General features: G+C 32.0%; 8 protein-coding genes, 1 long non-coding RNA gene and 1 pseudogene across 12 annotated transcripts; 6 read left to right on the forward strand and 4 right to left on the reverse strand.

Annotated features, from left to right (window-relative positions):
- Positions 1–2,350: 2,350 nt before the first annotated feature.
- LOC122608809 (probable trehalose-phosphate phosphatase F) lies at positions 2,351–7,932 on the reverse strand. Its single transcript, XM_043781894.1, has 12 exons — positions 7,824–7,932; positions 5,232–5,307; positions 4,702–5,134; positions 4,479–4,619; positions 4,184–4,381; positions 4,032–4,088; positions 3,844–3,945; positions 3,673–3,750; positions 3,515–3,584; positions 3,260–3,330; positions 3,079–3,171; positions 2,351–2,626 (listed from the first exon to the last, which is right to left on the reverse strand). The coding sequence occupies exons 3-12, from the start codon at positions 4,990–4,992 to the stop codon at positions 2,531–2,533; spliced, it is 1,197 nt and encodes a 398-aa protein (XP_043637829.1). The 5' UTR covers positions 4,993–5,134; positions 5,232–5,307; positions 7,824–7,932; the 3' UTR covers positions 2,351–2,530.
- A 17,936-nt stretch (positions 7,933–25,868) lies between these two features.
- LOC122594383 (protein INAPERTURATE POLLEN1) lies at positions 25,869–26,739 on the reverse strand. The gene has a single exon (XM_043766851.1). It carries the CDS (start codon positions 26,737–26,739, stop codon positions 25,879–25,881), a length of 861 nt encoding a protein of 286 aa, XP_043622786.1. The 3' UTR covers positions 25,869–25,878.
- An 8,105-nt stretch (positions 26,740–34,844) lies between these two features.
- Positions 34,845–36,492, forward strand: LOC122604426 (probable xyloglucan galactosyltransferase GT19). Its single transcript, XM_043777322.1, has one exon. It carries the CDS (start codon positions 34,905–34,907, stop codon positions 36,219–36,221), a length of 1,317 nt encoding a protein of 438 aa, XP_043633257.1. The 5' UTR covers positions 34,845–34,904; the 3' UTR covers positions 36,222–36,492.
- Positions 36,493–36,601: 109 nt separating this feature from the next.
- LOC122604161 (3-oxoacyl-[acyl-carrier-protein] synthase 3 A, chloroplastic-like) lies at positions 36,602–40,416 on the reverse strand. The gene is made up of 8 exons (XM_043777061.1): positions 40,102–40,416; positions 39,049–39,197; positions 38,835–38,971; positions 38,599–38,704; positions 38,381–38,499; positions 37,606–37,670; positions 37,292–37,514; positions 36,602–37,020 (listed from the first exon to the last, which is right to left on the reverse strand). Exons 1-8 carry the CDS (start codon positions 40,263–40,265, stop codon positions 36,799–36,801), a joined length of 1,185 nt encoding a protein of 394 aa, XP_043632996.1. The 5' UTR covers positions 40,266–40,416; the 3' UTR covers positions 36,602–36,798.
- A 13,056-nt stretch (positions 40,417–53,472) lies between these two features.
- LOC122607760 lies at positions 53,473–57,386 on the reverse strand. Of its 2 annotated transcripts, none has more exons than XM_043780804.1 (6): positions 57,137–57,386; positions 56,368–56,478; positions 56,171–56,284; positions 55,282–55,594; positions 54,952–55,005; positions 53,473–54,626 (listed from the first exon to the last, which is right to left on the reverse strand). In XM_043780804.1, the coding sequence occupies exons 2-6, from the start codon at positions 56,410–56,412 to the stop codon at positions 53,638–53,640; spliced, it is 1,515 nt and encodes a 504-aa protein (XP_043636739.1). In that variant the 5' UTR covers positions 56,413–56,478; positions 57,137–57,386; the 3' UTR covers positions 53,473–53,637. The 2 variants fall into 2 exon arrangements, with proteins under 2 accessions (XP_043636739.1, XP_043636731.1); XM_043780796.1 differs by having other exon boundaries at positions 56,368–56,503.
- A 6,064-nt stretch (positions 57,387–63,450) lies between these two features.
- LOC122584982 lies at positions 63,451–69,515 on the forward strand (annotated as a pseudogene).
- An 18,172-nt stretch (positions 69,516–87,687) lies between these two features.
- LOC122579001 (flavin-containing monooxygenase FMO GS-OX-like 4) lies at positions 87,688–91,153 on the forward strand. Of its 2 annotated transcripts, none has more exons than XM_043751082.1 (7): positions 87,688–88,271; positions 88,876–88,946; positions 89,077–89,229; positions 89,367–89,449; positions 89,680–89,815; positions 89,904–90,077; positions 90,787–91,153. In XM_043751082.1, the coding sequence occupies exons 1-7, from the start codon at positions 87,722–87,724 to the stop codon at positions 91,006–91,008; spliced, it is 1,389 nt and encodes a 462-aa protein (XP_043607017.1). In that variant the 5' UTR covers positions 87,688–87,721; the 3' UTR covers positions 91,009–91,153. The 2 variants fall into 2 exon arrangements, with proteins under 2 accessions (XP_043607017.1, XP_043607025.1); XM_043751090.1 differs by lacking the exon at positions 90,787–91,153 and adding an exon at positions 90,653–90,780.
- A 27,002-nt stretch (positions 91,154–118,155) lies between these two features.
- Positions 118,156–126,695, forward strand: LOC122604204 (adenine phosphoribosyltransferase 4). The gene is made up of 6 exons (XM_043777100.1): positions 118,156–118,346; positions 118,439–118,549; positions 125,093–125,185; positions 125,268–125,417; positions 125,862–125,920; positions 126,403–126,695. Exons 1-6 carry the CDS (start codon positions 118,259–118,261, stop codon positions 126,478–126,480), a joined length of 579 nt encoding a protein of 192 aa, XP_043633035.1. The 5' UTR covers positions 118,156–118,258; the 3' UTR covers positions 126,481–126,695.
- A 3,374-nt stretch (positions 126,696–130,069) lies between these two features.
- On the forward strand, positions 130,070–133,890 carry LOC122585372 (probable lipid phosphate phosphatase beta). The gene is made up of 4 exons (XM_043757505.1): positions 130,070–130,768; positions 131,265–131,349; positions 131,490–131,548; positions 133,672–133,890. Exons 1-2 carry the CDS (start codon positions 130,141–130,143, stop codon positions 131,312–131,314), a joined length of 678 nt encoding a protein of 225 aa, XP_043613440.1. The 5' UTR covers positions 130,070–130,140; the 3' UTR covers positions 131,315–131,349; positions 131,490–131,548; positions 133,672–133,890.
- A 289-nt stretch (positions 133,891–134,179) lies between these two features.
- LOC122585373 lies at positions 134,180–135,951 on the forward strand. Of its 2 annotated transcripts, none has more exons than XR_006321694.1 (2): positions 134,180–134,562; positions 135,598–135,951. It is a non-coding gene; the product is annotated as an uncharacterized LOC122585373 (long non-coding RNA). The 2 variants fall into 2 exon arrangements; XR_006321693.1 differs by having other exon boundaries at positions 135,601–135,951.
- The last annotated feature ends 8,228 nt before the right edge of the window (positions 135,952–144,179 follow it).

Below are 144,179 nucleotides of genomic sequence, written 5' to 3' on the forward strand. Positions count from 1 at the left end.
TACGTTATTACATATTGAAAACTTGTACTTTGAAATTAAGTAACAATTTTTTATATGAGTAATATTTAACTACCATGACCAACAACTTATAATATTTTAATGCATGACTGTCGGCAGCAAAACCTATTATACGAAACCACAATAGTAGATACATAAAAAAAATAAAATAAGCGATGAGTTGATGTATTGGTTTGGAGTTCCTTTGATGACTTACAGGTTTCAGGTTCGAATCTTCATTCTACCAACTTTGAGATATAGGTAGTCCTTCTATGAGAGTTTGGCTTGGTATACCCAGGTTTAAGTCTGAGGGGGCAGGGTTTACCCCTATTAATCGTCGTATTTTCGGGCGGATTTGTCGGGGGTTTTCCCCCAATTGGGTATTTGAAATAGGCATTTCTACTTCGAGAGAGCTCTTTAGCGCAGACCCGGTTAAGACAACATATGCTATAACTCTCGCTGTCGAATCGTGACACGAAGTTTCAAACGAAATTTACCTTTCAAAAAGATAAATCTAAAAATAAGCTCTCGTAACAACTTTAAAGTTGCGCTTTATCAATGGTGGTTGTGACAAGCATTAAATCATATCAAGAAAAATACTGATTCATCATAGCTAGCCATGTCGAAAATTATATTTATCTATATTTCAAAATAACTATAATTATGTCTGCGAATCAGAAAAACCACAATCAACACGGAGACACAACAATACAACATCATATAAACCACACCAAGTTAAAATATTTAATATGTAATATTATAAATGACCAAACATATATATCACGAAATTATAATATATTTTTTCGCTATCATTAGAGTATATAAAAACTAGTATGGACTTTGGAGGTCGGGATCCGGGAGTGAAGGAGTCAAGGGATAAATGACTCGAGTGTCGGCTTACTTTGGCACAAACATGCCCATTAAGGATTGGCCCAACAAGGTGGGACAGCTTTCGAAGATACACCCGACCCAATGTAGTTGGCCCAATAAAGGTGGCCTAAGTGGCCTTTATTGAAAGGTGTTCCCACTTCCCAGTCAAATGACTTGTCATGTTAACGAGAGGTCCAATCGTAGGATCATTCTCGAGGACCGGGCCTTGCGCTAGGCATAACTACGAGGCATATACTATGAGATACAAATGGACAGATCCTGGAATTGTTAATCGGGAACGAGACCAATATGATATCCGGAATAAACATAAAGGGGTACAAAGAATGTCAAAGATGTAAGAGTTGACATTACATCGACATTCTACGTTGATTCTTTTATATGAGGCAGTCATATAAATAATAAAATCTCATGATGGGAACAAAGCCTGTCAACACCTATTGCCCAAAATTAGAAGATACAAATACCAATCATTGGGGCATCACAAAGTAGAATTCACTGTATTTTAGATATTGGGCAAACAATATGATACTTGGTTGATTGTTAACTTTTTATCACCTTGGTTCGTCTAGTTATTGATAGTTTTGTACGGTTGTTCAGAATACTAAGAAATTAAAACGGCAAAACCTCATTCATCATCGATAAACCACTCAAACAAATATATATGGATACGCTGCTATAACATGTACTGCATTTTTAATGCTATATCACTATATGATTAGGGATTACAGTCGACATGTATGTTGTCGGTGCTAGGGGGTCAACTGTTGGTTGTTTCTTTAAAGACATATGACGTATTCAGTGGCGGTCAAGGGTGTTCGTGCGCCACGGTGTCTATGAAACCACACAATATTATGAAACCTTTTCGGCAACCATAGATTTAAAATCTTGACTTCGCCACGGCACGGGATATACTTCATCCTAGAAGTAGAACCCTCAAATGTACGTTTGAGTTTTTTCATCACTTTGTCTAATTTTCAAGTATATAATGGGTAGAATTAAGTGAGATATTTTATCCATGAATTACAATTACTCTTATTAGTTATGAAAAGACGAAAAAGGGCTATTACTATAGTCTAATAGAGCTTCGGTTATTTAGTTAATCCTTTTATGAGCCTGGGCAGATTTCAGCAATAGAACTTTGAGCCCAATCTATTCCGTATCAAACAATTCACTTGGTACAAAAATCTATAGTATTCAAACACCAACAGAACCTACTAGTGGAAGCTTTTGTATGAATGCTATCTCCAAACTTTGTTTTGAGAATCATTATTAAAGAAAATGTTTCTAACCATAATCCTTAAAATTATACAAATGTAGAAGATAAAAATAATCTCAGCTTAGAAATTACGGCCAACCATTATGTTTAAACACTAATCTATATGTTAACTAGGTTATAGTTTAGCAAATTTCAAAAAGATACTCAAACAAGATGTCATTTAAGTTTGAGGACAATCTCAAGAAAAAAGCTCCAAAATAAGAATAGAAATAAAGATATATGAACCAAACAATGAAACAAACACAGAATATTCCGAGTTGCCTTGATGACTCTAAGGAACTAACACTTGAACAAAAAACAAAAAGGGATGCATTCTTTGCTAGATATGCCTGCAGTTCCCACAGACCACCATTTATTCACCACACACTAAATTTTAACACAGATATCTGTACTCATATCATCTGATGGTTTTGTATCCCCATGGTGCTTCCATTTCACCAGGCTCTTGAGAAACTCAGCCACCTGCAAAAGAAAAAACAATGATATTTGGAATTTGGAAACAATTTCATTCAAGAGAATACAAGCTAAAAGAGATGCCTTGAACACGGAGATGGCAAAATGAATGGGTCGAGACAGGTTGGGTAACAATCCAAAAAATGTACTTATTTTGCTACCAGTCAAAATGGAATCCAACCTAAGCACTCTATTTTCTTCCCTTGAGTTGGATAAATGTGTTAAATACAACTCAAAAAATCAAATTTGTATAATGACATATAATATTTGAATTAAGCATGTAGAAAAGTCATAGCATTTTCTGTACACATGGGGTTGACATTTAACGGGTTTGACCCCTTCACAAGAGCTAAAAAAATGTGAAACTTTTACACATTGAACCTGTTAAGACAAGTATAATTGTGTAACCCAAATGAAAATTGCCACCACCAAAAACTATTAAACAAGTACAATAGGCAAACCTCCAAAGTGTCTCTTAAAGATAGATAGGCTTTGCTTTCTTTGGGCACAGACGACACAAGAATTCCAAATCCACGGTTTCCTTCTCTCAAAACCTAAACAATTTATTAAAGTTAACACATTAGTTCAAACTATAACCTAGACGACAGATTAAACCACTTGTTATTCGATTCATTTTATTACCTTGAATGCATCTTCATCTGTTCTGTCATCGCCTATATAAATCGGAAGCACATCATCACTGTTACTTAGCCCTGTTCACATTTTAAGGCAACATGATTATATCATTAGCATCATTAAATTTGTAACCAAAATTATTAGATTAATAGTTGACTAAAATTTGCAAAGACATGCTTTCTCAATTGATTTACATGATTATATCATTAGCATCATTCAATTTGTAACCAAGATAACATCCAAATAAATAATAACACATACCAAGTGATTCAAGAAGAAACTCAACAGCCCTTCCTTTATCCCAATCAATGACAGGACGAACCTCTAAAACCTGTAGACAATTGTAACCTCAAATGTTTATTCCTACCAATTGTATATAGCAGAGCCATAAACATTAAACGTTATACTAATTCTTTTACCTTCCGTCCATGTGTTAGTCGCAATTTAGGATACTCTTTCAAGACATCATGAACGCGTTGTGCAACCATAAGCCAACTCTACAAAAAGTTTAAAACTAAATGTGTCATCAATCATAAATCAAAGGACTTTTTAATGATATCCAAATTATGCATAGCCAGAAATATACAAACCTTCTCATCTACATTACGGTAATGCACAGAGGTACAAAATTTGTGGTTTTCCACTTTTGTGCCTGGAATATCTTTAGTAACCTCGACAAGGATTTTAAAGACCTGCCATAAAGTCCTCATTTGTTAAAACTTGATAAATTAACGACTTATACTAACTAGGTATAATTAACATAAAAAAGATTACTTACCTCATCAATCATCGGTAAAAACTCTCTAGCAGGCTGGAACAAGTTCACTTCCTTACCCTTAATATCATGTTCAAAGATCAGAAAATAAAAACAAAAAAAGGTATAAGAAATACAAGACGTAACCAATTTAAAGCAAATCAAAAGATATATACCTGCTTGTCAGTAGATCTAATATAACTCGACTGGTCAATAGACGATGTGTCCTCAGCAGGAAACATGATGTCCATACCATGACTACCTGCATAATATAGTTCTGCTAGTCCTACTAACTCGCGAACCTTATCACGGCTTCTTCCACTAATTATTGCTGTTGGAAAATACTCTGCAACACCTTTCACAGCAGAATGCATCTAAAAAAAGGAGGTTTTCAACATTTCATTATAATTGTTTACTAAAAGTAAAAAAAATGCAGTAGTTCATATGTATGTGAGTAAACATATTACTTACATCGGCAGACATAAAAGCACGATCAGGGTCATCTACAATTGGTGAGAGTGTCCCATCATAATCTAAGAAGATCACTACCTTTTTATCGTTTGCACGGTTTATGATGTGATCAAAAGAGTTCAGAGCTGATGGGTACTTAAGCTGCAAATATTAAAACATCATAACCAAGTTGAACAATGAAAATATAGTAGTTACTACTAGCGATACAATATATCAACCATACCATCCAAGAGTTATAAACTATATCACTGTCATCAGCCGCAAGTTCAACACCAAAATCTTTAACAATCTTCTTACGAGGAGGTGAAGAAGACTGCATGGCATCAAGCCAACCGTTTGAACGTACATCATCAAGCTTACCAGGCTTCTTTCTTGGACCTGATTTAATGCTCGAGGAAAATGAAGGTCCGGATTGTGAGCAAGGAAACATATTGGACTGGATTCCTAATCTAGATTTGTTTATTGGAGCAGTATCAGCAAGAACAGGAGAACCACTTTTTGGCTTCAAATCCATGTGATTAAATAGCTATACGAAAAAAAAGATATGATCTGATCACTCTTTATCCAACAGTTTTATCAATAAAAAACCACCTCTTCAAAGTTTTCTTATCAGTAGTGTGGGGTGAGCTTTCCATTAAACACAAGCTTCCTGAAATCTGAAACACAGAATCGGCATTCTTAATGAGTATTGCATTACGCTTAATTAAACACAAAATTTCTTTTCAAGTTATTAGACTTTGAAAGTTGGCATACATCATTTTCAGATGTGAAGCATAGACTTGCAAAAATATTTGCTCTTCAAACAACAGCAACTTGAAATTTATTCTACCTGAGGCACAAGAACAAAGGTAAATAATTTATACTACAAAAGCATCTTGTTTTTTTTTTATTAAAACAAGTGGTAAAATTTATAAGATAAAAACATGATAATGACATTCTTAAAGTTTATGTGCATTAAAGCCAAAAACAATGTTCTTTTAATTATTATAATGAGCACAAAGTTGAGTGCACTTCTGAGAAAGCTATGTCAATAAAATCAGTATTGTTTCAGAAAGTTAAAGCTGGCTTTAACTACTATAAGAACAATGAAAAGTACTGAATTTGGAAGTATAATTTAACTTAGTAAGATGTTATACTTCAATCATTGCTTATAAAACTTATATGCTTTGTATAGAGAATAGGAATGCATATGCCCACCATGGGCTCCATATATGTCCCAACTTCATATATAAAATTATATTCATTTATATCTTTTAGACAAAATAAATCCAAGTGAAAGGACTTTCATATCAAAGCAAATCAACTTTTAACTATATCTTTGAGATGAATTAATATGCAGATTCAAAGAATATATATTGTGTTGATGCCTCAAAGATTTCCAAATGAGCATAACATATGATGAAAGTTGGATAAATTATTCCCTTTTTCACAAATCTGTAGAAGTGTAAAACTTGGCACATGTGAAAAGAAATTATCTTTTATTAATGCTATGCTAATAGCTACATGAGTATGTATGTCAGTTTTGACAACAAAATGACATACTTTGTTCAATACTTGTAACAAAAGGCATGAAGTTCAATACCTTTGTATGAAACTCTATAAACCCAGTAATTAATTAAGATTACTTCCAAGGTCACCTAATTAAACAAATTCATACTACAGAAGAAAACAGAATACTAACTTAAATTATTTCAACTTTCCAAAATAATATAAGCCGTCGACAGATAATACAGCCCATAAACTATCCTTCAGATTAGAAATCCTATCCATAAGGCTCAATTTAAGATTAACATGCGGATTAAAAACATGTTTTGTACTTTAAATGTTGGATCAGAAGTAGATCCAGTCTCCAAAGATTCCATTATTAATTTTAATATTAATATTTATAATATAAACAAAAGTAGCATACTGTGCTAAAAGATCCAGCAAAGTAGGAAACATATAATCTATTCAACAAAACAGGTTGAAACTCAAACTAATCACTTATATATATAAGCACAAATTAATTCCCAAAAGAGCTTGATTAATATTACTTTAATTTTTTCCATAAATGTTGAGCAGTGTCTTCACACATGTCACATGACCCTAATATGGACCCTACAAAGTAGGAAGCATGTAATTTCTTCATGGATCTACTTAGCTATAGCCATCATAATATATATGAGTTGAAAGATCATTTAAATTAAATAATAACTATAAGAACATAATTAACTTCATAAAGAGAATACTTTGTTAATTAAAATATAGCGATATGAGTCAGGTATCACCATGTTCTTTTTCTTGATGTGACTTCGCAACTACCATTACCCGCAACCCTCGTGCCTTCAATATGTTTAATACCATTAAAATTTTTAAATACAATATAATTAAAATCATATATACTTGTCCAATATATTCACGATCACACTTAATATTAAATAGCGATATGTTCATCTGAATTCAACTTGATACGTCCTGTTATTGGACATTTTTGTTTTTCAAACGATCTATTGTACGTATTAAACAGTGTATGGTTGGCTAATTATTAGTTAACCGACGCTTTTTTTCTCTGACATGTCAACCATATACGTTGGCATCTAGATATAGATGTGGTAAAATATGTTCACCTTGATATATTTTGCTATTGTGCACATATATTTATTTTAGTTAGATATTCAATCACCTATTCATTCAACGCGTAACTGATCATTTTTGGATATGTCATAGATATACTTTACCACGTCATCATAATCGGTGTTAATAGTATTACAACTCAGAAGAATAAGAACTTCGATACACATAATGATACCTTAAAGGTCAAATTCACATAATATATAACGAACACCATGATATAAATATGGAGCTAAACAAACTATAATAATATTAGACTTGATGAATATATAATATAGAGATATAAAATAAAATAAATAAAAATATTAGAAAACTAATATATATACACCTTTTCCTAATAAATTTGGTAACAAGGTAGCTAGCAGATTTCCAAATATATTAAAAGAGAAATTATAGGAGTTTCTAAACCACAACAGGAAAATATGTCAAAGAAACACAAACAAGATATGAATAACATTCAATATGTATACAACAACCGACAAACAAGTACATCCTATATACGACAGGCATTACCATTAAACTTCAATTATATGTTCAAAAACAATAATAATTTATGTTGTCAAAATCAACATAAAACACACACACACAAACAAGAAACATATATGCATATATATATATATAACAAACACAATTTTAGATCTCAATTGATCAATTATAATAAAATGTAACCACAATGACATGCGTAATGGAAATAATAAATTAGGTTAAAAATATACAGTATATATAAATACGTACCTGATTGTGAGAATTGAATGAAGGAGAAAAACTGTAATTAGGAAGGAATTCGCCAAAAGAAAGAATGGTGATTTATTATTAGTTAGAAAAAAAGAAAAATGTAGGTATGAATGGGATAGAGAGAGAAAGAGAAATAGAAAGAAAAGGGGAGAAATGGGAGGGAGATGGAGGATGGTATTTATAGAGTTTGATAGGCCCAGAAAAAGACGTGTTCAACAAGGCAACTTGCCCTCCATTTCCATTCTGTGATTTCTTTCCTTTATTATTTATGTAATTTCTTTTATTAACACAATCGTACCATCAATTATATTATCCTATCAAATTTTTAACACTAAATTATTTTAGCTAATCTTAATCATATCTTCTTAATTTTATCTTCCTAATCTTAATCTTATCTTATATATTGTAAAACAATTTACCTATTAATCACAACTCTTAATTCTTTAAAATTTTACACTATTTTATCTTTCATCACAAATTTACACGTTAACACAATGTTAAAATAGTTAATAATACTTTACTACATAATGTCAATACAAATTAATATTTATATCAATAGATTTAAATTAGTAAATAAAAGATAGAGGTATTTGGATAGATATAATTGAAAATTTTTTAAAAGATATTTTGAGTAGATGTAATGTATTGGTTGAGAATTGTTAAAATTTAAATATATTTTGAGTTTTTTAAAGATAGAAAAAAAAAAAACAAATCGTTTGTTTTATAAGAGTATAAAGATTTATTGTTTATAGGTTTACAATAATCTAGATATATATGTATATATTTTAATTATACTACATGTCATTAAGCATTTATTTTATAGACACAGTTACACCATTATGTCTTGGCATGAGATTAATAGTCGAAAATATAAACACTTATGTCAATATTTCAATATTACATGTTATTTACTTTAATTGATTATTAATTAAAAATTTTACATTTGAATTTGCTTATTTTTTCGTATATTTTTACAATTGAATTTATAAGGTTTTTCTATAATTTAAACATATATATATATATCTTATTTTGAATATGTTATAAACAATCTGTGAATTTGATACGGGTTAAATCTGTGATCTATTTATGTGTTAGCAAACACAGATATATAGCTATTTTGATTTTTGTATACTAGCATGGTACCCGCACAATGTGGCGGCAGTGACGGCGGTTTAGTGGTGTCGGTGACGGGTGGTGATGACATCGACAGTTGGTGTTGAGTGGTGTAACCGTGTAAATTGATGTAATGGTGATAGTGAAAATATTTTAAAAGATGAGGACTTATTTTAAATTAATTCATTAAGAGCAAATTTGGTAATCTCTAATAACTTTTTTCATAGAGAATGTTTATTAAAAATAATTTAGTACTTTTGTATTTAACCATTTTTTAACACTTTTCAAAAATAGGAGGTTGATAATTATTAGAAATAAATATAGATTAGTTAATTAGCGTATCTCCAGCATTAGTAAAAAGTGTAATTATTTGAACTCAAATAATTATAGCTATGTATAATTGATGTAAAATTGTGTCTGGCGGGTGTTGATGGTGGTAAATGCTAATGCTGGTGGCAACTAGTGGTGTTGGCGATGACGACGGTGTAGTTATCAATGTAATGAAAATTGATGTATGTAAAAGAGGTAATATAGTCATTATAGTAGTTAAGGGGTATATGTTATAGTTTATTTCATATAAGGTATTTTTTGGTAGACCGTTGATTTTAGATGATAAGTGTGTCGAATTTATAGGAGAAACTTAGGTGAAGAGAGAGGGTCAATCGACCTTTGACGTACAATCGATGGTTGTATAGTAGTGTGACATAAGTCAATTATTTTATGTAAAGGCATAACCCGAGATGATATTAAGATAACTATGAGATGATTATCTGGTTGATGTTGTTATGCATATGCATGAATATGATCTTTCTGTTACTGTGTAACATCAATTGTTAATGTTTGATGATATTAATGGCAACTCTAAATATGTGAAAAAGAAAAGAAATAGTTTGAAAACAAAGATAAAAAAAAAAAAAGATTATGGTTATGTTATTTGTATTTTTTTTTAATTAAATGAAAAGTGAAAGAAAGAGAATGATTCATCCCAAATCACTTAAAAAAGATAAAATATTACTCATAAATTCTTCCTTTTATCAATTTTATTTTTAATTGGTGTTGATCATTTGTTTGTAATAAGAGATCTAGCTTACGTACGTTGTCTAAAGTGGTCCTCATTATCTTTTTATGTTTAAAAAAACTTAAAAATACATAATATAGTTTTTTCTTCTCCATTTCTTTCCTTTCTCTTTAATTATAAAATTTTTTAAATATGTGTTATTATTAATTTTTTTTTTACAAATAAATTTCGTAAAAGTTACTTTTGATCTATTTAAAATAGACCGGAACATGGAAAATAGAACGGAACGGTTGGTCGCTTTTCCGACTATCACGGCTGCGGGATATTCTAGATCCACGGGCTTCATGCTCACACGTGACTACCACTACTTTTTCTATTTCTTTTGACCTTTTTGACTCCATGTTTTTTCTTTTGTTTTAATATTCATTTCGTATTTGTTGTATGCAGTCTTACAGAAGTTGCATCGTTCATCAAACATCTATATTGCATTTATTTTGTGACCGAAAATGGGATTAATTCAAAAATTAAAAATAAAGTATTATTTTGAAACAAAATTTTTATTTACATATATAAATTTTTATTTACTCATACTTATTATTATAAAATTAAACATTAAATAAAAATAAATAGATTGATTGATACTTTGAGTTTTAAGCTAGATTCAAATCTTGATGTGGATGAAAATGCTCCAAGGACTTTGATCGGTCTAGCGTAGATTCGATTGAAATAGGAGCTGCTTCGATTTGATCTCATGTCAAATTAGATATATGAATAGTCAATGCCGTTAATTAAGCTCAAATTTACCATTTAGTAGAAAAACCAAAAACACAAACTATTATGAATTATTAGTTGTATCTTGGTCAATTCACTTAAATGATCCAAATGGGAAGAATAGGTTAAACAAATTTTGGCAATTCGCTTGGATAAGAAATAACTTGTAAGTAAATACTGTTGTATACAAATTGTTTGGTGATGAACTGTTAGTAGAAATGTAGAATATTTAAACTTAATAAATATGTTGGGAAATTTTGTAATGGATCAGTTCAGTGAACACTTTCTCGTGTAAAAATGAGGTCCAATCGTATAAAACAAAAAAGAAAAAAGTTCAAAACTGGGCATATATTTTAGGAAAAAAGGGGGGAAAAAAACTATAAATTTATCATTTCAAAAGAGTTGAATTCAAAACCTTTAGATATATAAAAATATAGATAAAATTAACCAATTAACTTGATTAATAATTTAATATCATGTGCAGCAAATATATCAACATGACTATGTTTTAAATAACACATGTATCTATCGTCTATGACTCTATGTCCAGCATTAAGGTAGTGTCTGGTGTAAACGCATTGAATCTTACCATTAAACAATACATTATTAGAATCTTGTAACCAATATATATAGCATTTAATATAAATATTCACAGACTTTCGAGTAATTTCCGTCGTAGCTTAATTGATTTCGTGCATTTAAGTATATGTTCTTTAAAACAAATAAGATTCTAGAAGCACTGCCCTATTTTCAAACACAAAATTAAAGATTCTTGAATCTAATTGTACTTGCTGGTCAAGCACAAATAATGTAATTGGAAAATTTTACGCATAAAAAGTCGTTGATTGGAAATTAACAAGCATATTATTGACCCATTCACTTTAAATGTTAATGTTTGACGCATCATTTACGTTTAATTACAGGAGGCTATATATTTACGTCTAGATTTTGTTAGCAATCATCGTAAGTATGTCACCTACGTGGTTGTATGGGCGTATATGCCTATATGGTTTGATCGGTACTAATGCGTACAGTTTCAAATCAGTACGCCTAATTATACACCAAAGACACTCTTATGAGTGGCGCATAGAAGATGTTTCCGTCAAAGAATGTCACGTGGCATTCTCTATTAGATAGTGTCATCTCTCATTCTTGCTTATAATTATTAAGGGAGGGAGCCGAGGGTTCATCCCTCTCATCTTTTTCTAACTACTCAATTAAATTACTTTACCTCATTTTAACCTTTCAATTTTTTTTTTTAACCTTTTTTTAATGACAACCGAAACTCTCAACCTTTTATTCACATTTTAATAATTTATCTTTAACATTATAAACTTTACATAATTAACTCTTTTAATTATAACTAACCAATTATATAAAGAAAACACATACATTTCATTTAGCGATTAAAAATTTAAAGATACAAAACATAAAATAAAATAAAAACACATACATTTTATTACGAATAAAAAAGACTACAAAAATAAATCGGCAATGGTATTGGTTGAGCCATCGGGTCGTCGAGATGGGATAAATTTAGTCTCCCAACATGCTCTGTAAGATCATATCGAAGACGATGATGAACATCTTCATCTTCTATCTCATCCACTGCATCGTGGTTATAAACCACTTGAACTCCCGTATCCACAATACGAACCGGTGATATTGTCCTTCCATCATCCTTTATAATCATTTTGTGCAATATAATATACGCGTGCACGATGTTAGTAATCTTGTCGACCGTCATCGCTCGCATTGGCCGACTCAAAATCCCCCATTTTCCTTTCAAAACACCAAAAGCTCGCTCTACATCCTTTCTTGCTGATTTTTTGAACTTTCTTGAACTTCTTGTCATTTGTTTCAGTCGGATATGGCATTGCCTTGACATGAGTCGCCCACCTAGGATAGATTCATCGGTAAGATAGTATCACTAACAATCTTTAAAAACAACCTTTGACTCATTCAAAATCTTTCACGAAACCAAATCGGGCCAAACTTTGGGTTTTCAACAAAGTAGTCATGCATAAGCGTTTCGTGAGCTTATTCCCGAAACCGCTCGATGTAGGCGCGGGTTTCGGTTGAGCTTGTCGTGTCGTCTTTAACCATGTCAAGAACACTTTGCAAAAAAGGTAGGCTACTACCGTGGATAAATTCGGAAACGACAAAGGAATTGAAAATTCCAAAGCCCTCTTCGGACGATGTTGATGATGAAGATAATGGATCCATATGATGAAAATATGTTAATATTTGTATTTGAATTGAGAAATATAGAGTAAAAATGGTGTTTGGTTGTGTTTTTTGTAGAATAGATTTGGTCATATATATATATATATAGAAATTTAAAAAAAAAGAAATTTCTCAGACATGTCATTTTACCCCTTGGAGCGTCCAAATTTACACTGGCAGTCCGTTGAAAATGTTTCATTTCGCCCCCCTGTCGCCTAAAGTTTGTCTTCAACCCTCCGCGAGCTAGAAGCTCGCTCCGCCATCTCACACCCCAGCTCGCGATGGTGGCATCCATTACTCCCTGAACTCGCTCCATTCCTCTTGAACTCGTCGGCTAACTCACGATCGACTCCTTCCCCCTTACCATATGTACGTGACATAGAGGGCTATATTCTACGTAAATGTATCTAAATTTTTTTCCGTTTACTTGGGCTAATTTTATTAAACCCTAAGGACTGTATGTGGTATTAACATTTGTACGCCACACGATATGGTCGATATATATCTATGGGGAAAGGGAATATGAGGCTGTAAGACACCTAAGTTGGGTGAAAAAACCCTCACATACCTTTTTTTAAACCATAAAAATCATAGCGGACCAAACATTTTATTCAAAATATTAAAATATTGGTATGTGATGGGTTTCTCACCCAAGTAGGGTGCATAACACCCCCATACTTACTTTTTATCTATCTATCTATCTATCTATCTATCTATCTATCTATCTATCTATCTATCTATCTATCTATCTATCTATCTATCTATCTATCTATCTATCTATACCTTATTTTGAGAACCCATTTTTTTTTGTAAGAACCATAAAAACTCCTAAATTTCATATTGGATCACTTGTTTGGTCAAAGAACCGCATGGTCCTCCGATCGAAACAAGGAGGGGGTTTTGACCGATTCATTGGCGATTCCCTATCGGTGTAAAGCTTTGAGAAACTTAACGCCACAAGATCGGGTGTGTTTGTGTTGGCGGTGGAGACGACTCCGTAAAGAAGACGACCTTTGGTGTTCGGGTGAATGAGGCTTAGTATCTCATAGTATGAACTTAATGCCTTTATTCGTGAGGGGATGACCTCTTTATATAGGACTAACTTATCTTGGGGAATAAGTTAGGGTTTTTAGGGGGATACCCTCGTGTTTTGGGTACAAGATATGGTAGACATGTTTATGGGATTTACATGCCATATTATAGATATATTATAATAATAAAAGATAAGGAAACGTACATTTTCTTTAGGAGGAAGCAAATAAGAGATTTCCTCCATATTTGGCGGAGCTCCGTACTGACGGAGTGAGCTCCGGTGAGCTTCGTAATCCTGACGGAGGTGAGCTCTGTGAGCTCCGTAATTCTGGCAGAAAACATCCTTAAGCATCCTTCGTAATACGGAGGTAGAGCTCCGTATAGGGTACATCATCACATATGTTGTAGAAGAATTTTTTTTTTCAAAACCTTATATATAGCCGTTTAACACACACTACAAATAATGTTGCATTTGTTCACATTTTTAGTTAGCGAGAACAAATTAAAATTTTTGTCACGCTTTTATGTGTGTAAAAATATATATAACTAAAAGTGTGTAGAAATTTTTTCACACAAAAAGTGTGTAAAATTAAAAGATCACACTTTTTAGTGTGAAGTTTCATAATTATTTTGTCACACCCCATTTGTCCACTTACATGCGACAATCATCAGGAAAAAGATTAAACACCGGGAATGAACTCAAACTCACCCTCACCCCGTTATGTAGACACTAAACTCACCCTCATGTCATTTAGGGTATGTTTAGCAAAATTAGCTGGTAGCTGGTAGCTGTAGATGTAAGCTAATAGCTGAAACTTTTTGTATATAGAGTACTGTACTTGATTTTATATTTATAAACTATACTAGACGTATCCGTAGATTGCATGGTTAAAAAGAATACTAGATAGATGCCCGCACGATGCGACGGTGATGGTGGTAGCAACGAAGGTATGAGGACGACGACAGTGGTGACGGCGATGTGCGGCGGTGATGATGGTGGCGGCGTGGTGGCGATGGTGGTGGTAAATGTAAATTAGTTGATGTAAGAGGGATTACTATTGTTCTTTAAGGGTTGTAGGATTTATGTTGTAATTTTTTTCATTAAGGGTATTATAGGTAAATAGGTGAATTTGTTGAAATTAGTGAATAAAATTGATGGGTAATATAGTTATTTCAAAATCTTAATTACTTAAATGGGTAAAATAATTTGTTTTATAAAGTAGTATATATATCATTAGCTAAAAATAAAATTCAAAATATATGTCAATCATTAACTATAAATGCCACCTAAGACAAAGTTTATCCTCGTTATTTAATGAAGAAATAACTAATAAGATCATAAAATTTCATTAATTAATAAATAAATTTAATAAATTAATAACCATTTATATAAGGGTTAAGTGCGAAGACGGAATGTAACTATAACTAAAAAGTTATAGTGTGCACGAATTCAAGTTTGCCTTTATTATATGCTCAAACTTAGTAAAAATTAATGTTTAGATCATGTAACTTTTTGTGACCGATCAATTCAAAACTTGCACGTGGTAGCTCATATGGGTTGTCATGTATGCCGAACATTTTTACTAATTTTGTGCATATTATAAAAGTCAACTTGAATTTGTGCATGCTGTAATTTTAGTAATAGGACCCGTCTTTTTTTAGCCATTAAGTACTGAATGTATTAAGTGACTGAATGTATAAATAATGGCTGAATGTATTAAGTAAAAAAATTGGTAATTAATGATTATTTTTGTTTGTTAAGTCAAAAAAAGAATATAAAATTGGACTGAATTCATCCAGTTCTTAGTTATTAAGTGTATTGAGTAAAAAAAGAATAGGGTCTTAGTTAGTTATATTCTGTCGCATTTAACCCTTTATATTAAGGAAATAATAAATCTTCCAACCAAATAGCCTAATAATCCTTTTAATACATTTAAAAGGTGACATGTGGTATCCACTAATTCTCTTTTCTAATCTTGCCCCCTGATTTTTCCGCATGTCATCATTTCATAGTTAGAAAAATTATTAGGCTATTTGGTTAGGAGGATTAATCATTTCTTTATTATTAATATTAGATGGAAAAAAAACCTTGAACATGCTTTAACCCAATTGGTTAAATTGTTTGTCTATTCTCCTATTTGTCACAATAACCATGGGTTCGAATCCGATCAGTTGCAAGACTATTTATTATTTATAAGTGAAAATATTAACTATATTACACTTAAGCAAACTTTTAAATACAAAATCATATGAAACTGATACTACGAATAAAAAGAAGAGGTGTTAATGAACCATATCCTCACTTTGTTATGACCACGGGCGGAGCCACAATGGGGGCAATGGAGGCAACTGCCCCCATAAAGTTTTGAAGGCGTAACATATTTTTTTTATATATCCTTTTTTACCTCTACATGGATATATAATTGAAGATATGGTTAAAGGAAACAATATCTACTTATAGCCTAGTGGAATTCCCCCAACCTTCTAAATAAGAGATTGTGGGTTCAAACCTAGCTTCCGACACTTGAATTTATTATTATTATTATTTTATTTTTTTTTGAAGTTCTATATATATTTTTGTTTATATGAAATGTCAGTTAGTTTTCCAAATCTACATAAATATTATAATATAATTAAATAAGTTAAGAAAATGAAAGACAATGTAAGTAAATACATCACAAGGAAAAAATAGCTTTAGTTTTGTTGTTTTCTTTAAATAGAATGTATTTTTAATAAAATTCTTTCACAAAATTATTTCTAATAAATATACGATAATAAGTTTTCATCATTTTATTGTTTATTTGTTTCCTTTTCATGTATAAATGTGAATTTGTATTTTAACATCTCTTTATAACACATCAAATTTAGTGTGACTAAATTATTTATTAGAAACTAGCTTGATACTATACACTTGTAAAAATTTATTTGCCCCCATGTAGAAAAATTTCTTGCTCCGTCCCTGGTTATGACAAACAAGAAGAGAGAAAGCAATTAAAAGGAAAATAAAGGTGTGGTTAGTTGATGGTTAACAAGTTTACAAAGATTAGTTGTAATGATATCAAGTTTACAAAGACTAATCGTAACGTGACTAGAAATATTCAAGACATTAAGTCATTCGGGTACTTATGGTATAGGAATCGTACAAAGAATAAAATTATAGCATGGGAGGATTGGTGTAATTTTAAGTTTGTATAAATGTATTTGTGTTGTATACGTACCGCCGGCAATTTGTCGGGGTTTATATGAATAAAAGTTTATTTTTTTAAAAAAAAATAATAATAAAAAATTGATGGTTAACAAGACTGATCGTAGTGTGAAAAGCGATATCTTCACAAGGTATAATCAGAGTCAGCTATTTGTCAGGTCTATGTCGATGCCCGGTCAGCATCCAGGACTTTTTTTCTTTGTGAAATGTAATGATGCTTTTTTTTTCTTTTATTATTGTTAATGATTAGGATTTAACCGTTAAGGACCACACCACACCTCGGTTAGTCCCCATCGTCGATTTGTCGCCACCTTTTGGTTGTCAATCTCATCCTGGCCTGTTGCAAAAACTGAAATCTATATTTTTATGTAATTATAAGCTGTTACATCTGAAATCACAAATTAAAAGTTGACAGTTATCAGTTATCACACGTATATAACACGTTAACACCATAAATTAAGGCCCACTAATCTTTCTTGATTGATTGAGTGTAGCTAGCCTGCTTAATTTCACACAAATATTAAGACTTTGAAAAAGCTATAGTACTCCTATACATTTTTTCTAACTAAATATTAGAAAGTGAATACAGCATTAATTAATTAATAGAACAAAGGTTAAGGCGTGCAAGTAAAATACTCAGCAAACTATATAATTAGTTGGTGAATGAACCAATTTTAGTCAAAAATTAGGCGGTGCCAATTATTTTTTTTATTTATTAATGACTTTGACTCTGACTTTAAATTTGACCAGACTACAAGTTAATTTGGTCTAGGCATGCAACAACGTACGTACGTTCAATAATTCCATATATTTCGTAATGTCTTATTTTAATTGATGTCGTGTTGATCGAAATGATGATGACATCTTTTGCGTCCTAATTAAGACAGCAGGTACCGGCCTGATGCTCTAACATAAGAGTGGTAATGAACTTCTAGCTAAAGGGTTTGTTTTGGGACAGCGAAAGCTTAGTTTGTGTACGTGAAGCTACCTTTAATATTGTATTACTCCTTTGACTTTTTTTTTTTCCCGATAATGAAAATCATAAAACTCCAACACTAGAAATACATCACGCCATTCTATTTTTTCTAATAGTGATAAAAATCAAAATATATTAACAAAAGATTGTTGTTGAATCGACCTGTAAACATATAGTGACCTTTTGACCTTACTTAACGACGGACCATTTTGACATATATATTAGTCAATTTGTATGACTCTGATTTTGCAAATCAGTGGTAATTGCTTGATTTTGTAAACACCAAAACTGTGGTTTCCTAAATGTTTCAGATTTGGTTTTGAGAAAATGATTAAAGGGAAAATGGAATTGCCCACCGGAAAGATGCACTAATCAGCTTGATTAATTAAGAAAATAAATACGATTTATTATTTATTAAAAGATATATTAGAAGAAAAGATTGATGGCGACAAAGACGTATATATTTTAAAGTAACACCAATTATTAACATAAAAGATCACACGTGCGCACAAATACAAAACATGTGATGTTTCTTGGAAATTTGGTGGAGATCAACTAACAACAACTTTGAAGTTTGATAAGCCAAACAAGTTAAAAAACTCCGCGTGTTGATGCCAGTAGTTACAATTTGTATAAAATACTAGAAGATGGTTACTCGTGGGACAAGACATTTGGACGACACTAATAATGTAAATAGAAATAAATCACGTCATTAACCAAATTTTATTGTGATTATATTAAATTAGTCAAATTTTTTTAGATTTTTATAAAATAGTCAACACAATCGTAATAAACCGACATAATCGTAATGAGATCTTCAAAATCGCAAGTAGATTATGAAGAATCGCAATGCGATCTTGAGAATCGCAAAATCTACAGAATTTTCTGTAGAATCTCTACGAGATTATCAGAATCGCATAGAGATTCTCATAATCGCTTGCGATTCTAAAGTTCTCATTGCGATTTTGAAGATTATTGTGATTTTGTTGGCTATTATGAAAAAAACCAAATAAAACTTAGCTAATTTGGTATAATTATAATGAAATTTAACAAATCATGTAATTTTCTCTAATGTAAACCAAACACTTATATAAGAAAATAATAGTATGTATTTCACACAATATATGAAACATAATGTTACGATTAATTAAAAAAATATGTTATTATATCTCATAATTAAGAATTATAAATTCCCACTTGATGGTGAATTTGGCTGAATTTTTCCTTTTAAATCTTTGAGTGATAGATGTTTTTCATCAAAAAGTTTAAATTGAGTATCTATTCGATGATGGGCTCACTAGCTAGCGTGAAGCTGATTAAGATACCGTATGATAAAATTGCTGATATATATTCGTGAGTAATTCACATCTTTCAAGAAAAACGAGTAATAATATGAATGAATAAATTACTAAGCAGGATATTATAATTATACCAAATGAATAAGTTTATAAATAGTTAATCTTACTTCTATATAAAACAAATTATCTCTCTTCTATTAAGCAAATAATTTTTAAAATGACTATATTACCCTTTTTATATCCACTAAGTTAAACATAATCACTTTATATATCTATAATATTATTAATTATATAATTTACAACATAGACTTTTCAACCCTTAAATAACCATAAAACCTTTTTTTTACATCAATTACTTTTACATTTATCATCACACTACCACTAACATTGCTGCCGCCGACCACCACCTATCGTCGCTATTACCACTATCACCGCCACATCTGGTAATGTTAAAAACATTTTTAAATAAAGAATAAATTTGGGTTCAAGTTGATACTAATAAATATAGATTAAGCTAATTAAGTTTGTCGAGGGATCAAAAAAGTACTTCATATATCATAATTTTAGTTATGTCATTAGAGTAAAATAATTTTCGTATAAAGATTAATACATATACATATTATTATGTGGTATGGGAGAGAAACCCGTACAAAGTGACAACAATGGCGGAGTGGAGGTGATGGGGAGTCAGGAACGACTAGTGGTGGTGGTAGCAACGACGAATGTTGGTGATGATGGTGGCAACGACAACGGTAATAGTGACAACGACGTATAGTATAAGTTATCGAAGTAAAAATAATTTATGTAAAAGAAAATAGTATAGTTATTTTAGAAGTTGATTTATAGATTCTACTAGAGATATTTTTGACACATCATTTAGGTAGATTAATAATAAGTTATAAGTATTTTAGTTATTTGTGTTACTTATTCAAGTAAATATTATAGATAAATTAAAACGAACTAATATATGGTTTTAGTTTTGTCTTTTTCCAATGTTTTGTTTTGTTTTTTGTTGTTGGGTCGAAAGACCAACTATAGTTTGTTCAGAAATAGTTGAAGTTTGGTGAAGATACTTGTATAGAATTTTGAACAACTTCAGAATAAGTTCATTGAAGCTTCACTTCAGTTCAGATCAGCTCAAACTGAAAGCATTCATTCTGAAGTCGAAGACTGAAGATTGAAGAAAGAGAATCATCTCAGAAGCAGAGCCCAGAGAAGATTCTACTTGACCGGAGAATGAAGCATCTCAGTGTAAAGTGTTAGTGTTGTAAAGTACTTACAACACTTTACACTGATTACGAAGAAGCCTTTTTACTTTACTATTTTTTACCCAGATAATAACATTATCTCTAGGAAAGCTTTTTGGTTAAGTCAAAGGTTGAGAATAAAGTGTGAAATGTCACATCAAATAACTTTCACACTTAACCTTAAAATAACATGTTAAGGAATCAATTTGATTTCATTATATATTTCCCAACATCATCATGGACTTTGCCTATAAATACAAGGCTTCTCAGAACTTGCAAAATGCTAGAAACTTTGGCATTGCAACTTGTGAGTTATATACTAAGTAATTCTTACGAGTATTTCCAAGTTATTAGATTACTTGTATTTCAAGTTTGTTTAGATACTACACTTAGGTGTTTATCTTTGTTCCGCAACAACCTTTCTATTTTGTTTATATCAATGAATAAAATACATTGAAAAGTACATCGTGTCTCAATTGTACATACTTGATTATATATATTATTCATATAGTTTCAGCACTTTAGTTTATTGCAATTTACTTTCAGAGTTTCAGTACTTTACTTTATTGTTTAATCCATATCTGGATCGTCATTTTGAACAGGTCTTATTCCAGATTAGAATTGCTTGTCGGTCGGGTTTTAACCATCTAACTTGGGACTTACATTTTTTTTTAATTATTTTTTTTAGTATAATGTCTTTATACACACATTAAGTTAAAAGAATCTCATACTTGCTACTTTCAATGATATAATGTTATTTCACTTATTTGTTTAAATCATGAATAGTTAGAAAATATGTTTGGATGTTTGATTAGGTAGAAAGCACATGGTGATAGGGTGTGATTAGGACATGTAATGTTTCCTTAAGTGCATTATTGTGGGGGCTTTGTGATATTTGATTCAGACCATTGATGGATCCTAAGTAAGTGGGCGTATCTACCAGCCCTTTTATCTTTCTTTCAATCATTTTTGTGATTTGAAATATATCTAACTTAGTTTGGCTAAAGAATTAAAATGTTAACTACTTAGACAATAATTAGCATTAAAGAGAGACGTTGAATAGATATTTTGCAAAGACTTTTATAAACGGTGTGTTTGGATTTAAAATGGAAATGAAAGAATGAGTTTTATTCACATTGATTGTTTGGTTAATTAACTTTGGATATCCAAGCGAACCCATGAAATTCGTCATGCACAAAATCTACCTAGAGATCGAATTGGGTTTAGAACGATATTCCCGTACCATTAAAACTATCAGCACAATACCCACACAATGTAACGGTGGTAGCTGCTATGACGATCTGGTTGTGTCGGCGACAGACAACTATTATTGGTGGTGACGGCGTCAAGTGATGTGGGCTGATTTAAATGTAACCGATGTAAAAATGATGGTGGAAATATTTTAGAAGATAGAAAGATATTCGCGCAATGCGACGATGATGTAGTAGTGGATTAATGGCTGCAACCGGTGGTTATGGTGGCGGCACGAGTGGTGGTGGTAATTGATCTAAAGATAATTGATCAAAAGAGGTAGTGAAGATATATTAGAAAATTAGCACTGATAGTATAAATTATTTCAATGGTCATTTCCTTTTTTTTTTCTTTTAACTTTTCATTAAAATGTATATATTTTATATAGTACGAGTAAGTAATATAGAAGTAGTAATAATTTGAAATTTCCATTTAACAAATCAACACCCCTTAGTTATTTCATTAGGAATTAGTATTAATCAGATTACAAATTTAATTGATTATATACTTGCTAAAATAAGCCTCGTTTTTTGGTTCAAAATCTAACCATAACAAAAAGGAGCAAATTTAATAACTTTTAGAGTCAAAATGTATATATGATTGTTGTTTTTCTTTTCCTCTATATATTAAAACTAGTATATCAACCCGCGTAATACGCAGGTAACTTAAAGAAAGTATGTTATGACAAAATTGTTTAGATGACAGGAATATAAAAGATCATGTATAAATTGTTAGAAATTTAAAAGTATAATAGAAATATTCCTTTTTAAATAAATATAACTTCATAGAAGACTAAAGATATTCTTTTTTAAATTAAAAGTATAATAGAAATATTCCTTTTTAAATAAATATAACTTCATAGAAGACTAAAGATATTCTTTTTTAAATAAATATAGCTTCATAGAAGACGAAAGTAAATATTAGTTATGTTTAAAGATATCAAATTATGAAAAAAATCAAATGGTGGAAAATTATGACATCATTAATGGTTAAGAAAAGATTTAGAAGTATTAAATAAGTTATTTTTTTTAAAAATATGATGTCAAGATAATCAGTAAGTCAATGCTCTTCTTATAATAATACTTACTGGAATGACTGCCTAGATACCATCGATCGACATTTAAGTTTTTATGTATCTCTTGGAGACAACCTAATCTCACGGTCTTCCATAGGACAGCAGGCTATTTCTCGCTCAAGCACGGGAGCCAAATATCGTGGTGCTAGATAATCATAAACAAAAAGTAGCTGGTCATCATCACCATTAATCAATATAGTGTTAAGCCATATATAGTTATCTGATAATGGACATAATCAATAAACAAATCTAGATAGATTTAGTCGTTTAAACACTAAATACATACACCTAAACCCACCGCTTTCGCATTATGAGCAACAGAGCAACATTCTTGAGTGGATATTTTCTCTTTAGATTCTTGATTTCATGATGAGGAATTGAATGTTTAACTTTTTATGCGATACAAAGTGGGGTTTTTTAGTTTATTAACAACACAGATATGTATTTTTGGACATTCGAAAAGATCACTTAAATGGTATACAATACGTCACATTTTCTTTTCATGGTACATGTCAATTATATATATTGCACCGAGAAAAAAAGTTAGCACTCAAAGTTAGTTTAAATAGAAACAATCATTAAATCCATTAGTTATGAATGGACTAAAGAGATATCTATAGTGGTCCATTTGTTAGGCCGTGTGTAGGCCCAACTTTAAAGCCAAATGATTTATTGTTGGACCAAATATGAATCTAAACTCAATAAGCTTTTCAATGTGAGTATTTTTGTACTCTTAATTATCATTTACGATTATCAAATATCATCATAGTCGTGATGACACCCTCAATATCAAAAATAGTATGCACATTTTTATTTAAATATTTCTAATTAATTGTTTATTTTCTAAATAATATATAGAAAATTATTCGTAATTTTATTTTTTTATAGTAATACTTATAGGGTTATAGTGCCCATTAATGGTATTCTATTTCATGTCAAAAAGGCCAATGGTGACGGTGGAAGGTAGGGGTCTTCGTGGAGGAGACAATTTGGGCCTTGTGGACAATGTAGGTAACTGTCTTAGTAAAGTTTTCGACTCGACATCAAATGAAATTTATTATTATCTTTTTTTTATATATATATTTTGTCTCAACATAAAGTTTGTTACGAAAAAATTTGTGACTGCACTCTTGATCTAGAGGTAAAGTTGCAAAGGTGATGCATTAAGAACATAAGGTAACCGCACGTGTCCAGATGACCCAGTAATAACTCCTTTCGAAATGAAGTAGCTAATTTACATTCAACTATTCGCGGCTTCAACTTGGAGATCGAATATTAGAGGAGATTATATCGATGATACATAAAAATTCATTAGGCCAGCATCACAATGTCAAGTGATGAATAATGTAATGAAGTTATAGAGACAAGTCTTTAAGTGACCCGAAATCCATACAAATTGATAAAAGGAAGTTGGAAAAATAAAAAATCATCATGACTGGCTTTATAGACGCATTTGAAGAACTAATCAGCACCTTGACCCGCTGTACACACACACCCTCTGCAAACCATCCCCTACTCCAACAGAAACAGATTGAGAATTAAAGAAAGATGCTCCTACAATCCACATTCTTCGATAGATACTAAAAGATCCACAAAAGAATCTCTATGAACAATTATAAAAGTCAATCCACGATCCAGACAGAATCCAACAATGGATTCCCCTACTCCTTGTGAACCCAATGATCTAGAATTGATCCACTCATAATTACTCGTTTTGATACAAACTCATTTGGCCCATTAATTTGTTACCCATTTGTCTGGCCTGATAGCTTTTGGTTTGTAGCCAATTCTGCAATTTACCAACTCTAAGCAATATTTAAGTGAACATATAAGAAATCCAAAAAGTTTGCCCAATCATAAAAATGATCACACATCTACAAATTGTGAGGTTACACAGATTGACTAATGTCTAAAATGATCATATCAGTTCATTAAACATTTCGTTTAATTGACTATGTCTATGACATGATAATGTAACTAATATGTAAATAATCAGCAAAATTGTCTCATGTACTCTGTCATTCAAGGCAATGAGACTTCTCTGCTTAAACAGTTAAACCGGTTTTTATTTCAAAAACTAACCCCATTATAATTCCATTTTTGCTCATACCTGCAAGCTGCAAACTGCAGATTCAGTACATTCCAAATTAACATGTATTTTCATCATTATTATTCATTTACCTCATAATTAAGATGTATGGCAACTCAAATAACCATGGTAGCAAACAGAGTAAAATCAACTTCTAAGCAAAAACATCATTATAGCATACAAAATCAAAATGCATTTCATTGCAGACTTTTTGACCAACATACAATACTTGAAACACTCGAAAAAAAAAAAAATTCAACTAAACTTCAACAATCTGTAAATCATACTTACATTACTCTACTCAAACTCCAGCTTTTGACCTTGAAACAGCTGATACACTCTAAGAAGAAATCACTGGACAAAAAAATCAAACTTTAATTACAGAACACTTTGGGAAATCATAATCTTGACTCTTGAAACACATCCCTAAAGTATTCCTAAAGATCATCAAAAATCTTTAATCCTCCACCATGATCACCCACAATCAAAACCCATAAAAATTCATCAAAATCAACAGAATCTTGATTATTTGAACACATTCCTAATATTCCAAATATCATCAAGATCCAAACTTTAACCTAAAATCTTCCAAGATTATCATCCGAAATCAAAACCCAATTACAAAATTCATCTAAATCAACAAAATCTTGATTCTTAAAACACACCACTAAATTCTAATAACCCAAATATCATCAAAATCGAAACTTTAATCTTTAATCTTCCAAGAAAATCAACTCACATTTGTAGAAACCCATCAATTGACTGGTGACTTACACTTCTTGAATTCATGCAACAATTTCTCATCTCTTAATCCAACTAAAAATTGGGCTAAACCTTCAAGAAACAATGCAGCTTGATAAACACTAGTAACACTAACAATCTCACTGATAACATCTTTTCGTAACCGATTTGCATCCATAACAATCCCAACCATCTCCTCTTCCATCTCTGCTGCAGCCATGGCGGCCATAACTTCCCCTGACCCAACTTTCTCAACAAACGCTAACTGCGCTTTCCTAACCCGATCATTCAAAGCCGGCACCATTAGCCTTAACCCACGCTCAATTTGACCGATTCGACACGTTAACTTACGTGTTTGTATCTTCCATGCATTCATTAAAGGCCATTGTTTCTTCAAAAACTCACAAGACTCACCAACTTCAATTTCTTCCACGTCATCATCATTTTCTTGATCATGGTTACTATGATCATGATCATATTCTTCGTCGTCTTCTTCTTGAGAAGAAACGTCGTCTTCTTCGTCGTTTTGAATAAGATAAGACCGGATTAAGTTGGTGAAGAGATAAGGATGGAGATCACCCAACCAAAGAAAAGGGATTTCAATCGGGTTACGAATATCGGTCGGATAAAGGATTTGAGAGACGTCGGTTGAGGCAGCGAGGTCGAGGGTATGGTAGTATGATTTGAAGTGATGATGGATGATTTCGACGTGGGCAGAAAGGAGATTTGGGGAAGAAGATGACGTGGTGGTGGCGGACATGTGGTGGCGGAGATTGGGTAAGTGTTTGTTTTTTAAGATGGTGATCCAGTCGGAAAAGTAGTCTTTGAATCGCCGGTGGTGGAGGAGACTTTTGGAAGGTGATTGTTTCTTCATATCTGCATACATACATGAAATATAGATACAGAAATTGTTAGATATACATGAAATGTATGATTTATAAATGGTTTAAGAAAGATTATAGAGAAATTAAGATGGAGAAAGACTGTACTTACATAATGATTTGAACATCTTTTTTGAGGAAAAAAGATTTGGAATCTTGAATTGAAGAAGTGGGTTTTGACTTTTGAGATTGATGATGAAGATGATGACTGTGGGGTGATTTTCTTAAATTTCTTGATGATTGTTAAAGAGATCGATGGCAAGTGTGGATATATATTTTTAAATTTGATTTGATTTGAATTGATGAATTTGTAAGTGATCAAGGGGGAAATTGGGTTTATTAAGTATTGTTGTGAGGGTAAATGTGTACTTAAAATAGTTTCCAGAATGTTTATTTAAACCCCTTTACTATTCTGAATATAACCAATACTCCTTCCCCTATTGACATATTGTATTTTATAATATAAAGTTTTATGTCATTTAACTAAGGAAAAAAACAAATTTTTTTTATTTTTTTTTATCGATCCTAGATTTAGAAACTAAAATTCAATGTCGTCTTGACTCTATTGCTAGTAAAAAAAAAGCATGAACTTTTACGTCCCAGATGTTTTTTATTTATCTGTAGTACGTGAAATTTTATAAATATTTACATAGTGACAAACATGTTAATTAATCAAACGGTCCCTTATCATCATTGGTGATGTTCGTTATGTGTGGACTTATAGTAAGATATTTTCGATACACAATATGCTTTACGTGGAAGCTCTTCTTTTATAAATCTTTTTGAATATTCAACAAATTTCATCTTCACACAATCAGATATTCACATCTATAAGTTTTTAAACTTTTACATTCATTTTTATAAGTTTTTAAAGGAAAAAACCTTATTCTAAAGTGTAAATGTCGCTACTAATCCTTATATAACTCCCATTTCAATGTCGTTTTTGTTGGAGTGTGATCATTTTATTATAAATCGTGTGTCTGGGAATAATTTAAGCCTACGGGGTCAGACGAAATGACACGGCAACTCGATAATATTAATTGATATATTAAAGTAATATATTGATTAGTTTGATCACTAAATGATTAATTAAACATAATTAAAGGGTTAGTTATATTTAATTGATTAAAGAGGATGATTAAAATGTGAAAATCGAAAAATGGATTTAGACCTAAAGACCATATGGGGGCCGGCCACTTAGAGGCTTGTTTAAGCCTTGATGTGGCTTATTTTCCAAGCAAGATTAACCCTAATTAAGTCCTATAAATACAGGTTTAATTCTTGGTTTTTCACACACTTTTTCACATAAGCTTTCTCTCCTTTTCTTCCTTTCTCTTTGAAGTGGCCAAAATTCCCTTTCATTAGGGTATTTCGACTTTGAAGTTTAAGGTTCAAGCAAAAGGTTTGTTTGGTTTGTGATCGGGTACTAGCATACGTTATTCGAGGTGTCTAGTGTGCGATCGTAGAGGGGTTTTGCTTTAAACCCTAAGCATTAATAATAATCTTATTATTATCATTATTGGAGCTTGCATCTAGTCTTTGTTAATTAATTTGATTGCATATATGTTTCGATTTCTTCCGTTGCGCTTATTCGTGATCATGTATGATTATATGTTTATATTCTCTAAGAGTTTTTAAAGGAAAAAACCTTATTCTATAATCCTCCCCTTGCTATTCTTTCTTACTCACAAACCAAATACACACAATGTGATTTCATCAAGAAAAAGGTTTCTATACGCTCTTAATCCTCAAGGTTTGTTATTTGTATATTAATTACTTTTTAATTGTTAACTAAATATGGTTCGAATTGTTGATTTTAAGTATTTAATTGTGCGTGATACGAATTTATTATTTTGTTACATAAGTGTTTTGGTTTCAAATTAACGTCGTTATGGCAATTCGCATGCTATGTATTGTGTCCGCTGCATCGCGCGGGTACTCATCTATTTTATCATTATCTACCATTTTGATACATTTATTATCTTTATCTACCATTTATCATTGCATTTTAATGTGTGTGTGAAATTATATATACATATATGTGCGTATATAACCCGATTGTGAAATTTAAGTCTAATACCACCACTTAAGAAATACTATATGTGTATGTATTAATGTATATGTGCAGAAGAAATAATGGGTATGTATATGTGCAGAATAAATAAATGGAGTACAGCCACAGGGCAAGGTTTAATGTTATAACTTATAAGTTGAAAGTTGGTAGGGTGTCTTGTAACTCTGACGCTGAAAGTTGGTTGCGGTGGTTGTGGCTGCAATTTTTTAGAGAGGTTTGTTTAAGTGTGTATATGTGAAGGAGTGTTAGAAAGTGAAGGTGATTTAATTGGGAGTTTAAATATGTTGATATAAGAAGAAAATTATCGTCTTTTCACATCTCTTCTTTTTAAATCTACCTATAATATCTATCTTCCCTATAATCATGCTAAAGTTTTGACTTAACTACTACTAAAATGTTAGAAATTTGACTGTCCATCGGCTTTTCCTTCGACAAGCAAGAAGTCGGTACGTCTTTAAGAAGAAAACTAATGAGCATTGCATCAAGTTCCAGTATCTCATATTATTCGTCAATTATATTATACACGTTACACTCGATTTTTTATAATTTCATAATGTTTAGTACTCGTATGTATTTTTGATTCACCATATATATTACATGCATTATTAATTAAAAGGAAAATGGTAAATACAATATTAAGAACGGTAGCTAAACGTGCATAAAATATTATACATATGTACATTTTTATATCAAAAATTCACCGACCATGAACTTTATGATAAGAGTTAAGTATTATACACGTCACACTCGATTATTGAAATTTCGTTATGTTTAGTATGTATTTTTGATTCACCATACATACATTATTATTAATTAAAAGGAAAATACTAAATAGAACTTTAAAAACTCTAATTAAATGAGCATAAAAGTATTTTGCATTTGTATTTTTTTTCATATCAAGACCCACTTACCATAAGTTTTATGATAAGAGTACAAGTATTTTAATATCACATGAAATTCTATTTAGCTTTTTGAGATATAATTATAAAGGAACAACATAACACACATTATGGGTAAAATTAAAAGCATTAAAAATTTTTAAAAAGAAGAAAGAATGTTGTATTTGCAATCTTGTAAACTATGTTAGAATGTGTAATAAACCTTTTAAGTGAATAAGAAAAGTAGGTATTTAGATGGAATGTAGGTATTTGGAGGGAAAGTAAGAAAATGGAAATAGAATAATAATTAGGCAAAAGGTTAACTTTTCATTACATGTAGGGGATTTATATATGCATATAAATTATACTAAACCCCCTTCATAATTAGAAGCAAGTACATAGTTAATTACATATTAAACCCTTCATCTAAACAAGCTAAATAACAAGGACATTACTAATATATATTTACAAAACACGTACTAACAAATATAAAAGCTAACAATCTCCCCTTTAGTACTATTTTGTAAATGATTATCATTGAGCTCTTTTCTTCTTTCTTTGGCGCCTGTTTCGCTTCTTTGTTGATGATTCGGGTTTGTCATGACGAAAGGTTTGATCTTTAAATGCTCTCTTCTTGTACTCACTCTCTTTTTCCTTCCAATATTTCTTCGGGACAAAATGGTATTTTGGATCAGCCGGGCGGTTTGGAGGTTCAATTATGTTGTCGGCGGTTTGGAGGTTCAATTATGTTGTCGGCGGTTTGGAGGTTCAATTATGTTGTCGGCAAAGTTGACTGGAGCCATGTTGTGCATTCCCGGCTTATTGTTTGGTGAATATCTAACCCAAGTTCCTAGTGGATGATGAATCACACCCTCTTGTTCTTATGGCAATCTGGCTTCTTGAATTCGTCTAGACCTTTCTCTGTGATCCAATCTTGTCTTAATCTTCTTAATCACCCTACCCAATCTCTTCTTTTCTTTGGCATTTTCCTCAAACTCGATGAGGCTTTCAAAGACTGTTAAGCATTGTTTCAGAGTCCCATCTGAGTACTTGCAGAGTTCATCAAGTCTGATAAAGATCTTATGTCATCCTTTAGGATTGTCAAAGATAGCACCAGTGTTGAAGCTCTCCAGATTGATTCCTTGAATTCTTTGGTTTGGCACAGTAAGATTGACTTTCTTTCTCTTCTTCTCGACAGCCAATTGAAAGTCATTTTGGGTTTGACTGAGAACAAGACTATCCATATATCTTTTGACAACATAGTAAGCCTCCTGATTCTCTGGATCTTGTTGGACAAACTTACATGCAAAATGATGAAGAAGAAAGATCAAGTCATCTGCAAACAGTAGGTTGAATCTTGCTTCTCCAAACATGTACTAACGCCCATCTTCACGTCTAAAGATAGACCACATTAAACCAGGGGGTCTTGCAAACCCGAGACCACGCCATTCTTTGAAATGAATGCTAATGACTTCAACAATTTTTAGCTTGAACTGGTTTTTCCAAACTTTGTTTGCTTTGTGGCTTTTAGCTTTCACAAGATCTTCTAGATACTTCTTTCTTTGATGATCAAGCTCATAGGCTCTTCTTGCTCTTAATTCATCAATATCAATCTTTCTCAGCTCTTGTTTCTTTGAGAAAATCTTGTAAGCTTTTTCTTCAAGGAATTTCTTTGATCGGAATAGATGAGAAGGAATTCGAAGATAATCAATTTGTCTTGCTTCATTTCTTCTAAACAAGCCTTCATTTATTTGAGTTTGCAGTGCTCTGGGAATGTGAGAATTATTGAGAAGATGAATTAAGTCGTAAAAATGTAAGTGATTGAGAACAGGGTCCGGTTGAGGAACTTTCAAGAAAGAATCAAAGCCAGGAGTGGACTCATCATCATCATCATCAGAGTCATTATTGTCATTTGGATCAATATCATTACCTCCAAAGTCAAAGTCATCATTTTCAGGTTCATTGTCATTCATATCTTCAACAATCACCGAGGAATCAAGATTGAATCCTCTAGACTGAGCATCATCTCTTACTTTGGAGCCAAGTATAACATCTGTAGCAGCACTTGCTCCGACTACTGATTCAGCAACATGGACTTCTTCAGTGTGCTCAATATTCTCGTCCATTTGTTCACAGACATCTTCAGCATCATGAGGGAGATCTTGAGATTGAGCTTCATTTCCCGCAACAACATTATCTCCAATAACTCCAGTTGCAGCGCTTGCTCTAGCTTCTGTCATTTCAATATCTCTGTTCTCCCCCTCGTGTTGATCCTGGTTATCTGGATCATCACGTCTTTGTGGAATGATAGGAGCTTGACTACATGTAGCTTCAAGTTCTGCAATACGCTTTTGTGCTGCTTCAAGCTCTGCATTTTTAAGGAACATCTCTTGAGCTGCTTGATCTTGAATGTATTTGATTTAATGAATGTGATCAAAGCGAGCTTGAATAGATGCTTGAATGGCAAGATCGTATGAGTCAGTTTGGCCATAAAGAGAGATGAGATTAGCAAGCAAAGAATTATAAAGAGTATCAAGATTGGCTCAGCTTTCAGGAGGCATAGGACCAGTAAGTTTCTTGGGTTGTGAGTCGGAAGAGGATGAGGATGGAGATGAATGTGGAGGTGATGATGGTTCAGCGGGAATACGAGATTTTGGGCGTTTGGGAGGCATAACAGTGTGATGAGGATTCCATTACTCGATCTCGGTGTTCATGATTAATTGTCACTGATGCAGCTGAATCATCACAAGAAAGTTGGAACATTCTAAAGATGGAGTATCATATCAAGGGGATCCACAAGTGAAAGCTATATTAAAAATTTAAAATCCAAGGTCTAAAATGTGATTTTGAAAATCTTATATGCAAGAAGGAGAGGCTGTGGAGGGTTTCTCCCATGTGATGATGATTGTGAACCACAAACGGTTATACGGAGTAGTCTCAGGTAAAGTGACTTTAAGAAGCCTTATCGGGCCACAATCTTTGACTTAATTGCACTCGGCCAGATCTAGCTTATTCGGTGGGGGTGTTGTCTCGCTTCATGCAGTTACCTTATTCATGAGTTCTTGCTGGTGCTGCTACAAAAGCGTTAGGGTATATGTGGCTTCTACAACTCAGTGTATGTTGAAGTATTGTACCACAAATGATCAAGTAGATATATCTCTGACAAAGGCATGCAGTCTCTAAAGAAAATTAGTTTATATTCTTCAAGCACAAAATGTCTTGTTAGTTATATGAATTTGATCCAATGGGGGAATTATGTGTTCTTAATAGTTATATAAATTTATGCTTGAATAAAGCCTATTGAATACATATGCTAAATTTTAGGTTTGCAGTTAGTTTACTACTTGTATTATTGTTTGTCCATTAAGTATTTATATCCCATGCAAGTCTTTTTGTATAATCTTTTTGTGCACTTCTCTCTGCTATCATTTGATTATCTTTGCAATCTCATAACAAAACTCTAAATATACCAAATGTCAGGTGGTAGCGTTAGCGTTATATGGTTAAAACTTAAAAGAGATGATTTTTGGGTAAAGGTCATTGATTAATTACTAGCAGTTATGGACAAAATGGAGGTTAGCCGGTCAGGGTGATAGCACTTAGGGGTGAGGTTTGGTGGTGTTAACTTAACTTGGGGTAACATCATTAACCTAGGAAGGGATATGGAAAGGGCTGGGGTCAATCTTGGTAATAGTTTTAATGGGGTTTGGAAGCGGATTGAGTTGGTCTAGAGAACATCGGTGTGGGACGGGACACTTGGGGCGTTCAACTTTGGGGTGGTGGGGATTATATATGATGCTAGAGAAGTTTCCAAAGCTTGTTGAGAAAATAATGCTACAACCATGTACTCTAATAAGGAATGGGTTAGAAAAAGGGGGTATAAAAGGAAGGATTATTATCCGGGTTGAATCAGAGAAAAGGCAATTTGACCTGCACTCTACACTTTGCCCGATTTTGCAATCAGGAGGTGGAATCGGTAAAGCAAAGGTTGGTTAGGGATGTATATTCGGGGCATGAATATTTAGAAAGTAGAATTAATTGCGGGTCTAAGCTAACAAGTTGTGGCAGGTTGCAAAATGGATAATGGGATAATGGGTCACTTGATGTGGAAAAATAAAAATTAAATGGGAAGGTTTTTAGCAATAAATATCCAACGGTGGAAAGTGTATCTAATCAAATTAACATCAAATGCTCGAGTGGGTGTCTAAGGGGTCATTCGGTTCATCAAATTTATAGAAATTTGATATAAAAAGATATAAGTTCGGAATGATGTTCCTTGTCATGTTAAGAGGCTCAAGAAAGGCTCGATTGAATGGGTTTTGTCATTTGTGGGATCAGACACCATGGAGTCGTCGTAACTTACGTGAGCCACGAGACTTGATTACGATGAGGAAGTCTATGTTGTTTCCTTTATCTATACTATATTATAAAACAAATCCACTTTTCAACATTCAATTTCAATAATGTACACATGATAATGCATCATATACCATACATCAATCCATACAACTTTCTCTCCCCCCATAAATCATTTTATTCCTCTAATTCTTTCAAAACCTTTTATCTCAATAACCGTACATCGATCAATTATAAAAATTATATGAGTGTTCTTAAAATTTAATGCTCTTTCATTAGAGATGTTATTCGATATACTTTCGACAAATTTTTAAATCCGAGGACATAGCCCGTACGGCTAAGACAATTGACTATGAAACTCTATGACATATCATCTCCGATAATCTATCATATTTTATGGCCTATCACCCTCATCATTTTACCGCGACAACGCGCTCTAGTTGTTTAAAAATGAAATGTTTTGTTAAAAAAAAAATACTCGTATAATAGAAGTCAAAAAGTAAGTAAGTAAGTAACTGATCAGTGCCGCCTTCCGTGGGTTTTGAGCCTCAATATCTCGACGGTGTATGGGGGAGGTTAAGATGTAGGCAGGCCTTACCTCTACCTAAGTAGAGAAGCTGCTTCGAGTTTCTACCTAAATGGTAGAATAGGCTCTCCAACCTTTGCATGGAATGAGGATCGAACCCATAACCTCTGTCTTCAGAGGTAAAAATGTTTACCACTTATCCAACCATGCTGTTTATAATAGAAGTCAATGAACGCAAAATGATTCACTTTCTCAACAAGCAAATAACATAAATGTAAGGCCAAATATTCTCACCATCACATTCTCTCAAATCACAAAACCACCATGCCACCACCACAATCAACCATAACCACCACCGTCATCATCCTGCTAATCCTGATCCTAACCACCCTCCCATCCTCAACCCACACCCAATCCACCGATCTAGATTCCGACTGTACAAACAAATGGATCCACATCCGCCACCTCCCACCATCATTCAACCACCACATCTTAACCAACTGTTCCGCCACTCACCACCCATTCTCCACCACTTTCTGCCCTTTCACCACCAACCATGGCCTTGGCTCTAAAACCCACAACCAATCACATTCTTGGTTCCGAACTGACCCATCTTTATTAGAACTCTTTTTCCACCGCCGTATGCTTGAATACCCATGTCTCACCGCCGACCCCACCTCCGCCGACGCCGTCTATCTTCCGTATTACGCCGCCCTTGACTCCCTTCATTATCTGCACGGCCAAGATTATAACTTTTCAGCCCAACACGGCCGGAAATTGGCGAAATTTATCAGCAAAGATTCCCCGGAGATTTGGGAAAGAAATAACGGACTTGATCACTTTCTTGTACTAGCTGGCAGCGCGTGGGATCACGCGCAACCAGTAGATAATGATCCGAGGTTATGGGGTACTTCTTTTCTTGAATTGCCTGATTTTTATAATGTGACTGTGTTAACATTAGAATCTAGAGCTTACCCTTTTCAAGAAATGGCTATTCCTTATTTAACTTCATTTCATCCGCCTAATTTAGCGCTTTTCGATTCGTGGGTGAAAAGAGTTAGGAGGTCTAAAAGGACTACTTTGATGTTGTTTGCTGGTGGTGGTGGGATCTCGAGTACTCCGAATGTGAGGAGAAGTATTAGGCTAGAATGCGAAAACAATACTAAGTTGTGTGAGTTTGTTGATTGTTCAAATGGGATTTGTGAACATGATCCTATTAAGTTTATGAAACCAATGTTGCATGCTAGTTTTTGTTTGCAGCCTCCTGGGGATACACCAACTAGGCGTTCGACGTTTGACAGTATTTTGGCAGGGTGTATACCGGTGTTTTTTGAGGACTTATCGGCGAAAAAGCAGTATAAGTGGCATTTACCGGAAGATAGGTATGAGGAGTTTTCAGTTATGATTCCGAAAGAGGATGTGGTGTTTAAAGGGGTGAGTGTGCTTGAGGTTTTGAAGGGGATTTCGAGAAGTGAGGTGAGGAAAATGAGGGAAAGATTGATTGAAATGATTCCAAGAATTGTTTATAGGAAACATGGGAGTTCTTTGGGTTTGAGGACTAAAAAAGATGCATTTGATATTGCTATTGAAGGTACACTTCAAAGGATTAAAGCTAGACTTGAAGGTGTTAGTGATCTGTGAAAGAGATTATAGAGTTCTGTTTTGTAATTTAAACTGTTTATCTTCATCATACAGAGTCGATACAATTTGTAGAAAGATTCACCTTAAAACGATGTCTCATAGACACGTTTGTAACCGAGGTCTTTATAGAAAAGTCTCTATTTCTGGGTAGAGACGTGACTATTGATATCTCACATTTCTGTATAATGAAATTGGGCATCATTGTTGTTGTTTATCTGAAGCTTGGATGTTTTTATCTTCCATATAATAAGTAATTTCCATCTGTTTATTACTTTATTGTGTTTTGGATAATGAGTTTGGAAGATTAAACAGGAGTTAGTTACTTACATAGTTACATGGGCTTTTCATCATCAAAAAGAGAACATTGTGTAAGATGCATGTAGGACGACGAAAAAGAATGAAATCTTATTAAGGTTTTCGGTAGTTCACAATTAAGATGGTGAAACAGAAAACAAAACAATACAAAATTAACAAAAATTGATGAGATCTTAGATTTTGAAACAATGTACAACATTTTTCTTCATCCTTTCCTTCCCACTCTCACCAAGTATACAAAACAATGGTTAAAATGACGACTCTAACCCCATCTCAAGATAGCAGAACCCCATGTAAGACCAGCACCAAATCCAGCAGCCGCTATGGTTTGACCTTGTTTCACTTTCCCACTTCTAACTGCTTCGTCTAGTGCCAACGGTATAGAAGCTGCACTTGTGTTACCATAATTTGCTAGATTTGATATGACTCTATCCTTTGGGACTTCTAGCCTTGTTGCTACTCCATCAATGATCCTCTGGTTTGCCTACACGTAAAATGCATGCTGAATGAAAAGGCAAGTTTAATAAATCTTGTTCCAATTATTACATTGGAAATACCCGTCAGCAAGAGGTTGCCATTTCTATACGATTACTTATAGGTCGATTTGAGTTGAGTTATGTTGTAACATGTCAAATTAATGAAGTTAGCTTTTACAATAACTATTACAAGAGTAATAATTTAAATCTTTGTTCGAAGATGGAAAAAAGAGAGATGCACACCAATGTCCCTGTATCCAACCCACATGTTTTGATTACCTGATGAAGCAGCAGCCAGTCAATATCTAAACGAGTAAGACCAGCGTTTGCTAGTGATGCCTCGATGGTCTGTGGCACAATGCCAACAGCAAACCGAAAGACTTCTGTTCCATTCATTTTTATACATGAAAAAGATGAGCGATTTGGAGGGAACCCACGGGCTGAACCATTTGTACCCAAATCATGATCTGTCTCGCTTTCCTTCATCGCAGCATTCAGGTGTCTGTGGGGAAGGAATACTAAAAGGTTCACATTTTGATAACATTTACTCCGTACAATGAACAGAAACAATTTTAATCAAAAACTTATCATACCTGTTGCCCTCGCCATCACTGTGCATGTCAAAACCAAATAAACCGTCCTCTTCAACATCACATGCCTGCAGAAAATGCAAGAAGTTATTCAACATTTCAACCACAAAGATGCCATATATACATGATAACTAAAGTAATTCCGTATTGGTGTCTTTTAAGATCATATAGAAAAAACCCACAAATACATTTCACCATCTGCTAACACCTTTCTGTACAGTATTAAATGTGTGGACGATAATATGATGACAAAAGACAATATCTTTAAGACACCAATCTAAATCTCTGTCATTCCCCCTTTCAACAAACCAAAACTTCACTGTAAAATACTCTAACATGCCCATTGGTAAGTAAAAGGGTCTAAATTGCCACCTATACTCCTGAATGAGATTATGACCCAAGACACTAGAGTCATGTGCTTGGAATATGTATGATACTATGATAATTGGCTCTGTCTGTATTCAATATTCATGTTTTCCATCAGTTGATCGTTAGTGCGTCCCATATTTTTGCAATACAGTAAGAGGCCCAGATAAAACAATATAAACAGCAAAGCGAAAACAAAAGGATACGCCGGATATCTTATACACCCTTTAATAGATACAAACTATGGATCCAAAGCAAAGAGCTTACATGTGACATCTGATACACCCTTTAATAGATACAAATAGGAAACCCTATGGATCCAAAGCAAAGAGCTTACATGTGACGAACATATACACACACAAAAAAAAGAGTGGTTTTGAAATGAAAAATTCACCAATAACATCACATATACCTGAACCAAAACAGCCCCAGCAGCATCACCAAATAGAATGCATGTCCCTCTATCAGTCCAATCAATATAACGAGACAGTGAATCCGCTCCAATCACAAGAACATTTTTAAAGCCACCTCCTGGAGAGCAAGTCAGTGTGTTATAAAAAACAAAAGTTACACTTCAAGTAATATAATAAAAGTCGATAGCACAAAGAAGAAAAAAACGAAACTTTTTACCTCGAATATAACATGAAGCTGAAACTAGGCCTAATATGAAGCCGCTACAAGCGGCTGTAATGTCAAATGCAAGCGGGTTCCCTTTACATCCAAGTGCTTTTTGAATCTAACATATGAGAGAATAAAGAATCATCAGTAAAAAAGGTTTATAAGATATTTATGAAACACATTCAAGAATGAAAGTTTATAACATTAGTTACACGAAAACAAGATTAATCCACGTCATCAGGTTTAACCTGGGGAGCACCGCCAAATAGATCTTCTGGGGTTGACGTACACAACAAGATAAGATCCACGTCATCAGGTTCCACTTCTGCCATTTCAAGTGCTTTTCGAGCTGCATCTGCAGCCAGGCCTGTCAGGCTTTCATCACCTGTGTTTGTTTAGAGCCATATTATGGTCAATTTATGCATGAAATCAGAAATATGAGAATGGAAAAACAATACTAACCAGAAAGAATTCGTCGATTACGAATTCCAGTTCGAGCAGATATCCATTCGTCATTAGTATCAACAATTTTAGCAAGATCATCATTAGAAATCTGAAGTTTAGGTACAGCCGATCCACATCCCACTAGTTTACACCCTTTGCTTACAAGTCTGTATTTTTTTTATTTATCAGAACTCTAAACTTAAAACCTCCTAACTTACAATTCTTCAGAATACATATGCAACTACAAATATGGCTAAAAAAACAAAAACTTTACTGTTAAAGTCTCATATATACAACTAGAGGACCAGTAACAAGCAATTAGTGCACAAAAACTTTCAACAATTTTAACATACACATGAGATCACATCTTGTACTTTTTGTTCCATAATTATTACGAATTGACATGGTACATTCCACATATCTGCAACCATCAGTTCTCTTTATTACTTCAAATCTAACAATAAAAACGATAACCAAGGTAACAAAACCAACTTCATTTTATCATAATGTTTAGAAAATTTGCAGATTTCCAATGTAAAGATGCTCAAACAAAGGCCAAAGCTAATCAAGCTAACCCTGAACACATATTTTAATTTAAAGTTACAAAGCTCTACTTTACAATACAGAACATGAAGTAGATACAGATTTGGGTAGCTAAATTTTAGTCCTTTTTTTCCATAAAAACTCAAAAAATGATAGATTTTTCAGACAATCTTGAACTCATCAAAACAAAATAAATTAACCATATAAAAAAGATAGAAAATTTGAAGCAAAAAACTAGTCTTTTTTAACTAAATATTCAAATTTTATATATTTTTTCTGATGAAAAGATCAAGAAAATTATATAAATAAGCTAAACGAATTAACCACAATAATATATATATATATATATATTTCTTAAATGCAACCCCAATAATATATGTATCAATGTTGCAATGATCAAACAGCCCTTTATATACATACATATTTTTCAGCTAAAAATGACTACTTTTTGACTTAAAAAGTCAAAATAATCACACAAAATTATTACAATAATGCTAATTAACAAAACCCCACAAAAAAAAAACTCACCTGGGTATGCGAGATTCAGAAGGAGAGAGATTTTCAACACCTTGAAAAGAACTTGAACAGCGAATAACTAAACCATTTTTCAAATTATTATTGTTATGACCACCTATAGATACAGATTTATGTATTCTGATACTTGGTGTCAAAAACCCAGATGCATTTGCCATTTGTTTATAAAAATTAAAATACAAAGTCAAGATAAAATAATGAGAAAATGGTTGGTTTTAATTTATAAATGAGAGCTGAAAACTGAAAGAATCATAGAGAAGAACGATGTATGTATAGATTTGTATTTGTATGTATATCTTCGGAGCGGTCGAAGCAGAGACAACTGCAACAACAAAAAAAGAGGTTGAGGAAATATCGAGGTGAATAAACAAGTGTTATAAAATATGGATTTATTATGTTTTTATCAAAATCCATTGTTCTTTTTCTTACGACACTTTTATATTTATTGATTTTTAATGTTATTTGTTTTGTATAACTTTGGACATAACAAAACAAGCTAATTACGGAGTAGTTCTTTTTGTGGGAAATATTGCTTAAGATAAAAAGTCGAGGATCTTTGCAAGTTAACTAGATTTATGCCCACGCAATGCGGTATCGGTAGGGTTGTGATGGCTAAGGTGGTGGTGGTGACGATAGTGGGGCGGGAGTGGTGACGGTGATGGGGGCGACAATGTTGAGGTATCTATATTGTAAATTATTTCACTAAAGGTATTATAAGTATATTAGATAGAGATGTTTAAATTATTAATAATGGAGAATGGTATTTTTGGTTTTTCAAAGGCAAAAAGTTTAAGGAAAAAAATGGGTGATTTGTTTATTAGATAGTATAGATATAAATATATAACTTAGACATATCAAATTGTGATGTTTGTGAGTGTAAATACATGTAAGGCCGGTGTTATTTTGTTTTATATATACAATGCTATAATCGGAATCAGCTTATAATCAAATTTTCATCATAAATTATGTTAGTTAAATTATGTTAGTGTTGAAAGACTTGTTTTAAGAGTACAAATTCGAAGATTTGAATGGATTTCTTGTAGGATTGAGATTCAAAAAATCGAACTGAATATATGGTTCTTGGACCTAAGGTCTTGTTTGCTAAGCCTTAAGAACGAATGATACGTGACACTTTAGCTATGATTATGTTTTCACCTTCTATTTTTCATGATCTTGGGTTGGTAATGGTTGAGCTCATCGTACAAACAACTCGTAGTCTAGATGAAATTCTCTTTTACTTATAATTTATCCTACGGTCTAAATATTGTATGACCGTTATATTATTACATTATCATCATCATCATTACTATTATTACTATTATTATTATCAGTATTATTATTATAGGACAAGCACGAAAGCCTTATGATTAACACGTTTCATGCTAAAAAACTTAATTAATTGGTCATGCATTAGTGTACCACAAGTTTGGTGGTTATGACTAGGAATTGGTCATTGTCATATGCCAATGTTGTGAAACATACCAAATAGTCTAGTGGTAAGAAGGTTTGTTTCATTACAAAAGGTCTCATGTTCAAGTTTTATCATAAGCATATTTTAAAAGAAACACATGTATTTAGCTTCTATCTATGATGGACTTGAGTGAGTTTTTTTCTCAAGATATTTAGATGATAAACGTTTCTTATTAAGAGGTTTAGATTAAGGATATATTTTGCGAGAGATATTCTAGTGTGGAATCGATAAAAACAACATATGTTAAATTTTCTTATATATGACCTTAATCCATACCCTAAAAAAATTAGGTCAATATTGTGGGTCTTTGTTTTTCTTTTGAAGTTTTCTTTTGGTTATATTGCTGTTATGTTTATTGATTGTCTTGTGAGCCAAAAAAGACATTCCCTTTTTTTTCATCTATTTTAACTTTGTAGTTATAAATTAGTTTTACTAAATGGATCAATTTGGGCTGGTCTTAATATATAAACCAAAAGCCAAGCTAAATGGAGGTCCAAATATAGCCTCATTTATTATTGAGACGTAATAATTTGGTCCCATAGGAATAGGATGCAGTTGCAAATTTAGTATATGTTGAATTGAACTTGCTATGACTAATTGCCAATGCTAAAATCCTATTAATAGCCATCATATCCTTTTATGGTCATAGTGGTTGGTTTTAAATACAAGTCCAACTAAAACGTTATTCTCGACTATCACGAAATATTAGATATAAGCACTGTCAACTGATTTATAAGTAACTGCTTCATTAAAATATTTATAAATGACAATTGACAGCCGAAATAATATACAAGCAACCCTTAATTGTTAGTTCCAGTGTTAAATCGAAGAGAAGCTTTCAAATATAATTTATATGTGAATTCGTGACTATTTGAATTAACTTAGGCTATAAGTTTTTCCTTCGAAATCTTTTATATACATCTGTGTTAAATCAAAGAGCAAGCTTTTATGTGGAATATATCATTGTAATGATATGAGATGTGTAATGAATATAGCTGTTGAATGATGATAGACAATTGAAGATAGTCTTAGAGGGATAGGTTGCAATTCAGAAATGAAAAGGTTCCAAGAGACGATAAAAGATAGCTTCAAATTGATCACAATTTATACAGAGGACTAAGCCTCTATTTCTATACAATGTTATTATTATTAAATGCATTCGAAACATCTACTGATGTGTACTACACACTAGTGTGGTCCGAGGGCTTATATTCTTATTATCATACTTACATAATGATACAAATGACCAAAACACTTACATTGTTACAATGAGTAATATATGATCTACACCGTATCTTCTAATTGATCATCCAATCATATTATACAATCTCGTTGCTTTTTACTATTTGCCCCTCTTCATACACCCACCGAACAAACAATCAACTTCCAGTTGTCGATTAATTACCCAATGTGAAGACCTTTATTATGAATTCCAGAAAATGGTAAAATGACCACATCTCAATTGGATAAAAGAAATATTGTAGTTTAAGTAAACAATGCGGGTAAATGTGGTTTATATGAAAAAGGTTTCATGCGAGGGTGTGAAGTAAGTAAAATATATATATATATATATATATACTAGGTCTTTTACCCGCACGATGTGCGCGTGATAAAAAAGTTGAAAAAAAAAGTAAAGATTGTAAATATTTTTAATATTAAAAACCCGTATAAAACATAAAAAGAAAATGGTTTCTCACCCATCGAATAAGAAAATTACTTGGAATAAGAAAAAAGATAAAAACACAAATTATAGGTTTTCAAAAAAAGTTATATGTTTTTGATAAATAAATACTTTCCAAATTTAAAAATATATGTTAAGTTTATACCTGTTTTAGTTTTGGTATAGGATTTGATTATGTTTTTTTTTTAATGTATGTGCTTTAATTTTGATATGGGATTTGATTTTGTTATTTTTTCTTATAATTATGTGTATATAAAGTTTTTATTTAGTTTAATGTACTTGTAGGGAATCCTACGTATATCCAAAGTTAAACTATTATATTTTTAATTTTGTATTTGTATATTAGTCTTTATTTTAATATTTAAATTCTTTTTTGACATATATAAATAAGATAAATATTGTAAAAAATTACGGAGATGACACATATGATATAATCCTAGGTGGCAATGTTTTAAAATAGGTTTAATTTTGAAGAGGGCTTTAAAATGCTAGGATTCTTACTCTTTTAATATAGATATATATATAGGTTTTAGGTAAAATAAAACAAGTATTAAAGTAAAATAAATAAAACAATAGATTTTTCTTCACTAACAATCATTGTGCATCATTAAAATCATCGTGTATCAATATATATATGTGAATCTCCGTGCATCAATTTTATCATGATCTAAGGGTCAAGATCTTATCTTATTTGTTTTACTTTAATAATTGTTTTACAATAACTAACCCCTATATATCTATATAAATATTAAAACAGTAGGAATCCTAGCCTTTTAAGTCATCCTCCCTAAATCAAAGCTATGCTTAAATGTTGCCACATAAGATTTATCCTATGTGGCATCTCCATGTTTTTTTTAAATTATCAATCTATTTTATAGAAAATATAGTATAAATTATAATATAAAAACTATAAAATTGGATATATCGTATATGAAAAACAATATATTTATGGGATTGATCAACATTAATTTGGCAAGAATATTACAAATCCACAAATTCTTACATACCCTTTATTATTGTTGTTGTTGTTATTATTATTATTATTATTTATTTTTATTTTTATTTTAATAAAATCGTCACTTTATACGTATGATTACAAATTCTGTATTACTAAATCCTTATATTTGTTAGAATTGTACGTATGATTACAAATTCATTTGTTATTGATTCCATTTGTATGTATTTAGGATGAATGGTAATATAATCTAACCACATTAGTAATTCTATAAAAAGGGTTTTTTTTTAAGCTTTATTTTGTGTATGTATATAATTGCTATTTAACAAATAGTTAAACATTCATCAAGCTCTATGTAGTCAAAAGATTCAATCATCATGATGTGGAAATAATATACTCTATATGAACTAATAGACAATAATAGATGTATCAAAATAGGTTGGTTCAGAGTCCAAACATCTTCACCTAATTCTTGATCATATACTCTATGAACTCCAATAAATCAAATTCGCGTGTTTCAACTTTACATGTAGGTCTACACTACACTTCATTGTTTTGTTTTGTTGACCTAATTGTATGTTGCAGGTATTTGACCAACTATAACAATTCTTTAAAGTATAGCCAAAGTCCTCAATGTCAAATTTCAACCTGAATTTAGGTCTATTTGTATGTTAAAACATTATGCATGAAGTTTACATTACATAATTTATCATCCAAAGATTAGAGGTCACTATATTTTTCATGTTTCATAATATAGTTTATTATTGTACTGCTTTAAAAAAAATCCGCACATCGTGCGGGTAAAAGACCTAGTATATATATATTTATATAAATATTAAAACAATAGGAATCCTAGTCTTTTAAAGCTTTCTTCAATTTAAACCTATTTTTAAAAATTGCCACATAAGTCTTCATCCTATGTGGCTTCTTTATATTTTTTTCACAATATAATAAATCCACTAAATTTTATTATATAAACATAATATTAGATTAAATAGAAATAAAATCTATATATACACAATATTTAAAAGAAAAACAAAAGTAAAAAATCAAATCCTATGTCATAGTAGAAACTGTATGAACTTAAATTTTATTTTTATAATTGGAAAATATTTTATACTATTGGTTTTTAAAATGTTCATATCTTATTCTACTATCATATTGTAATTTTTTTTATCCTTTTTTTGGTGGTGATTTTACGTTTTATAAAAACTATTTCAAGACACTTGCATCAATTACATGTTAGTTTAACCTAATTTGAATCATAGGTTTGTTCTTAATTAATTGTAATTACCATTGCATCAATTACCTTTATATCAACTACTTTCAAATAAAAAAACACATTATATCAAATATAAAAGAAAAAGGGCGTGTTTGTTTTTTTAGCCGTTAAGTGACTGAATAGATAAATAATGTTTGTATGGATTAAGTCATTACAGTTATTTTTTGTTTATTAAGTCACGAAAACAAACACTTTTGATGACTTAATGGAATAAGTATTTTTGATTAAGTCATGACTTATTTTATTAAGTCACAAACAAACACCACTTAAGTTTCATGAAACTATATTATTTGAATGAGTGTGATGAAATTCTAATAGATTACATATCATTTTGAAAAAATAACAGATGGTTATGATTTTACATTACATTTACATTTTAACTTAATTTTATGTTTATTAGTATTGCATGAAGTATAATATGTGATATTTAATATGAATATTTTATAATGTTTTTTTTGTAAATGCAAAGATTTTCATAAACAATAAGAGTTATATTTTGGTATATATACATGCTTAAATAATTTATAATTGTTAAAAGTTATTATAAATATTCATATAACTAAAACAACCTTTTTAAATATCCGCACATCGTGTGGGTAAAAAACCTAGTATATATCTATATATGTATATATAACGACTTTTACCGTTCACTTAACTATAGGTTAGAAATTTTATATGCAAGGTACGTAAAAATCACAATGTGATTGGTCTACTGCGTTGTCATTTGGTGTTGGTTGGATCATAACATTTATTGGTTTAAACTATGAACTAAAATATGAATTTTGTTAATGAAAGTCTAATAGTCATCACTAACACGTTATTACTATATGCATTAAAAATTTATAGAAAAATATCCGTACTGCACACTTTACCAAAGCTTAGGTACTGTCACTTTAAAAAAGTTAAAAATTAAACCTTTGAATTTGATAAACATACATAGCCCTTTAAATTTACATAATTCATTTATTTTACCTAATATAGATACTGCATGTTTTACCTAACATTTCCCCAAAATTGATACCTAATATATAATGAAAAATGAATAGTTTGAGATTGTCATTAATAAAACACAAAATACATAAACATTGTCTTAATAATACGGAGTATTAATTAAATTTATTTTGTTGATTAGGTGAAAGGGTGTAGGAAAAGAAGATCGGGATTCGAATCCAAGTGTCAGCAATGCAAGGTTTTTTCAAAGGAAATCGAAGGGTAGCTCTAGTGAACAACTTAACAAATCAATATAGTTAAATTTTTATATTGGAAAGATAAGTATGGTGATCATGAAGATTTTATGAGTTTCAAGCAACCAGAATCATGTGATTGATGTGTTCACTAAACTTATTAGCTTAATTTCCGTCAAATTTGTGCTTCTCTTGAAATGGTTAGTAGAAGCACTTTGTTATGTTTTGAATTTAATGTTCACCAAATTGTTAGACTAGTCACACAATCACACATGACGGATTCGATATGATCAATTTAACGACAAATTTATAAAATTTAGTAGCTCATAAAAATAATAACGATTTAGATAACCAAAATAACTAAAGAAGGTTCGATGGGTTTAGGATATAGAATGGGAGTTTAAGAATCTCGGCCCATGTACTTTTAATCATTGTGTTACATAAGACCAAATCAATAGAATCCATAAGTAACGGCTTAAGACAACTATATTCATCAGTCAAGGTTTTACTTTTTCCAGTATCTATGTATCGGTTTTCCGGTTAGAATGTTGAGTTTCATATATAACCTAATTTCGTATGATATGGTAAAAGTCAAAAGTTTACAAATTACAATGAAATGTGATATAAATAAATTGGGCTTTGTCAATTTGTGGGCACAACTCAACTAATCGAAACTACAAAATTTAATGAGAAACTGGGCTAGCTAGTAATGGCACAAAAGAACTCGGAATAATAGCACCACTAAAAGATTTTACACTTAGCCATCACCACTTTGGTGGGGTGATAAAAACTTTGTTCTCTTGAGAAAAAGACCAAGGTTTAAACCTTGACAATGGTGTTTTTTTATGTATTTAAATCGGGTAGTAGTACTTTAAAAATTTGTTGTTCAAAAAAAAAAAAAAAGATTTTACACTTCGTATCTATTTTAAGTATTTACCAATAAACTAAAACAAGATTGAGGTGTTTTTAAAACGACACGTGACTTAATCCTTGATCGACATGTGTCATTTTAATTTATTTATTTTATTAAAATAAATTAGCTTTTGTAATTGTATAAAGATTCAATTTTCTTATTAGATTTTTAATTAAACTCTAACTCTTGGCTAATCTATATATATATATATATCTATAAACCCTTATAAAGAGTATTGGGTTTAAGACATTCAGCACTTTTTTCATGCCCATAATACCCCTGCTTAAAAATACAACCTACCTGCCTATAATCATAACACACACAAAACAAACATACACGCCCTTCATCACATCTCCCTCCACCTTCACCCACCGACCTTCAATCTCTACCGCCCCTATCAACATCATTACCGCCTTTCACTACCATCACCAATCACGACTGCCGCCACACAGTCACACAAATCAAACCTCTCCCCCTATTCGATTCGCCGGCGCCACCACCAGGAAATAAAATGTAATTTATTGTTAAAAAGATCTTCATTTACATAAACCTGCCATCGTCATGTTCCTCCGGCCCATTTGCCGCCGCCACTTCTCAACCATATACTCAACGCCACAACCGCCACTACACCATTACTTTGATTCAAGAGATTAAAATTCTTAATCCTTATGTAGGGACGATCATGAACATAATTTATGTTTGATGCAGGGGATTAAAATTGTTATGTAGGTACGATCATGATTCGCTGGCGCGGCCCCCTATTGGATTATATGGATTGATATGAAGGTACAATTCGAATAATGAACCTTAATTAATAATTTTATGGTTTTGTTTTTGTTTCCCATAAAAATGCTTATATATGATTTTGTCTTTGACTTTATGAATCCGCTTAAACCTAATACTATAGAGATTGTGTTAATTGATGAAAAGGTTTGACTAACGTTGTATTTTTCTGATGTACATTAGATTTATTTTATATAGCCTCTGTTACATATGTATAGAAGACCATGTTGATCGGTTTTTATCTATTTTGGAAGGTTTAACTTTAACGTATCAGATTTAACGTCGACAAAATCCCGTTCCTTTTTGCTCATATACAATGAAGGTTGAACTTCCAGATTGATAATTTGCTTTCCCAATATGGAATTATGATTTTCTTCGGATTTTGTTTTCTCTTAATTTTGGAGTTTCAAAGGGATAAGTGATAGTAGTAGTAGGTCGTCTTTGTATATGTCCAAGTGGAAATTATATCTATGCCTTCCATTGAGGTACTCACCATTCTACAAGTTGTTCTTTTTCAATGCACGTTTTTTTCTTTAAAATGCTCAATGTCAACTTAAGCTGGAAAATGGAGAGGTTGGTATGGGATGGGTGTGTTTTCAGCGTTTAATCTGTGGGTCTTTTGCTAATCCTCTTACTCATATATGGCTTTATTGATGATTGTTTGTTTGCGATACAATATTATAGTGATTTCTCTATAAAAAAGCACATAAAGCCAACCATTTAAAGTGGGGTTTTAGTGGTTTGCTTGAAGACCAGAACCATCTGTTTGGATTAAGGTAATTCAGCATGTCGACATTCTTTGCTCATGTTGTTTCAAATTCTAAATATACTATGGTTATATAAGGTGCTGAGATTATTGATTCTGTTAATTGTGTGTCCCGGGATGGTTCATGTGGGTAACATCACTTTCGTCGGCTAGGAGCCAAAGAGACTCAAATTTGAACTTTTCCTCTATACTAATCAGTTATATGTGTTATCTTTGATATATTCTTGGCTATGCATGTTGGCGATAAGTTGTTTAGTGTCATAGACGCTTGCTTATCTCTCTAAAATCTTTATGTTTGATTGGTTTTGCATATTCTTTCAGTCATGAATTACTATTGAAATGCTCCGAACAAAATGCTTTGCTTCTGGACCGTAGAACATGCTTCAAGGTATTTATAGCTTTCAATAGAGGTAACGAGTTAAAAAAATTTTAACCAATGTGTTACAATATTATTTATCAATTACATTGAGTGTGAATTAGCTGGATACTTCATACATATGGGTTACAATTTGAGTATGATGTGGCAGACTTCACCTCATGTTGGGCGGAAGCATCATGTAAAATTTCCATTCTTTGGTACGTAACATTCTAAAATATTTTACTTGAGATTCTATTACTGCACAATATTAAAATTGTGTTGTTTGTGTAAAGTTAACATAGATTATAATCTTCAACTATGTACGATATAGCTTGGAGTCTGCTCTCTCTGCTCTTTTTTCGGTAATGATTTTTGGTCAAAAGAGAATTTAATGATTCTATCTTTCATTGTTTCAGCTCCTTATATTTTTGGACAATCTTGATAAGGTCAGGTTAGGCAATGTCAAATCTTGCATTTCCAAACTGTAGGTCAATGTCCAAGGGCGATCCACATCCAACTCGACTCAACCCAAGATGGGTGGACAATTCTTGGCTATCCGTCAAAGAAAGAAATCTTCCAAAAAAGGCTATACAACTTCACCAGGATACTATATGTCACATCTATGAGTGTACATGGAAGGTTCAAGACCAAGAACCTGAATCCAGGTTGCTAAGAAGCAAAAGTTAAGATTTTCCACACTTGATTACTACTTACCTGAACATATGGTTTCGACGTGATTTAGTTATCGAGAAGGTTAATGATGAAGAGCAAAAACAGGAGAATGTTTTCCTCAGAGAAACAATACTCATACGATTGTCTGTATTGTATTGTTTTGGTATTTGTAATTGGTGAAAGGTATTATGGTAACCATTTTCTCCTAATAGTCATTTTCCTCTATACCACTATCGGTGATAAATGGTGATTGTTGGTTTGTGATGAACAACTTGGGTAAGCGATAAAAAATCATATATGGATACACAGCCTTTCAACTGTTTTTATTCTGTTAATTGGTTCTATACCTATAATGATTTTAGTGGTGCAATATTTGTAGAGTTTTTAGTTTGACATCCACCGAATGTTTTCATGATCTATTTTAATGTTTTAGAAATTTGGGCATCCAATGTGAGGGTTAGTTCTAGCGCAATTTGTTATTCTTACAATGATTTTTGGAATTTGATTGTCTATAATAATTTTGTTTTCACCTTATTATTAATTTTATTTTATTTTTTATTTATATTTAGAATGCTAACCACGGTTAGATCCCTCATCGATGCATCTCATGAAAGTAACCTAGAGAGCTTGTATTACCGTTACGACATCTCAAGCCTTATGAACTGTTTCCGCTGCAACGCCCGGGCACCATGCTAGTATCTATCTATCTATATATATATACAACAGGATTGAGTTATTATTTGGTCGACACATGGTGTATTACTTAAACGACAAGTGTCCTTTTTAATATCCTTAATTAAATCGAATTAAAATTCCTAATTAATTTCTACTTACCATCTAATATAGAACTTATTTATATGTTTTTTTTTTATTTCCTAAATTTAATACAACTTCTCTATTTTACTTAAGTGTACGCCTACCTCCCTAATATGTATATAACGATTGTTTACTTCGATAGATCGTAGTTATTATCCGATTAAATTTTATTTTTCATATATTGTCGCTATTATCCTTTGAATACAAAACTTGATTGTATTAATTATTCCAGTCTTTTGGCTTATATTAATTACTTGTTGTTTTTTTATTATTTATTTTGTAATAAAGTTTTGTTTGTTCTATGTGTATGGTATGTTTTATGTGAACATATATTGCGATCTTAATTTTTTCCCATCCAAAGTTTAATCTCATATCTCCATGTTTGTTTCTATATTATAACTTTTGATATTGATATCCATCAATAAAATAAAACAGGATTGAGATATTCTTGAAACGACATGTGGCGTAATCCTTGATCGACACGTGTCATTTTAACTTATTTATTTTATTAAATTAACTTTTTTAACACTAGATTTAATTTCCTCATTAGATTTATAATTAAACTCTAACTCTTGTTTTATTAATACAACAGACATTATAACCTTATTTGATTAATCGTTTTCTCATTAATAAATTTTCTTTTTTTTTTTATCAATTTTTCAACTCTTATTACTTATATTACTTACAATAAGTTATTAACAAAAAGACTTCAAATATTTGAGTTTATGATCCGAAATTACAAGGTTATTTGTCGTCATCTACTATACTTACAAGTTCCGATTTTGATATGGTTCTAAAAATTTAAGGTAAATCCAAAACTCTAACTAAACATATATTATATTTATTATAATTTAGCTTCGATCATCGATTTACTTTAACCACAATTTATTACATACTCACGAATTATGTATGAGGCATATTCGAATTTTTTATGATACAATTTATATAGCTACCGTACATCGTACGGGTATTAGGACTAGTAAATACTAAATACATAACACATTATAACCTAATTTGATCGATCGTTTTCTCATTAATAAAATTGTCTCTTTTTCTTTCTCAAATCTTCAACTCCTATTACTTATAATAATAAGTTATTAACATGAAGACTACAATAATTTGAGTTTACGATATGACTCACGAGATTACTTGTCATCATCCACTATTCTTACAAGTTCCGATTTTGATGTGATTGTAAAAATTTAAGGTAATTCAAAACTTTAACTAAACATATATTATATTTATCATTACTCATTGCCTTTCCTAATTAACCTAGCTTCGATTATTGATTACTTTAACCACAATTTGTTTCATACCCATGAATCATGTATAAAGCATATTTGAATTTCTTTATGATACAATCTATATAGTTACCGTACATCGTACGGATATTAGGACTAGTGTGTATATATATATATAATTGCGGAGTGGCAAAAACTATTTTAAGTATATTAGTAACGATCAAAGTATAATCTCTTTTGGGACGATAATAATTTCATATTAACTCAAAAAAAAAAAAAAAAAAAAAAACATGTTTGAATCAAACATTCTGTTATCTTTCACTTTTATTCATTTACTTGTTTGTTTAAACCATACCACAAAAAACACAAACCAAAATAAACAAAAAGTCCGAATCAAAACCGTATGCACGAAATATCTTGTTAAACAAGACATTGTTGCCTCACAAAACAACATTGTTGTAGAGAGTGGCAAACATGTACGATGAACCAAAATAGATAAAACTATCAATAATTTCTAAACATTATGTTACTTTACTCTCTGCAGATGTCGATCATTAGAAAAGGCCCATCTGACTTGCTAGAAAAATCGAGTGCTAATATACTTACATACAAAAAGGTTGTCAAACTATAACCAACGGAAACATACTTTATACTTCCATAGGACTAGTTGCTCTAATTTTCTTGTCAACTCACGTTCACTACTTCGATCATTAGAGATTATATTAGCGTCTTAGGGAATATAGCAAACCTAGTCACACGAGTTATATGATCGTTTTGAATTATAGTGTAACGTCAATCTACATTTCCTCTCCCATGTACCTACCTCTGCTGGAATATAATTGGGTATAGTTGTTCTTTTCCTTTGTTTGGAACTATGATCATATTGTTCTCATTCGGAAGTATATGAAATTACACAGATAATCACTACTTACAAAACTTCCTATAGTTTTGTTCCTGGAATGAACGGCCAAGTCTAGTCATGTAAAAATCACATACCATAAAGTCAAATTTTCAAGTCTGGTTTCTTTTTTATTCTGTCTGTATATATGATGCCTGACTTGTTTATCATCCAAACGGGTCCATAACTAGTCCATAAGTCATTTAGGTTGTGGTTTGTGGTCAGTTATCAGTTTGTGAAACCATATATTTTGCACCAGGTTTGCAAGGAATCACACAATCTTTCCCTTGCATTTTGCAAAGAGACTGTTTTAGTGACCAGGCTTGTCTGCAATCAATCTTTTCTAATCATCAATAAACATTGAACGAAACACCTCAAACACATAATCATCGTTAATGTTAGAATTTCAGGACAACAGAAACTAAAAAACCTAGGATAATAATCAAGAAGAAAAACTAGAAATCCAATAACTACCACAAGAATCAATCTTCATCTGCTTCTACTTCATAACTATCTCTTTTTCTTCGGACTAACATACTGAACTTTTGACCGTTTGTTTTTCACAGGTGTAAACCAATTTTCCCCTTTGCCTGATTTTGCTTTATTCAGCCGTTTGTATTCTCTTGACCTTATCGCGCCGTCCAAAATCTTAATATCTTCCCAAATTTCATCTTTTGAGAGTGATGACAATGTGGGAAGTATTTCTTTCTGAAAATCTTTCATTCTCCTTCCTCTTCTCAACTTGATACCATTTACCTTTTGACCCATTTCGTATATTTCAAACGCTTTTGATGTTGCAGAATCCTCATCTATGCTGCTGTCTCCTTGCTTCAGCACAAGTGACTCGTAAGAATCTATAGAAGATGTTCGTTTGATTGGTTTTTTCTTGTTCTCTTTGACCGTTTCAGTGTCATTTGACCCTGATTTGGTTTCAGAAACTTGATTGCTAGTTGAAGTTAGCTGTTGCGAGATAGAGACGAGTGAGAGTGCTGCATCTTGTATTATATAATCACAATCTTCCTTTTCTTCGATAAGTTCTTTTTCTTCAGTAAGATCAGATGACGACTCGGGAAGGGACTCGAGATCTATGGTGTAGGTCTTAGTTTGACTATCTTTTGTACTAGTTTGACCTTTTGGTTCCTTTGACTTAGGAATCTGAGAAGTGGTTATTTGACTGCAAGATTCACCATCTTTCGGTTGTTTTGATATAGGAGTTTGAGTAGTGGGAATTTGACTGCAAGATTCACCATCTTTCGGTTGTTTTGATATAGGAGTTTGAGTAGTGGGAATTTGACTGCAGGATTCAGCATCTTTCGGTCGTTTTGATGTAGGAGTTTGAGTAGTGGTAATTTGACTGCAAGATTCGTCACATGAGCCATCAGAAGAAGGATAAGGTCCTAATGGTTCGTTTGAGTGAAAAGAAGATTCATCAGGTTGCTCTTTGTTGAGATCAAAATCCATTAATACTGTCCGTTTGTCATCATGTCGACTGTTGGATTCTGCAAGATAAAGATATGATCAAAAAAGGGCATTGTTCGAAAGGGAGTAAAGTTTGACTCTTAGCTTGTAAAAACTCAAAACTGGCATATAAGTTCGTGTTTGACTTTTGAAGTCAATGGACCGTATTCTGAGATGATAAAATAAACAAAAGGTCAAAACTGTTTTAAACAAGATTAGATAGCATCGTAAAAAGAATATGGTGACATTACAGCTAGTAATAATACCGTGTTGATTATTATCCGAGTATCTGACTTTGACAAGTATCATGTTTGACGTTGAAGGGTAAAGAGGAAGAAAAAAACAAAAAGGTATAGATTTTCATACCTGAATGGAAGAAGTTGCATTCCTCTTGCATGTCACCATTCATCTTCAAATGACCTGTATAATTTCTACTAATATTAGTGGTCTGCTAACTATTCCAGAAAAGTCAGTGTTTGACTTTTAAAAGTCAACTTCACAACTTTGAAGACCGATAGCAAAGTTAAACCATCTAAATGACTACCACCTTAAACTCGTAACAAATACTACACCCAGAAAGTAATGTGGTGCCATAACTAAAATCATTATGACTTTATGTCCACATTGATTCCAAGTATCGTACAGTTACCTTTTGCAAATAAGAAATAATAAAATTAAGGGTATAGGCTGACAAACCTTGATGCAAATTTGGAGAATTTTTCACAATCTCATTTGATCCCGATCCAGTAGAATCCTCTAGATCAATTATAATTGGTGACGATGGATACACCACCTTGTTCTTCCATGATTTTTCAGAAATTTTACTTCTTTTATTGATACTCCCTCCGATACTCAAAGAAAGATCAACCTCCTCATGATCCAGATCATCAACATTACAGGAGTTACCAATTGCAAGTCTAAGATCAAGAGATCTTTGCTGATATCTTGAGCAGACGTCTTGATTTTTTTGTAGAAAAGACTCGTGTAATATGGATCGTGTGGATTCCACCTGAAGATCATATAACTAAACATTCAAGGTTCATGTGGAGCCCATTTCAAGAATTGCCAAAAATGGATATTGTCTTAAGATTATTACGAACTTCACATATCTAGGGGCGCTTAAATGTGCGTTTTAAAACAACGATGTTGCTATTAACTGTAAGTAAGATGGTATTTAAGTAATTCTAATATTCCCTGATATAGTTCATTAAGAACTTTTTCAGAAAAATGTCATCTAATAATTAGTACTACTTATTTTCCATATAAAGTAAAACTGAGAGTTACTTAAGACTTATAATGTTCCCTTAAATAATCAGATTTGTTAAGGTTGGTATGAAACACATTTCCCCAAAATGCTAATTATTTGACCCCAAAATGAGATAATCATAATCAGAATCACTTTTCCCAATCAGCAAACTGATAGTTAGCTCTTCAAGTGACGATAATAAGATAACAAGTTTCATATTGCACATCCAAACACACCCTAAAGAATGAAGCTCAAGACAAATTAAAACGCGATAAACTACTTGCATAACACATCTAGTCCTTATTAATGTTATCTAAAAGAAAATTTAGTGACATTTACCCGATGTCTTTCTGTAAAATTTCTTTTCATGGGAAAAAGTTCACGCCTTGTATACCTCGAATCACTCTTCATCATCGACTTCTGTACTTCATACAACCGATGAAGCTCGTGCACCTTCACATTATACAATCAATTCAATACTTACCACAAAAAAGCCAAATACTTTGCTGCATAAATGCATTGAAAATATCACATACCTGGTTCTTGAATATGATCTTGTGTTCGAACATGGTCTGTTTCATAGATACTTTCCAAAACCGGTATTCTAGTTTCGTACCCTTTTTATAGATTCTTCAAGAGGGTATTTTCTGGAATGAAATATGTCAAGAAAACCTTTCATCAAAAACAAGAAACTTGTCACTTTATATTATTATAAAAGCTAAAAAGCATATAAACTAATAGCACAAAATGGATAAACCACATGCTCATACTTTATGGTCATGGTTTTAGTATGAAAGTATTGACATTGGACTTTTCTGGTAAACAAACAATATATATGTAGATAATATATACATATAATACACATACACATACAAATTACAAAGAATGTTCAAAGGAAGAAATTGATAATAATAATAATAATACTCCGTAATAAATATATATGAAAATAGTGAAACTCGTCAATGGGCATCAAAGTACAAATTTTTAAGATAAATGTACAACTAATGCAAAAAGTTACCTAATTATCAATCTCTCACAATATACCCATGTTTGGTACACAACTATCTTCTCAACAACAACAACAACAACAACAACAAAACACACCATTTTTGTTTCTTGATATTTTTAGCATTCCAAGATCTTATTTTTCTTGAAAGAAAAAATCATTAAAAATCTCATCTTTATGCATCAAAAGTAAAAAAGATCAAATTTTGCATACAACCCTTTTCATATATCATGATATTATATATAAATATATCATTATATACAACATGTAAACGGTAAAAAGAAGAAGAAAAAAAGTACCAGAGGTAGCGGCGCATGTTAGCAACAAGTGAGATGGGACATGAAAGTTGATAAAACAGGTATGGAGGTGTGTTTGTTGAGTGATCCGAAAAAGGATTAAAATTAATGCACCACCAGTTGCCCTCTCTCTCTCTAGATATATATCTCTAGAGAGAGAGTAATATATATCTGTGTGTCTGTTTATGAGAGATAGATATATGTATGTATAATTATATTGATATAGAAATAGAGCTATAAAAGAGGAGGTGATATATTGTTAATGTTGGAGCTATAAAATAGGAGGTGATATATTGTTGATGTTGTGGTAGTGGCTAATTTACGCGGTAGGTGCGTATGTGCGTAACGGACGAGATCTTGTGTTAAAAACTGTATAGTGGTATTGTATATATACACGTACTATTGATTATTGATATTTAATGTAATGTGATGATTTAGAAGTATAAACTTCATAAATAAAATATGATTAGTCAACTTAATTATTAATATGTAGAATATTTTTAAAGAGAGATTCTCTCAAATTACCTTAATAATCTTACCTTTAAATGAAAATCAAAGGTAAAGATTTAAATATCATCTTTAAATTTTGGCCTCTAATTTTCATTTAAAGATCAAGATTATCCTCATGTTAAGGTTATTTGAAGGAATCCCTTGTCTCAAAAGGGTCAAGATTTCCCAAGTTAGCGAAATAACTTGAAGAAATCTTCTTCATATTTTTCTTTATCCTTTTTTTCTTCAATTTTATCAGTATTTTTTTAATTTGAATGTATTTATGTTTATCAATTTTAGTCATATAAAACTTTGAAGTTAACCATTTATGCTCTTTAAAGCTAAAAGAATACAATAAAAGGTGGGACAAATTATTTTTAAAAATAACTGGTTTTTACCTATAATTTTACTGCTATTAAGGGATATTAAAAATGTAACAATATTTGATTCGATATCTCTATCTGGGAAGTGTATATTATTTTTCGAGAGAAAAAAAGAAAATGTGTCCGTAATATATTCTGGTTTATGAAAGAAGGGCAGGGACGAGTCAGACCTGTTGGACGGTTACCCTGCAAAAGTACCAAATAGAGGGCTTTATATTTCAATATCTAACCCTATTTTTTACATTCTTTGCTCAACTAAACCTTGGGCTGTAAATAGACTAGTATTTTGATTGTAGTAAAGTATATTGAACTTGAATTGTTAAAAGCGTGTAGTAAACTTCAATTTTATGTATTATATGTAATAAATATTTAAATCCCGAATATTGAATGTATCCGAGTATATATAATAACCGTATAAGTTGGTACGTTGTCATTTTGTAAGTTTTTAATTGTTTGGATACAAGTTCGGATACATATAATAACTGATATTTTCAAAGTTCACTACATATAATGCACAAGAGTAAAGATTCGATATATACTATGGTCAATCATGAAAAGTTTTTTACATCCTTAAATACTAAACCCTTCTACTAGTAACATATTTATGTATATATATATGATTATATATCGGGGTTCACTATAAAATTTTAAATTGAATACTTATGTTTTTTTATTTTACACTTTTAGTGTGGTATAAATACACTAAATTAAAAAACTAAATACCCAACTATTAAAAGCGAAAGGATGAAGAAGAAAAAAAGGCAGATACTTTGAGCCTTTTAAAAAAGTGAGATTGGCTTATTTGCTTGTCAAGGGTGAAAACGTTATTCTATTGGATAGCATATTTGAGTAAAAGGCCGCCGGCAAGCATGGCAGTACTAATTAAAGTTCTATAATATTATCATACTCGAGTTAAATAGTTAATTTATAGCTTAAGCCAATAAATGAACACATAAAACATATATTGTTTCTTAACTAAAGAAGTTTTTAGCTCAAACGTATGAAGTTTTACCAATTCAAAGTATTTAATAAGAGGAGCTTTCTTTAACTCAGATATGTATAAGGTTTTAATTAAAGTTATGGTCTAACTATATTTCCTTGAACATTGTTAACAGAAGGTATTTGATTATGAAACCTTTTATAAAGATGTCCACAATGTCCTCGTTATTATTGAAATGGCTTATCTTAATTACCGAAGAGAAAAGTTGTATTTGGTAAACATAACTATATATATAGGCATTAACATCAAACTCAACCTATCGTAATCATCGCGTGACTAAACAAACAAAGAAATTGTATTTGGCTTCTAAAGTGTATCTTTTCGCCTTTTCGGCCCCTTTGTGTTTTCATATTTGATTTTACTTAGTCGTAATTTACCAAAGATTTAACACAGAATTAAACTTCATTATATCTTCTAACATTCATACTTTGTGTTTGTGACATTCACAAAACATAAAAATCATGAGCCATCTTAATTAGCAGTCCCAACGAATTAGTTACACATATCATCATCATGAATTAAACTTTTCAATTCTATGTATGTTTACTAACTAGTGATCTCCGTTCTATATATCTGTTCATTCAACTATATACAAGGTTACCCTCCATAGATCCAGAAATATCAATAAATCATTAAAAAAAAGAAAAGAAAACAAAATTCGGAGTTCCATAGATAGTTTAGAGGATTAGAATATGAATGGGGAATATTTGTGGGCTTCCGTAAAGTAATTAAATCCCGTAAAACTTAACTAATTGTTAAATTTCTGCAATAATCGCTTATTACTTGAGCACATTCGTGTTCATCTAAACGTATATCAAGGAGCTAGGTTGAGCTAGGTTTGTTTCGAATTGTAACATAATCAGACAAAAATCTAATAAGTGTTTGGTGGCAGTTGCTATATTATTAATAGGAAGTGATATTCGTACCATTTCTTTTAATAGATGTACCATAACTGTGCATTTTTAACTTATACATTTAGCAATACGGTTTGTACATTGAGGTACATCTATAAAAATTAATGGTACAAATATTATTTCCCATTATTAATATACTAAATATATTGATGTTAATATATTATAAGAATAAATACATACCCCATTAACAATTTAACATATGATGGAAAAGCATAGGTGGGGTACCTTGGTGTGGAGGTTGACGTACGTAGCGAGATCGGCAATGGTGGGTAAGTGGGGTACGTGTGGCCGTGTTTAATTTGGTTTTGAGAAGTTACATCATACCCTTAATTGATCGAAGTTAATTATTAGTTTTTATAAGTAAACAAAGCTTGCATTATATACTTTAACTTCGTTTTTTATATTCACTACACCGACTTTTCGATAAAGGATATAATTAAACCTAACAGTATTAGAAGGACTACTGTTCTTATTTAAAAAAACTTTATCCATTATCCTTATAAATACATGTTTAATATAATTTTAATATGCACAATATTTCTGTTACCATTTAAAAGTTAACTAAAGCAGCATGGTTGGATCAGTGGTAAACACTCTTGTCTCTGGAGACAGAGGTCATGGGTTTGATCCTCATCTCATGCAAAAGTTGGATGGCCTTTTCTACCATTTAGGTATAAACTGGAAGCAGTCTCTCTACTTAGGTAGAGGTAAGGTCTGCCTACATCTTAACCTCCCTCATACACTATCGAGGTATTGGGGCTCAAAACCCGCGAAAGACGGCACTGAGCAGTTACTTACTTTTTTTTTTATTTAAAAGTTAACTAATTTAGTTATAAACTTTACCGTTAAAATTTGTTTATAGTATTATATTTATTAATATCAATTTATACTTTAAATATTTTTTCTATATAACTTAAAGAGAATATGAAAAATCATATATGACATATTTATTAAAATGACAAATAAGATTTTTGATTAGTTGTAATTTTTATAAATATTTTTTTATTTTTTGCATGTCATGTAGATAATTAATTCTCAAAATAAATTGTTAGTAATTTTTCAATTTATTTAACCTCTTAATATTTGATATGTATCTTTTATTTAAATGTGGATAATTTAGGACTAATAAGGCTTAAGTTGTGAATGTCAACTAAGTTTTCTGTCTATTTGTCAATACTCAGTGGCGAATCTAGTTTGCAAGCTCATGGGGTCCTTGAAATCCTGAAGTGATAACTTGGTTGACATTTGACAAAACTAAAAGAAACTGGTCAGGTCGGGTCATAAGATAACAAAACCTATTTGATGAGATTTCGAGAAAAGACTTCTATAAATTAACAATACCTTTTAAAACGATTATTTTCAATAATTAAACAAACATTCTTAAAGTTATTATACATTTCACACTCAATGTCATTTAAGTTGTTGAATATATTTGTATATTATTTTGATTAAAAATTAAGATATCTAAATATAAGACTATTAAAGAAAAATAATAAAGCCATGTGGTATTTTGTTAAGATACATCAATCGATCTTACAAAATATGCCATTAAAAGGTCAAAACAACATGTACACTAAAGGTTAATAAAAGACAACTTTATATTAGTGTATTAATCTCTATACATATAGAGTCATTAAAAGTAAAAGTAGAAACTCAATTTTGTACAAGTTATAACTATGAGGGTTAAAATAAAAATGTAAGCATATGGTCTTCTTTTTTGATAGAAAACCTGCAACAAATTTCTTAAAAGGGTTCCAAACACAATTTTCATGGGGTTCAAATACAATTTATTTAAAGTCTTCTAAATAAATTTAGTTCCTAAAGGTGGTCCATTAAACCCTTAATACTAAGGTAGATACGCCACTGTCAATACTTCTTCTTTTTAATATCTTGCGATATTAAGAAAAATACTTACTCAAATATATTATTTAAGTATTATATAATGAATAAAACTTTCAAATTTGAAACTTAGTTGCGTATTTATTTTAGTAATTATTTAGTGTAATAATTACATACAAATTAATTTTAGCACTGAATTAAATATGATATAGTGTTTTTATTTTTATTTTTCTTGAATTTAATAGTTTTTTTTTGAAAGGTGAATATCGCTTGAAATTTCGTGTCATGATTCGACAGCGAGAAGTCTAACATACGTTGTCTTAACCGGGTCTGCGCTAGATAGCTCTTTAGAAGTAGAATTGTCTGTTCAATTATCCAATGAGGAAAACCCCCTACTAATCTGCCCGAAAGCATGACAATTAATAGGGGTAAAACTTGTTCCCTTAAACCAAAGTATACCAAAAAAATAATAAAAAAAAAAAATCAAGACCACATAAAAAGACTACCTATATATCTCAAAGTTGGTGGAATGGGGATTCAAACTTGGGATCTATAGGTCACAAAAAGAACTCTAAACCACACTCCGTTAAATTTCAAAATATCATTATATCTTTAGTTATCAATTAAAAATCCAATTTCTTGCTCGATTTAAATAAATTATTTATTTTTTTGAAAAGTAGTCTTTTTGGCCGATGTTTTATACATTAAAATTGAACTCATGTGGATGTTTTACTTATTTATATTTATACATTTATTTTTTGATTTTATTTATTGTTACAAGTTTGTATAATTTAGATAATATTATAAAATAAAAATTCATTGATTAATATTAAAATGTACTCATTTATGATATACCTACTTTTAATAAATAAATATGTACTTGAATAAATTGTTGATATATATATAGTTTTATCTACCAATAAAACATGATTAAAATGTTTTTGAAACAACACGTGTCATTTTAATTTATTTATTTTGTTAAATTAGTTTTTTTTTAATTGTATACATAATCAGTTTCCTTATTAGATTTAAAACTAAACTCTAACTCTTGGCTTATTAATACAAAAGATATTATAATCTTATTTAATTGATCGTTTTTTCATTAATAAATTGTCTCTTTTTCTTTCTCAATTCTTCAACTCTTATTACTTATATTAATTATAATAAGTTATTAACATGAAAACTTCAAAAATTTGAGTTTACGATCCAAAATCACAAGACTATTTGCCATATTCACTATGATTATAAGTTCCGATTTTGATGTGGTTTTAAAACTTTAAGGTAAATCCAAAACTCTAACTAAACATATATTATATTTATCATTATTGTTTATTACGAGTATCATTTAGCTTTGCTAATCGATTTACTTTAATCACAATTTATTTTATACTCACGAATCATATATGAGTCATATTCGAATTTCTTTATAATACAATCTATATAGCTACCGTATATTATATGGATATTAGAACTAGTACTTTAAATGTATAAATGATGCATTATTTATTTTTTACATATTTTTACCACAAAAATTATTTTATACAATGCAACGTGGATTAATCTAGTTTTATATAAAGGGTTAAATGCTGTGGACAGGAGGTACTATATACAGTATACACAAATCATCTTCTTCAACTTACACGTGATTAAAATAATAAACCCCTTATATAAATAGAAACCAAACATGTGTTAAACCAAAACTCACAAATACTATACCCACCATGTCTCCCATCACCGCCTGCAACGTCGCTGTCATCGGCGCCGGAGCAGCCGCCCGTCACCTCCATAAAGAAGGCCACACCGTCGTCGTCTTCGAGAAACAACGCCAGCTTGGTGGAACTTGGATATACACACCGACCACCGAACCCGACCCACTTGGTCTCGACCCAAACCGACCCATTATCCATTCCAGCCTATACGCTTCTCTCCGGACCAACTTGCCCCGAGAAGCAATGAGCTTCAGGGAGTACCCGTTTGTTGCTAAGAAAATGGGTCAAAGTCAAAGAGACCCGAGAAGGTATCCGGGTCATGGTGAGGTTTTAGAGTATTTGAAAGACTATGCTAACGAGTTCGGACTCAGTGAGTTGGTTCGGTTTGAAACGGAGGTGACTCGGGTTTGGCGAGATGGAAATGGGAAATGGGAAGTAAGATCAAGAAAGATTAGCGGTGATAAAAAAGATAATGTTGTTTGTGAAGGTTTTGATGCTGTTGTTGTTTGTAATGGCCATTATTCGGAGCCCCGAATTGCTCATATTCCGGGTACTCTGATCATATTTAATTTGTTTTAAGTGAATTTTTTTTAAGGGAAAGGTTAGTTAAAGCAGGCAACAACTATCTTAGGCAGTGATGGAACTTAAACAAAACTTTTGGAGGGGCAAGTTTAATGGTGAACTTTATTAATTTCTATCATTTGTCGAGAAAAGATTTAAGTTTTACATGTTTTCATTCGATTATGTCAAGAAAATTTAGATATGTGACTACTTAAAAGATCACAAAGTATTTGAAATTTGATCAATCATACAAAACATATAAGTAAATTCCTCATTAACATCGTAAATTAAATGATCTTAAGATAAACTTATTTAACATAGAATACTAAAGCTTTTGAGTAACACAGGTGTTAAGCAATGGTATATAAATATATAAATAATAAACCTTATTAACCATAAAGTGATTATTAGATATAGTCTGTTATAATTCTTTAAAATAAAAAATATAGTTCTTATAAGTATACTTAGGTTACTTGGTAAATTACTAACAATTTAAAAGTGATATAAATACTAGGAATTAAAAAGCATAAAGAGGGAATTGAACTTGCGATCTCGTCATATAAAAAGCATCCCTATATAAGTAGGTTAACCAGTTGATCTAAAGCATCATATATTAATTTCTGTAAACACAATATATTTAACTCAAACTTTTAGGGGGGCTAGGACCCCTCCCTACCCCAACATAATTCCGTCCTTGATCTTAGGTAAGCAGGAGATTATGTAAAATTCATGGGGGCTATGTATGTTTATCAAATTTAAAGGATGAAGTTGTAACTTTTTTTTAAAGTGGCAGTACCTAAGCTTAGATAAAGTCTGCAGTACGAATCATTTTCTCTTCTTTTTATATAGAAAGTTGTAGTTTTTATCGTCAATAAACATATAGTGTTAAATGGTTATGAAATTTTTTGATTAGTTAGTTAGGTCGGTCCTTATACCCGCGTTTTCCGGCGTCCGACGCACAACCAAGTTTGGACGCTATTAGCATGGCTGCGTCCAGGTTGTTTCTTCCAAGTTGAGACATGCGTTTGTAGGGAGAGAGGTGGGGTCCGCTGCGTATGAGCCGTTGCAAAGTAAAAAAATTTTAGTGAAATAGCCGTTGCATTTAAAGTCCTAGGCACGCTTCTCCTCCTTTTTTTTTCCTATTGAAACCATCAACATTACATTTCTTTTACCACCATTTCATATTTTTTACTCATATTTCTCTCAACAATTCATATTTCTTCACATTTGTTTCTCTCAACAATTCATCCGCCATGACTAAAAGAATCAACAAAAACCAAAACCAAAACACAAACCAAAACCAATACCAAAACACTATCGATCAAGATTTTGACTCGTTGCTTATGGGGGGATCTCTACCAATGGGATCTCCCTCGTTCATGTCGTCGTCTAATATGATGGGGGCATCTAGCAGCTCAGGTGCTATGAACCAATCATTTTCGCATTTGTTGAATTCGCCACTTCTTAACGAACAGTTTCAGCAGTTCATGTTACTGCAACAATTCCAACAATATCAAGCTACGAATCAACAATTTCAGCAATTCTAAAGGCCAGTTTGTGAGACTTCGTCTCAACCGACACGAACTAGTGTCGCCTCTGCAGAGGAAGAAGTGGAAGAAGTTTCTGCCCCACCCAAACGGTTGACAAAAAAAGGGGTTGTTGTAGCGAATAAGGCGAAGTGGTCAATTCAGGAGGCGGTTTTGTTGGCTGAGGCGTGGACACATACTTCACAGGACTTGGTTGTGGGGATTAGCCAAGATGAGACAATGTTTTGGGCTAAAGTGATCGAGGGGTTCAACAACAACCGCCTAGCGGGAGAGCGCAACAAGAGTCAACTGCAAGGGAAATGGAACAAGATCAAGAAAACCACCAAGCAGTTTGGAGCAATCTTGAAGAAATTGCAAGATCAAGGACGACAGAGCAGTGCAGATGACAGACAAGTGTATAATTCTACTCATGAGCTTTATATAGAGCTTCATGGTCCGACCCTATTTCCGTATGAGGCGTGCTACGATGTGCTAAAAGATTGTCCCGCCTTTTGGCAAGACCATAGTATTGCCAAACGAACCGCAACTGATTTTGTTGATTTGGGTGAGGATGAGGCACACGTTGGGGTGAGGATGAATGTGGAACCTGATGTGGCATTGGACCAGTTGTTTGGAGACGACCCAATTAGGAAACCACCGGGTTGTAATGTTAGCCGGAAAATGTCAAGTGGTTCAAATGCGACTTCTAGCCATGGTGGTTCGAGTGGGTCAGAAATGGCGTTGAGCAAGCTTGATCAAATGCTCATGTTGCAATAAGAGGAGATGAGAAAAGTTGATAAGGATAGGATGAGAGTAGAGGAGCGGAAGAAAAGAGAAGATAATCGCTTCTGAAAGCAAGTCAGGGTGGCGTTTAAGCTTCTGCAACAGCTAGTTCCCACCGGTATAGATGAAGACGAGTTGGAGATGATCTAGACTTCGCGTAAAAACCTTATGGATAAGTACGGGCCGTATTTTAAGGATATCTAGGTTTAATTCTTAGGTTTAAGACGAGTTTGTATTCTAGTTTAATGTGTTTTAATTCTTAGGCTTAATTTGTAGGTTAATGTGTTTTTAGGATTTAATGTTTTATTTCTAAGTATTGTAATGTTTGTGTTTAATAATAAAATGTGTTTGTTTAACTTTTTGAAAAAGAAAAATGAAATAATAAAATAATAGATAAATAGTGGAAGAAGTTGGGAAGAAGTGGGTAGTATAAGGGGGGTGTTCTAAGAGAGAGAAAACTGATGAATAATGGAAGAAATGGGTAAGAATAGTATAAGGAGAGGCCTTAGTACTGGTCTGCTTTATATTTGATTTGATTCGATATAAAAGTGAAGTAGTGAACCAAGATTCCAAGAACATTTCATAAGGATATTTAGAGAAAGGAGGGAAATAGTAAAGTAATGAATATATGAATTTGTTCTCATTGGTTATTTTAAGTGCTTATAGCTTATTGTGTTTTTTGAAAGCTATCGAGCAATTATAAACGATTGGATAGACAAACCAACTTATACTTTTAGCTTATTTTGAGAAGAAAAACAGCGTTTTCTAAAAGCACTTAAGGAGATGTTTAATTTGAATGCGATAAATACTTTCAAATATGCAACCCCAAACCCCTTTTAGTGTTTAAGGGGTTGTCACTTGTTTAATTTGAATTTTTAGGTGTTGATCGGTGGCCCGGGAAGCAAATTCATAGTCACAATTACCGTGTCCCTGATCCCTTCGGAAATCAGGTACTATACTTACTGTTTCTTTCTTAATTATGTATGGTCTCCATGAAATAAGACATAACATCATAACACTTTAGACTGATTTGGCTTACTTTTAAGCCATTTGTCTCGTATTATTTGCTGCTAAATATGTATTCTTATCTATTTGGCTGGTTCGATAGGTTGTGGTACTTATAGGGAGTTCAGCAAGTGCCGTTGATATCTCTTGAGAGATTGGAGGTGTTGCCAAGGAAGTCCACATAGCATCTTGGTCGACCTCCAGTGAAGAAATTGCAAAGCTACCTGGATATGACAACATATGGCTTCGTCCTATGGTATTTATAACTTCTCATACTGGGCTTATTTTTGTATGAATAGTTACACCCAATGATACGACAAAAGGGGTTTTAGAAATTTGCGTTACAGGATATCTCGGTTGATGGGGAATGCTGACACCAAGTAATGTAATGCAGATTGAAAGTGCTCATGAAGATGGTACTGTCTCATTTCCAAGTGGGTTCAAGGTTTCCGCTGACATTATTCTACATTGTACGGGGTGAGTGTCTCCTACTTGGTTTAGCTTGTTGAACATTTTCATTTTCAGATATGGGGAGAACTTCGAATTTCTATCTGTTTAAGCAATTTACCAGTTTGCTTTGTGGGTGTTTATTTCTTTTAGATAATGTAAAGAAGATCATGTGTGACTGGGGGTCCTAGACTCTTAGTTATCTTGATGCTTAAGACATGTACAATTTATAATTTTTGTCTTTTCAGGTACGAGTATCATTTCCCGTTCCTTGATACCGAAGGTATAGTGACCGTTGATGACAATCGAGTGGGGCCACTCTATAAGCACGTCTTCCCACCATCATTAGCCCCTTGGCTTTCTTTTGTCGGATTGCCAAAGGTTATTTTTATATTTGTAGCACATATACATTCATCTGGCTTCGAATTCCTTTCCAACTTATCCATTTCCTTTATGATAATTTATGCAGATTATTCCATTCCCACAATTTGAATTACAATGTGAGTGGATATCAGGCATTTTATCAGGTCGAATTTCACTACCTTCACCAGACGAGATGATGAAAGATGTTGAAGCATTTTACTCGTCTTTGCGAGCATCTAGTGTCCCAAAACGATATACCCATATTATGGTGGGCTATCAGGTAAGATTTGTCTACCCCTGGATCCATATAATTTGTTATGCATGTCATATGTAGGTTAATTCTCAATAGAGGTGCTAAAACTGGTGTGTCAGTTGACTTATCAAAATGTGTTCGGGTCCTAACTGGTGACCTCAGTAGTATGGGTTAGGCTTGGTTAGGTTGAGGCCTATACATTTTTGTCCTTTCCTAATGAAGAATTAACGCATTAAATATGACTGCATAAACTATATTTTCTATTGTATATCAAGAAGTGATTTTTGGAGGCTGTTTACATTAAAAAATAAAATTAATTTATACATAACAACATGGGAAGGCTTCCCTCCCAAAAATCGGTTATAAACCCTTGAAACTGGCTAAAATTTGACTGAACGGAACCTTTATTTAAGACTCAAGTTTGATAATCAAGAAACATCATCTACTCTATGTTCGCAAACAAGAGTTGAATGTTTTCCTTTAAGTCGCATATTATTAATTTTCATATTCAAACTAGTTAATTTTTCTCCACTTACATTCTTATTATCTTATATTATAACATTTCGTATACAACAAAAAGGTCAATCTGCTCTATGATCTGTCCTAGTTGATATGAACAAATCGGATCAAGTTTCAGTTCAACTTTAGTCCGGTTGACTTTTGAAGTCAGTCTGTATCACTTTCATAAGTTTTGTTAATGAGGTGCTAATTTCTACAGTTTGAGTACAACGACTGGCTTGCCACACAATGTGGGTGCCCAAAAACGGAAGAATGGAGAAAGAAAATGTATCAAGCTGCTTCGTTAAACAAAAGAGAACGACCCGAGACTTATCGTGACGAATGGGAAGATGACGATTTGGTGCTGCAAGCTCATCAAGATTTCGCAAAGCAAATATCCTATAAATACAGAGTATCTTATCAACCACAAAACTTCAATATGTGATTTATTTTTATTTTTTATTTTTGGTTTGTTTTTATCAATTTTGAAAGGCCATTGCTTGCTTTATACATGAATGGTCTAATGATCATCTTTACATGTACTAAATTACATATTATAAAAATGTGTTATTCAACTCGTGTCGTCTTATAAAAAAATCTCATTGGATAAAATGGTTTGTGCTTTATATTAAGAGCTAGAGGTTGTGGGTTTTAACCCTGTTTATGACTTTATATTGTAAAACTTGGAAATAGTAAAAAAAAAAGAAATTACTCCACCGGTAATATAATTCGAAAGATTTCTGTTGTACTACTTATAGTCACTTGTGGTTAAAATAATTATGAATAGAGGTTATTATAACTGTTTATTGCTTCATGAGACGATCAAATTCTGAACAAGTGGATTTGGAGGAGGACGAAAACTCAAAATTTTCATTTCAGCACTAAACATGAACCCATCCAACCTAGCTTGACCCGTGGTCAACTTGCCTTGAATTAAGCAGCAATGAGTTTGAGGGAGTAGCCGTTGGCCGTTGTGAAGAAATAGGATCAAAGAGATTTTTGAGGAGGTTCTGGCCCACTTTGGAGAATTGGAGTTGGGCTTTATAAGGGCGTTGCAAATATCCCGTGAATATTGAATCAAATTTCTTATTCGCCAATTAACTATTTGTGTTTGGTTATGGTCTAGCAATCTAGCATGAACTGTAAATTTGATCTCAAGTAGGGGAGTTGAAAATAACCAAACCCAAATAACCCTACCCAACCCGAATGGGTTTGGGTGATACGGGTTGGGTTATTTGGTTTGTGGGTCGTCATTTGGGTTAACCCAAATAACCTAAAGCTTAATCGGTTTGGGTTGTGGGTGAAAATGTTATAGTTTGGGTCAACCCAAATAACCAAATAAGATGCGTTTATATATATATACACTAATATAACACATTAAATTTGTTTAAAGTATATATTATTTGAATATTAAATTTTCATTTATAAACAAAATCAGAAACGTGTAAAGTTAAATAATAATGGATGTTAAAAAATACACTAATAAAAGATGATAAAAATATGAATATAAAAAGAGTTATATGTCTCACCCCACCTTAGGCGGAATCGTAGGATATGACGAAAAGATATAGTTATAGCATATGGACTTTATAATAGAGTCATATTAAATGAAATTCAAATAAATGTAATTTTCACAAACGGAAAGTCTAGGCAACACGCCTCAAATAGCAAAGAAGTAACAATTGCAAATAGTGTTCAATGTTTCACATGCAATCTAGGAGTCCATGAAGGATCTTTTTATTGGTCTTCCTAAAGTCCATAAGCTCAATCTTCTTAAGCATTGTTATCACCTGAAAATGAATGCTCGAAAATGTCAACATAACGTTGGTGAGTTCGTAGGTTTAAAGGAATACAAATGAGTTTGCTGTGCATGATATATCAAGTTTTGGACAATAGTGTAAATATAAACATGTAGTAGCATACTAAATACTGATCAATGCCATCATAGTTATCCAACAACACAATCCCCATCACTCCTGCCAACAACTCAATCATGCTTTAAATACCAACAACTACCAGCTGTAGTATATAGTTGGTCGATAGATATCAAATAGTCTTCAATAGATATCAACAGACATCTATTGCATCATGGAATCAACACAAACAAGCTAGCATACACATTTCATAATTACACGAATTTGTCCAAGAAAACAAAAAAGTTTGGCACAACTACTAAAGAAATGAAAAGTGTTTTGAGCATCATTTTCCCCCAAACAAATAAAATAAAAAGGGGCCACGAAACTCACCTCAACAAGCAAGTAGTTATGCAAAGTCCAACAAGGTCGCTAGAATCTACACAACATATATATGAACAAGTTACAATTATGGACATGGTCAAGAACCATCCATTGTAACCCGTATTTGATGATATATACATATATGGCTACTTTCAAAATATTCCCAACTGATTTGTCATCTATTATTAAGTTACAAGTCACATAACTTAATATAGAGTATTTGTTTTAATGATTTATGATTTAGTTCTACAAGCTCTTATTCGCTGAAATTTTTGGTAACTTTAACAATTTTTATTCTAGATCACCCGAACTAACCAAGTCCTTAAATTTTTACCACAGTAACTTTTATGTGTTAGATACTTAAATGAATTTTTACAGAATTTATTTTGTTCTTGAACTATTTTTAAAAATTCGATAATTACAGACTAGTTAATAAATTCACTGTTTGCGCACAGAAAAGTTTTATAAAAGTTAAGGGCCTTCGAAGTTTCAAAAAAATCCAAATTTTTACTGTACACTCTTAACATCTTAAAAATGTTTCTGGAAAAAAATAATCTTCCAGTTCATAAAATCGACCAAGATATGACTATTTGAAGTCGACCTAAATCTGTTCTGAAAACTCAGCTTTGCGCAGTTTTGTTATAAAATTCGTTTGACAACCTTAAACTTCATATTTTGACACGAAACCACTTCCACCAGAAAGTAGACTTCCTGAAATTAATTTTAGACACCAAAAACGTGACTTAACCATCTTCCATGACCAAGATACGACATTTCAAAGTTAACAAACAGAATCTGTCCAGATTCTGAAATAACTCAAACTTACTGTTTTAAAGACTACTACAACTAATATACATATGTAAACTTTCAAATCTTTCCAACACCTATTTACGTCTGTTATTATGATTTTCATGCCTTCATAATTGAATTTCTTTATTTACATTAATTATTATGCTACAATAAATACGTAAACTTTTAACATTAATATGATTTATACTTCAAGTTTTTGATTTAACCCTAAAAAAAAATACTTTCATTCATTATTATAAATTTGCCATAATATATATTCATCAAATAGGTTACTTATAAATAAAGATTAATGAATAAAAAGATATGCTTATATATATATGTGTGTGTGAAAAGAGAAGACAAGTGATTTACCCCAAAATTGATGATCACTCCTTAGATACCTTGACAAAATAAAATAAATATAATTTATAAGAATTTTACCATAGATTTTATATGATGAAAACCTTTTAAAACATAATGAAAAATTAGATTACTTACTAAATATCCAATAAATCTTTAGGATGAATGCTTTGAGATAAAGGTTGTAAAGCTTGGCTTGATGATGATTTAAATATGTGCTTGTGGTGTGTGTTTGGTTTCGACGGCAGGGAAACAACAAAGAGTAAAAGTGTGTTTTGAGTTTTCCTTTGATAAATTATGATGCATATATATTTTATGTGTAGAGATAAGTATTTGATTTTGTTTATAATTACACCTAATAAATTATTATGAATAAGGTTTCTATTAGAATTGAGATTCCTTGCCAATCGTAAATTGTTATGCTAGAAATTAGAAGATTGAGTTGGTATTAATTTGATCTTCTTAAAATGCTAAATTATCTAGTTTTATCATTATTATTGTTATGAATATAAATGAGTTGAAATGGGATTTAAATTCTTTTTGTTTCTCGTCGACTTACTAGTCAAGAAATTAGGAATTTAAGTTAGAGGCTATAATAAAGTACCTGTTTTGGTGACGGATGTCACATTATATATTGTCAAAATTTGTTTATTTAATATCAGTAGTTTCTATATTTTTATATAGTTTGTAATTTATTTTTTTGTCTATGACTTTTATTCTAATAATATTATCATTTTTTCATTCAAGAATTCAAAAAACGCATAATCAAAAGTGTTTCAACACATTTGAAAATAAAGAACTTAGTCTATATAAGTATCACTATTATTCAAGTTTTTGAAATTGAAATTATATTGTTGCAATATTGCGTAACTAATGCACGTAAATTCAATGACATTTTATTTGGGTTAACCAAAACCTGATCCAAAAAACCCGAACCCAAACAACCCAAACCCAAATAACCCAAATATTATTTGGTTTGAGTTACGGATTAACTTATAATTCTTTGAAACCCGAATAACTCAAACCAAATAACCCGAAACCTAATTAACCCGACCCATCAACACCCCTAATCTCAAGTATGTGAATGTGATTAAGGTGGGGTTATGTACTTATGTGTGGGTATTAAACGAACATAAAGAAAGGGAACTTGTTCGTAAGTAAAATGAATAAACGTCATCATAAGTCTTATTCGTTTTTGAACGTTCGAGTATTTGTTTGCGAATATTCATTTCTATATATATATATATAGGGGTGGGTTATTTACAGTACAAACATTTAAGAAAGTACAAATAGTACAAGGTTTTTCCTCCTTCTACTTCCTTCTTCTTTCCATCTCCGACCACCACCACCACCACCGCCATGATCATCTCCGACCACCACCATGATCCTCCGGCGACGGCGATCATCTCCAGCGAGACTTACACATGTGTAAGTTAAATTACACATGTGTAAGTTAACTTTCCGACGAGAATCATGTTCGTTTTCAGGTGGATACGGTACGGGCCAGGGGCCCTCATCCATTCCAAACTGACCGTCAAGGGACGCATATGTGAATCGTATGGATTTGATGGGCGACGATCTAAGAGATGGTGACGGTTTACTACGGTACGGGAGAAGCCCTTGCTGCCGGCGCTGACGCCGTGGTTGGTGTGGTCGGAGATGATGGTGGCTGGTGGTGGTTGTATCGCGAAGGAAAAACCTATAAATTTTAAACCCTAAAATGCTAAAAAAACATGTGTAAGTCTCGCCGGAGATGGTTGCCGTCGCCGGAGGATCATGGTGGTGGTTGGAGATGATCATGGTGGTGGTGGTGGTGGTGGTCGGAGATGGAAGGAAGAAAGAAGAAATGTAACATCCGCGAATTATGACACTTTGACTTTTATGTAAAATGCTTGGTAAATTCGAAGAAAGAATGATTTAGCTCATTTGAGATTAAATAATGGGCAAAACGCTTAATGGGTCACTTGACCACTCGTTGGACGGTACAATTTTAGACGACAAAAGGGCAATGATTTATTTGAGCTAGTAATGTGTGAAGCGATCAACCCATGACCCAAGACCCGTGACCCAACCCCATCCCCCTTATCCCCCTTCAACCTTCACCACTCCTTTCATTTCCCCGTCTCTTTCTCTCTCTATCTTTCTCTCAAGAACACACACACACACAATCTCACTCTCTCTCTAAATTCTCTTCAGCAATTAGTGTATCTCAAGCTAGATTAATGCAAGATTAAGTTTCATCATCATCTCATCTTCATCATATCAAAAATCCGGGTTCTGAAGTCCAAGGATTCTCCCATTCGGGTCAATTTCGGGTTCAAGCTTTTGGTAGAAGATTTGGTAAGTGAAACTCATCCTTAAATCATCATTTCATGTTAATTTACATATTTCTAGTTGATTGCAAACGAATTAGGGTCACAAATCGGGTCAAAATTCAACCTAGGGTTATCTAGGGTTTTGGTTTGGGTTAGAATGATTTGGGTGTGATTTTGATGTTATAAGTTTGATTTGTGGTATGGGTTATGTTCATTTGAGTTTGTTTATGTGCAAACGTGTGAATTCAAGCTTGGAATCGAGTCATAGATCTTCCTTGGTCGACTTTGGGGTGAAAATGGGTGTTTTTGGGGTGTTTGGCTCGTCATGTTGCTGAACTGGGTGGGCTGCGGCGCAGCTAATCAAGCTGCCCCGCAGCTAAATGAAATTGTTTTTCTGCTGCGGCGCAGTGATAAGTTGCGGCACAGTTGTGGGCTTCAATCACTTAAGTTTTTCCTAGCTTCAGTTCTAACATCCTAGGATTGTCCCGAACTTTCCGGAATGTACTCTTATGACCTTATTGGTGCCCTACACAAGACAAACCATTCGTTCAAAGTCGAGAGTCACTTTTGGAATCAAACTTGAGATTTTAACTCAAAATATATAAACACATATACTTATAACTTTTGATCCGTAAGTCCAATCGAGTCATATGACCTATCATTGGAATCCTAAGAGAGTCTAGTTCTTTTGGTGTCATTTATGTGGAATGAATCTTCCTACATTTCTAAAAATGTCGAGTCTAAGTGTCTTATTTACACTCGGGAAGGTTGTTTAAGCGTTAGTAGGGTTGTGACTCAACTTGAACTTGCTAGACCAACTTGTTAAGGTTATAAAAGTTGGAATTGATTGTAATGTGATGTACATTGATAGGTTGTGGACACGTGGTGATCGTTGAACGTTTATAACCCAAATTTAACTTGTCGTTTTGCTTGGAAACCAAGGTGAGTTCCGTAGTTCCCTACTCGCTTGAGAATCGGGTTGGAAAGTGCACCCATACGTGTTTGTTTGTTTGATTGATTTATAAATGGTTTGATGGTTCTAATTAATTTATTTGCACTTGTTATGATTAAATATTGTGTGATTAAATGTTGATTGAATTGTGGATTGAATTATGGATTGTTTGATGAATTGATTGATTGATTATGCATATGATTGGATTATAGTAGTTATTAGGATAGTTGTGCATACATGGATGTCGATTATACTTTCAAAGAGTTTGGTATGTGGTGGGAAGGCTGCGGGTGACCCTATATATAAGCATCGAGAACTCGTTGGAAGTAGAATCCTCCTAAGTGTATGTACGCATGGTTTCGGTTGGTTGGATTGATGGATGATTATTGATGGAATTGTGATAGAGGCAACACACTTAAGCTTCGATATGGATATTGGCTAGTTTGTGGGACTTTGTGCTAAACCAAGGTTTGGGGCGGTTTGGGGAAATGCATTTGGGATGCATTGGTTGGTTGTTAATGGTTCTAAAGGCAGGTTGTTGAACCGTAAGGCCACTCTACGAGTAATGGTTCTAAAGGCAGGTTGTTGAACCGTAAGGCCACTCTACGAGTACTTTGGATTTTGGCATGCATATCATACGCATTCGACATTGGCATGCATATCATACGCATTATGACTTTGACATGCATACGATTCCTATTTGGCATTGGCATATTATGTGTTTACCACCACACGCTTGTTTATATTGTGAAATCATGATGGGTTAATAGTGTGGTACGTGAAGGCTGCTTGTATGCTTGATCTTCCTTATATGTATTGTGATTATTGTCGATGGCTCCTTGTGATCCATCGCTACGAACTCACCAACCTAGTGTTGACTTTGTTTAGTGCACTTTTCAGGTATTCATGTGAAGTTGGAGTATTGATTGGCTACTTGTCGTTTCTGCTTGAGCTTGGATTGGGACTCCCATGGATCCGTGATCCGTTGTCCATTTAGGGTTCTTGTTTAGTATTCATGAAATTAGTTGTAATGACTTCTTGTTTACTTTGTATCTTGCACCTTAAATGTTGGCTTGGATTCACCGAATCCTTTATTTTCATGTAGTTTATGTTCTACGATAATTCCACCGTGTGCTATATAATTTCCGTAATATTTCGAGCCCTAGCTCGGGGTGTTACAAGAAAAAGGAGGAAGAACCTTGTACTTTTTATACTTTTTTAAATGTTTATATATATATATATATATGAGACCCTTATTTTGAGAACCCATTTTTTTGTAAGAACCGTAAGAACTCCTAAATTTCATATTGGATCACTTGTTTTTTTCGTTCATTCACATGTGAAACGTCATAAAAACATATGTTATAAAAATATTTTTTTTTTCAAAACCTTATATATAGTCGTTTATCACATGTGAACAAAAAACGTGAACAAGTTCATTCACAAGTTTACAAAAGGCTATTTTGAAGGTTTCTTAAAAAAGTTTTTTGTACAACATATATTTTTATATTATTTCACATATGAATGGAAAAAAAAAACATGTTAACAAATATATATTTTAAGAATTCTCATGGTTTTTTAAAAAAATGGTTCTTAAAATAAGAAAACACATTCTCTGTCTCTCTCTCTATATATATATAAATTTAATAAACGTTGGATGTTGAATTGTATAATAGTATTTCTTATTACATGTTCTTTCACTTTTATTTTAGTTTTGTCTTTACTCATAAACAAAAACGGATGAACATGTAGAACCTATTCTTTAATAAACGAGTTTGTTTGTATATTTGTGAATGATGCCTTTTAAATAAACCAACTAACATGAACAAAGGTTCGTACATGTTCCGTTTGGTTCATTTAAGTCGAGTAAAAAGAACTTGACAAAAAGGTAAATATTAGTCAAATTTAAACATGAACAAAGTTTGTTTTTTTAACAGTGAATTTAAGTTCATTTTCATACATCCAACCCCTATCTCCAGCCCAATGAACAATTTACTCATATTGGACTCAAGACCTTATAGTTTCAATTTCCATAAATATTATAATTTTATGCTTTTTAATATATAATTCATAAATTGTGGTCTAAAACATTGGAAAAATCCACCAGGGGGTTCGAATCTCGCTTCCTACATTTGTAGAAGTGGATTATTGGGAGGATGGGGGGTTCGAAAGTCCTGGGTTTTATCCCAGGCATGTGTGGTTCGAGCTCCGCATACGACCCAATTGGATGTCACTGTGGTGTCTTAAACGCTTACAATTGTTTGGGAACTAGTGTGGAATCATGAATGTTTTTACCTACAAACTAGGGTTCAAATCTTGATCGGGTTTTATGGTGCTTTTTTCATGAATATTAATGGTGCATAAGTTTACAATCTTATAGAAAATTTGTTCCAATATTATACTTCACGTAGAAGAAAATCCCTTATGCAATTAATATATAGAGTTAATTATAGAAATCGACTCTGTCGAGTACCGTCATTTACAGCTTTCGTCCTTAACTTTTAAAAATTACAGTTTTAGTCCAAAAAACTTTGCTCTGTCAACCCTTTTGGTCCTGATTACTAATGTCCGTTCAAAAACCTATCATGTGCTAGTCATGTGATGGTTATTTTTGTCTTTTTGATTATTCATGGACCAAAAGTAAATTAAAAATAAGAAAACTAAAAAACAAAAGAAAAAGCCATATTTATAATATACATACACACATCTCAACCCCACATTCATGAACTTCATTCATTTCAAAACCATTGTCTTTGTTACTTCCTTCCCCAAAAACTGATTTCTAAAATCAAAGCTACCCATACTCTCCAATCTATATCTTTGATATATGTTTATACATACATTATACATATATGTATATGTCTCTGATCTAAATCTATAACTCCGACACACAAAAAGTGGTAGCAGTGGGTCAAGGTGTTGGTGGCGGTTGGCAGTTTGTTCCTCAATGCTCCTAATTTAGTGCCATTGGTGGTGTGGTTGTTTGGGTAGCCGCTGATTTATGCAATAACTCCACTTAAGTTGGGCTCACATTGAACTCAAGACCTTAAACTCTCAACTTTTCCAATTATCAATCCATCTATTGGTAGTTGATATGTCAAGTGTATTTATTATCGCCAATAAGAAATAAATCATGGTCTTAGACATTTCGGAAATACATCAGGTTCGAATATCACTTTTTACATTTGTAGGAGTGGATTATTAGAAGGAGGAGGGTTCGAAAGTCCCGGGTTTCATCTCAAGCATACGTGGTTTGAGCTCCCCATACGGCCGAATTGGATGTCATTGTGGTGTCTCGTACGCTTACTACTAACTAATAACTCGTGTTAAAAAAAAGACGTAAATCGACTTACAATTGTTTGGGAACTAGTGTGGAATCATGAATGTTTTTATCTACAAACTAGGGTTCAAAACTTGATCGAGTTTTATGGTGCTTTTTCATGAATATTAATGATGTATAAGTTTATAATCTTATAGAAAATTTGTTCTAATATTATTTTTCACATAGAAGAAAATCCCCTATGCAATTAATATATAATATGATTCTTATTATTAATAGTTAAAGGTTGTTATTGTCACACTCCACCTTAGGCGGAATCGTAGGATATGACGAAAAGATATAGCATAGCACATGGAATTTATAATAGAGTCATACTAAATGAAATCCAAACAAATTTGTTTCCCACAAGCGGGATAAGTCTAGGCAACACGCCTCAGATAGAAAAAGATGTAGAAAATAGTAAATAGAGTTCAATGTTCAAATGCAAACTAGGAGTCCATGAAGGATCTTTTTATTAGTCTTCCTAAAGTCCTTATGCTCAGTCTCCTTAAGCATTGTTATTACCTGAAAATGAATGCTCGAAAGTGTCAACATAATGTTGGTGAGTTCGTAGGTTTAAAGTAATACAAATGAATTTGTTGTGCAATGATATAAGCAGTTTGGACAATAGTGTAAATATAAACATGTAGTAGCATGTATGCATACCAAATACTGATCAATGTCATCATAGTTTTCCAACAACACAACCTCATCACTCCTGCCAGCAACTCAATCACACATTGCCTACCAATAACTCAATCACACATTGTATACCAACAAACTACGAGCTGGAGTATAAAGTTGGTTAATAGTTATCACTGTTATCCGTAAATAGTCTTCAATAGATATAGACAGACATCTATTGCCGTAAATAGTCTTCAATAAATATCGACAGATGTCTATTGCATCATAGAAATCAACACAAGCAAAGCTAGCATACACATTTCATAATTACACGTATTTGTCCAATAAAACAAACAAGTTTTGGCACAACTAGTGAAAGAAATGAAAAGTGTTTTGAGCATCATTTTCACCCAAAGAAATAAAATAAAAAGGGGCCACGAAACTCACCTCAACAAGCAAGTAGTTGTGCAAAGTCCAGAAAGGTCACTATAACCTACACAACATATATATGAACAAGTTACAATTTTGGACATGGTCAATAACCGTCCATTGTAACTCATATTTGATGAAATACACATATGGCTACTTTCAAAATATTCACAACTGATTTGTCATATATCATTAAGTTACAAGTCACATAACTTAATATGGAATATTTGTTTTAATGATTTATGATTAAATTCTACAAGCTCATATTCACTGAAATTTTTAGTAACTTTATCAATTTTTATTCTGGATCACACGAACTAACCAAGACCTTAAATTTTTATCACTGTAACCTTTATGTGTTAGATTCTTACATGAGGTTTTTATAGAATTTATTTTGTACTTTAACTATTTTTTAAAAATTCGATAATTACAGACTAGTAAGAAAAGTCACTGTTTGCGCACAAAAAAGTTTTATAAAAGTTAAAGACTTTTAAAGCTTCAAAAAAATCAATTCTTTTTGCTATCAACTTCTGAGATCTTAAACACGTTCTTGAAGGAACAAAAACTTCCAGATCTTTAAATTTACCAATTTATGATTATTTGAAGTCAACTCAAATCTGTTCGGAAATCCAGCTATGAGCAGTTTTGCTATAAAATTCGTTTGATGAACTTAAACTTCATATTTTGACACGAAACCCATTCCACCAGAAAGTAAACTTCCTGAACTTAATTTTAGACACCAATAACGTGACTTAACCATCTTCCATGACCAAGATATGACATTCCAAAGTTAATAAACTGAATCTGTCCAGATTCTGAAATAACTCAAACTTACTGTTTTAAAGACTATTACAACTAAATATTTGTATATAAACTTTTAAATCTTTCCAACACCTATATAAATCTGTTACTATGATTTCCATGTGTTCATAATTAGATTTCTTATATTATATTAATTAATACACTAAAATTAATACGTAAACTTTTAATTAGTGTAATCAATACTTCAAGCTTTTGATTTAGCCTTAAGAAAAACTTTCATTAGTTATTATAAATTTTGCCATAATATATATTCATCAAATAAGTTACTTATAATATAAGATCAATAAGTATAGAGATATATTTATATATTTGAAAAGGATATCAAGTAATTTATCCCAAGATTGATGATCACTCTTTAGGTACCTTGACAAAATATAATATAATTCTATAAGAATTTTAACTATAACATTTATATGATAAAAACCTATTAAACCGTAGCGAAAAATTATTTAAACTCACCAAGAATTGCTCAAAGTGATGATTAGAATTTGATTTTGAGGTGATGTGCTTAGCTTGATCAAATGCTTCAGAAGAATGAAATTTGTTACGTGTTATCTAATTTGGTTTTGGCCGTGATTTCAAAGAGTACCAAAGGGTTTATATATTTTGATGCTAACTTATGTAGATTTATCTACAATTAGGATTTGATGGGTTTTTTCTTTGTCAACATAAATTAATCTTTGTATGGGATATCAAATCCCATTATCGGCCGACTAAAGCTAGGAGGACATCTCCATGTCAAACTCAAATTCTAGTTTTTTTTTTGTTGGTTAGATATATTTTGTTATATAATTTTGATATTTAAATATTTGTTTCATCAGGTAATTTGGCTATTTCATTCATTTGCTTAATTATCGTGATAGAAATTTATCGATATCTAAAAATGAATATGATATATAACTATATGTCTAAATATCAACAAAATAATTATAACTGTCTAAATTTAGGAAGATAGAGTGACTAAATCCTAAACTGTTGTAATTTAAGTAATAGGAATCACAAATTGGCTTGATCACAACATCTCTATACTTGTTATACTATGTAGACACATTGACTAGTTAAGAAATTAAAAATTCAAGTTAAAGATTATAATAAATTACTGGTTTTGGTGATGGATGTCATAGTTATTACCAAACAGCTTATAAATTATAAACAATAAACTTATCAGCTTAATATAAATTATACACGCTCATTTTCATATTTTAGAATAACAACTTGAGTTTCTTATATATATGCACGTTAGCCTCTTCCTCAAAACATAAGTTATCAAAATTCATAATTGTACACAATAAGCTGATTACCACGATCCAAGTCAAATGAAGCATAGATACAATATCCATTTTAAGATAATTTAAAATAAAAATGCTATGTTCATTTGTTGTGATATAAAATCTGAAAAGTATATTACTCGTATCTTTTACTTTTGTTTCATTTAACTTGGTGCCATAAATATATGTAGCCCCAAGCGGAGGACCCTACGTTGATGGAAAAGGGTGGGTGGGGTAGCTTGGTGTGGAAGTTGACGTACGTAGCGAGATGCTGAGATCGGCAATGGTGGCTAAGTGGGGTACGTGTGGCTGCGTTTAATATGGTTTGAGAAGTTACACGATACCTTTAATCGATCGAAGTTGATTATTATTAGAGTAAATTACATTTTTCATTCTTGAAGTTGGCACGTTTTTCATTTTTCATCCTTAAAGTTTAAAAATTACAGTTTTGACCTTAAACTTAGCCAATTTTTTTAATAATCATCCTTTGGCCATACGGTGTTAAAAAATGGCCGTTAACTTGTGCATGTGCAAAACACGTGAGGGTAGAATGGTCTTTCCCCCTTAAGAAAAAATAATAAAAATTTGTTAATGATATGTAGTGACAACCATACAAACATCATCATCACCACCCATTGTATTTTGAAAAACCCCACATCCTGGATCTCTTCATCGAAAAATCCGATCATTTAGAAAATCAAAATTCTCCATGAATGGAATACTTCATAATCATCATCAAACTATTTAAAAATTCTTATTGTCCCATTCGTATAAGAAGATAACACCAAAACACCACAATACAAAATTCATTGAATACCATGATGCATATTAAACGAAAACAAAATCATAGTACAAATAGTATATATATATATATATATATATATAACGAATACCATCGCAACCCTTCTTCCCCGCGGCAGATCTGACCGTAAAGTCGTCAACCCTAACTCCAGATCGCTGCCACAATCATCAGCCACACCACCCATATATAAGTCAGCCGGAATAATCATGGTTGGGGTAAGTGGCGATCCCGTCTTTTTCTGTATTATCTTTTCGAAATCACAACCATAACAATGGGATTCATATGGCCATTTCCATTTCAGACAGAGGTATAAGTAGCCAGATCCATCATGTGAGAGTTTTCCGGCAATGGTCAGTTTTTCGGCAGCGACTTACATTTTCAATTTTTTGGGTTTTCATGAACGTGGATTATGGTTGTGAATTATGCTTCAATAACCGTCAACATTTTCACCTCTGTCCACCCTATCTTCACCGTCGTCTCGCACATTGTGCTCTTCCATCATCACCATTTTTGTTGCTTTTGTTTGATTTTGTTTCAGGATCTGTATATTTTCAAGATCTATGTGGTGGCGGGTGGCGGTTATGGCCTGAGTTTAGTGAAGTCGATATCATTTTAATCAATTTTATGAATAATAATATGTATAAATATATAGTGAGCATCTAGATAAAGACATAGTTAGATTTGGGAAATAAGTGTTTTGTATATGATATGAATCTGGGTTTGTGTGGTTGGATGAGGGAGAAGATGAAAAGATTGAAAGTGAAAGGCATGAAAACATGAGGAGCGAAAATTGTGATTCACTCAGTATATTAGGATGTTGTTAAGGGAAAAAGACCATTCTACCCTCACATGTTTGGCACGAGCGTTCATCAACGGCCATCTTTTAACACCGTATGGCCAAAGGAAGATTATTGAAAAAATTGGCCAAGTTTAAGGTTAAAATTGTAATTTTTAAACTTTAGGGATGAAAAGTGAAAAACGTGTCAACTTCATGGACGAAAAATGTAATTTACTCTTATTATTATTAAGAGCATTTCCAATGGGAGGTTATTAAAAGCTTTTTTGTAAAAAATAGTGTAAGAATATGTAAGAGGTTTTTTTAAAAAAACCTTTACCTCCAATGATAAAATGCTTTCAAAAACTTGAAATTAATCAAATATTATAGTACATGAATAGGTTTAAATAGAAGCCTATAGGTTAGTGGATATCAAGCTTTTCAACAATTCTTCAATCTAAAAAATTATTATTTTATTTATTTTAAGCTTTTAAAAGCTTTTTATCATTGCAATCAAAAGCTTTTTTTTTTATAAAGCTCTTACATATTCTTACACCTTTTTTTTATTTAAAAAAAGCTTTTCAAAAATGACCATTGTGGATGCCCTTAGTTTAAGTAGAAATAAGTAAACAAAGCTTGCATTATATTCTTTAACTTCGTTTTGTATATTTACTAGATTTTAGGCTCGTATCTAATACACGAGGCTTATGACGTTATCAATATTGGATGTTAATTTATTGTAGTTTAACATTTAATATATTATTTTAAATAATAAAAAATTGATCTGTATATCAACACTTTGAGTTTTATATTGAAATATTTTTTAAAAATATGTTTATCGAATTTGTTTAATTTTAAAATCTTAATATATTTATATTAAATTTTATTTATTTATTTTTAATTAGTTAATTTTATTTTTACATGATAGAACATACTATTGAATATATATTAGTTATTATTTTATTGGATAAATATTAGTTATAATTCTATTGGATATATTTTAACTATTATTATTTATTTATTATATTAAACTTTTTGGGTAAAAAGTGTAAATTTGTGATGAAAAACAAAAAAAATGTAAATTAAAGTCAAAATTGAAAACAAAAGTCAACTTAAAAAAATCAAGAGTTGTGATTGGTCGATAAGTTATTAGATTAACTGTGTTTTAGTATAATAAAAGATTATACCGACTTTTGATACATGTTATAATTAAACCTAAGTGTATTAGAAGGACTACTGTTTTTATATTTAAAAAAACTTTATCCATTATCTTTATAAATACATGTTTAATATAATTTTAATATGCGTAATATTTCTTTTACCATTTAAAAGTTAACTAATCTAGTTATAAACTTTACCTTTAAAATTTATTGATATTTATTAATCTTTAATATATATTAAAAGAGAAACTTTAAATAACAATATGAAATAATCTTTACTCTCCATTAAATTTTCATCTTTATTTTTCACCTTTAGATCATATTGTTTACATCATCATTGACTAAACTTTTTTAAAAAATGATATTAGTCTTCCAACTTCAATTAATTTGCTTAAACTAAAACACAATATTAATTACACTTTCAAATTGTCCGATTTGTAGTTTTGTCAAAACAAATGAAGATATAGAAAGGTATTTATGTTTTTATTGTTCGTTTGTGTAATTGTTTTTATTTATTATTCATTCTTCCAATTATTTAAACCTTTTGTGTTTTTTTATTTTATTATTATGTCAGTTTTTTATGTATAAATGTATGTATTTTTTATATGGTTCTTCCCTTTTACACGGGTTATAATCTAGTATCAATTTATACTTTAATTTTTTTTTTCTTTATATACATACAAACCAAACATCTTCATTTTTGTATTGTATCTTTCTATATAACAAAAATCATATGTGACATATTTATTAAAATGACAAATAAGATTTTTGATAATCTATAATTTTTATAAATATTTTATATATTTTTCATGCCAAGTAGATAATTAATTCTTAAAATAAATTTTGTACTTATCTTATAGTAGTATTTTAATTTATTTAATCTTTTTATATTTGATATGAATTTTTATTGAATCTTTTTATATTTAATATGGATAATTTAAAACTAATGAAGCTTAAGACTTGTGTGTCAACTAAGTTTTTTTTTTGTTTATTTGTTAATATTTCTTCTTTTAATATTTTTGCGATATTATTCAAGAAAAATACTTACTTAAATCTATGATTTAAGTATTATATAATGAAAAAAACTTTCAAATTTTAAACTTTGTTGCGTATTTATTTAAAAGAAAATTAATTATATATTTAAATTGAGTAAGAAATAAGATTTTTTAATTAATATCTAAAGATATAATAAGATCTTTTGAAATTCAAATGATAAAAACTACTAACTATTAAATTCAATAAAAATAAAAATAAAATCACTATATCATATTTAATTCAGTGCTAAAATAATTTGATACAAATTATATCTAATTATTACTTTAGATAATAACTTTGGGAATTAGTCTTTTTGGTTTATGACTTATGCATTAAAATTGAACTCATGTGAATATTTTAACTACTTATACTTTATACACTTTAATTAATTAATAAATAAATATAAATTTAAATACATAGTTGATATAATATTATAATTTTATGCTTTTAAATATATAATGCATTATACACCTATTATATAAATTTTTACGACAACATGTGGGATTAATCTAGTCTGTCTATATTTCATTATAAAACAAATTACCTCTCTATCTTTTCAACTTTCTATCTTTAAATACCCAAAATACTCTTAATTTTCAACACACCCTCTACTTACACTCTATTTCTATACTTCTCTATCAAGCATATTGGCTTTCTTATTTTTAGAAATTAAGCACTTTTTAGTATTCCCACAATACCCTTTATATCTCACTTAAACATAAAACCCTCATATACCCCTTATTAAAAGATTAAGCATATTTTTTCTTATCAAAATACCCCTACTTAAACATAAAACCCTTGTATATCATCATCTCCCCATTTTCTCTAATCATTATACACTTTCATCGATCTTTAATCACTCTCTGTCACCGCCCTCCTTCTCCACCACCTCCCTCGATCTCCATCACCGCCTCCCTTTTATATTGTCCTCACCTTCTATTCGTCGCAACGTGCGGGCACTATGCTCGTATCGAATATATATCAACCATATTTATTCAAACTATCTCTACTTTATTCATTAATTTAAATTTTTTCACTTAATATCTCTATAATACTCTTAATAAATTTATTTACAAAAGATACATCCCTTAACCATAAAATAATTACACTACCATTATTTACAAAAGATACATAACCATAAAATAACTACACTACCATTTACATCATTACTATAAGCAGCATGGTTGGATCAGTGGTAAACACCCATGCCTCTAGAGACAGAGGTCATGGGTTCGATCTTTATCCCATGCAAAGGTTGGAGGGCCTTTTCTACCATTTAGGTAGAAACTGGAAGCAGCATCTCTACCTAGGTAGAGGTAAGTTCTGTCTACATCTTAACCTCCCTTACTTTTTTTTAGATTAATAAACGCATCATGCCACCGCCTCCGCCGCAATAGCGATACCCATCTCGTTTTATATAAAACGATAGATAGTGCCCGCGCGTTGCAGCGGTGAGATGGTGGGGTGGTAGGTAATAGGATGTGATAAGGCATAGAGTATGATAGCCAAATATCTTAGTCGTACGCCCTCGAATTTGAAAATTCGTCAAAGGTATATCGAACGACATCTCTAATGAAAGAGCACGAAATTTTAAGAACACCCATACAATTTTTATAGTTTATCGATGTACGGTTTTTGAGATAAAAGATCTTGAATAAATTAGAGGAATAAAATGATTTATGGAGGAGAGAGAAAAAATGAGTGATTGAGATTTGAGAAGAGAAAAAAAAATAAATAGTTAAGATTTAAGGGTATTATAGGTATATTAGATAGAGATATTTAAATTAGTGAATAAAAAAGAGAGATAATATAGGTATTTCAATTATTTTTTGAGAATTAAAAAAAAAAAAAAAGTCGTCCTCTTTTATAATTTAGTATTAGAAGTATTAGATAGAGACGTTAATCCATAACTCACAGATACTATACCTACCATGTCTCCCATCACCGCCTTCAACGTCGCTGTCATCGGCGCCGGAGCAGCCGGACTAGCAGCCGCCCGTCACCTCCATAAAGAAGGCCACACCGTCGTCGTCTTCGAGAAACAACGCCAGCTTGGTGGAACTTGGATATACACACCGACCACCGAACCCGACCCACTTGGTCTCGACCCAAACCGACCCATTATCCATTCCAGCCTATACGCTTCTCTCCGGACCAACTTGCCCCGAGAAGCAATGAGCTTCAGGGAGTACCCGTTTGTTGCTAAGAAAATGGGTCAAAGTCAAAGAGACCCGAGAAGGTATCCGGGTCATGGTGAGGTTTTAGAGTATTTGAAAGACTATGCTAACGAGTTCGGACTCAGTGAGTTGGTTCGGTTTGAAACGGAGGTGACTCGGGTTTGGCGAGATGGAAATGGGAAATGGGAAGTAAGATCAAGAAAGATTAGCGGTGATAAAAAAGATAATGTTGTTTGTGAAGGTTTTGATGCTGTTGTTGTTTGTAATGGCCATTATTCGGAGCCCCGAATTGCTCATATTCCGGGTACTCTTGATAACTCTGATCATATTTAATTTGTTTTAAGTGAATATATATATATATTTTTATATATAAAGTTGTTAGTTTTTATGGTTATAAAGTGTTAATTGGTTATGAAATTTTCATATTCCGGGTACTCTTGATAACTCTGATCATATTTTATTTTAAGTGAATATATATATATATTTTTTTATATATAAAGTTGTTAGTTTTTGATTAGTTAGTTAGTACTGGTTTACTTAATTTTTGATTTGATTCGATATTAAAGTAAAGTAGTGAACCAAAATTCCTAGAACATTTCATAAGGAGATCAAGGTAAAAGAGAGAACTAGTAAAGTTATAATGAATATATGAATTTGTTCTTATTGCTTATTTTAAGTGCTTAGGGTTATAGCTTATTGTGTTTTTTTAAAGCTATAAAGCAATTATAAACGATTGGATAGATAAACTAACTTATATTTTTAGCTTAATTTGAGAAGAAAAATAGCGCATTCTGAAAGCTTTAAGGAGATTTTTATTTTAAATGCGATAAATACTTTCAAATATGCAACCCCAAACCCCTCTTAGAGTTTGTGTAAGGGGCTATCACTTGTTTAATGTGAATTTTTAGGTATTGATCGGTGGCCAGGAAAGCAAATTCATAGTCACAATTACCGTGTCCCTGATCCCTTCAGAAATCAGGTACTATAGTTATTGTTTCTTTCTTAATTATGTATGCTCTTAATAGAATAGGATTTGGCTTATAAACAGTTTGTCTCGTATTTTTTGCTGCTAAATATGTTTTCTTTTTTCCATTTGACTGGTTCAACAGGTTGTGGTACTCATAGGGAGTTCAGCAAGTGCAGTTGATATCTCTAGAGAGATTGCAGGTGTTGCCAAGGAAGTCCACATAGCATCTCGGTCGACCTCCAGTGAAGAAATTGCAAAGCTACCTGGATATGACAACATATGGCTTCGTCCTATGGTATTCATAACTTCAAATATTGCGCTCATTTTTGTATGAATAGTTACACCCATGATACGATAAAAGGGGTTTTAGAAATTTTCGTTGCAGGATATTTCAGTTGACGGGGAATGCTGACACCAAGTAATGTAATGCAGATTGAAAGTGCTCATGAAGATGGTACTATTTCATTTCCAAGCGGTGTCATGGTTTCCGCTGACATTATTCTACATTGCACGGGGTGAGTGTCTCCTACTTGTTTTACATTTTCATTTTATGGGAATACATGTATTAGTGGCTCCATTTTATCAGATATGGGGATAACTTTGAATGTATCTGTTTTAGCAATTTACCAGTTTTGTTTGTGGGTATTTATTTCTTTTAATAATGTAAAGAAGATCATGTGTTACTGTGGGTCTTAGTTATCTTGATACTTGAACATATACAATTTTATCATTTTTGTCTTTTCAGGTACAAGTATCATTTCCGGTTTCTTGATACCGAGGGTATAGTTAGTGTTGATGACAATCGAGTGGGGCCGCTATATAAGCACGTCTTCCCACCATCATTAGCCCCTTGGCTTTCTTTTGTCGGGTTGCCATGGAAGGTTATATTCACATTTGTAGACGTATTCATTCATCTGGCTTCAAATTCCCTTCCAACTTATCCATTTCCTTTATGAATAACATATACAGATTATTCCATTCCCGCAATTTGAATTACAATGTGAGTGGATATCAGGTATTTTATCAGGTCGAATTTCACTACCTTCCCCAGACGAGATGATGAAAGATGTTGAAGCATTTTACTCGTCTTTGCAAGCATCTGGTGTCCCAAAACGATATACCCATAATATGGCGGACTATCAGGTAAGATTTGTCTACCCCTGGATGGCTGGATCCATATAATTTGTTATGCAATTATATGTAGGTTAATTCTCAATAGAGGTGCTAAAACTGGTGTTTCCGTTGACTTATCAAGATGTGTTCGGGTCCTAAACGGTGATCCCAGTAGTATGGCTTAGGCTAGATTAGGTTAGGTTGAGGCACATACACTTTTTATCCTTTCCTAATGAAGAATTAACGCGTTAAATATGATTACATAGACTAAAATATGATTACATAGACTATCAGTGTTATCTAATGTATTTCAAGAAGTTATTTTTGGAGGCTCTTTACATAAAAGAAAATTATACATAACAAGATGGGAAGGCTTCCCTCCCAGATATCGGTTATGAACCCTTGATACTGGTCTAAAATTTGACTGAACTGAACCTTTATCTAAGACTTTAGTTTGATAACCAAGAAACATCATCTACTCTATGTCCACAAACAAGAGTTGAATATTTCCTTTTAAGTCGCATATTATTAATTTTCATATTCAAACTAGTTAGTATTTCACCACTTACATTCTTATATCATAACATTTCGTATACAATAAATAGGTCAATTAGCTCTATGATCTTTCCTAGTTGATATGAACAAATCGGATCAAGTTTCAGTTCAACTTTAGCCCGGACTTTTGAAGTCAAACTGTATCCCTTCCATAGTTTTGATAATGGGGTGCTAATTTCTACAGTTTGAGTACAACGACTGGCTTGCCACACAATGTGGGTGCCCAAAAACGGAAGAATGGAGAAAGAAAATGTATCAAGAGGCTTCTTTAATCAAAAGAGTACGACCTGAGACTTATCGCGAAGAATGGGAAGATGAAGATTTGGTGTTGCAAGCGCATCAAGATTTCGCAAAGCAAATATCCTATAAACACATATCTTGTCAACTACAAAACTTCAATATGTGATTTTTTTTTTTGGTTTGTTCTTACCTATTAAAAAAGCCATTGCTTGCTTTATACATGATGGTCTAATGATCATCTTTACATGTACTAAATCAGATATTTGATTCATTATCTGAAAAGTGTAATATTTACAAAATGTGTTGTTCAACTCGTGTCGTCTTTGGCAAAAACTCAGACTTGTGGTGGTGGTTGTTCTTAAGGCGATTTAATTGGTCAATATGTGCTTTCAATTTGTATCATGAAATTTACTGTTCTGGTATAAGTTTATAAAATGTTGGTTTTACTTTTGATTCAAACTTTACCATGGGAGAATAGGATAGATAGTAAAGATATAAGAAATTACTCCACGCGTAATATAATTCGAAAGATTTTTATTGAACTACTTATAATCGATTGTAGTTAAAATAACTATGAGGGGAGGTTATTATAACTGCTTATTGCTTCATGAGACGATCAAATTCTGAACAAGTGGATTAGGAGGATGACGAAAACTCAAAACTTTCATTGCAGCACTAAACGTGAACCCATCCAACCTAGCTTGACCCGTGGTCAACTTGCCTTGAATTAAGCAGCAATGAGTTCGAGGGAGTTGTTGTGAAGAAATAGGATCAAAGAGATTCGAGGAGGTTTCTGGGCCACTTTGAAGAATTGGAGTTGGGCTTTATAATGGGCGTTGCAAATATCCCGTGTATATTGATCTCTTCTTATTCGCCAATTAACTCTTTGTGTTTTATTATGGTCTAGCATGAACTGTAAATTTGATCTCAAGTATTTCTGTATGTGATTATGTTGGGGTTATGTACATATGTTGTTGGGTTATATAACAATTTATCAAATCAAATCACAAAGCATGCAACGGAAGATTAAAACTATGTAGTTAATTAATTAACCAAAAGAGATAGCATATACCTTTAATTGAAGATGATAAAGTAAGAAACTTTATGATAAAGTAAGAAACTTTATGAAAAAGTTTAAAGTAAAACCTCTCTACGTTTGCACACACGACACTAGAATGTATGCGTGCTAGCACTTGATCACGAACCGACAACGATTGACTTCTCCTTTCCCTTGCTTTGATCGAATCACCAAGAACCCTAAAAGGGGTTTTGATTTTCGGCTATAGGACCAAAAATAAGAGAGAGAGGGAGAGAGATTTAGGGTTTTTAGAAACCTTTGATTTGTATGTAAAAAACAATTAACCTAGCCCTCCTTATCTCGAGTAATAAACTTGATGACCAAGTTTATGGTTTTCAAAACCCTTTTTCTTCCTCCTATGGCCGCCCCCCTCTAGGAACATTCTAGAGGGTTTCTTAATTGTTCTTTTAATCACAATTATCTCCTCCGTTAAGTCCGTCAGTTAAGTACCGTTAACTATTAATATTTTAACGGACGACCGTTAGTTTTTCGTGATCTTTAATTAATTAATAAATTACATTAAATATATTAATTAATTATAGTTACATTCGTGTCGAGACGTGTGACCCCGTAGGCTTAAATCATTTCTGGACATACGTTCATTTTACGTGATCATATACTAACATATGTGTGGGTATTAAACGAACATAAAGAAAAGGAACTTGTTCATAAGTAAACGTGATCATAACTCTTATTCATTCATTTATTTATGATGATCATTTCCATATGTTCGTTTACTATATATATATATATATATAGGGTAAAGTTATTTTGAGAACCATTTTTTTGCGAGAACCTTTGAGAGCTTTTCAAATCAAGCTCAACCGACGATTGTTCTTTACATGAAAATTGTTTTTCGATTGTTTTCTGAATAACTTATGTGTAATTTTGAAGTTTATAATTGTGTGGAGCATGGATTATCATCCGTTATACAATTATGTGGAGATTTGGATTATTGATCACAAGTGCACGAATATTACTATGATCACATGTATGCAAGTCGATCACATGTAATCATAGCAATATTCGTGCGCATGTGATCAAGAATCCAAAACTCCACATAATTATATAACGGATGATAATCCATGCCTCCACACAATTATAAACTTCAAAATTACACATAAGTTATTCTATAAACAATCAAAAAATAATTTTCATGTAAAGAATAATCATCGGTTGGGCTTGATTTGAAAAGTTCTCAAAGTTTCTCACAAAAAAAAAGGTTCTCAAAATAACTTTTCACTATATATATGGGAAAAGTGAGTATGGGGTTGTTCCCCATCTAAGCTTAGATGAAGAACCCCTCACATACAAATATTATATTATTTGTTTGAATTTAAAACAAATACATGGCCCCCATGATTTTCATAATTATAAAAAACAAATGTGAGGGGTTCCCCATCTAAGCTTAGATGGAGGACAACCCCATACTCACTTTCCCTTATATATATATATTATATATATATATATATATGCATATCTATTTTTTTTTATAAAAAACTAGCAATTGTTTAGTTTTTAAACGTTGAACATTTTTTCTTTTTAATGTTGAATTGAATAATGATATTTTTAATTATATGTTTGTTCTTTCATTTTTATTCTTGTTTTGCATTTATTTATGAGCAAAAACGGATGAACATGAAAAACCCATTCTATAATGAACGAGTTTGTTTATATCTTTGTGCAATGGTGCATTTTAAATAAACCAACTAACATGAACAAAGGTCTGTACATGTTCTGTTTGGTTAATTTAGACCGAGTAAAAAAAACTTAACCAAAAGGTAAATATAAGTCAAATTTAAACAACATGAACAAAGTTTATTTTTTTAACAGAGAATTTGGGTTCAATGACATTATCCATAAATACACCCAACCTCTGTCTCCAGCCCACAGAACAATTTACTCACATTGCACTCAAGACCTTAAAGTCTCAACTTTCCCATTTATCAATCCATCTATTGTTAGTTGATATGTCAGGTGTATTGATGTGCAAAATCGAGTTTTAAAATTTATATCTAGAAATACTTTGAACTCACTACTACACACTCTTGGGCAGTGGACCCGTTCGTATGCAATATAGTAAAAAGTAAGTCCGAGTTCGTTCACAGGGATTGGTTCAAACTAGTTGTTTTGTAAAACAGCTTGGAAAATGGGGTGTTACTTAATATCTCCTTTTGACAATTAAATTAAATTTAATTTGAAAAACACAGATCATATAAAAACAGAGAAACTTTAGACAATATAACTAGAGGTCATCCACCTTGACTTCACTCGACTTCAAATGTGATTGCATTTAATTAAGACCAAATTCATTTGAGCTGAAAAGATAATCGTGAAAAGATAAAGTGCTCACGTGGTACCACCAACCATGAACAAATCACCAAATCACCTAAATTACTAGTCAAATTACCCAAGCCGGTACCACCAGTTCCAAGACAACTTTTCCAATAATTAGTTTGACTGACTATCAATTTACCAATTGAACCTATGTAAAATAACGTGGTACCACCAACCGTTACAAATTACGTTGACAAAATAACTCTTTTATTAAAATGATATTCACTATCATGTCATAAACTAGTGATAATTGCTTATAGACAAACAACTATTTTAAAATCACATATCAATTCAACTAGTACCACTAACGGAGAATTAATACACAACCAATATCATAATAATTATTTAAAAGAATTTAATCAAGATCTCAGAACAACGATAAATAAATCAACTCTTTGAATTAAAAATATTGCAATCACATCATTCGTCTTGTTACATCAAGGTGGATGATTAAACGTTTAGCCACTCATGATCAATTCAAAATAATAATTAAAATGAAAGAGAAACATGATGTACCAATCGTTTGAGAAAATGGAAAATTGCAAGACAGTAAAAGTAGATACGATCTAGATGGGTGCTCGTGAATCTTCAATGAATCCGCCTAAGAAAACTTGCTTGGAGATTGAAGAACCCGTGTAGAACAGCTCCTAGAAAGAATTTTCATAATCTGATAATTAGGGTTTTGTTTAGTATTTATACCCCCTTCAAATCTGATGTAGAAAACGTCTAAGACCTTCAGATCCCGTGCACCCACTGCGGCGCAGTGGCTTGCCTTTGACTTCTTATAACTGCGGCGCAGTGGCTATGGATATGTCCACTGCGGCGCAGTCCAAATCCACGTCCCATTTTGACCTTCAGGTGACTGCGGTGTAGTGGGTTTGGTCATCCCTCACTGCGGCGCAGTGGGCTCATGTTTCCCCCACTGCGGCGCAGTCAAAGCTGATGTCCAAAAACTTTTATTCGATCTTGAATTCTTGTTGAATCTCGCCATCATTTCCACTTGAAACAACTATCGATATCATGAATCACTATCTTGACAAAAATTCATCCAAAAATGTGTCAAATGAACGCGTAACCTATTTAGAGTCTGAAAACACTAACAAACACCATAAACGTGCCAAATGCATATAAAATCAACTTAAAGTACTTAATAAATTGGCCAATAATGATGTGGGCGATAGGTATAAATTGGTCACATCATGTATTTATTATTGCTAATAAGGCATAAATCATGGTTGTATGATCAAATAATCGCACTATGACTCAACCGGAGGTGTGAACTGGGTTGTAGGTGTTGAACGGCGATTCCCTTACGGTCAGAGGGTCCGAGAGACCGCTTTACGCCAGATGGTTTGATGGCTAAGTCGATTCGTTCGACTTAGGATTTACTCGGAGGATGAATAAACCGCATGTTAGGATTTAGGATTTTGGAATTATGTAAAAGACTTATTCGGAAGTCGAATAAGTTGTTAGGGTTTATAAGTCGATTTGTGCTCGACTTAAGGGTTTAAGGATGATTAGAATGAATATGCCGTGAGGTTCCTCCTCTATTTATATAGAGGGTGGATAACTTGGAGAGGAGGGTAAGAGAATTAGGGTGAATCTCTTTCTCCTTTATAAATATCTTGTTTCCTTCTTGAGGAGATTTGTGGTAATCTTGTTACCTAATTATGTCCGGGTATATCAGAGCTTTAGTATATATCTTTAATAAGATTAATTGCGGAATAGATTATATCCGTCCTTTATTGTATATCTCCTCGGAGCTCGGTATTTATTATCTTCGGAGTTCCAGGATGATCATATTAATCGGAGGTTAGGCTCTGTTATGGGTTTACTTGTACGAAGATAACTTCGTTCGCTGCTTCTGCTTCGGGTACGGAGCTAGAGCTCCGTATGGGTATATCATCAATGGTCTTATATATTTCGGAAATACATCAGGGTTCGATCCCACTTTCTACATTTGTAGGAGTAGATTATTAGAAGGAGGGGGGTTCGAGAGTCTTGGGTTTTATCTCAAGTATGCGTGGTTCGAGCTCCGCATACGACCCAATTGGATGTCACTCTGATGTTTCGAACGCTTACTACTAACTACTATTTCGATGTTAAAAAAAAAAAGAGAGACATAAATCGACTTACAATTGTTTGGGAACTAGTGTGGAATCATGAATGTTTTTACCTACAAACTAGGGTTCAAAACTTGATCGAATTTTATTGTGCTTTTTTCATGGAATATTAATGGTATATAAGTTTACAATCTTATAGAAAATTTGTTCCAATATTATTTTTCATGTAGAAGAAAATCCCCAATGCAATTAATATATAACATGATTCCTATTATTAATAGTTAAAGGTTGTTATTAACAAACAGCTTATAAATTATAAACAATAAACTTATCAGGTGAATATAAATTATACATGCTCATTTTTAAATTTTAGAAAAACAACTTGAGTTTCTTAAATGTATGCACGTTAGTAGTGGCGGAAGGAATAGGAGGACTGGGGGGTGCCCAGCTCCCTCCAATAGCCCAATAGCAGTAGATTATAATTAGCCCATGATCACAATTTTGGGTCCAGCCCTCTCCATTGGACATTCACATCACAGCATCACTTCATACGTATATCTTTTGACTCCTCCTCAAGCATAAACACAGTTTTCTTTCTATATTTTTATCTGTTTCCTTTAATTCATTGTATGTATTTTTTTCACCATATCATAGTGTTTTCATAAATACTAATTATATAAGAAACATACTTACACAAGAAGTGTCAAACTTCGAATGCACAAGATAGTTTTTGTATATAAATCAATTTTTTTAATCTATATTGTATTAAATACAACTTTCTTGACTTTTTTTTTTGTAACTAATTTAGTTACCCAGCATGTTCCCTCATGAAAAAATGGATCAATATCTAGGATATTCACAATTTTTAAGAGTTTTTTTTTTAAGAACTTGCGTATAAATCCGGTACGTATCTTGTAAGTTATTGCTACCTATGTTGTAAAATTTTGACTATATCGTTTTTATTGTATTGTTTAAACTATATCGTAATAATACTTACTTATATTGTTTGAACAATATCGCTTTTATCGTATCATTTTATTATGTAAGTCCCCGTCAATCTAAAATCTTGGCTCCGCCTCTACACCTTAGTCTCTCCCTCAAAACATAAGTTATCAAAATTCATAATTGTATACAATAAGCTAATAACCACGATTCAAAGCATAAATACAATATTCATTTTAAGATAATTTAAAATAAAGATGCTATGTTCATTTGCTGTGATATAAAATCTGAAAAGTATTTTATCTTCTACTTTTGTTTCTTTTAACTTGGTGCCATAAATATATGTAACCCCAAGCGGAGCACCCTACGTGAGTACGTGCGTTGTTTTCTCTAAAAAAACAAATGAAGATAATATGTTGGTTGGGGCAATCTAAGATGCCATATGTTCGAAACTGTTTATTGTCAATGATCTTAATAATTTAAAAAAAGATAACATCTAAGTTTTTAAAATTTTTTAATTAAACAATCATCCTAATTATATACGAAATCTCAAATTAAGAGGTTTTTTTTTTTTTTTTTTGTCAATTTACTAAATATTATCAATTAGGATGTATCTTGGGCCTAATCTTGAGTCAATAGCAATCATATATGTGGTCGAAAATTGATTTATGCATGTAATAAAAGTTTGTTAACGCTCGTTAACAATCTTTAATGGCCGTTAAGACTTTTTGAAACCGAACCGGTTTGGAACATATAGGATCGGTTTGTATAGGTTCGGGTTCCCCACTCGAAAAATCGGTTCGTTTTTTGGTCAAAACCGATTTGGACCTTGTTGACCCAAACCGGTTCCGGTTCCGAATTGGTATGACCAAAACCCGAAAATTTGGCACGATTGTAAATATAAATAAGAAAAGTGAGTGTGTATACCTAAATTAAGATATAAAACCTCTCACATATTAAATATTTATTGTACAATGAATACACGATTAGGCCTCCATATTTTTTATAGATTAAAATATTAAGTCGTGAGAGATTTTATACCTAAGTTAGGTAAATGATATAGTTAGATAATATATATATATAGCATTTTAATATAAATTTATTTTAATATATAAATATAAGTAGTGTAATCATTAATATATATATATATATATATATAGTTTTCTTATTTTGAGAACCATTTATTTTGTAAAAACCATAAGAACTCTTAAATAATATATTTGTTCACATGTTTTTTTTGTTCATTCACATGTGAAATGATATAAAAAGTATGCTGTAAAAGAAATATTTTTAAAAAACCTTCAAATGGCCTTTTATGAACTTGTGAATGAATATGTTCACGTTTTCCATGTTAACAAATGGGTATATATAAGGTTTTGAAAAAAACTTTCTTCTACAACATATATTTTTATAACGTTTCACATGTGAATGAAAAAAAAAACATATGATCCAATACAAAATTTAAGAGTTCTCAAGGTTCTTACAAAAAATGGGTTCTCAAAATAAGGTCCCCCTTCATATGTGAAGGGAATATGAGGCTGTTAGACATCTAAGTTGGGTGAAAAACCCTTCACATACCTTTTTTTAAACCATAAAAATCATGGGGGGCTAAACATTTATTCAAAATATTAAAATATTGGTATGTGAGTGATTTTTCACTCAAAGTGAGTGCATAACAGCCCCATATTTACTTTTTTCTATATATATATATATATATAAATTTATATATATAGGAGAGAGATCAAATAAGAAGATTGTTTAAGGAGAGAAATGATGAGAATGTTGATATATTTTTTTTCTTTATTTTTCATTTTCAAAATTTGTTTTGTTTTTCTATTTTTTTTCTTAGTGAAAACCCATTGCAAAAAAAAAGCCAAAAATAAGAAAATATTTAAAAAAATTCTTTACACATGTGTAACTTTTTACATACATTTGGCGTTATCTGCGAGGAACCGTCAATTAGTCATGACCAACTCTAAACCATAAGCCATTAAGCATTAATGCAGTTTGTTATCCAATCAAATTAGCTCCTAAAGACCTCATAGGGTGGGCAGTGTACTCTGGGGACCAAACAGGTATCGACTAGTCACCAAGTGTAACATCATTTCGCCTTTCAGGTACTGGTTGGGTGGGGAGGGCTGTCCCCGAGCTGCTCACCACCCTTTTTCTCTTTTCTTTTTCCTTTTGTTTTTCTTACTTTTTTTTATCTTTATTTGAGTGCGGAGAGGTGGAGACGAATGGTGAGACATTTTGTACAAGTGGAAAAAAGGTGAGGAACGGGTGGGAATGTACTCCCCCACCCTTATCAACTTGTGGAAATATGAGGATTTTTTTATCCCGTGTGATCTTGTCTATTAAATCAAAATACTACTCATTTGTCCCATTAAAAGTCTTCAATCTTGATTATTCAAAGTTTTTTTTATAACTTTGACAAAAATAAATTTATTTGTATTGCATAATATTATATTATGATGAAACTTTCATGAATAGATCGAGGTTTAAATGTGTTTTCACTGGGTATAACTTTCACAAAGTAATCCAATAAATACGAGTAATATTTAAGGTCAAATTTAAAAAAATAGATTATATTTAAAACTGGACACATTTAATAGGACGGAAGAAATATATTTTATAACTATAATACGGTTAAATTCAGAGAGACTAAATGGTCATTGGCCAATGAAGTCTTGTAAATGAAGTAAGGACAAACTTTTCCTACTTATATCCAAACATTATAAAGCATATAATATCCTATAGATTCAATTCATAATTGCCATAATCTTTAAAAGGTCAACTTCAACCAGCCTTTCATATATTGCTTTAATAAACCCAACAAGTATATATTTATTCTTGTACTATTTAATCTTGAAATACTATAATTATCTACATAAAAAGGTAAGAAGCTTTACATAAATTTCTGAGTCTATGATTAAAAGAAGAGTTTTATAAAATTATAGAAAGTAAGTTTTGGTCATTGTTTATCAAATAATATCGAAGATAATTTGGACAAGATTTCGACATTTTCTAAACGGATTTCACAGTACAAACTTTAAGGTTTTTGGGTTAATTTTACTTCACACATCAATGATTTTAGGTTATGTACATCAAATAAACGTTTTAAAAGTTCGTTAATACCATAAAAATTGAATAAGTTCACTACACTTATGCAAAAAACTCATCTACATCTTGACGATATCCACTAATTGTATTAAACTTTTACGTAGTTATAATCTTTTTTATACGAGATGGGTACCCGCACAATGCGACGACGGTGACGGTGGTGGCAACGGGTGGTGCTGGTAGGGGTATGGTATGATATGGTTATTAATCTAAAAGTTGTAAATGTTAATGTAGTTATTTTATGGTTATGGGATGTATCTTTTACAAATAACTTTATTAAGAGTATTATAGAGATGTTAGGTGAAAATATTTAAATTAATGAATAAAGAAGATAGATAGTTTGGATAAATACTGGCGGAAAATATTTTAGGAATATATTAGGTTGATTTAGTGTGTGAGTTAAGATTATATTGAAAATTAAGGGTATTTTGAGTATTTGAAAGGTAGAGAGTTAAAAAAAGAAATGGTAGTTTGTTTATTAATATAGTATAGATATAGATAGATTTAAAAAAAAAAATCTTTATTACTTTATAAACATAAATTCTTACTCAATGTTTTAAATACCGGTAAATACCGGCCGGTATTACCGGTATCGGAGACCACGCCGGTATTTTAAGTCCGGTATTTTTCCGGTATTTTCACTATTCAATATCGGCCGATATTTCCGGTATTCCCGGTATTTTCCGGTATTACCATACCGGTATTTCCGGTATTTTCAAAAAATAAATTTTGATTTTTTAAAAAAATTATTTTTATGATACTTTAATGTTATTTTTTGTTATTTGTGAACTTTAAAACCTATATTTTGTCATGAAATACATATTTGGTATTATTTTTGAGTAAATTATAATTGCATTTTGACTATTTTTGTTAAATTGTAACAAGTTTTTAAAGATTTTTACACAAAAAAATATAATAAATTAAAAATAATCGTACCGGCCGGTATTTCCGGTATACCGGTAATACCGGAAAATTTTTTCACGCCGGTATAACTAAAATGCTGGTTTTTAAAACATTGTTCTTACTAGCCTCAAGCATCTATCTTGGGACATCTTATGAGAACAAGCATATCTATTATATTTCACAGCCATGCTAGATTGTGACCTATACCAAAAACAGGTCGTTCGGTTGATTGAACTTTATTCGTTTCATATAGTGTTGTGACAATGACATGGCATTATGTCATTGTAAAATTATATATATTTACAAAATATTAATTTTGAACATTATATTTATGAAAAATATCGACTAATGTCTTCGGAATTTATACTTTTATTATTAAACAACCTTATTTATGCTTTGCCAACTATAATAAACTATCCCATTACGGTTACCAAACAAAACCTAATAACCAAAATTATGTATCGAAAATCTGATGTATTTAATTTGTTGCCAACTTTTTCTAATCATCATCCATCAATTAATGGCAAACATTTAGGTAGAAATCATAAGTGTAGCATTAATGATCGTTTGTATAATTAATTGTCGTATAAAACTATCACAATGACAACATGCGATTCAATTTGTCACAGAGTTAATTTGTTTTTAAACCCTCGTACGGTCTTAAATATAAAATGGTAAATCTTCCTAAAAAATAATCTAAAAATTCTCCTAAAACTATAACAAGTTGACATGTTATGTTATTTATTATTAATTCTCTTTCCTAATCCAGCTCTCTGATTTTTTCATATGTCATCATCTCATTATTAAAAGGATTAATCATTTTTTGTCTTAAATATATGATTAAAGTAAATCTTATTAAGCGTGAAATTACTATGATCTTCTAAAAAAAATATCGTGACGGATCGCTACCTTTAACAAAAAAATAGCTTTGGTAGATATACTATTTTTTGTTCGAGGCTCTTTCTTCACAAAAGGTCAATGATTCGAGTCTTATCCTATGCACATTTGTGGTAGCCACTGACGTTTACTTTCCACTTATGGTTGGCCGGGTGATATGGGTTTCGTTATCGAGAGGTTTAAATTGAGTATCTGTTTGACAAAGGACTCTCTAGCGCGTATCTAATTAAGATAACGTAAAATAAACCTCCCGATATTTACAAGTAATTCACACCTTAACAAAAAATAATATTTTCTAGCTATTGATAATAAGGAAACATTAGATGGAGCACATATAGGGGGCACAATGTGATCATAATTAAGATTTTGTGAAGCTATAAAAAAGATACATTTATGACTTATGAGTGCTATCAACCTATTATAAGACGAATAGATTTATTCTCGTAAAATAATTAAACTATTCATCTTAGAAACTTTTCGCACGCAATAAGATCAATATTTTACGAATATAATATAGTGATATTAAAAAGTATCCGTGCAATGCAACAACGATAACGATCATGAGGAGTGATGGTGGTAGCGGTAGTTGTGGCAATGAGCCGATGATGGGTTGGCAATGTGGATATTAATTTAAAGTTTTAGAAGTTGAAATTATATATGTTATATATAATTTCGTTATGCATATTACAAGTCTATAATTCTGTATGTTGTAAATTGTATTTTGACAACAAAAATGTAACTCAATATAGTTTTGATCCACTTTTAATGTTAATAAGTAACTTTAATACATTGATAGGGGTAAGTGGGTGGCCACCCTCTGGAGTCATGTACCTATTGGTACTCAGCGCGACTTTAATACATTAATATAGACATATACAAAATGTTTGTCCAAATCAGTCTCAAAAAATGTCATATGTATATAAACTCTGATGAACAATATTGAACATACAAAGAACAAAATACAATTTTTATTAAATGAATAATAAATTTCTTTAATATTCTTATTTTTTTGTTAAAAACAATCTAGCATACTCTTAAATTACACGAATGCTTATAATACAACCAAGAACTTTTGAAAATACTCTCGATAATTGACTCACGCAGATGTGAAAGTAAAATTTGAACCCAAATACATCATTACAATGTCAAAAATCTTACAAATGAATTATCAACCTCATTAACGAATATTTTTTTAATGACATGATCATTGGCATTTCAACAAAACTAGATTATAACTCGCGTAAAACGCGAGAGAACCATATAAAAAATACATTTATACATATAAAAAACACATAATAGAAAAAAACATTAAAGGTTTAGAAAGTTAGAAAATTAAAAAAAAAAAAGAAAACAATTACACTAACTAATAATGAAAACATAAATACCTTTCTACATCTTCATTTGTTTTGAAAAAACTACAAAATCGGACATTTTATTTTTTTTTTTGATCACCTTCAGGTATATATATGACATAGTTATAATTTCTTTTTGTAAATAATTAAGTTTAAATACGCGGGTTATATAAATTCTCATCTGTGAATATATTTTTTGAAGATATTTTTGTGACATGAGCTCATAATTGAAAGGACTTAAGAAAAACAATTGAATTGTTAAAAATACAAGAAGATGGATATTAATATTTTGAAAGAAAAAAAAATTGATAATAAAGAAGTTAGATAGATAAAAAAAAAAAAAGTGTAATTAATATTCTGATTTAGTTTAAGCAAATTTTCTAAAGTTGGAGGACTAATATCGACTTAAGAAAAGCAATCGAATTGTTAAAGAATACAAGAAGATGGATATTATTATTTTGAAAAAAAATTTGATAATAAAAAGTTAGATAGATAAAAAAGTGTAATTAATATTGTGTTTTAGTTTAAACAAATTATCGAAAGTTTATGTTGACAGGTGCTGTATATTACATATGGCAGGAAAGGAATTTGAGGATATTCAAGAAAAGAGAAAGAAGCGAAGATGTTTAGTGCAGTTTGATCAAGGAGAATGTAAGACACAAGATGTTATCTCTCAAAATTAAAAAGTCAAAAAGTGTGGATATTGTGGCTGGAAGATGGAACTTGATGTGGAAAATAATGAATTGAAAGCCATTTCTGAATAGAGAAATGCATGGATTGTGGGTGTGCAGGCTGCTCATATTGGCGTGCGAATGAAAATAGAGAGCGGTGCAAAATGACGCTTCTTGCTAATTTGAGTAGTTGTGTTGTTTGGGTATGTAATGTTTGAATGTGCAGGTTGTTTCTAGTTCGTATTTTTTTTTTGTATAGTCTGTCAGTTCTATTAGGCAGAATTTTGGCATTCTTATTTTGTTTTGTAAATTTGTGCATATTAATAAAATTCACCTTTAAAGTTAATCATCTAAAGTTGGAGGACTAATATCATTTTTTTTAATAAAGTTTAGTCAAAGATGATGTAAGCATCATGATATAACGGTTAAAACTAAATATGAAATTTTAATGAAGGGTAAAGATTACTTTATGTTACTATTTAAAGTTTTTGTTTTAATATATACTAGATTATTGTCCCGCGTAATATGCGGGTAAACATATTTTTATACTTATATATATCTAAAATACTATTTTCTTAATTAATAGTTAACAAATTAAAATATTCAATTTCACTTTATTAACATTTTTTTTACCTTGATAATTTCACAAACACTTATTGTGTTGTTCATTAAGTCTCACTGAATAAATAAATTATTCAATGTCAAAAGTTATTACTTATCCATGTCATCACAAATATCTCGATATCATTCGGATTTTCATGTCATATCATAAAAAATATCACAGATGACACATTATTTAGATGGTGCCAAAGCATACAACCTTCTAAACCGAGTTGCGAGATTGTCACCATCAAGCCAATGATCATTTGTACATATCAATGCTAAATTAAAAAGTATCCAGACCACCAAAACCTAAACCACTCACTTTTTTATCTGGAAATTGCCTTCTAATAGATTCATTACATTTCACTTTCCGAGGTTGACCCCCCTATACTCCTTTACCCCTTCCACCATATAAATGAAGTTGTCAAAGGTTAAAGGTAGACGTTCCCAAAGTTGTCACTCACTTAAGCTAAACTCCGCCTTCTCAACTATGTGGTTGATAATTTCTAAACCCGACATTATATTAAATATATATATATATATATATATATATTGTAGATACATGGTGTTACGACATTATTAATATTCAATTTTATTTTATTATGGTTTAAAATATAGCTTAATATTTTTATTAATAGAAAATTGATTTATATATTTTATATGAAACATATCTTAAATATTTTAAATTAAAATATGTTTTTTTTCACATGATGTTAACCATTATTTTATTGGATAAGATATAAGATAGATAATATTATTTGATTATTATGATATATATTAGCTATTAATCTATTGAATATACTATATTAAAATTATCAGGTAAAAAGTGTAAATTTATGATTGAAAATCAAAATGTGTAAATTAAATATAAAGGGGGATTTTTTTAAAATTATAAAAAGTATACGTATTAATATTGTCATTTAATAAAAATGAGATAATTAAATTTGATCTAATGGTTCTAAATCAAATATGGAATTCATCTAAGAGTTCTTGTTTGTTTATGAATAAATTTAACACCTTGTTATATATATTGATAGATTAGAGATATAAAATATATATATATATTTTGAAAGTATTTCTTTCACAAAGAGAAAAAACCAAATGATCAATGATCGTATTCATAGTTTTTTTAGCAAAATCAAATCTTTATCTTTATACTAAATAAAACAAAATTGTCATTTTATCAAAATATCTTACATGGCAACTCTAAAATCTTTTTTAAAAATAATTTCTTATTAAATTAAATTAAATTACATTATTTAATTTATTTTACTTTTTAAATTCTTGTCATGTTAGTATAAATATTTTTATGTATATTCTTATAAATATATGTTTCTACCAACATGACAACATTGATTCAAGATTATAATTATGTATTTTTTTTCTTTTTCTTTACCTTCATGGTTATGTATATATACACACATATAAATATAATAAATATAAATGATACACGATTGAACTCTAAATATGTATCTTCGATCTACCTGGGTATTACCCGGGTCCAATAAGCTAGTAATAGCAATAGAATAGAGTTAAAAGAAAATTTAACTGTTTAGTACTCATATTTTTTAAATTTTCCATTTAAAATGGATACAATTACGAGAAGGTTTTTCTTTAGTTTTTTTTTCTCCGGTAGTAATTTGTTTGAAACCCGGGAATAGTTATTTATTTACTTTAGTTTTAAACTCACAACAGATTTAATTAACGAGGCGCATAACACGACCATGGCAAAAAGGATAACCCGACCAGGAAGCACTAACAGCGATGTCGTTGCTAATGCTGCAACCCCATCTGACGCACAAATAAAACAATATTGTGCTTACCTCATCATTTTATCAAAATATCTTACATGGAAACTCCAAAAACTTTTTTAAAATTTGTTTCTTTTTCAACTTAATAAATTATGACATAATGTTAACATTAAATTAAATTACATTATTTAATTTATTTTACTTTTTAAATTCATTTCATGTTAGTATAAATATTTTTATGCATATTTTTATTGAATTACATTATTTCACAAGCAAGAACAACATTTTGTCAATACTCACGGTCGTCAGTCCTACGCTCAGCGTCAACATGTTTGGGCTGTAAGTTATATGTACATATTTATATCCATATATATATATATATACACACACATACATATATACTCGTGCAACTTTGATTAATGTATATACAAGCTGGTCATGAGGGGCAAGACGAGCCCCCGGCTGAGTTCTTTTTGCGGGCCCACACATACCACGATGGGAGAGTGCAAGAAGCTGCTATTCCCTTTCATGTAAGTTCTCGCACAATACTTAAATTCCTATTTGTTGTAAATTTTTATTAAGTATAGCTAACTTATTTTTTTGTTTATGATTTAATATGGTACAACACCAGCTTCGGGAATCCCAGCGGAAACTTTCCCAATACCCCAACCCCACCTCGCCAACGCAAGCATTTTTGGAAACTTTTTTGGCTCGAGCGGGACATACCCGCGAGGTTGGGCGTATTGTTAGGGGAACCCAAGGACCGAATGTCCAGTCCCCTCGTCCAGAATACCCTCTGGTTGTTGCCCCAACCCAGCAACACCAAGACCAGGCCGGCCCATCTGCATCACAATCGCCGCGCCCATCTGCATCACATTCGTCGGGCCCTGATTACATGAATCACTTCTTCAATTGGCCCCGGTCAACCCTTGGGCCCAATTTGACACTTACCAGGCCGGGTCTACCTCGGCGGGACTCCCCACACAACACTTTGGGGATTATGATTATAGACGGCAGAGGGATGGTAGTGATGGTGATTAGTTTGTATTTTTTTTATGAACTTCTTTATTTATGTTTGTATTCTTGGTTTAAGTAAAATTTACTAAAGTTTTGTCTTGTATTTGGAAGTATAAAAAAAAGGAAGTTTAGAGGATTTCTTTGTGTAGATTAAAATGTGTAGGTTTTCTTTTTGAAAGTAATCGTTTTTAAATTTTCAACCACATAACAAACAAACATAAAATGAATGACCATTCATAATACAACATAAAATGTTTATTATACCCAACATATATACAACATGTAATGAATTTAATCATTTATAACAATACGAGGCCTAGGTGGTATTCTTGGGCAGTTTGCATACATCTATTCTTGAAACGCTTGTTCTCGATCTTCGTACGTTGATGCCACTACACGTGCAGGCGGAGTTGCGTGGTGAGTTCATTTTGGATTCTTGTAATCGATTGGGTACTCACCGGCTAATTCCACTGCAATAAAATGGCGTTCGGTATTTACGAGAGTAATAGTTATCGACTGATCTTAACAAGCGACATGTTGTACAGGTTGGTTTTGTAGGTGGCGTTTATTTCAATAACCCAGGGAAATGCGTGCCATATGGTCGTTGATGTTGAATGCATGAAAAAGCGGTTCTCCAACCGTCCATTTTTACTATTTGTAGTAAACTGTTAAAAGTAGTTTTTCTCCTGCAGCAATGAAAACATAACCTGCGACAGGTGAACAAGATATAGTAAATAAGTAACTTCCAACAATGTGGTGCATAATCACTAATATGATGTTTGTATCTGCATTGGAGTATGCCTTGCTTGGCCTGACCTATGTCTCGATTTCAAAAAGTTGGTAATGTCTCCTCTTCGAGTCAGGTTTCCTGGAAATTCTTTTTTGAGGTTTGCCAGGATCTGGCGTGGGTACATACCGTAATCCGATTGGTTTCACACAAATTCCTTTTCTTCTTCCGTCATCCTTCTCGCGTATGCATTTCCCTGCAGATCGGTAGCTGGATCATGATTGTGTTTAGTCATTGACAGTGACCCTCCAACCACCATCATACCCTAGGCGGCCTTCCAAAGTAAAGGGACAACCTATCTTGTTGGATCGTTTGGGAGCCCCAATTAACCTTTTATCGCGTGGTCCACTGTGGTGACATAGTAGTGTCACTTTACTGACCACCTTTAACGAGTTGGTGTTCGACCGCTGTCTAACTAGAACATAACCCAACTCTTGTGCTGTTCTTTGAGCCCACTTCGTCAATTCTTCGAAGGAAACGAACACCTCCTCGGTTTCTAAGTCTCCAGCTTCGCAGTGAAATTCACCGTCTGCATCAGGTGTCTCAAACTCATCATCCGACACTTCAATTCGTACGTTTTCTGGGTCTGCTCAAATATCCTCCAAACTATCCATCTGAAACAATTCAAGTAAACAATTCCACATCTAGTCCAGTAACTATTGATGGTATACATACTGTAAAACCCCGAGCTAGGGCTCGAAATATTACGGAAATCACATAGTACAAGGAGGGATTATCATAGGCAACTAAATAAAAATAATAAATTCGGTGAATCCATAACAAGTCAAATATTCATATAATGCACAAGGAGCAAATGACCCCTACCTCGTCCTCTACCATGGCCTCTACCACCCCGACCCCTACCTCCTTGCACTTCCGGTTGAGGTTCCGGTTGAGGTTCTTCCGAGTTAGCCCTATAGTTAGCTCCAGCTCTTCTTGGTCTTACCATTTCTAGAAAACAAATAACACGTTGTCCCGAAAGTTAATCTCGAAATGCTCACATGTTAGTCACACAAGTTGTCAATGCTCTTATGTCGATATAACATACATATTTTATACCATTAAGCTAAGGCAAAAACGATAGATTTCTAGGGGGAATTCATTACTTATCGTATCGAGTTCACTGCAAACATTTATCATACAATCCAAGAATCTAGCACGGATGGTTCAAAGTATAATCCGAATCCACTATGCTTTCTAGTTATCGATCGAGTTTGTATACAGGGTGTACCGGCGGCTAACCCTCCACTCAATCAACTTCCCAAAAAGCATATCGGTTCCTTATTATGCTTTAACCCAAGCGTGTGCAATCCGTGATGTCATTAAATTGCTATAACATCGGGTAACCATAAAATAGTTGATCACGCACTTTTAGGGTTGCCACAATGTTACATCAAGTTAACGCCATAACTTCACTTTGCCCTAAATCAACAATTATTACCAAACAATAACAATCCATCTCAATCACAATCAAGCTCAAACCAAAACCATATCGTACTCAAGTCATCACATAACTGGTCTCAACTACGAACTCCCAACGCACACTTTCTAGGGTTCACACAAATCAAGTTGCACACAAATTCCTAGCCATGCATGCTATATGAAGAGTTTTAACTTAAGTCGTAGTCTAGGTCAAACCACCTAATTCTCTACGACCTCGCATGGGCCACCATTCTGTAACATCCCGAGCTAGGGCTCGAAATATTACGAAAATCACATAGCACAAGGAGGGATTATCATAGGCAACTAAATGAAAATAATAAATTCGGTGAATCCATAACAAGTCAAATATTCATATAATGCACAAGGAGCAAATGACCATCAAAGTTTACAAAAGAGAATTCTAGAGATGGCTATCGATCCTAAGCATTAATCAAAAGTGGACGAATGAATCCTTGATCTATGAAGTCCATGCCCGAGTCCAAAAGCTACACAAGATCATGCATCACGTCCTTGGTTCACCTGATTACCTGAAAAGTGTACTAACAAGTCAACACGAGGTTGGTGAGTTTGTAGTGGTGGTCCAAGAGGAACCACCAACAATAACCACATATCATAAGGCAAGAACACTTCATCGCATACAAGTAATTTTACACGTCATCCAACAAATGCATCACAACATAATATGCGTAAAAGAATGACAAATGCAATGCCAATGCCATGACGCGAATGATAAGCATGCCAAACCAAAATACGTATGATATGTATGGCCCTCATGCCATCTATGCAACGATACTCACATGTCATCACCATGACCAATGTGGCATCTCAAAAACATCGGTGTATATACGTCTATATACCCGGGGTCATGAACGTCTCATCATCAACCAAATCGTTTCAAAGGCGAGACCATCACAAATGCGATTCCAACAACCATCAATCCAAATCAATTCCATTTAACCAAACTATACGCACATTCACTTAAGAGGGCTTGTTTTCAACGAGTCCTTGATATTTGTATACAGGGTGTACCAGCGGCTAACCCTCCACATCTCAAACCCCTTGAAAACAAAGTCGACTTCCATGAATGTACATCTATCCTAATATAACATTCTCAATACCAACACACACATAACAATTCAATTCATCCATCAATCGACATTAAATCAACAAACAACTAAACTTAGCAAGTAAACACGCAATGTACACTTTTCAGCCCGAATCTCAATAAAGTAGGGGGGATACGAACTCACCTTGATTGGAAAAAGGAGTTAAGATCACACTAAGATGAGATTATAAGTGATTAATGTGCTCCACGTGTCCACAACCTAATAATGTATACAAAACGTGCATCATTCATCAAGACGACTTTCTAACTAGGTTTTAGCTTTGGTTTATGGCTTTGAAAGACTCCTGAGAATCAGCATGGTCATTAAATAGGTCATAAAATAGTTTGAAATCCATATGAAGTCGTCCCAAGGTCACCTCGTTCTCAACCATAAGTTATACCCTTATATAGTTTATGTTAATGTCTAGTTTTAGGTTCAAAACGACTCGTGACTTTGAACAGCTCGTCTGCAGCGTATAGAGCACCAATAAGGTCTTAAAAGGACATTATGGAAAGGTCGGGACGATCCTAGGACATTAGAAAAGAAGCTAGGAAAGTATTTTGGCTGGAGGGTACCTAATGCGTCGCATCAAGGAAACTGTGTCGCAGTTTCAGATTCCGTGGTTTTAACTGCTTCGCAGTGCGTTTCTGATGCGTCGCAGCCCAATCAGTTCAGCCCACTACGTCGCACTCCAACCCAGATCAGTTCAGCAACAGATTTTTGAGCTTATACACCCAAAACACAACCAAAACCCATACTATGACCTTCAATTCGACTAGAAAAGGCTTGAAACTTGTTTTGAAGCATACTTAAACATTATTACACCTACTTACACTTAACCCATACCAAAATTTCGACCCACAACATCAAAATCACTTCCAAATCATTTCAACCCAAACCAAAACCCTAGTATAACCCTAAATCGTTTTAATGCATTTTCGGACTCAAATTCGACCAAATCTCATGGGTTTAGCTTAAAAATACATTTATATACCTACAATGATGAATTTAAGATGAATTTGACTTACCAATTAACCTTCCAAAAGTCAAATCCGAGTTTGACCCAAAAGAGTGAGTTTCCTTGCACTATAAACTCCAAATTCGAGATATGAAGAAGATTTCGCAAGGGAGGTGATGTTTCTATGATTAATCTAACCCACTAACCTTATTTGATGCAAGAATTTCATGAGAGGGAGAGAGATAAGTGTTTGTGTGTGTTTTTCTTGCAAGAGAGTTAGAGAGTGAGTGAATAGAATGAATGGGGGTGGGTATTCTTGTGGGTCATGGGTCATGGTTTAAGTCCATGGGTTGACCCAATTGAATCACTAACTAAATGTTTACCGACTCGTATCGTCTAGTTTCACATTAACGAACACGTGGTCACACGACCCGATAAGCATAACTAGTCTTAAATTTCACAACTTCACTTAATCTCGTCATTTCATTAATATCGTTAATCACATTACATAAATAGTCAAACGGGTCAAAAGTCACGGATGTTACACATACTATATATGTAGTTAGTGCAATAAGTATATATATAATTACACATAGGTATAATGTTTATATCTATATTTATAATATATATATATATATATATATATGTATACGTAAGATATATACCTGTGCAAAAGAGAATTAGCGATTTTGAAAACGAAATAGAATTAACGATTTTGAAAACGAAAGAGAATGCAGTATATATAACGAAATTTTCTCCCAATTATATGATCGGACGTAAAGGTGCAGACACTATCTATGGACGAGCATTAGCGGCGACGTCGCCGCTAATAGTTTGACATGGATAATGTCTGCCCCTTTACGTCGTATCATATAATTGGGAGAAAATAATCCCAATACGCCATGTGGCAGCGTTAGCGGCGACGTCGCCGCTAATGCCTGTGACGTGGCATCTTGGGATCGGACGTTGTCAGTCATCATTGCAGGCATGTCGGGTATGCTACGTGGCAACATTATCGGCGATGTCGCCGCTAATGCCCTGGTCTTACCCTCTTTCTGGTCGTGTTACCCTGTGCCTTAATTAAAACATCTTCAATTCAATCAAGTCTACAAAACTTCAACTATAGAGAGAGACGGAGCTAGATTTTTTTTTTCAGGGGGAAATTTCAAAGGTTGTTTGGCATACTTATAAAAGTCGTATCGAGAATGTAAAAAAATTGTACCCTAGCTCGGGGTTAGAAAATGGACCCTCATTATAATTTTGTTCTCCACACTGGATGTAACACTCATATTCAAAAAGTACTAGTTTTTTTGATAAATAAATAACACAAGTGTCGGGGAAAGTCTTATTAAATGAAAAACTTATTCAATGATAATATAGGAAATCCAAAAAATATAATTTTTTATGAAGTAATTAGCTTGTATATATCTTTTTTCTACGTAACTATTATAATAATTAAAAATGAAAACATCTTAAGTTTTTTATTCTATCAATGGAAAGATCTATCCCGAAGTTAATGCTTCGATTACCAATGTCTTCTAAAAAATTAGCTTATGACAACGAAGATAATATTTGTATGTATTTCTTATTATTTTTTCTTATTTTGAGAAAAAAATTACATATATACCATTTAAATTTTAAAAATTACATTGTACCAAGAGCTGAGCCCGCTGCCCCCATGCTAGAACCGTCCTTGACTATAGTGACCTGGCAACATTTCTTAAAAAAATCAAATTTTTTGAAGTTGAAGATCATCGTAATAGCATATGCAAAATGTCATAGAGTCATAGTAGCGTATATAAAAGTCCATAGTATATGTCCTTAATCACATGGATATAGTTAATATTGAAAGTCCATATATGTGAATGTTTATAGATAACTGATGTGTCATGACCCTGTTATAAATTCGTCCAGAACATTGGATATGATTTGAAAATAAAATCAAGAACCATCAGTTGGACCTCTCTTCTCTCTAGTGTTAGGGGGAGAGGTGTAGTCGGCTAGTTTTATCGGCAATAAGCATCGGCATTTCGGCTACACTATAGCACGTCAATCGGCTTGTATCGGCAAGCATTGGCAAGAAGCATCGGCTAGTTTTGGCCGATCAAAGTAAACGTTGGGCAAGGCCACGTGACCATTTTTGGCATGTGGGAAAGTGTATTTTTTGTTTGTTTTTTTTTAAATCTCCCCCTCAACTTCTACATATATACAATTTTTTCAAAACACATAACTAAAACACATTTTATTCATATTAAAAAAACACATTTTACACTAAAAAACAACACATAATTAAAAAAGACAATACATGATAAAAACACTAAATACACTGGGTACGATTATTCATCATCAGCTTGACATACTTCCCAAGCCACGGTAAGCGTAATCGTCTAGCCACCACTTGTCATGTTGTGGGCATTTAACTTCCCATGTGCTTTTGCCTTCCCCGCAATTATCATGGTACGATTCGGCCCAAGTGCACTGGTCAGCCAACGTGTGACCGACCTTAAAAACATCGTCGACCACACTCTTGAAGTTGTTGATCTCCCATTGTAGAAATGAAGAATAGTGCTCTTCGTGCTTCGAAACGTTGTACACTGTAGTTGATGACATTGTAGTTGATGTTTGCGCCGTGGAACTCCAGTCGTGTCCCTGTTGAACATTTCATTGATGTCGTGCCACACGATTGAATTTGGAGTTGGGTTAGCCATTTCACGTCTGGCAATCAAACACCTCGTCAACAAAACATCCTCTTCTTCAGTCCACCGATGATGCGCCATTTGAATGAAATGATTTGATAAAGAGATAAAGGATTTGAGATAATATTGTTAGAAAGTATGTGTATGTATATATAGAGGTTGGGAAAGTATATATAGAGGTTGGGAAAGGATTTGAAAAAAACGGTCACTTGATAAGCTCCCAACGTTCGGATTTCATAAGAAACAAAAAAAACGGTCACTTGATACGCTCCCAACGGTTAGTAGCCAAAAAAAGAAAGTATGTGTTTGTAGTGTGTTTTTAAATTTAATGAAAGTTAAAGGTTTATTTGGTAAATATTTTGTAGCTACAAAATTGGCAAGTTTTACATTACACCACTATAATTGGTAAGGATTTGGCTAGTTTTTGGCTTGTCCAAGTGTCACCTAATCATTGAATAGTTTCTTGCCAATTTGCCAATTTTACCAATTTAGTGGCACTACACCTCTCCCCCTTATAGGACCAGCTTAATCTATTTATGTTTTGAGCAAAGGACCAGGACACAAATAATAGCTGAAGAGGAGGACCGGGTTCTTACCCTCGTGCGATGCCGTTTAGCCATTATATTCTCTTTCCTTTCAAAAATTTAATTTGTAACATTATTAGCACTAACTTATGAACTACCAACAAAAGTAACCCTTAAATATTGATTAGATGACAAAACAGTCCCATCCACTGCACTAACTAGTGTGGTCCTGTGAATAGTATATGCTCAAGAATGGTCAACATTAACATAAATTTTCTTTGTCTTTTACACCATAAATCTTTCTTATTTTGTTTCGCATTACTATTAACATAAATTTTAACCAACTCTACTTAAGTGTGTTGGCCAGAGATATTTTCAAAATCCACTATGTAGGCCCGGATGTGAGTTTTCCCCAAAGTCTCGAGTTCGAGTCCTGGGTTTTCATCTCAAGGTATTTTTCATGAGGATGACGTTGAAAGTCCAACAAATCGTTAGTCAAAATTGCTTCTAGCACGTCTGAATCGAAACTAACTTTCAAAAAAATAAATAAATAAATAAATATTAACATAAATTTTCTTTGTTCAACCAAGATAGAGATTTTCTCAAATTTCCTCTAACTTTAACTTAAAGATAATCTTTAAATCGTAATGCTTGATGTTAATCCAATTATTAATATACTTTTAATTTGACCTCTCAAATTATTTTAAGAGAAAATTATATTTTTCGTCCTTCAAATTGGCAGTTTTTTCAGTTTTGACCCTAAAGTGAATTAATTATAAAAAAAACCTTAAAGTTGGTCAAAATTTTCAGTTTTGACTCCATGTCTATACGCCGTCTATTTTGACCGTTAAGTGAGGGGCAAATTAGTCATTTCGCCGTCTTCTTCTTCTACTTCATATTTTCCTTCTTCTTCTCCTTCTTATTTTGGTTTCATCTGTTAAAAGGAGGAGGAGGATAAGATGAAGAATAAGAAGACGGCGAAATGACTAATCTACCCCTCACTTAACGGTCAAATAAACAGCGTATAGACGAGGGGTCAAAACTGAAAATTTTGACCAACTTTAAGATTTTTTCTATAATTAATTCAATTTAGGGTCAAAACTGAAAAAACTGTCAAGTTAAGAGACGAAAAATGTAATTTTCACTTATTTTAATAAATAAAATCCTAATCTCTGTTCTTCTTGTTGGAAATGATCATAACTTTTGTTTTAAAATAACCATATGCATTAACTAACATAAAACTACATAAAAAAAAAAAAGTCTAACAACCTATTAAATTGTTAATAAATAAGAAGAAAATGCCATAAAAGTATACCAACTAAGTAATAAATACTCTTTTTTAATCTTATCACTTAATTTTGTCATTTGTCTTCATCGTATGATTAAGAGGATTTTATTTAGGCTATTTAATTAAGATGATTAAACATTTTTCAAACTATAAATACTATGATGTAAATTCATCACTATAAAACAGTCAAGATCTAAAACGATAGTTGAAAAAAAAAAGGAAAGAATTTTAGATGTCATCAATAAACCTAAACAATTATAAACAAACAGACATAAATAAAACAAGTTACCAAACATATATATATGAAAGGACGTAAACAGAAAAAGTTATCGAGTGTTCACATACATAAACTAAGCGGACATGATCCATGTTTATTTTTTTTTCATTTAACTATATACTCCATAATACACAAGTCTTAGTTCATGTTTGTTCGTATATTAAGAGGTTTCGAATCAATACGACTATACTTCTATATTATTATATAAAAATTATAATTTTATGCTAAAAATTAAAAACAATAAGACAGATGAATTGACCAAACTACTCTTAATTAAATCATCACACGAGCCTTCAATATTACACCAATATTAATTCCTTATATTATAAAATATCTTTATTACTCTTTTTAAATTAAACATTTTAGATCAATTACCTACACCATTTGACAATAATCCACTCGTCAAGTGGTGAGTCACCAAAGGTTTTATCGTTGAGGTGGAGGGTTCGATCCTTGCCAAGTGCATAACAGACCCTCCGTTAAATTTTCTATGTGCGGGAACCTCTTGGAGGTTTTCTTTGACAGCCGACTCAGTTTGGATGTAGCGGGATCCGGTTAAGACAACCGACTACCCACGCTGAGTAGGTCCTTACCATATTAGGTAGGGATTGCGTCGACATTTCTATAATGTGCACCTGTAAAAAAAACTACACAATTTGACGTCGCTGCCACCATCCGCCACTCCCATCACACCACTGTCATCACTGCTGTATTGTTCGGGTGCCATGCTAATTGTCACTAAATGTTTAGTTTGTTAACAAGTTTAAACACTCTGAAACACCTTCACCAAAAGTAAAAGGAGGTGGAAAGCCAATTCAAAAACCGTAAGATTGGGAGGAGTGGTGATGGAGATAGGGTAGGACAACTTACACCATATAACATGTGGGGTAGAAAGAGTTGCCCTTCAAAAAAGATAGAAATTGGTAGATTTTAAAGAGTGAGATAACTTGCGCCATATGACATGGAAGAGTGGTGGGTTGATGTGATTGGTGGAGTGAGTTTTTTGTTTTGAATTTGGGCTGGTCAAACACAAATGGGCGAACCCTCAAGTTCGTTGGGCAAGGGTTTCGATTGAGGGGGGAGGGGGGGGGGGGTTGGGGTCGAACTAGGGCGGAAATAAATGAGATTTGTCCCTTTTTGGCTCCCACTCCGCTTAGGTTATAAAGACTACATATTTATGATGGGGATCAAATGATATATCTATAACAAGTATTTGCTATATATCCACAACAATGTATGTTTTACACAGTTATAAACTATACAATAAAACATGTACATTTGTTATAAATGACTAATACGAGTAGTTATTATAGATTTATCATTTTAATAACAAGTGTGGGAAATCTTCACCTTTTCCAAGAAACATTCACTCCAAAGTCCATATTTCTTTTCACCCCCTTAGTCTTGTACATTGTGCCCACCGACCCCCTTAAAACAGTAAAGTGAGAACAAACCAATCTCTATCTCTCACATATTCCTATAAATAACAGTTGTTTCCCTCTCATTTTCTCCCCATTCTTGAAAAAGAAAATATATATTCCCAAAAATTCCGCCATTTATATCCTTTCCACCTGCTTCCTTCCCACAGTAAAAAGAATTGAAAATGTCCGCCGGCGAAAACCCAGGTTCCGCCGGCCGTATTTCCGGCATCAAATCAGCACTTCGTGTCATCCCTAACTTCCCTAAGCCAGGTTTACTTTCACGTACATAACAAGTTTATATCATATTCTACTAGTATATTTTATTTACACAAAACTGAATTATGATTTCATAAATATTATAGGTATAATGTTTCAAGATATTACTACATTGTTACTTAATCCCAAGGCGTTTAAGGATACAATTGATCTGTTTGTGGAGCGTTACAAACATGAAAATATATCTGTCATTGCAGGTATATTTATTTTTTACTCAATTAAATTTTTGGGTTCTTTTTTTTTAGTTGAGTAATTTCATCATGGTTTTACCTTTTAGCTATATTTGTTTATTTGGAAGTAGGGTCTAATGATGAACTTTACACACACATAACCAAAAGAAACAATAGATTAACATCATATGATTTATGGTGGATAATGTTGTGTAGTAATATATTATAATGCATTGTTATTTTTATATTATATCTATATTATTATATTTATATTCACATAATATATTTTATGTTTTTTATTATTGGGATAATGTCAACAAATATATAGGTGCAACTTTTGTTGTTAGTCATCGTACTTTGATACTGTTCATGGTAGTCGTCATAAGTCATTTGAAGTTATATATACATAGGACCCCCGAGGCTTTGCATTTCGCTATTTTAGAAAGAATAATGTAAAAAAATCTCAAAATTCTTCTAACAATGTAATGCAATGAGGAGAAATTGAATATTTGAATGAATTATATTTGTCATGTAGTTATGACATTAGATGTAGTTATGACATTAGGAGGACTATTAAATGAATATGTTATAAAAATAAATCATTTTCGGTTTAAAAAAAATTGAGATAAAAAAGATTACTCCTAATATCTTCTTTGAGAAAATTATTATAAGTATATGTTATAATTAATTAATAATTTTATACACTATTTTGTTCTAAATATATATGGGGTTCTACTTAAATGAAACGATCTTGTAATAAAAATTGAAGTTTTTTTTTTTGACAAAATAAAAGAAAATTAATAATAAATTAATACATATCATATTCTGTCGTTAAAAAAATCATATCATAAAACCAACCGTGGGCAATTAATAAGTAAATGAAATCAACAACTAATATCACACTAAGCCATGACCTTTACTACCAATTCTACTCTCCTCGTTAAAAAATACAAAAAGATTTGTTGTCACCCATTCTATAAAAATTATAAACGTGAGTGTAGGTCTCTAAAATTATTATATTATACTTATAAATATAAGAAAAATGAGTATGAGGCTGTTATGCATTCAATTTGGGTGAAAAACCTCTCACATACCAATATTTTAATATTTTGAATAAATGTTTGGTCCCCATAATTTTTATTATTAAAAAAAAGGTATGTGAAAAGTTTTTCACCCAACTTAGATGCCTAACAGTCTCATATTCTCTTCTCCTATAAATATATAAGTATAAATATAAATGACCTAGGACCCTTGGGTTTAATATTATGGTCACACATTTTATTGAGATATGCAACAGTTTTTACAACTTTAATGACGAAAATTGACCGGATCAAAATACATTGGAGTAGAATTTTTTTTCTTAATACGTAACATATAATGGGATCATATACATAGGCACTAGAATTAAGTTGCCAAATGATCCGACTCCATTATTATGTAGACTTTCTTCTTAGGTAAGTTTTTGAAAACTTTTAATTTAAGATGTGATACGTAGAAAACAATACATCTTGTTCACTCTACATTGTACTTGGAAGATTAGTCTAGTCTACTACTCGTACGTACTATGGAGTAAAAACCGTAAAACAAGAAAATCAAACTGATCTGTTTGATCCAAAATTAAAAATCCGAAACCAAAAAGACTAAATCCGAAGGGAACGAAAACTGGAAAACGGATGTGATAAGTTGATTCGAACCGGATTTGAGTATGTTACATATATGTATATAAACACATACATGAGCCCACACAAGTCACTGGATCATTTGTTAAAGGGAAAGTGAGAAATTATATTTTGTAATTCATGTTTAAGGATGGTGAGTCAACAGACATGAGTTTTATGCAGGATGCGTCTTGGGTATCAAGGCGATATATGAGACCAGAATGTTCTCACCCATTTAACCTTTATATATAAATATAGATATAAATATAAATATATATATAAAAAAGTGAGTATGGGGCTATTATGCATCCAACTTAAGTGAAAACCTTTCACATACCAATATTTTAATATTTTGAATAAATGTTTGGCCCCACATGATTTTTATGGTCTAAAAAAAGGCATATGAGAGGTTTTTCACCAACTTAGATGCCTAACAGCCTCATATTCCCTTCCCCATATATATGTATATATATATATATATCAAAATTTACAATTGCCTACCCTTAAAGTTATAAAGATTTTATTTATTTATTTCTAAACTTATAATTTCTTTAAAATATTAAAATGATCTTTCATATATGCAACCAAGGCTAGTGTAATGTAACATATTTTTAAGAAAGTTGTTAACTTTGTTCAAAAATCTGTAAATTTTGTTCAAATATATATCAAACATATTGTATATAACAATTTAAGTAGTAAATCACGATAATTAGTTAAAAACTTAAATTACATAAATATAAACTTTATAGAATCCAAAATTATATATAATACATATTTATTTATCAACAAAATGGTGAAAGACGAACCATGAACCCATGAACGCAAATAGCATTGGGTTGCCCAATCCTACCATATAACTTCATACCATGAAAAACCTCATGAGGTCCCGATAAGGGTTTAAAACCTCGATCGCGTGAGTAAAATTTAGATGACTCGTCATTTTATCGATGGCATTGACAAAATATTAATGTTGCTAATAATGAGTATATAAAGAATCAATTAATTAACAAAAGTTGAGATATAAAAGTACGAAACTATTATTGACTATGAGGGTTGGTGTCCGCGCGTTGCAGCGGTTAAACGTTGATGATAATACAAAACAGTGGAGGAGGAATCGATATGTGTGTGTAAATAGAAAAGAGAGAAATAAGTGACTGTGTGTTAGATCTTGGTATGGTGTTTATCTGATTATGTTTAGAGATATAGAATTAGAGGTAATGTGTGAATTATGTTAATATAGGGATATTGAAAAAATTATTGAACTTCCTAAAATAGAGAGTACAATATTGCTTTATAAAAGATTATAGATTATAGATATAGATAGATTATAATTGATTAATTGACAACTCAAATTTTATATAGTTTGATATTAATTAATATTGATATATGGCTTTTACCGTAAATAGAATTGAAATTAACCAACCTTTTCAAGTAATTAAATTGAGGGTAATTGTTGGGTATGATTTGGTTTTGAGTATTAAAAAAAAATGCGAAATGAAGCCTTTAGGGCTTCACTTAACGTGCATAAAAAAGGTTATACGTTTTCATATTAAAAGTCTACCCTTAATTTTTATGGTAAATGTACAACTATTTAATGCACCTTAACGAAAGCCCTTAGAGCTTTGTTTAACAAAACCCAAAAAAAAATCGAACACAAATAAATAACTCAAAATTTTTAACTAACTATAAACGAACAAAAAAAAATATTTGTGATATTTGCGCATCACCTGTCGGGAAATGATAATAAATCCATGACTAGTTTTGATATATACACCACACAATACAAACTTTACATCTTCGTTGTACAAGCATGTACAAAACATTGTTGTTGTGTATATATGAATGAAAATCTTTATACTTATAGTTTTTATCACTCCTTTTTAAGTTACCACAAAAATACTCAAGTGGCATGACATTCAATATTTTTGTTTGGAAGTGAAATGATGTGAACGTTTAGTTTTTCCATTAAGTTGCTGCTAATAATGGGTAGTGGGGAATTGAACGGCTAAGAGTGGTCTTAATTTGTTTGCTAAACCATGTGCTCTATCTCTATCATGATCCAAATATTGGGTGGGATAATGGTGGTTCTTGTTGTTAGAGGGAAGCCATATGGGTCCCTTGAAGTGTGATTATTATTATTATTATTATGGATATATGAATTGAAAACATTTGATAATATACACACATAATATATATCTACAGTACATTTTTTTTTTTCAAATTTGTTAGGTTCCATTTCATTACAATGGAGATTTTGTAAAGATTTCCCACTGTTTGGATTAGATGCTTTTGAATTTGAGCCTCATCTCTTTTCACTTTTCAACCTATAGATTTTATCCTCACCCCACGTTGTTGCACTCTTTTTATGGTTCATCATTGTATGATCTCTAAGTGTCATAGTCTGATAATCAATTATTGTTGGGTAGATCATTTGCAAAAGGTGGATTGTCTACTGTAATCTTTGTTTGTTTATGTTACTCTACATCTTAAATAAGTTTTTTGGGTTTGTGCATTTCTGCTGTTTCTTGTCTATTATCATAAATAATATACAATTTTTTGAAGGCTTTGGGTTTTGTCGGTCATATATAAATATGAAACACTTATTGGTTTAGACATTTGACATACTTTATATGGATTAGACGTGTTTTAAGGTCTTATAAATATGAACTACTTTGTATGATAGACGTGTCTAAAGTGTATATCCAAAAAAGAAACCATTAGATTAGAAGTGCTTTTAGGCTTATATATGTATAAGACTAGATTAGATTGGATTTTTGTATCATTACTCAAATTATTACACATGAAATAGCTTGATAAGCTTATTTAAATCGAGTTTAAACCAATAATTGGTAGCATGTAAGTTATCGTCTTGTGGTTAGAACTGTTCCATTTGTTCATATTCCGTATTACATTATAAACCAAATACATGTATACATTGTAACTTTTGGCACATTAGTTTTGGTAAACCTTAAGAGTACGTGATCGAATTTCCTAATCACAAAACAATTTGACATATTTTGGCTTATGGGTCCAAACAAAGTATGTAACTCAACAGCCGTATTTGATATGGTAACCTTACTTGTTAACTTCTTGTCTTCTTTATAAGTTTTTTTTTTGTCATATAATGATAGCGTTTGATACTATATAGAGGTTATCTCAGAAGGAATATCATCGTTTGGTCTGGCTATTATTTTAGGCTACCATGTGAACTTCCTTCCACTCACAAAACTCTTAAAAACTATGAAGTTTTTGATTAAAGCCCACAAAATTAAATTCACAATATAGAATAATCAATATCAGTTGTTCGCCATTATGAGTGTTAACAGACCTGCTGAAACTGACCAAACCACCCAATGACCCAAACCGAGGCAAGTGAGGTGCTTAGGTTCGTCTGAAAAGTCTGATGCAAGTCCGGTTTGGGTTGAAGTTTTTCAAAACCAAGGTTACCGATTTGATCTGGCTTTCTTGATCAAAACCGACTAAACCGCTTGTACAACCCTAGTTACCATGTCAAAAGTATAATGTGTTACTAAATTTAAAATTTTTCTATTAAGGTGAAAATAAGCCTAAACTTGTGGTAGCTTTTAATGCAATAATCCTTTTATAAACTAAGGAATAGGCCAAGTTCCATCTTGAATTGGTGACAAAAAAGTCTTCTGTAGTAGTAGGTATTAACATTATAACACGCCAACTTAAATGCCTGACATCAAAGATCATAAAACTGTGTCTAAGTATTTACTAGCATGTGTACTATCATATGGTTACACAAAAAATTATATTCGTCTTTAATGTGAGTAGCTCAAGCAAACTCTGCTAATAGTCTGACACCATAGGTTACCATTTAAAACATTTAGTCACACATGATTAATTTGGGTCCTTGGGTGTGTCCAGTTCCTCAAATGTCTATTATTACTTGAAGTAGTATTTTTCTAACTACTTTACATTTAATAATCATAATTATACGAGTAATTATTTTGAGAGTTTCAAAAGTACATATATATATATATATCTTGGCTCCACCCCAACTCTTCTTAACACTGTTTCTTAATTCCATTTGGAAAATCTATTTAAAGAACACTTAAACATATTGTTTGATATCTAAAAGATTTACTTTTTACGAGTAGCAATTATCTTAAAACATTGTTTGTTGCCGTTTAACAGGCCATTTTTAATATGTTATCGGTTTCTCCTTGTTAGAGGTATTGGTATGGAGGGATCCTCGCCTCCTCTCATGCCATTACATTATCCCTAACACCTTCAAACACCCTCTATGTAGTGGATTATCTTTGTATTTTGTGTATCATCTGATCTTTTTAATATATATCTCCTCCCAAATATTACTGTTTCCAACTTACTTCATATTTCATATACTTCATTTCCCTGAATAGCCCTCTTCAGTCAATTAACAAATTCATAAATTAGTTAACATATATATAACAGAATAGTTGACTTAAGGTATCAGAGTTTGTCCAAAGTCCAAATCCCTATAAAAGCATTTAATCATATAATTACATTATTACTAAACAAAGTTTATCTTTATTAAGAAGTCTCTGTCATCATATTGTTTACATGATAGTTGTATATATATTATATATTATTATATATATGTTTGTCATGGTGCTGTTATTGTTAAAAGACAGTGGACTATTACAAAGTAGTCCCTTTTGTTCTACAATGATTACAGTACCTTTTTAGAGTTTGTCCAAAACAGCTATGACGTTTTTAGGAAAACAGACTACCTTTTGGTCCCATGATAATCATCAAAAAAGTAATTGGAATTCACTTTTTTTTTCACAAGATTCACTTTAATTTGGACAAATGGTGATTGATATTTATGAATGTTAACGAAATATGATATAATGATATGTCTAAAGTACTCCTATATGACAGTAAAACATTTGCTTTATTCTAGGAATTGAAGCTCGAGGTTTTATCTTTGGGCCTCCAATTGCACTTGCAATAGGAGCAAAGTTTGTGCCATTAAGGAAACCAAAAAAGTTACCCGGTATGTTACACTTATAACTTGAATCTTTGAGACATATATGAAATTTACTATGAGATGAAAATTTCCGAGGCTTTACATACAGGTGAGGTGATATCAGAAAAGTATATACTGGAATATGGATCGGATTGCCTTGAAATGCATATTGGAGCAGTTGAGTCTGGAGACCGAGCTTTGATTGTTGATGATTTAATCGCTACTGGTGGCACTCTTTGTGCTGCAATGAACTTACTAGGTAGCCTTTAAAATTTATCAATATGACGACTAGATGCTCTGAATGGGCTAGGTGTGTGGTGGGTCAAAATTGGTTGGAATGAGCTAAGGCTTTATGCCTATGACATGAGACTCTTATTACATGTGATTACAAAAGTTATATTTGATCAATTATAATCTTAGTTTTTCTAGATAAAATGATCTTGGAGGTTTTATGTATTAACGTACACTATAGGTGACTTTTGCCTGTTTTCCTCTATGCTACTTTTTGATTTCACCCTTTCGAGATAAACTGGCTCTACCCGTTTATTAGTAAATGGGTCAGAATTGGAAGGTGTACTCATGCCTAATTTGTTCAGTTTCTTCATACGGAACAGAAACGTCTAATGTTAAAGATAAACGTTTTAAGAGGTTCATGTACTCATTTGAATGTTTATTTAAACCTAATAATACACTTGTTTTCCAGAGCGTGCAGGTTCTGAAGTTGTCGGGTGTGCTTGTGTAATTGAAGTACCGGAGTTAAAGGTATGGTTTCTTCACACCCCCGTTTGACCTTCTTCTTCATAGTAATTATTTAAGATGCATTGGTATAACTTTCAATCTTTCATGATGTCATTATGTATGCAATATAGCCCTATTACAACATTATTATCAAAACTTTCAAACAAGGAAATATTAAGTTAAACTTGCAACAAATGCAACTTCCATTAATGAAGTTAGAGTTAGTTTTGGGATTTAAGAGTTAAATAAATTAAATTTTAACCTTAATATCAATAATAAAATGCTTTATTACAAAGCGAAATTTGTTTTGTATAACCACTAGCTTTGATTTCACACTCAGATAGTAACCGATAGTTTAAGTGTGTAAGTTCTTACCATTTGTAACTTTGGAAAAAAATAAACTTCTGTGAAAACAAAACAAATCAATCTTAGCTAGAAACCCATGTCAATGGACCAGTTTATATGAATATATTGGATTAGTGTTCAACTCCTTTTCTGTAATGTAGGGTCGGGAGAGATTGAAGTCCCATGGGAAGCCGTTGTATGTACTTGTTGAGTCAGTGTTTGAGCCAACTTCCCAATGAAAAGTTATCTTTTCTGCATTTGTGGAAAAGAAGTGTACATTAGAGGGGTCTTATTGGCCATAACTCTCTCATGCAAATCCGTCTCAGTGGTAAATTTTGGTGATTAAAACCTTCGAGGCATAGACCATTTGTTTAGATTCTTTTTATCTGGTTGGATTCATATACTGTCTGACTTCTCAATGACAACGATGAATTTGATTTCACCAATTCACTTATTTACGTGTGTGGTCTATTTTTATCTTTGTAGCCTATGTTCTTCACAGGGCTTCTTGCTTGAATTTATCATCATCAATTATGTTACTATATGTTATTACATGTTCACAATGGCTTTATTGATTTCAAACATAGATAATCAGGAAAAGAGTTTTTTTAGCTTAATGCAAAATTATACACTTGTAGATGTAAATCTACTTTGAATATTACTTGGAGTTCTGCTTTTGCGCATACTCTTTGGGAAAGAATGAAAAATTGAAATAAGATGGCCGAAGGTTACAAAATAATTGGGCTAAAATTTAATCCTTTAACGTTTAGAAACAGGCAGAATGAAAATGACCCACTAAACATCATTTTTCATTTTGAGCCTTAACATCCTGGCCCAACAATCAAGAGCCATAAAAATTCGTACTTCCGTAGTAGGAAATAGAAATGGAACTATACTTTCTAATCTTATACACAAACACAATTGATGTTTACTAAATGAATATAATATAATCTATTTTGTACTTAATTTCTATAAATTTTTTCTTAGATGTGTACTAGGTTGTTTGTGATAACTGATAAGTAATACTCCGTACTTTGCGAGAACCTTAAACAAATCTACCATATATCTATATCTATATCTATATTACTACATTATAAAACATTTGTTTCTTTTAAATTTTTTTAACTTTTTAACAATGTATACCTTCTAATTCATAATGTACAATACATCTATATACATCTTAACCACTCATTTTTTTTTCTCTCTTCAAATCTCAACCATTCATTTTTTCTGTCTCCTCTATAAATCATTTTATTTCTTTAGCTCATTCAATATCTTTTATCTCAAAAACCGTACATTGATAAATTATAAAAATTATATGGATGTTCTTAAAATTTCATGCTCTTTCATTAGAGATGTCATTCGAGATACTTTCAACGAATTTTTAAATCCGAGGACGGAGCTCGTACGGCTAAGGCATTTGGCTTTCGCACTCTATGACCTATCACCTTCTATGACCTATCACCCTTACCATCTCACCGCCGCAACGCTCCGGTATTTACTCTCGTAGTATATAACGACTATTGTTATACAAAGCTATTTAATCAAATTAGTAAATGTGTTCAAGGGTAATCGTAAAACTGTTAGCGATACTCGTTTATTATATCTATATTTACTATATTATAAAGCAAATAAGGTTTTACTTTCAACTTTCAATTTCAACAATGTATACATGATAATGCATGATGTACCATATATCAATGACCCACAACTTTCAACTTTAATTTTCATCTCTCTTCTCAAATCTCAACCATTCATTTTTTCTTTCTCCTTCATAAATCATTTTATTCGTATACCTTATTCAAAATCTTTTATGTTAAAAAAACGTACATCAATAAATTATAAAAATTATATGGGTGTTCTTAAATTTTCATACTCTTTCATTGAGATGTCATTCGATATAATTTCGATAAATTTTAAATCTGAGGGCGGAGCCCGTATGGCTAAGTCATTTGGCTATCACACTCTATGACCGCCCCCATGATCTTACCGCCGCAACGCACGGGTTTACTCTCGTAGTATATAACGACTCTTGTTATACAAAGCTACTTAGTCAGATTAGTAATTGCGTTCAAGGGTACTCGTAAAACCTAGCGATACTCGTTCATTATATTTGGTGAATTGCAATCTACTAACTATTATCATTAGGGCTATATTCAAGGATTATGCTTAGCAAACTTAAAATATACATACCTGTTGATATTTATCTTTTCAAAAAATCATTTGCTATTTTTTTTTCTATATTACATATAGCAGTTTTCAATGTATTTATAATTTAACTTGCAATCAGTATGAAGAAAATCCTAGTCTGTATGTTTTTTTTTCATATAGGGTAGATTAGGTTTCTTTGGCTATGTTTATCTTTTTTTTTATTACTCGTATTATTCATTTTCTTTGAAAGATGAATTTCGCTTGAACTTTTGGGTTGTGATTCGACAACGGGAGGTCAAACATACGTTGTCTTAACCAGGTTTGCGCTAAAGAGCTCCCTCGAAATAGAAATGCCTATTTCAGATACCCGATGGAGGAAAAACCTCCTACCAATCCGTTAAAAGACACGACGATTAGTAGAGGTAAACCCTGCCTCTATAGGTGGCAAAATGAACCCGTAGGATGCAATTTGGATCAATCTGGGCTATATTAGAAAACAATTGGATCTTATTGGGTTCTATGTGGAATTGTGGATTTCACGCGGGTCATGATGGATCACATAAAAAACGTCTCTGTTTGTTAACGGGTTGAAATGGACGGAAGGAAATATGATTACGGGTACTGTCAGTCAACTTTTACCCACGAGAAGAAGAAAAGAAAAAGGTTGGTACAACTATATCTGTGATCTGTACAACATAGTCAAGCAGATGCACCTTTTCTTTTCGTTTCATTTTTTAGTTTACATAGCCTAGTGGGACCCTCCATACATTAGAGGTAGAATTAATTTTTCATCGACACACATACAGCATGTTAATTGCTTTTGATTCCCTTTTACACTTGCATTTATATATATTTTTATTATTCATATATATTCAATTTCTAATTATTATTTATTTACTATTTTTTTGCACTTATATTTTTTCAGGATGATAAATTTGTATAAATAGTCACTTCATAAATTTATATATATATATATAGTTAGTTTTTTCGGATTGACTATATAGTGAGATATGCATGTATTATAAAAGATATTGGTTAAGATCTAATATTATATTGGTGTTGGAAATAACCTAATTGTATTGATATAGTTAAAATGACCAGTTCCGACTCGCGTCCGTTTTGATCCGACCCAATTTGAGTCGTTTATAAAATTGCCCGTATTGACCCGAGCCCATTTTGACACGGACCCGTTTTGACCCGTCACTCAACCCGATTCGACCCGTACATTTTGCCACCTCTACCTGCCTCCTTATATTTGAATATGATAAAGTTCAAGTCAAACCCTCATAGAGGGACTTTCTATGTTAATCCTAAGACTTCATAAGACCTCATGAATGAGAGGATGCACTTTCAACCATTGAATTAATCCTTAAGGACTAGTATGTTTATCTAGTTGCTTCTTTTGTATACATATATAGGGTATTCTCTACAAGTGTACATGAACTAGTGCAATACAAAGTCATACAATGTCATACTACTTGTTTTGTAATGTCCATACTATTTGTTTTTAATGTTATTATAAAAGTCAAACGGGAATTGCTTTATTTCCCTTTGCCCATTATGAAGAAAATCCTCGAAAGAAAAATAAAATGCACCTTATAGGCTTGTACAATGGTAAGCCTTACAATATAAGTTGGGCCAAAACTCTTTTAATATGCAAAACAATTGGGCTTATAAATTACTCCACTCTAAATTCTTATACAGTGTTTAACAGAATTTTATCCAAACCAACCAATCCCATTCCTCAGATGACGTCATCACCATCACCACCACCACCACCGTCGTCGTCTCCCCTCCTCCGCCACCTAATCGCCATCGACACCGCAATCTCCTCAACACTCTACACTCTAACACAACCAATCTTCCCACGCCCGTTCCTCAAACTCCTCGAAATATCCGGCGACGGCCGTCTCTTTTTTCCGATCATCATCGCCTCCATCCTCTCCCCTATTCCGTCATCCTCACCGATCCTGCTAACCGTCCTTATAAACCTCCTAATCGGATCATTACTTGACCTAATCATAATCGGCACAATTAAACACCTGGTTCGCCGGCCCAGACCGGTTTATAATAAACACATGTTTATTAGTTTTGCAGTTGATCATTGGTCCTTTCCAAGTGGCCATTCTTCTAGAGTTTGTTTTATTTCATTTTTTATTTATTTGTGTACGGATTTATTGAAATCTGATGGTTTGTTAGGGTTTGGTGATTTTGATATGAGTGTTGTGTTTAGTAAGTTGAATGTGATTGTTATCGGTTGGGCGAGTGCTACGTCGGTTTCTCGAGTTTTGCTCGGCCGGCATTTCGTGTTTGATGTTGTTGCTGGTGCTGGTATAGGTGTGGCTAACGCCGTTTTCGTCTTTCGTTATTTTAACTGTGAGCTTTTTAGCAATATTATGAAAAAGGAATTGTTATATTCTTAAATTATTATTGTTTGTGATTTTGTAACTTGTACAATTTATATGAGAAATCATTGATTCCGATTGCGTCTCTTTATTATGTTTATATCTTCTTCCAAGTTTCTATGCTCGGAATTATGTGTAGATATTGCATATTTATGTACATTGTACTTTTACTTTGATTTGGGTTAAGCCGATGCTTCCAAAGACGCTTTTACGGTCTATAAAGATGAATTTGTTTAACGCTAAAAACAATATAGTACTCGTAAAATATCCGTGAATGTATATTATGTCAACAAATATGATATCCTTTATTGAAATGTTAAACTCATGACCAGTTGCATACACTTTCTTTGTGGTGCTCAACGTTTTCCAGTTGTTGGATGCCATGCTGCAATGATTTAATTCTTCCATATGATGTAGATATTATTGCTCCATATGGATTTGTTAACGCTTTGGAGCATTTTTTACAGTTAAGTTGCGGTTGAAAGCTTTGTATAAAATCATCATGATACGGCTCTAACGACGGGAAATGCTGCAATTTCTTATCATCAATGGGTAAGTTCTTTGTAGGGTACTAATTTATTGCACTTGTCACAAAAGGAGCATATCCACTTCCCTTCAAGTTCCTTTGTAAACATATGTTTCTTATTTTCTGGAGCAGAAAAGTTGATATGAGGTATCTCATTATTTTGCAGTTCATGTTCATTATTGTGGATATGATGTTAAATCTGAAGACACTCTTTATCAATATGAGGTGTGAAACTTCTATCCATAAATATGAGTTGTCATGTGGGGTGCTTATTTTGTGCTTTTCAGGGTGGCTAAATGAATCTCAGTTTTTATGTATCACGTTTGCGATTCAGAGGTTGCCCTATAGTTTAGTTTTCTGAGTGTCCTACATGAATAAAGTGGCATATGCAAATCTTCTTTAATCTGCATGATTTATCTAACACCATGTCCTTATATTGTTAACACTTTTTTTTAATTGAAAACTTCTAATTTCTGGCATACTAAATTTAGTATGTAACTTAGGTTGACCTAAACTAAGTTAAGTTAATAATATGAAACGTCAAGTTAATGGTTATAAGCCTACTATAATTTGTCTATGTCGAAACGTGAACTGTGAAAAAAAGATCTATCTGCCTTGTGAGAAGTAGTATTCAAATAGTGCCCCATTAGTTTTTGATCTAGATTCTAAGTGACTTTTTCATGTTAACATGTTATTAAGTCATTATAACCCCACAGGCCCACATCATGTGGCGGCGAATGAGATTAAAAGAATTAGCAAAATGCAGTCGATAATTTTGTATCGTAAGCCCCTTTGTTACAGGTGGTACCACTGCAAATGCTTTAATTACATTGATGGTATATGGCAGGCAACAGTTACTGAATTTTCATTTTAATGTTCTTAATGCTTCTTTGGGTTTCTTCTCGAAGAACAATTATCTACACTGATACATACAAAATATCTTGTCATAAAGGATAATATTTGCTCTTTGATGCTCAACATTTTCCACTTGAATAATAGTAATCATTTGCGTCATGGGTCCTCAAGTTTATCTTTGTAGCCTACTTCTTTGATGCCAGACTAATTCATTTGATTCTCCCATGACGTTGATGTTAATGCATCATTTGGATTTGCTAACCTTGTGGAGCTGTAAATTGTTGACTTTTGAGGTATATCTGTATGCGTAAAGAACATGCCAGTTAGGTATTGATGGGATCTGATATAGTAGTCATACATTTTGTACTTTAGTCTTCACCTTTAAGAAACTATATGATTTATGTATGGGCATTTCCATTGTAAACAATTGATGGTCAGCAGGTAGCTTAATTAGCATTAAATCTGTGTGGTGATTCTGTTTTCTCAATTTACCGTCAACATTTAGATGCTGATTATTATGTTGAATTCCTTGCTCCTTTGGGAAATAGGACTTTCACTTGAAATTGAACTTATATTGCCTGCTACTGCAAAACATATGATCTATATCAATCTTATATCAGTGGTTTTTTGAAGTAGCATTTTCTTATGGAACTTTATCAAACAAACCATTGGTTTTGTCAATTAGGTTATCCGAATATTTCCTCTGGTTAGTCTCTTGATTAACATGCTTTAAAATAATAGATGAAGAGTCTAGACAAGTTTGAGCGACTTTTGCTGTAGTCATTTTAGCTATCGTTATTGGTGATATATAGTGGTCCATATCTTTGTAAGATGGCAATCCTATCTTACCGGTTGCTTGCTGCTGGAATGGTGCTGGTAGTGAGTTCTGCTTTTTCTAAATATGTTGACATTATGATTATCTCTAGGCGACCTGATTGCATGCAATTCTAGCTGACATTATACTTCCCTAGTTGTTCCTTTGTTTCTTATATATGTAACGCTTCTAAACTTGCTACTTGTTTTTTTCTTTCAACTTGTGGAATACTTTCTGAAGGTGTGTACTAAATGATACAGATAAATAATACCATGGATACTAATAACGTACTCTTTGGAAGTTGCATCAACCATTTGAATGATTCTCTTTTAGATTTTAGGATTCTATACCTACATAATAATATACTTCTGAATTTTTTAATGGAATAATTTCTATCTGCCACGAGGCGTTTGTAAAATAAAATAATAAAAACTATATGAAAACAAGTGACCTGTTTTATTTAATAAAAGAAAACCTCGACATATTCTTTATAATTACCATGCTTGTATTATTCTGTTAGATAGTGCGAATATAGGTGTAATTTTAAAAATTTCACATTGATAAACCATATGCTTCACTTATTTCTGATGGTAACTGTTAATGTCTTTCATCACTTTGTTGCATTACAGCTACTTGTATTTATGTTTAATCTGTATAATTTTCACTGGTTTTGTTTCAGTACAACAGTTAAACTATCATTATAATTCTGTCATGTCATATCATGAATACTTCAAGAGGTAAGCTATTACTGGGACAGAAGTACCACTCCTTCGTTGCACTTTGTCACACAATGGGAAGATACCAAATTTCGATCATGTTCTATTGATAAACCCTAACTATTATGCTTCCTGTTTGTTGGATCAGAAATTGCGAGTGTTGTAAAAATGATTTTTCGTAAGCAGTTAGTGCTCATTATTGTGCTAATGCTTTCTGGAGACAATCTTAATCAAACTTATATCCATTTATTTGTGGGGTGCGTATGTGATGCCCTTGAAGGGGCTAAATTCATCGTAGTTCCATGTTTCGCATTTCTGGGTGTCCTACATGAATGAACGCATATGCAAAGCTTTTCAAATCTAGATGTCCCACATAAATAAGGTTGTCTTTCAATTCGCTAGGTTTTTGTGACTAGGCTTGTTTAATTTCTGCCATGTTATATTGCAGAAATTAATTTGAGTGGTCGGTGGTCCCTAACCCCTAACTCCAGCCTATGGCATCAATTATCAGATTTGTGGTGATAAACCTTCTATAATTTGTATGTGAAATGTGAAGCGTAGAACATGAATGGTCCCGGTCCTGAAACATTTAGCTGTGTCTTGATAAAGGAAAATCTGTTTTTTGGGAAACCCTATTCATATCGTGTCGGGCATTTTCTAAAGTGGATTTTGTGCATCATTATCATGATAACATGTTGTTTGAGACATTGAAACCCTACATAATTTGGTGATTAATGAGATTTAAAAGGACTTGCAAGATGCATTCTTTATTTCTGTTCTACAAACCCCTTGTTACAGGCTGTGGTACCACTGAAAATGCTTTAAATCACATTGAATGTATATGCCCCCAAAAGGTACTGAATTTTCTTCTTGATGTTCTTAATACATTTTTCAGCGCATTCTTGTAGACCAATACATTCTATATTCTCATGCAAATAGACATATATTGTATGTATATGTTTTTGAAAAGGGCAAATGTGAAAGGGTTTATGGCATACAAATGTAACCACCTATGACCAAATGGTTATGTAATGTAGTGACCTATTCATGTGGCTATGTAATGTATGCACTTATGTTTTCTTGGCTATACTATGTAAAATATGTACGGACTTTACATAGTATAGCCAAAAAAAATACATAGGTTCTTGCATTGATTGACCCAAATAAAAAGAACCTTACATAGTATAGCCAAGAAAACATAGGTGCATACATTACATAGCCATCTGAATAGGTCATTACATTACATAACCATTTGGTCATAGGTGGTTACATTCGTATGCCATTATCCCAATGTGAAAATAAAAGGTATTTGAGGGATTTTTATAAAGTGCTGTCACTGCAGAACATGGGTAGGGGTCTGCTTTATAATCAACTGCTTGGAAAAAAGCTTTTGGTCAAACTTTTTTTGAGAATCTTGAAATGTAAATACCTTCATTAGTCAAAGATCATGAACTCTTAGCTGCATAGTGTGGGAAACATGTGAAGTTCTTTATTTTTATTGTCATTATTTGTAGCTTTTTGACAATAGTTTGTATATATCTTTCTGTATATACACTAAAGGATCTTAAAAGTATATATTTTTTGTTAAAGTTTGATTAATTTTTTAATGACGACTATGTCAATGTTAACGGTAATTAGTCCCGTCAAAAACAAAGTATGAGCGATCGATGTGGGATGTCAACGGTTTACCCCTACTTGCATGTAAAAAGACTATTTTCATAAGAACCTATTTGGTGGATTGTTTGTGACATTATTATAGATTTTTATTAGGTTGCAGTAATAGAGGACCACATCTGGATATTTGACCAAAAAATTGATAATGTGAAATAGCATATGATTCTACTTTGGTGTGTGGATTTAATAACCCAATGTTGATTCATGATTGATAGTAGATAACATGGGCAGAGAGATTCAGAAGAGGCTGACACAATTGAAAGAGATGTGCAGGGATTTAAAACAACAAAATATAAATTTTGAGAGCCGAAGATGACAGGTCAGCACTATAAATTCAGTCCCACATGGGGTCCACTATATACATATATTACATGTATATGTATATTATGCAGAAAAAAGGTTTAGCTCAGGTGTTGTATACCAGCTTTTATTCTGTTATTACTTATTAGGTTCCTTTGCTCTCAGAGTCTCAGCCCTGTATTTTTTTTTTTCAATCTAATTATGTATTCTTACTTTTTGAGTTATTTTTGGAAATAAAAAAGAAAAATACAGAGCTTATTTTTAAACTATTTGATCAGACTTTGTTTCACTTACCCATTACAAAAGAATTTGGTTTATTTCTCTTTTTTTTTTTTTTTTAATTTTTAAATTTTTTTTATTATTATTGCTTTATGAGATATACTAGTATAAACAAAAAGGTTTCTTTTTTATCTTTGAACTTTTGAAGTATCTTATCTACTTAAATTGAAAAGCAAAAACAACAGCATAGTTGGACATATACCAAATATATGCAAACTTTGTTTTTCCCTCTTTTGGCCTTCGCTTTTGTTGTGACAATCTAAATGTTATGGCAGTTAGTAAAATGTGAACCAAATAAGTTTTACAGTACATAAAACACAATGTGATGTATTTCTGAAGTGATGGTATACTAGTATATTCCAAGAGTTCAAAGATGGTATGTTCCAAGAGTTATTACAACCATATATTCCAAGTGACCATGATTAGATGTGATCCTATGGCTAGAATCACTCAGGGCCAAGTATGCATGCACACAAACACACACACACACAATTGTACCTGTGTGCGTATTCTTCAATGACAGCTTATGATGTCTCACTGGAATTCCATGTTATCTCTGATATGCCCTCACATCTCACACATTCGTGACCAAATTTGATAGGACACCCCTCTAGTCTATTACACATACATATGTTGCGTCTTTATTTTGATATCACATATGAATGGGACCCTTCAGAACATTTACAAGATCATGTATGCAGGTAAATCTTTGCAAAGCTAAGAAGTGTTGATATGTGAAACATGAATGTTAGAATGAGTTGCACCACGTATTAACTGTAGTTTTTATATACAAAAATAATAATAATAATAATAATAACTAAAAAAATTTAATATATATATATATATATATGGTTGTTTGTATACTGGCAGTTAACAGGGGGTCAGTACTATGTTTTGCATGCATGAGCAGTCAGTACTACTTATAATTCGATATCAATAATATAAAGTTGCTTGCTTGCATTATCTTATAAACTTTTTGGTAAAGATTGTATCGTCATTGAGTTGCCACATCTCTTTCTCGGAGATAGCATTATTTGGATCACATGATTGTCTGGAGAATAAAGCAGGTATATGGATAAATTCTATTGGTTGAGGGTAAAAATGCATCGTCTTTTATCGTAGTAGTTACACTAAGAGGACGCATGGTCATCATGGAGTGGACTTGTCTATTTGTTAGTTTTCAGGATTAGCTACACTCAAGGGTGAAATGATAAATGAGTGTACAAATTTTTTAAGTATGAAGTCCCTAATGTACAAAGAAGTCGGGTTGTAGTGCTTAGTTCTTTGGTAGCATAATGATATCATATTGATCGAAGCGTTAGCAAATTGGTTTATAGATTAGGGGGTACTTGACTAGCAGTAGTGGTTCAAGGCTAAACAAAGACTACAAGCCTGAGTTGTGGAAGGCTCCAAAATTGTGTATCTATATATATATATATATATATATACATGATCAAGTGGTTGGGCCCTCGTTGGGGAACTGAAGGATGGGAAGTTGGATTGGAGACTCAAAATTGAATCTTGATTCCTTGTGGTTTTGGGCATTTACCTCTCGAATGTGTGGTCATACGTGTTATCACTTTTGTTCTGCAAGAGTGGTAGGTTCTAACTTCCAGCATACGATCCACCTCAGATGTCATTGTTGGGGTTCGAATAATTAACATATAATACTTGTTCAAAATAAAAAGAAGGATCTGCATCACGAACAATGGAGGTACTTGAGAAAATGAGAGTTTTTGGCGTTATCTCTCTATATAACTAAGAGAGGATAATTTAATTATTTTTCATCACTTGTCGTCTTTATTATTACTTTTTACGAACTTTTCACCTTTATATTCAACATTCCGGATCCCATACATTTGTTATTTTTTAAGAAAGAAAAAATAAAATTAAACCAAAAGGTACTTTTATACATATTTAATTAAGAGTAAATTACACTTTTCGTCCCTAAAGTTGGCATGTTTTTCACTTTTCATCCCTTAAATGAAAAAATTACAATTTTGACCTTAAAGTTGGCATATTTTTTCAATCATCGTCCCTCGCCAAACGTCGTTAAGTTTCAGCCGTTAAGTCGGACACGTGTAACACACGGTGAGGTACTGAAACTGCAAAAAAGGACAAGTTCATGAACGAAAACTGAAATTTAATTTTCTATTGTCATCATCTTCATCTTCTCCGGCTGACTTTTGTCGGAAAATTTGCCGGAAAACTTAAAATGCCGATATCTCACTTGTTTCTTCGAATTAGACTACGAAACCTCCACCAAACTTCTCAAAGTTAATTTCTGCACGAATTCTAACAAAAAGATTTCAGATTCAATACTTGCCGGAAAACTCAAAATACCCATAACATGGATTTTGAGCAATATTTCTGTACAATTTAGCTTGTTCCAATAATGCAATATTTTTGTTTTCGCAAATAAGTCCATGTTGGATTAGGTGTATGTGCTCCTCACTAAGACACCAATGGTGTGTCTCATTTATTATTCCATAAGCCATACACCAAAAAGAAAAGTACAAAATTGGGAGAGACCTTCATGTGGGTTCGGTTTTTGTCAATGAGGCAAAGACATAAGATCAAAAAATTAGAAATATATATAAAGAGGGACAAAAGGACCAGGAGGCCTGACAAGCCCCTGCAACTCAAATATTTCAGATCAAAAATTCCGATCATCGTCACCTGATTTTTAGTTTATGTAATAGAAGTTCAAAGCAATTTACAGTTTGTTATTTGGTTGATTATAGCTCTTGTTTTATATTTTGTATAGAAACTTTAAATCCGTTGTTCGTGAAATCCTTACGTCGAAATCTCATTCTGAAAGTTGTTACAAGTTTACTGTTGATTCATTTAGTATTGTGTTAAGTTTCATAGCGATTCGTTACCTTTCATTTTTGGCGATTAACTTAGATGTTAGTTTTATCGTAAGGTTTTCGATATAGTTTACTGGTCAATCGTTAAGGTTATTAAGTTGTTACAATAGTTAGATTAGTAGATTGAGGTACAAAGAATTCAGGTGTGACAACCGATTCATTGATTCATTGGATCTCGTTTTGATTATAAGTTATTCGCACTCAAAGTTGTCAGTTCGTACAAGTTCCATGCTAGTTTGTTGAGTGTTTTGGTCAACTAGGTCTTGGTTACAATTTCATTTACGATGCTTTTCATTTACATTTCATGAAATATCGACATTTTAAGATTTTTTTTTGTTAGGATTCGTGCGGAAATTAATTTTGAGAAGTTTGCTGGTGGTTTCGTGGTCTAATTCGAAGAAACGAGTGAGATATCGGTATTCTAAGTTTTCCGACGAATTTTTCGACGAAAGTCAGCCGGAAAAGATGAAGATGATGACAACAGAAAAGTAAATTTCAGTTTTCGTCCTTGAACTTGTCATTTTTTGCAGTTTCAGTCCCTCACGTGTTTTGCACGTGTCCGACTTAACGGCTGAAACTTAACGTTAATTGGCGAGGGACGATGATTGAAAAAATTTGCCATCTTTAAGGTCAAAATTGTAATTTTTTTACTTAAGGGACGAAAAGTGAAAAACGCGCCAACTTTAAGGACGAAAAGTGTAATTTACTCTTTAATTAATAATCTATATATATATGCTATAAGACAGTTAAACTAATAACTTATTAACCAATCACATCACTTAATTTTATCAAATTGACTTTTGATGATGTCATCATTTAGATAAACTACAAATTAAAAATCCTGATAATTAATATCCAAATATACTATTATATTGATATTTATATTAATTTATAGAAAAAGTCTCATTAATATACACTTTTTTGTTTTCCATCAATAATTTACACTTTGTAGTCTTGAATACTTAATCTATATATATTTTTAGCCATCAACTTGAGAGAATTCTTTAAAACTTGCAATCATTTAATTAATTAAAAAAAGTTCAACATATGAAATATTGTATACAAAAATTTATTTCAAAACCTAATGCCTTATTAACAAATATTAAATTAAATTTTTATAAATTATAAGTATAAATATTTAGTTTAATATTTAATATAAACATAAATTAAACTTTAGATACATATATCAAACATAATAACAGATGACGATATATAACATCATCATTTTAAACACAATAGGAATTACAACACATTTGACGATCACAGAACAAAACACGATTTAGAACAGAGCGTTACTTGAATACAAAACCAAATCAATATGAACTCCATTCAATATTTATTTTATCTCTCAATCAAGAAGATACATAATTTTCTCTTTTTTTTATATATTAGTTTTTATAATTGTCACTCAAATCAAGAGTCCCGATTGTTATCAAAGAATATAAAAACAATTCTAATTGTTATCAAATTATTATAGGACATGTGATTGAAAATAAACCTATGTGTGTTATGGGTCCGTATCATGATCAAATACATATACTTGAATGTCAAGTACAGAATCACAAGTATGTTTAATTCTTAAATATTTTTCATAATAATATCAAATTATGAGTACAATTGGTTTCAAAATATTCTATAAATGAGAAATTATTATATATAACATGTTACTTGTGGAATGACTAAGGCAAACATATCAATCAATATGTCTAGGCTAATAATGACAGTGACGAACCTGTGATTATTCTACTACAACTTGCAAAATATAACACTTAAAACCGTATTTCTACAAAATTATAATTTATGACTTAAATGTATGAAGATTTAATATTGATAATATCGTAAATCCCGTGTCCAGTGTTGGACACGGGTCTAAAATCTAGTTAATTTAAGATAATATACGACTTATGTCATAGTGTGTTTTTCACATTAATGTTTATAATTATTTTTATAATAATACTCCATCCATTCCATTTTAATTGTCTTATTTTGACTGGTCAAATCTTTTTTTTCCGCCTTTGACCGTAAATATCGTTATTTGTGTTATATATTAGTTGATGAAAGTTATATCAATGAAAAGTACATTAAAACTCAATCAATTCATTTATGTTATATCAAGTGTTATATAGCACGAACAAAAATAATTACGGTCAAAGTTGGGAGAAAAAGACTCAAAAAGTCAAACTAAAAAGTTAATATGGGACGGATAGAGTAATTAATTATCATTATTGTTATTATTCATAAACTCATAAGTCAAATCATAATCTTATTATTTGCATAAGTCGTAATTTGATAGTTTTTATAATATCATAAACTATGAAAAATGTTGTAACTGTTTATATATATATATTTTTTTTATTTATGTTTTTAGTTAGGCTCGGACAACGTCCGAGTTTAATCCAGTATTTATATATAATATGTACCGGTCCAAGGGAAATTGTATGATATTATGCGAAGATGTGATGTTTGTAAGGGGGTAGGTTAGTTAATGCGACAGTTTAGAAATACTATCATGACAGATTATAAAATGCTTTCAAAAACTTTTTACCTGTGTTTGGAGAGTACTCTTAGTTAATTAGGGGTTGAGTATTGTAAAACAAGTATTAAAGTAAAACAAATAGAACAAGATCTTGACCCTTAGATCATGGTTAAATTGATGCATAAAGATTCATGAAGCAATTGATGCATGATGATTTTCAGTAAAAAGAAACCTATTGTTTATTTGTTATACTTTAATACTTGTTTTATTTTATTCAAAACACAGTTAATTAACATATAATCACTATTACACAAAATAATGTACTTAATGAATTAGAAATATAAGGGAACGTTTGTTTAGTGAATTCTTTTTCAATTGGGTTGGTTACAAACTTTCCACAAGTTATAATAATTTTTTGCAGAGAAAATAGTTATTTCTGTTAAGTACTTGTGGAACATGAAAGTGATTGCCAGTTGTGTTTTTTTTCCCCTGTTTATTACCATCTCTCTCTAATGGTTTATCATATTCTCCATTATAGCATTCTTCAATCATATAATTCTATTGTCTTTGATTATTTGTTTGGCATATTGTGCTTATTTTTAGTGATAATAGATCTAAGGTCAATCACTCAATCATTTTTGGTATTGCGTCCAACAGGTTTAATCTTGTGAAAAAGTTTTTAAAAGGTGCTTAATCTATATTTGCTTTTATTTTGGCTTTTGGGTCAAATTAATGTCGGAGATTTATGGTCTCTTCATATTTTTTAATGGAGGAATTGATCATTTGGAACCTTGAATTGAGGTAGTAACAATTCTTGAAATAACTAATGTATAACATGTAAAAGTTATTTTATTATAAGCATTATCAATTGGTTTTAAGTAGCAAATCATCTCCGTAGTGACCCTAATAAGGTCTGAAAAGTGACTTCCTTCAAATATTGGTAAGTATCATGGGATGACTAAGAGAAGAGTCTGGAAAGAAAAACGATATTACCAGTTAAGCTGTATATATCATAGTCAAACAGTCGAATCTTCGTGAATAGTCTTAACCAGAATCTCTCTCCGTTTAATTGGTATTAATGGCAATAACAAACGTATTGTGTAATTTTAACTTGGAATACTATAAAATGATGTATTATGTGTTTCCTCTAACATTATGGCCGGGTTCCACAGGAAGAATCTATTGTTATCATGCATTCGTGTGTGATTCATATTCATTTGCGTTTTCAAACCTTGAGTCAAGTGGACTCATCTTTTGGAGTGAATGGATCTAACCAATTTTCCTGATACTCTCTAAATGAAAGATGTTTTAACTAATCTCCATGTGTGGCTTGCCAAAGTCATCAACCTCCAAAGTTTTGATCATTGTTTTGTTTGATTCTTGAAGATTTGCTATTTCGTTTGTAAATCATTCAAAATGTATTTGTATTTTAGTATATACTAGATTTTAGACCCGTGTTAAATACACGGGTTTTACAACATTATTAATATAAGAATTAATATAGGAAAAAAAATCGTATAAATGTAAATATATACTTTAAATAGAAAAAAAGTAAGTAACTCCCAATGCCGTCTTCCACGGGTTTTGGGTCTCAATACCGTCTTTGACGGTGTATGGTGGAGGTTGAGATGTAGACAACCTTACCCCTACCAAAGGTAGAGAGACTGTTTCCATTTTCTACCATAGATAAAAAAGGACCTTCGGCCTTGCTGGGCATGAGGATCGAACCCTTGACCTCTGTCTCCAGAAGCAAGAGCTCCAACCCAGCTGGTTTTAAAATTAAGATATAGGATTAAGATTAGGACAGGATTGAGATAGGATTAAGATTAAGATATAGTTACTTTTTTTTTTCCTTAGTCACGGTTATTAAAAAAAATAAGAGTAACAACCGCCGGATAAATACTCTTGAACACCTTACTAAAATATATAAAGATTAAAGATCATTGTATAAGGATGAGTTGGTTATTTGTTTATTGAGTTTATTATATTAATAAACTAAACTAAATACACGGAATAATATATAAAGATAATATATCTAAATAGACATAGTTATAGATATACTTAATGTAGAATAATTAGTTAATTAATGTTGATGGGGTTATTTAAAAATGGGTCGGCAATATAGTATATATTTAGAATTAGAATCTTTATATAACACTTACACGAATGAATTTAAGTGAATTAAGTCGAAAAAGTTAAATTAATTGAATTAAGTTACATGTTTAATTTAAAAAATTAGTAAAATTGAGTATTTTAATTGGTCATTTGAAGTTTGGTACGTTGTTTTTTAATATATATAAAGAATATAAAGATAAAGATTTTATGTACATATGATCTATGAAACATAAAATAGCTAGTTTGAAAAAGACCAAAGGAAAATGAACCCGTGTCGAATGCTTAAAGAACATTCTGTAACTTCAAGTAACTTGGAGTCATTATAACACGACAAGATTCATACATTTTTATTACTAGTATATATTTAAAGGGGGCTTTCTCCTGACTTTTTCTTCTTAAATACACTTTAAATTACAATAGTTTATAATAATTTATACACAATGTGCAATTCTTTATTGCACAGTGTACGTGTTCGTGTATTTAAAAAAGGGATAAACTCATATATCCCCTTATTAACCTTTGAAATAATATATATATCCAACTAAATAACACAATATCAAATATAACCAACCTAACTATTAGAACTCTCATATTTACCCAAATTATTAATTAAAATTAATAAAACAATTTCGTATAACTAAATCCCCATCTTGCCCCTAATATTTGCAAGTTTGTAAAAAACGAATTCTTGAAGATATCCATTTTTTGATGAAAATGGTAATGTTATACTGTTTGCGGGGATTTTTAATAAGCTTTA

This window comes from Erigeron canadensis, chromosome 1, assembly GCF_010389155.1.
Source record: "Erigeron canadensis isolate Cc75 chromosome 1, C_canadensis_v1, whole genome shotgun sequence".
Classification (NCBI taxonomy): domain Eukaryota; kingdom Viridiplantae; phylum Streptophyta; class Magnoliopsida; order Asterales; family Asteraceae; genus Erigeron; species Erigeron canadensis.

Coding starts and splice junctions, on each gene's coding strand:
- LOC122608809 (XM_043781894.1), bottom strand. CDS start 4,992: ATGGATTTGAAGCCAAAAAGTGGTTCTCCTGTTCTTGCTGATACTGCT. Junction 4,089..4,183: donor TTAGATCTACTGACAAGCAG/GTATATATCTTT, acceptor CATGATATTAAG/GGTAAGGAAGTGAACTTGTT. Junction 3,331..3,514: donor GTTTCTTCTTGAATCACTTG/GTATGTGTTATT, acceptor AAATGTGAACAG/GGCTAAGTAACAGTGATGAT.
- LOC122594383 (XM_043766851.1), bottom strand. CDS start 26,739: ATGAAGAAACAATCACCTTCCAAAAGTCTCCTCCACCACCGGCGATTC.
- LOC122604426 (XM_043777322.1), top strand. CDS start 34,905: ATGCCACCACCACAATCAACCATAACCACCACCGTCATCATCCTGCTA.
- LOC122604161 (XM_043777061.1), bottom strand. CDS start 40,265: ATGGCAAATGCATCTGGGTTTTTGACACCAAGTATCAGAATACATAAA. Junction 38,705..38,834: donor TATTTGGCGGTGCTCCCCAG/GTTAAACCTGAT, acceptor CTCATATGTTAG/ATTCAAAAAGCACTTGGATG. Junction 37,671..38,380: donor CTGGGGCTGTTTTGGTTCAG/GTATATGTGATG, acceptor CATTTTCTGCAG/GCATGTGATGTTGAAGAGGA.
- LOC122607760 (XM_043780804.1), bottom strand. CDS start 56,412: ATGAAACAGACCATGTTCGAACACAAGATCATATTCAAGAACCAG. Junction 55,595..56,170: donor ATTTTACAGAAAGACATCGG/GTAAATGTCACT, acceptor TATGATCTTCAG/GTGGAATCCACACGATCCAT. Junction 55,006..55,281: donor TTCTCCAAATTTGCATCAAG/GTTTGTCAGCCT, acceptor GAAATTATACAG/GTCATTTGAAGATGAATGGT.
- LOC122579001 (XM_043751082.1), top strand. CDS start 87,722: ATGTCTCCCATCACCGCCTTCAACGTCGCTGTCATCGGCGCCGGAGCA. Junction 89,450..89,679: donor ATTATTCTACATTGCACGGG/GTGAGTGTCTCC, acceptor TTGTCTTTTCAG/GTACAAGTATCATTTCCGGT. Junction 90,078..90,786: donor ATAATATGGCGGACTATCAG/GTAAGATTTGTC, acceptor TAATTTCTACAG/TTTGAGTACAACGACTGGCT.
- LOC122604204 (XM_043777100.1), top strand. CDS start 118,259: ATGTCCGCCGGCGAAAACCCAGGTTCCGCCGGCCGTATTTCCGGCATC. Junction 118,550..125,092: donor AAATATATCTGTCATTGCAG/GTATATTTATTT, acceptor GCTTTATTCTAG/GAATTGAAGCTCGAGGTTTT. Junction 125,186..125,267: donor GAAACCAAAAAAGTTACCCG/GTATGTTACACT, acceptor CTTTACATACAG/GTGAGGTGATATCAGAAAAG.
- LOC122585372 (XM_043757505.1), top strand. CDS start 130,141: ATGACGTCATCACCATCACCACCACCACCACCGTCGTCGTCTCCCCTC. Junction 130,769..131,264: donor CGTCTTTCGTTATTTTAACT/GTGAGCTTTTTA, acceptor CATTTTTTACAG/TTAAGTTGCGGTTGAAAGCT.